At 36.2% G+C, this 102,876-nt stretch overlaps 6 protein-coding genes across 9 annotated transcripts; 3 read left to right on the top strand and 3 right to left on the bottom strand.

Moving 5' to 3' along the window:
• Positions 1–8,683: 8,683 nt before the first annotated feature.
• Positions 8,684–17,821, bottom strand: LOC121372302 (N-alpha-acetyltransferase 80-like). Its single transcript, XM_041498595.1, has 5 exons — positions 17,621–17,821; positions 16,663–16,793; positions 14,040–14,115; positions 12,142–12,268; positions 8,684–10,437 (listed from the first exon to the last, which is right to left on the bottom strand). The coding sequence occupies exons 1-5, from the start codon at positions 17,716–17,718 to the stop codon at positions 10,222–10,224; spliced, it is 648 nt and encodes a 215-aa protein (XP_041354529.1). The 5' UTR covers positions 17,719–17,821; the 3' UTR covers positions 8,684–10,221.
• Positions 17,822–33,047: 15,226 nt separating this feature from the next.
• LOC121370136 (damage-control phosphatase ARMT1-like) lies at positions 33,048–42,829 on the top strand. 3 transcript variants are annotated; one of them, XM_041495246.1, is made up of 5 exons: positions 33,048–33,123; positions 36,659–36,764; positions 38,565–38,800; positions 39,783–39,948; positions 40,512–42,829. In XM_041495246.1, exons 1-5 carry the CDS (start codon positions 33,059–33,061, stop codon positions 41,277–41,279), a joined length of 1,341 nt encoding a protein of 446 aa, XP_041351180.1. In that variant the 5' UTR covers positions 33,048–33,058; the 3' UTR covers positions 41,280–42,829. The 3 variants fall into 3 exon arrangements, with proteins under 3 accessions (XP_041351180.1, XP_041351182.1, XP_041351181.1); XM_041495248.1 differs by lacking the exon at positions 33,048–33,123 and adding an exon at positions 33,146–33,313; XM_041495247.1 differs by lacking the exon at positions 33,048–33,123 and adding an exon at positions 34,912–34,969.
• A 348-nt stretch (positions 42,830–43,177) lies between these two features.
• LOC121370134 (KICSTOR complex protein kaptin-like) lies at positions 43,178–53,398 on the bottom strand. Its single transcript, XM_041495242.1, has 12 exons — positions 53,160–53,398; positions 52,509–52,591; positions 51,647–51,740; positions 50,661–50,715; positions 50,090–50,165; positions 49,710–49,783; positions 48,874–48,983; positions 48,103–48,210; positions 47,304–47,394; positions 45,581–45,716; positions 44,290–44,646; positions 43,178–43,441 (listed from the first exon to the last, which is right to left on the bottom strand). The coding sequence occupies exons 1-12, from the start codon at positions 53,368–53,370 to the stop codon at positions 43,325–43,327; spliced, it is 1,512 nt and encodes a 503-aa protein (XP_041351176.1). The 5' UTR covers positions 53,371–53,398; the 3' UTR covers positions 43,178–43,324.
• Positions 53,399–53,437: 39 nt separating this feature from the next.
• On the top strand, positions 53,438–61,541 carry LOC121370137 (RNA-binding protein PNO1-like). The gene is made up of 7 exons (XM_041495249.1): positions 53,438–53,672; positions 54,201–54,350; positions 57,179–57,262; positions 57,813–57,873; positions 58,533–58,650; positions 59,927–59,997; positions 61,310–61,541. The coding sequence occupies exons 1-7, from the start codon at positions 53,475–53,477 to the stop codon at positions 61,375–61,377; spliced, it is 750 nt and encodes a 249-aa protein (XP_041351183.1). The 5' UTR covers positions 53,438–53,474; the 3' UTR covers positions 61,378–61,541.
• Positions 61,542–64,169: 2,628 nt separating this feature from the next.
• On the bottom strand, positions 64,170–88,955 carry LOC121370135 (histone acetyltransferase KAT5-like). Of its 2 annotated transcripts, XM_041495244.1 has the most exons (12): positions 88,931–88,955; positions 88,769–88,826; positions 75,508–75,576; positions 74,371–74,519; positions 72,657–72,797; positions 71,998–72,150; positions 71,565–71,648; positions 69,887–69,976; positions 68,880–69,020; positions 68,320–68,413; positions 67,380–67,542; positions 64,170–66,632 (listed from the first exon to the last, which is right to left on the bottom strand). In XM_041495244.1, exons 1-12 carry the CDS (start codon positions 88,952–88,954, stop codon positions 66,416–66,418), a joined length of 1,383 nt encoding a protein of 460 aa, XP_041351178.1. In that variant the 5' UTR covers position 88,955; the 3' UTR covers positions 64,170–66,415. The 2 variants fall into 2 exon arrangements, with proteins under 2 accessions (XP_041351178.1, XP_041351177.1); XM_041495243.1 differs by lacking the exon at positions 88,931–88,955 and having other exon boundaries at positions 88,769–88,923.
• A 166-nt stretch (positions 88,956–89,121) lies between these two features.
• On the top strand, positions 89,122–102,477 carry LOC121370133 (DNA-directed RNA polymerase III subunit RPC6-like). Its single transcript, XM_041495241.1, has 9 exons — positions 89,122–89,259; positions 91,497–91,614; positions 93,707–93,774; positions 94,655–94,722; positions 97,822–97,934; positions 99,069–99,212; positions 100,102–100,209; positions 100,834–101,019; positions 102,323–102,477. The coding sequence occupies exons 1-9, from the start codon at positions 89,207–89,209 to the stop codon at positions 102,398–102,400; spliced, it is 936 nt and encodes a 311-aa protein (XP_041351175.1). The 5' UTR covers positions 89,122–89,206; the 3' UTR covers positions 102,401–102,477.
• Positions 102,478–102,876: the final 399 nt, after the last annotated feature.

Here is a 102,876-nt window from a genome sequence, read left to right as displayed (position 1 = left end):
GTCCAGTCATTTTTTAAAACTAAAATAATTCTGAAATGGTAAATCTCTCAAACAGAAACTAAAATGTCAAAGTAAATTTGTAGTTATGGATGTTTAGATAAAAAAAAACACATGTATGATCGGATACCAACAGATGGTGTCACCATAAAATGGTGTGTGTTGAAAGTATTTCTAGAGTGGAAATGAACCATTGGAAAGAAATGTTTTATTTAACGACGCACTCAACACATTTTATTTATGGTTATATGTCGTCGGACATATGGTTAAGGACCACACAGATTTTGAGAGGAAACCCGCTGTTGCCACTACATGGGAGCACTCACTCAGGGTTTGGAGTCTGTATCTGGATTAAAAATGCCATGCCTCGACTGGGATCCAAACCCATTACCTACCAGCCTGTAGACCGATGGCCTAATCACGATGCCACCGAGGCCGGTATGAACCAATGAATGCCAAATACAAAGCTCATTTCCAAAAGTGCACAAACTTGGCCATTTTTAGAGCTAACTACTGACTACATTTGTATAATACCAATATATAAATAAAATTCTGGAACAAAATTTAATAAAACTTGAAACAAACAATTTTTATTAAAATTTACTATGTTTATTGAATAACTTGAATAAAATAAAATATTTGTGTACAATTTGTAAGTCCTGAAAAATTACAAATATTGTTTTTGAATGCTACAGCTTCCTTCAACATACAGGTAAGAAATGTATAAAGAATACTACATGAACTACATGTACATGTAGATACCATTTATCTTCAGAGGTGTTTTACAATTATTTAATTAAATAAAAACAATGAATATATTTTTTAATTGGCTGTAAGATAAATGCCATAACTAACATGAGTGTAGTATTGTGTTTCCAGCATATCCTCAAAACCAATTTAAAATTTAAAATTTGTTCCGACATTTGCACATAAACCATTACTGTAATTTGTTCTTCATTGTAACAGATCTTTAGTGTTAATTTCCTTAGTCACTTTGGGTTTGGCAATTGAGTCAACACCATAGAAAAGCCAGTCGAATGTAATTGCACTTATTTAATTTCCAACATATGTTGTTTATCTCCATGTATTGGTAATACACATCTCATGGTTGTCATGTCTCTGATCAGTAAGAAATATATTACTAATTTTTTTTTTTTTTATGTCTGTTGCTGGATCATTTAAATATAAGTTGTTCACAGCTGATCTTTGTACTGACATATATTTGAGCATGTTTGTTAAAGGCTGTGCCAGTATTTATGACCCTGATGGGTGGAGGCCCTCTCCCACAAAACAGATTTCTATTTAAACCATATATGACTAAGGAAAAATAACTGGCAGACCCACCAGAAATGTAAACAAATTTGTAACAGTCCTAAGAATTATCAGTACACATATCCATATTATGATATACATATGCATATACATGTATGTCCCCTACCGGGCCTAACAAAAATTTCTGAAAACTAGGACAGACAAAGACAAAACCTACCCCAGTTGGATTGATGGAGGAGGATTAAAAATGGCAGTGCACAAAATGCCCTAATCAAAAGGTCCGAGGCCTAATCCACAAAGCTTTCAAGCTACATGCATGGCATCATCCTTACGTGTCTTTTGCATTGCACTGGCAGACTGCAAAGTTGCCAGAGTTTAGTGAATTAGGCCCCTGTAAAGGATGCCAAACATGGACTTTACAGCAATTCAAAATAGGATGCAATTCAGATCTTGAATAATTTATCATAAAAAAAGGTTTACATACAAGCTGACGGAGTAAAATCTTGAACAAAAGAGTTTGGGGAAAAATAAACTAGGCCTAAACATTAGCAACATTCTTTTACAGCAGTTTGACACAAAAATCCAACAATAAAATCCAAATCTTGAATAATTTATCATAAAAAAAAGGTTTATGTACAAACTGACGGACTAAAATCTTTAACAAAACAGCTTGGGGGGAAAATAAACTAGGCCTAAACATTAGCAACATTCTTTTACAGCAATGACACAAAAATCTGACAATAAAATCCAGATCTTGAATAATTTATCATAAAAAAGGTTTATATATACAAGCTGACAGTAAAATCTTGAACAAAACAGCTTGGGCGAAAAATAAACAAAACATTAGCAACATTCTTTTACAGCAGCAGTTTGATGCAAAAATCTGACAATAAAATTAGAACAAATATCTTCAAATGGCACTTGATGCATGTAAACTTATGTACACCAAACTAATACACAGACCTCGCTGCAGTTTAAGGAAAGCCATCACTCCTGCACTACATCACTCCCCTGAGACTAGTTCAAGAAGAGTAATTGTTTTAACTTCTCTTAGCAAATTTAATTTATATGGTGTCAATATGGTAATATATATATGTATCTTAAATGGCTCCAAAAAATCTAAGTTGGCGGAACAATTAAAAAAACAAAACCCTTTTCATAACAAGTTCTGAATATAAAGTTAAAATCATTATTAAATTCCATAGTAAATGGAAAATTTCTAAAATATTATTATATTAATATGTTATGGGATGCTAAGTTTTCATAAAAGTTGTTTTCATGGGTTCCATTTTATGAAACGATATTAGCGCTAAGATCACCTTAAATACATGCGGTAGTTATGCACTTAAGGTGATTTTATTGCTAAGATCACTTCTTAAAACGGGGCCCTGTTATTTTATATTTGCTATTATGAAGGCCTACAATATATTCTATGAAGACCAGGGCTATAAGTTATAATGTGCAGTATTATATCTCAAATGTAATGGCCCATTAATAACATGGAATAATAAATAGCAATCATAAAATACCAAATCATCCTCTTGGTTATAAACTAATATATTGGTTAAATAAATCTGCATCTTTGGTCCAAGCTGTTATTAGTATTATACGGTTGGTTAGTCAGTCTGTCTGCCTTTCCCTCCCTTGCTCTCTCTCTCTGTCTCTCATTCAAATTTGATCCCCCCACCCATGTTATTTTACATTGTTGGGTATACACCAATTGACTTTTTACTTGGTTTTTGTTATTAACAGGGATGAAAGCTATAGTCACCTTTCGGCGGAATTCTGCCTTTTTGGTGCAACAAATAAATAAAATAAAGGTGCATGTCCTCAGCTGAAAAATATTTCAGCCTTTTTTGTCAAAGGTCGCTTTCATCCCTGTATTAAACTTATGGTGGGATGTAGATCAGTTGTATAAAGTACTTGCTAATGTAGTGATGGGTTGCAAGGTTACATGTGTAATTGTCCTCAGTGGCACAAGACCTCCCCACCAACCAGTGCTCTAATCTAAGACCTTAAAATTAACTGACCTGTCCTGTCAATGGAAACGTGTTTATATAAAGTTGTTAGCATTACCCCTTGTTTTCTTTCTCACTCACTCACTCATTTGCTTGCTCACTCACTCACTCATTCGCTTGCTCACTCACTCACTCGCTTCTTTGTCCATCTATGTCCGTCTTTAAAAAAGAAAAGAAAATAGCATTTATATCATTAATAACTTGCATTTTCCACAATACTGAGGATATTTGGTAAACAAACCTAACTGAAATCTTACTAACATATCCCTTGGTAGATCTGATCATAGCCAGTATTATCCCATATTCAGAAGACCATTCATTTGACCAATCAAAACATTGGCAACAAACCTTTCCTGATACTGTTTGTGGTGAAATTTTATTGTCTCATGTCAGTTTTGGTAAGGCAGTATTACAGACTATAATATTAAATATATATCTTAGGCATTAAAATCAAATACACATATTTCAAATTACAAAAAAAACTAAAAATATGAATACTATGCTTCTTCTTTTACTATTACTAATTAATATTCAATGTCTAAATTTTAAGTAAGAACAATTTCTGTTTAAACACATTACAGAGACTATAATATATATTTGGTGCTAAAATATATTTTAAATTCCATATTAAGGAATGGTCTACATACAAAATACTACTTTCTAAACTGTCTACTAATACAGGCATCAAAATAAGTCTAGACTATGGTAACCCATGTTTGGTAACCTTTAATATTATCTTCTGATACATTTATCATTTATCAAGTTTACAATTCACATTGTTACTAATGTTAGTACCCTAAAATCCCTTCTCGGACACACTGATATGTTTTCATTAACTGCACTGGTTTTCTTCTACAGCTTTTTGTACAAGAATGTGTCTTTTATGTTTGAGGAGCAGGATGTAGCTCAAGTGGTAGCGTGTCTGCCTGTGAAGCAGTTGGTCATTGGATCGATCCTTCTCAGTACACCCATTTGCAGTTTGGGCTATTTTCCGTTCATCAAAGGCCATGGTATGTGCTGTCCTGTCTGTGGGAAAGTGCATATAAAAGACCCCTTGCTGCTTATCGGAAAGAGTAGCTTATGTGGCGGCAGTGGGTTTCCTCTAAAGAAATATGTCAGAATGACCATATGTTTGACGTCCAATAGCCGATGATAAAATAAAAATCAATGTGCTCTAGAGGCATCGTTAAATAAAACAAACTTTACTTTTATGTTTGAATAACACATCTTGATTCAAATTTAGGTGGTGTAGTTTTTATTTAATTAGATTTTGTGAAGAACGAAGTATCATTCTCAACTTTCTTGATATACGGTAACCTGAATGACTGTTTTCGACTTATTTCGATGCCTGCTAATAATTAATATTTTATATGGCTCTAATTTTTTTTTAAACTATGCTTATAAAGAGGCAAATAAATATATGTTTAATAAGGTACAAAAACAAACCCACCTTATAAATAAAACTGTAAATGTATGTCCTTGAAATGTAATACGATATTTTAATATTGATTTGTTTTTGAGGTAGAAACAGCAAGTGTTATAGAAGAATATTATGTCATAAATCTACAGTGCAAAAGGCACTAACAGAATACTTTGGTTTTTCAAGAGAATGAATATGACAAACATAATTTTTTTTTAAAACCCAGACATCTTAACAAGTAGTTACTACAGGATGTACTCATTACACCCGTACATCAAACAACAGGGCTCGAACGTACGAATTTGTCATTCACAGCACTTAAAAAGAACATTTTGAGCCTGACTATGGCAAAAAAAAATTAAGTTACTTTTGCAGCAAATAAATATGACTAAAAGGTTATTTTGCTGTATTTCAAAGGTGCCAATGTCAAATACTGGTAGATAATGTGCACCATATAAACTTAGCCAAAAAGGTATAGCAATTTGGTAAATGTGCTTAAATAAAAGAAACCTTGTGACTTGCAAAATAAAACCAAACCATGGATTTAATTGAGGCATCATTTGTCAGTATACATTTGTTTTTAACAGGAAATCTGTGTGACCGTCACATCGTTAAATAGGTCCATATATGAAAATCTGAAAATTGTCAGTAATGTGTCAGCACCGTGTGCATTGCATGTTGACAGTGGTACAACGTCGGTTCATGCTTCTGATGAGACGGTGGATCTTTGGAATAGTAATAGAGATCCATTCACGAGTTAAAGCATGTTTAAGGTTGTGGATGTTGTGAATATATGTGCGGTTCTCGCGCACCCTACGACCCAACAAATCCCATACCTGCACAATAGGGAACAAGTCAGGTGATCTTGCAAGCTAGTTTAGTGCCTTAATATTGTTCCTCTGAAGAAGGCCAGTCATTAGTCTGGCATGCATTGTCCTGTTGAAACACAATGCCTGGATGCTGCTGCATGAATGGAATGACAACTGTTGTGATGATTTCGTCTCTGTAATGCTGATCATTCAGATTCCCATGAATGATGAAAATGAGGTTATTTTGTCCGATGTCATAAATTCCTGCCCACACCATGACACTACCACCACCACATCGGTCACATTCAGTGCATGAAGCAACGCTGTACCACTGTCAATGCCCAAGGTGCTCAGACAATTTTCAGATTTCCGTGTATGGTCCACCAAGCAAAATGTAACAACATGACAGTCACACATTTCATTTTGTACTGAAAATCTCCTGTTACTTATACTGACAAATGATGACTCAATTAAATCCATGGTTTGGTTTTATTTTGTAAGTCACAAGTTTTCTTTTATTTAAGCACATTTACCAAATTGCTAAACTTTTTTGGCCAAGTATAATATATTAATTTTGCTGTCACTAAGGAGTTTTACACACAGCAGTAATTTTTCTCCCACAACACAAAAGTGCCATCCCGACCTACAGCAATTTATATCTCAACAATGGCAATTGTTGACATTATGTTCGAGCCCTAAAACAATAATATATGTCCAATATATTTGGTGTGATAAAATATGTTCAATTGTAGAGCACAAAAATTCTCAATCTGGCATGACCAGATTTCTGATATGTGGTTTCTTTCTCAATTAATTGATTGCTCAGTAAAGTGAGTTACATTTGAGTGATCTGTCAATTCTGAGATCCTACTGGTAGCCTATACATTCATAACTAATGTGTTGTTCATGCAAGTTGGAATTAGGGTCTCCACGAGTACTCGGGCACGGGTCGAGTCTAGCAAGACTCTAGTCCGTTCACAGGACAAGATTACACAAGGAACACAATGATCAACTATAATACAATGGACAATGTAGGACAATGATTTCAGCAGTAGACAATCAACAATATAAGTTACACAATAATGTGCTAGTTTCTCTTTTTAAACTGGCTGTTCATCCGTCACAACACTAAACATATCAACAGGTTTCTAAATGCAATACAATGATTAAAATTAAAATTCATAACGCTATTTAACTTTATTCCTTAATCTCATCATCTAGTGTAAGTGTCGGGTACTCAGGTACTCAGGTCCGGGTCGAGTTTGAACCTCAAGTACTAGAGTCCAATATTTTGGACTCGTGGAGGCCCTAGTTGGAATGTGGGTAACTGTAAAATTAATATTTGCATATTTTATATTGGTACCTTCTCAGAACTGCACACATCACCAAATGTAATCTTTGAAACATTATCTAAGCATAGATGACTAGTGTTATTGCCCAAGAATACAATAATTAATAACATTCGAATAGTGTATAAATAACACTTAGTTAAGGCACATATTAATAAATATAATTCTGAAAAGGTTATATATATATATATATTCATCAGATAAAAAAAAAAATCTGATTAGAATGGCAAAAAACATCACTGAGAGTGAGAAAGCACTGGTTTAACATGTATTAAATATATTAAACATAAAATACAAATACAAAGCAATAGAAACATACATAAAGATTGTCAACAAATGACTAAACAACAATAGGTTTTTGACGTTTAAAACCTCTATACGAGTAAAATGTAATTACTGTCAAATCTTGTTGGGGCACACAGCCACCAAAGGAAGTATTAAAAAGTGGCCTTTTAAACAGGTGGCTGCTTAATACAGGTGCCCCTAGAGCAGGTTTGACTGTATATTGCTGCCAAATCTGAATAACTCACCACTGAAATTCATGAAGGTCTCCAAAAATAAAATGATTAAAAGTATTTATGAAGTTTGTACAGCAAACATGCATGTAATAATTTAATAATCCTGGATGTTATTATGTTGGGACATTTTTCTTTTAATAACTATGTCCTCTGTCAAAAACAGGTTTATAAACTTATTGTTTATATATATATATATATATATATATATATATATCTATATATACATACACACACAGTAAACTCTCTACAACTCTGAAGTTGAAGTTTTTGACATTCAAGATAATTAAACATATATCTTGTGAAGGGGAGGGGGATCGGAGAGAGAGGGAAAACAAAAAATAAAAATTGCAACTATGATTCGAGATAAACATAGAACTTTTATATGTTTATATAGAGAAACAATTGGAAACCACTTCTTGCTTCAAGACAGTGTGACCGACATTCAAGATAATGGAGTTTGAGACAGAGAGAGTTTACTGTATATTTAATATATCAGTTGGCCATAACAGCAGTAGGTATCAACTATTATAATTTACCCAACTCAGTGGTACAGTGACTAAGCCACCAGAATTAAAGTTAGCAGATATTGGGTTCGCATCCTAGTTCTGGATCCAGTAAGTTTTAATGGTGTGTGTGCATGTGTAAGCATACCAGATGGGGGATTCGGGGGTGGAGGCACAAATCGTCATATTCGGACAAAAAAGATGGAGACATTCAGGCAAAATGATCTGGCTTGAACACTTTTCACCATCATCCATGCATTTCCATCTTGTACTCACAATATTAATTGTAATTCATGTACAGTGAAACCCCCCTAAACCAGACACTCTCGGGACCAAGTAAAATGTATTAAGAAGTAACCAGTTTAGAGAGATTAATTTATGTACTTATTTTTTAAAAAGGACTGTAAAAAATGTCTGGTTTTGGGGGAATTCCGGTTTACAGAGGGTCCAGTTTTGAGAGGTTTCACTGTAATAATGTTTACTGATTTATTTGGAACTATATATAGCTGCAAATATGAATAAACATTGTTATCCAGATTTGGGAATTTTCATTGCATTTGGGCAAATATCAGCCTCCTCCCCCCCTCCCCCGAAATGAGAGCCTGTACACCTGTGTGTGTGTTGTGTGTGTGTGTTATGTGTGTGTTGTGTGTGTTATGTGTGTGTGTTGTGTGTATGTGTGTGTTGTGTGTGTGTGTTGTGTGTATGTGTATGTGTGTGTTGTGTGTATGTGTGTGTGTGTGTGTGTTGTGTGTATGTGTGTGTTGTGTGTATGTGTGTGTGTGTGTTGTGTGTATGTGTGTGTTGTGTGTGTGTATGTGTGTGTTGTGTATGTGTGTGTTGTGTATGTGTGTTGTGTATGTGTTTGTAAACTTCTATAATACCACAACACAGACATCTCTCTCACTAATCACTAGTCCACTGTTCTGAACAGACAACTCAAATAGGTGAGGTGTGTGCCCAGGACAGCATGCTTAAACTTAAATTGGAAATAATTATGACAATTTTAAGTTTAATTTCCATAATGTTTGCTGTTATGAAGACAAAATAAAAAGTTTAATAAAGAGATTTCAAATTTCTTCTCTTTAAAAATAATACTTCAACAATACTTATAAAATACGATAACAAGCAATACCATTAAAAAACATGAGGCCAATAGGCAACAAGAATGGGGTGTGTGGGGTAATTGTGATGTGACCATTAAAGTTAAAAGTTAATGACTGGACTAGAATGACAGGAAAAGACAAGAAAATAAGGTATATAGGTAAGGCAAGCACGGAATATGTATAGTCTGGTAAGAGACATAAAATTATTTTTAATCACTGGACTGAAGAAAATATCTAAAGGTAAGGATTTTGTTTTACTGACGACATGATTGGACAAATGATTCAGGATACAAGGCCACAGGAATGATATATGAAGATTGTGGGTGGGGAGATATAAGCACACTGCTTTAGCTTATCAGAGGTTCTATAATACGGTGGCCCGAGGCCAGTGGTTTTTAAGACTCTGGCCCACAAACAAATTAATTTGAGTAAGCCCGATGGCAAGTGAAAAGAAGTGAATTTTTAACCATGACCAGTGGATTTTCAAAACAAGCAAATCTTTTTTTAAATTCTTGACCCACTGAGCTTATATTATAGTAGATTAAAAAAGTAATTTGTTTTACTCAACGGAAGGGGCACATGCACCCACTTCCCCCAATTCCTATGATCTGACTATGTTAGTCAGTGGTGGATTCAGAAAATCCATTGGGGGGGGGGGGGGGGGGGGGGGTTGGTGGGGCTCAATGACATGAGGCAGAATGCCAAGGGGAACTTTGGGGGATGTTTGGATGGGGATCATAAAAAAAAAATGAAAATTACTATATAATTAAATTATAACTGTCGCAAATTTTAAGGGGGGGGGGGGGGGAGGGCCTAGATCTACCTCTGTTAGTCCTGGAATACACATTCTACAGAGGACATGTAGTTACAAGACAATAATATACCAAATTATGTTTTCTTGGGAGGACATTAGAGGACTGCATATATTTATCAGATGACATAACTGGGATTTAGTAATTTTAAAACTATTACTAGTTATTCACCCCAAAAACCTTCTGTAATCACAGTAGTGAACTGCAAAATGAACTGAAGAAGAGGATTAGATACCAAAATGGGGGAAATGATATGGTACTGGATCAAGAGAAAGCTAAATGGGGCAGACTTAAGTAGAAAAATTGGCTTCATATATTTAATCTTAACATATAAAGTGTCATGGCTTGCAGTTTCCTTAATGTATTTTTTTTTTTTTTTAAAGACGAAATTTTAACAAATGGTTTGATAAGCGACATTCATAAAGATTTTTTCATCCATGTTATTGAATTTTTGATTAACCTCAGCCTGGGTTTGTTATCACCTCCACCCACTGTGGTCAGTGGTGCAGGGGGTAGTGGTGGAGTGGGGGGAGGTGGTGGAGCTGGAGGTGCAACAGAAGGCGCAGCGGTATCTTTCTTCTCCTGACTTTCTGATCTGGTTTCTTCCAATGAAGCACCCATAAATTTCTTGATCTGAAACACAATTGTAATAATTAAAGTTAACTCAAAATGCTATATGAGACGACAGTATACCAAACACAGTGTTCGAGATTAAAAATTTGGAGCACTATCCCAGTTGGATACTAACATTTCAAAATCTGGTATCCCACCTGAGAATTTAGTATCCCACTTAAATGAAATTCATAAATAACATCGTAACAAACTTGGATGACACTGTTCTCGTTCCCAGTCTATTGCAACGCCGCAATCGTGGAATTTGTGAAATTTGCAATCAAATGTAATTTTTTAATAATACTAACATAAATTAATATTTAGCAGTAATTTTTAAGTGTTTCTGACATTATTAATGATAAACCTACCTGTATCAATTTTCTGCAGATGTGGAATCAATATCTCAAATAAAATTTGAAGGGAGGAAACATCCAACAAAAACAATAGCGACTTAGCGGTTCCCAGTCTATTGCTACGCCGCTGTTACTCCAGTGTTGCATTAGACGAGTTGGGGGAGATATTGTTATGGAATAGCATTAGACTGGGTACGAGCTCAAAAATACTGTTACTTAACTTCACCAGTAAATGACGACTTTTATTGTTTAGCGAAATCGCAGGATTAAAAAAAAAAAAACATTATATGATATCCCGGTGGGATACCGGGTTCTTGAAGTCTGGTATCCAAAATTAAATTCTGATATCCTTGGGATATCGGGATACCGTTAATCTCGAACACTGAAACAGCATCTCTAAATGCCACCAACTTTAAATAGAGCACGGAATGTTGCCATGTCATAAAGTGTTGTTTCATCCGACTGTATTATTTGACTTGAAAAAGGTACAATTGTGAATGAAGCATTTGCATGGTGCCAGACATTAATCTTGCCAAGGGGTTTCCCTGCAACAACCTGGCATCCTCGTTCCCTGTCGCTAATAAAACTGGTCTGACCCATGGCACTAACTAACGACCGCTGGTACATGGGGAGCATAGTAGGTGGTTACAATGCCTCTTAACAATGCCAAGGGGTGAGACGTAACCCTGTGGAAAAGCGCTCACCTGATGTTGTCGGTCTGGAATCAATCCCAGTCGGTGGGCCCACTGAGCTATTTCTCATTCCAGCCAGTGCACCACAACTAGTATGGTATATCAAAGGCTATAGTATGTACTATCCTATCTGTGGTATAGTTCATATAAAAGATCCCTTACTAATAATGAAAAAATGTAGTGGGTTTCCTCTCTTAGAAATTACCAAATGTTTGACATCCAATAGTCTATGATTAAAAATCAATGTGCTCTAGTGGAAGGAAGGAAATGGTTTATTTAATGACGCACTCGACACATTTTATTTACGTATGGCATCAGACATATAGTTTAGGACCACACAGGTATTGAGTGAGGAAACTGCTGTCACCACTTCATGGGCTACTCTTTTCGATAAGCAGCAAGGGATCTTTTATGCACCATCCCACAGACAGGGTAGGTGTCATTAAACAAAATAAACTTTAATCTTGCCAACGAAATGTTTGGGTTTTTTTTTCCAGCTCAAGTTACAAGACGTTTTGAGCAGTAGTAATAAGTTGAGGTCACCATTATATTTTGGACCTCATCTGATTTTAAAAACAGACGCCAAAACATCAGCCTGTTCAGGATACATGTTACATAGCAAGCAGCTTCATGCAGTAATATCTACCCATTTATGGTTATAACAGTACACTAGAGCTTACAAAGCTGTCCGAGACTCTATGAGCATTTGCTCCCAGACTGTTGACTGGAGAGGAGAGCTGGTAACCAAGGTGTTCGTAGAAGTCCTGTTTATCAACCGTGTTCAGAAACACTATGCTGAAGCCCAGTCTGGAAAAGAAAGGAATGTGTGGTTAACAAAACCTGAGCACATTATTGAATCGGCTGCTATTATAACATAAAAAGGATAGATTTACTTGTAAATTTAACAAATGTTCAGTTAAAGAATAACCTTTTCATTCCAGTAACATTGAATGATAAGTCACAACACGAGAAGAATAAGTGGAAAAACAAACTAAATTCATGTTCCATAATTAATTACAGTAAAACGTTCGTATCTCGATGTTGAAGGGACCGGACCAACATGCTTGAGATATCGGTAGCTCGAGATAAACATAACAGTTTCCGGATGTAAATTATCCCAAACATAAATTTATTTTTGCAAACTTAACAACACTAAACAGTATGGTCGTTTTTGTATTTTAAAATAACCCTTTTTTGTACGTGAATTTCTTCGTGCTGGCATAGTTACTAAGTATACCAAAATGTGCCAACATACAAGCGAACACTAATACAAACCATTGACTTCTTTACATGCCCATTGATTGCTTTGCAACTGTGGCTTTAAAGCCCTCTGTCATAACATGACTTGTGATCTGGGCTAAACCTGCTGGTAGGTGGTCAGTTTTTGTTGTCGTTTCGATCCAGTTTCTCACAACATCAAGAGCATATAAAGTCCGCCATAGTAGGTCATTTCGTTTGGGCAATGGTGTCATTATTATCAATAGCAACATTGTTGTCGTCGTTGTCGTTAGGTGTTACGGTTCTTGCACAGATTATTGTGTCAATAATGTTGTCATCGATCGTGGTCTCACGTGTTCAAATGGTCGTCCAAGCTGGCGTAAGTGGCAGTTGGTATACACAGTCTGCTTAATGGGATGTCGTTGTCTGAGTTATCTACACTGTCTGGTTCTGGCTGGTCATCAGTTGCACCAAACTATGTGTGTCGGAAACAGTTTTTAATTGTTTTCGGCGTAAAAAAGGAGTCATTTTACATGTATTTTTTTTATATACTTCGAGAAAAACCCAGGAAAGTGCACCTAGGGACACCAAAATATGCTCGAGACAAGCCTCGTAATCGAGAAGAGCATGCTCGAGATAACAGTGTTTAATTTCGTAATATTGCACAGGAAAATTGCCAGGACCGGCACTACTATGGCGGCACTGGACCTCGAGATATGTTGGGTATTCGAGTTTACAGAGGTCGAGATAACGAAGTTTGACTGCATTATCCTATTAGCTACACTATCTATATACACTATTAATAGTTGTTGATTTGCATGTTAACAACATAGGAGTTCAGTGTACTAACGATTGTGTTCTCGTCAATCAATCAAATTTAACCTCGTCTGTCTTCAACATATTTTTGAAGTGCCCTGACTGGCCTCGGTGGCGCAGTGGTACGTAAAGCCATCGGCCTACAGGCTGGTAGGTACAGAGTTCACAGCCTGTACCAGCTCCAACCCAGAGCAAATTTTTAAGGGCTCATTGAGTAGACGTAAGGCCACTACACCCTCTTCTCTCTCACTAACCACTAACCAACTGTCCTGGACAGACAGCCCAGATAGCTGAGGTGTGTGCCAAGGACAGCATGCTTGAACTTTAATTGGATATAAGCACAAAAATAAGTTGAAATGAAATGAAGTGCCATGACAAAACTATTTAAGTATTATACTGTTCATATTCTGCACTGGCTACAGCAAAATGGCACAGATTACTAATTAGAATAATCTTCCTTGTGGCTACTTATCCAAGCAAGATTAATTGTGTCTTGTTTGGAATTAATTTTGAACTTGTAGTGTCCCTTGGTTTTACTACTTACTTGTGTGCATAGTTTTCTGTAAGCTCCATAAGTTTTCGGCCATAACCCTTTCCACGCAAACTTTTATCAATCACCACTGAAAAAAAATTCAAGTACAGGTAATACCAAGAGACCAACTCCCAAAGTGTTATATCTCAAACTAGAATAGCTTGAGGGTTAATTTTTCTTTTTCTTATCCATTATGGGCATCACCAAGAATCTTTAAAAGGGGTTTGGTTTTGTAAGGCATAAATACACTTTATGTACTATATAGCTACTGTAAACTGGATTAATATGGTGACATGGTTTTCACACAAATACGCACCTTTGTGACATTTAAATTTCGCAAATGACCGTTGGCAGTAAAAAAATATATGTGTGAAAATGATGCTTATGTGTAAATTTTGTGCCTTGAGGTTGGGTGTGAATGATGCAAAATTAATACACACAATTTTTTCTAGGGCACAATATTTCGCGAGAACCATTTTTCTGCTTGCATGATGGTTATGCAAGTTTAAAATCATGAGAACCGCCAATTGATTATGTGAACAATTACATTCTAAAATTGAAAATACCATGTATCGCTAATAAAAGTGAAAATCAGTTTATGTTTTTAAATACATAAGAACCATCAATGTAGCATAGAACCTAAATTCAAGTGCTTTAGGATTAGGTAGGCATAAATTATCAGTTACGAGAACTATATATATTCATGTAACCGAACAATCGTTTACCTAAGTAAAACTCATGTGAACTGATTTTCGGTTACCTAAGATTTTGAAATATTGTCCCCCTGTTTATCCCAGTTTACAGTACCGGGGTAATTAGTCCTCACCAGAAAAAGGTGAGTGATCATTCATGCTCCCACCCACACACACTCGCCTGGACAATTTGTAGGAGATCATCTTGTAATAAAATGTGTAACTTATTTTATACTCTGTGTAATTGCTGGCTTGGAACAATTTCAGGAAACTGGTGTTCAGCTTGCCTTGATTTTGCTTACGGCTAAAATTATTTCTTATTGTCGAAGCAAAACAAAAATTGCAAAAAACCCCCCGAAAGTGACATTTTTCGGAATATTTGTTTAATAACACCTGTGCAGATTTTAAATTACTGGTACAGCTGTCTGGTGTCTAACATATGGTTATTTCCAACACTTGGTTGAGAGAAAAAGAAGTTTGTTTTGTTTAACGACACCACTAGAGCACATTGATTAATTAATTATCGGCTATTGGATGTCAAACATTTGGTATTTCTGACTTGTAGTCATCAGAGGAAACCTGCTACATTTTTCTTAATGCAGCAAGAGATCTGTTATATGCACTTTCCCACAGACAGGAAAGCACATACCACAGCCTTTGACCAGTTGTGGTGCACTGGTTATAATGAGAAAAACCCAATCAGTTGAATGGATCCACCGAGGTGGTTTGATCTTGCGACACAAGCACCTCAAATGAGCACTCAACCGACTGAGCTAAATCCCACCCCTGGTTGAGGGGAATACCCAGGGAAAACCTGCTGCAGCCACATACATGTATGCTTCTCTGAAAAACACTTTCCAATAAACTTGATAGTACATGCATGTACACACAGCCTTTGAAGAACCAGTCAGGTGACACTGGTTAGGAAGGAGAAAAACTAAAGTACAATAATCTTATGACCCAGGGGCGGGATGTAGCCCAGTGGTAAAGCCCTCACTTAATGCACAATTGGTCTAGGATCGATCCCTGTCGGTGGGCCCATTGGGCTATTTTTCATTCCAGACAGTGCACCATGACCGTGGTATGTGCTGTCTTGTCTGTGGGATGGTGCATATAAAAGATCCCTTGCTACTAATGAAAAAATGTAGCGGGTTTTCTCTCTAAGACTATACATGTATGTGGGAAAGTGCATATAAAAGATATTTTGCTGCTATTGGAAAAATATAGCAAAATATGAGAATTATTAAATGTTTGACATCCATTAGCCATTGATTAAAAAAAATCATGTGCTCTAGTTGTTTTGTCAAACAAAACAAAATTTTAACTTTTTTCAAAAAAGGAAAACAACTTGCTGTAAAGGCAGACCTTGGTGTGAAAAGAGGGAAGTGATTAATTACCCCCTGACTTAGATCATGGGGAGCCTTTTACGATATTACTATAATACCGATACTATAGTCATTCATTTCATTTCAATTTATCTTCGTGCTTATATCCAATTAAGGTTCAAGCACGCTGTCGTGGGAACAGACCTGTCCAGGACAGTGGTTAGTGGTTAGTGAGATAGAACAGGGTGTAGTGGTCTTACACCTTACACCGGTACCGGGAATGCGAACCCTGTACCTACCAACCGTATGTCCGATGGCTTCACCACGACATCACCGATGCCAGTCGATACTATATAAATCCACATACTAAGAAGAAGTAAAAAATGACTCTCCTTGAACCAGTCTCAGTCGAATGATGAGAAGCAAGAGTGATAGTTAGTTCCCCTTAAACGGCGAGGTCTAAAAAGGTGTTTATTCACTAGTGATTCATCTGTGTGTGGAGGGTGCCGAATTCAAATATACTTTATGAGTAGTTGTAAATTATTTAATTTTATTGCACAAATTGGGACTATTTCATAAAATTGGGGGGGGGGGGGGGAAGGCCCCCATAACTCTTACCTGATTCAATAAGACAAGCATTTTCAATCCCATGAACTTTCAGGATTCGACTGTGACCAATGACCTTACTGTCGAGTAGAAGAAGTAGACTGCAGGGCAGGTCATCGCATGACTTCTCCAAACTATACACTCTGTAAATAATAACAATTCAAACAAAAATTAAAAAAAAAAAAAAAAAAATTCCTGAAAGATTGTGGTCAGTTTGCCCAGTAAATGTTACAAACTCACCCCAGTGCTTGATCAACTCACACCAGTTATTGGTCAATTTGTTCCAATCCTACTTTACTGCATATATATATGTATCTGTTTGTACATGTACCTCCAACATATCATACATAGATTAACAAAGAATACATGTATACTGTACACCAGATTAATATTGTGACAAATATCTGTTATTGGTAAACTGAAAAGTAATTCAGTGTTTTCACTCTACAGTTATCTCTGACAGCAGAGAGCGACCATAACCATTCAGTGATCCACGTCTATCTAGTCTTAATTCTCGAACGGCAGAGTACTTGGGCAGTAAAATATCTGACTGTTACCCTCCTAGTTCATCAAGATAAATGTCTCTGGCACGATATTTATTATTGTGATGTTTATGGCTGTGCCGGAGGTCCAATAGATGTCAAAATGTTAAAATATGGATCGTAGATGTTTACCTTGGTCAAGTTGGTGAACTATTAGTAATACTCTCTTATTGTTGTTAGGGTTAGTTTTAGGGTTAGATTTTGGGTACCGTTAGGGTTAGTTTTGGGGTTAATTTTGGGGTTATGAGGTTCCCTCCTTATACATGGGGGTAAAAGGCGAATATCGTTTCTTTAAATTTTGACACCCCTCCCAATGTCATGACCACGCCCTAGTTCATCAAGATTAACTTTGTGTACAAGTGCTTACACTTGTACACAAAATTGATCTTGATGAACTAGACCACACCCCTTTCCTCATTTTTGTTTACCTTGCTGGCACACTTCTTGGCCACTCGGCATTCAATACATTTACGCATTCGTCTAAACTTTCTTTGCGATGATGAAGAGGAATCAATTCCAATTCCATTTAGCATTGCATTCCTGGGACAGTGATTAATTCTTTCAAAACCTGAGAAAAATAATCATGATCACTTTCTGCGATACGCTTGTCACCGACCGGATTCTAGCAGCCAATTCCTAGCAGCCAATTACGCTAGCAGACAATTTTAGCGGACACGCATGCCGACGTTCTAAACACCGGACTTATACGCCCTTCGATTGTTACCTGTATTTCCCACACTTTTTTTAAGCACACTGTTATCCTAATTATTAGTATTCACTATAATTTAAGAATTTCAGAGTTTTAGAGTTTTAAAGAGTATCTTTCTAAAAAAAAAAAGACTCATTTTCATAGTTTTATTGAAGTTTCTACTATCACACCTTCTATACAAATTAAACATACTTCTCGGCCGCTCTGTACTAAGAATCAAGTAGCGTTTTAAAAGCTACATACTACATACCCATATAAGCCACACCCCGTCAAATTCTTTATAACGGCTAGCAGACACAGGGTGAAATTTCGAATATCGCTAATTTCTATACAAAATACACATATTTCTCGGCCGCTCTGTAATAAAAATCAAGTACTGTTTTAAAACCCTGTATGGTCCATACTAAGATGGGCATCTCTACTACATACCAATATAAGCCACACCCCGTCAATTTCTTTATAACGGCTAGCAGACACAGAGTGAAATTTCGAATATCGCTTTTTTCTATACAAAATACACATATTTCTCGGCCGCTCTGTAATAAAAATCAAGTACTGTTTTAAAAGCCTGTATGGTCCATCTCTACTACATACCCATATAAGCCACACCCCATCAAATTCTTTATAACGGCTAGCAGACACAGGGTGAAATTTCGAATATCGCTAATTTCTATACAAAATACACATATTTCTCGGCCGCTCTGTAATAAAAATCAAGTACTGTTTTAAAAGCCTGTATGGTCCATAGTAAGATGGGTATCTCTACTATATACCCATATAAGTCACAACCCGTCAAATTCTTTATAACGGCTAGCAGACACAGGGTGAAATTTCGAATATCGCTAATTTCTATACAAAATACACATAATTTTTTATTTCTCGACCGCTCTGTAATAAAAATCAAGTACTGTTTTAAAAGCCTGTATAGTCCATACTAAGATGGGCATCTCTACTACATACCCATATAAGCCACACCCCGTCAAATTCTTTATAACGGGTAGCAGACACAGGGTGAAATTTCGAATATCGCTAATTTCTATACAAAATACACATATTTCTCGGCCCCTCTGTAATAAAAAATCAAGTACTGTTTTAAAAGCCTGTATGGTCCATACTAAGATGGGTATCTCTACTACATACCCATATAAGCCACACCCCGTCAAATTCTTTATAACGGCTAGCAGACACAGGGTGAAATTTCGAATATCGCTAATTTCTATACAAAATACACATAATTCTCGGCCGCTCTGTAATAAAAATCAAGTACTGTTTTAAAAGCCTGTATGGTCCATACTAAGATGTGCATCTCTACTACATTCCCACATAAGCCATACCCCGTCAAATTCTTTATAACGGCTAGCAGACACAGGGTTAAATTTCGAATATCGCTAATTTCTATACAAAATACACATATTTATTGGCCGCTCTGTAATAAAAATCAAGTACTGTTTTAAAAGCCTGTATGATCTATACTAAGATGGGTATCTCTACTACATACCCATATAAGCCACACCCCGTCAAATTCTTTATAACGGCTAGCAGACACAGGGTGAAATTTCGAATATCGCTAATTTCTATACAAAATACACATATTTCTCGGCAGCTCTGTAATAAAAATCAAGTACTGTTTTAAAAGCCTGTATGATCCATACTAAGATGGGTATCTCTACTACATACCCATATAAGCCACACCCCGTCAAATTCTTTATAACGGCTAGCAGACACAGGGTGAAATTTCGAATATCGCTAATTTCTATACAAAATACACATATTTCTCGGCCCCTCTGTAATAAAAAATCTCGGCCGCTCTGTAATAAAAATCAAGTACTGTTTTAAAAGCCTGTATGTATGTCCATACTAAGATGGGTATCTCTGCCACACCCCTACATACCCAGGGTATAAGCCACACCCCGTCAAATTCTTTATAACGGCTAGCAGACACAGGGTGAAATTTCGAATATCGCTAATTTCTATACAAAATACACATATTTCTCGGCCCCTCTGTAATAAAAATCAAGTACTGTTTTAAAAGCCTGTATGGTCCATACTAAGATGGGTATCTCTACTACATACCCATATAAGCCACACCCCGTCAAATTCTTTATAACGGCTAGCAGACACAGGGTGAAATTTCGAATATCGCTAATTTCTATACAAAATACAAATATTTCTCGGCCGCTCTGTAATAAAAAAAATCAAGTACTGTTTTAAAAGCCTGTATGAAATTTCGTCCATACTAAGATGGGTATCTCTACTACATACCCATCCATATAAGCCACACCCCGTCAAATTCTTTATAACGGCTAGCAGACACAGGGTGATTTCTCGGCCGCTCTGTAATTTCGAATATCGCTAATTTCTATAATAAAATACACATAATCGGCCGCTCTGTAATATTTCTCGGCCGCTCTGTAATAAAAAATCTAGTACTGTTTTAAAAGCCTGTATGGTCCATACTAAGATGGGCATCTCTACTACATACCCACATAAGCCACACCCCGTCAAATTCTTTATAACGGGTAGCAGACACAGGGTGACATTTCGAATATCGCTAATTTCTATACAAAATACACATATTTCTCGGCCCCTCTGTAATAAAAAATCAAGTACTGTTTTAAAAGCCTGTATGGTCCATACTAAGATGGGTATCTCTACTACATACCCATATAAGCCACACCCCGTCAAATTCTTTATAACGGCTAGCAGACACAGGGTGAAATTTCGAATATCGCTAATTTCTATACAAAATACACATATTTCTCGGCCGCTCTGTAATAAAAAATCAAGTACTGTTTTAAAAGCCTGTATGGTCCATACTAAGATGGGCATCTCTACTACATACCCACATAAGCCATACCCCGTCAAATTCTTTATAACGGCTAGCAGACACAGGGTGAAATTTCGAATATCGCTAATTTCTATACAAAATACACATATTTATCGGCCGCTCTGTAATAAACATCAAGTACTGTTTTAAAAGCCTGTATGATCCATACTAAGATGGGTATCTCTACTACATACCCATATAAGCCACACCCCGTCAAATTCTTTATAACGGCTAGCAGACACAGGGTGAAATTTCGAATATCGCTAATTTCTATAGAAAATACATATATTTCTCGGCCGCTCTGTAATAAAAAATCTAGTACTGTTTTAAAAGCCTGTATGGTCCATACTAAGATGGGCATCTCTACTACATACCCACATAAGCCACACCCCGTCAAATTCTTTATAACGGCTAGCAGACACAGGGTGAAATTTCGAATATCGCTAATTTCTAAACAAAATACACATATTTCTCGGCCCCTCTGTAATAAAAAATCAAGTACTGTTTTAAAAGCCTGTATGGTCCATACTAAGATGGGCATCTCTACTACATACCCACATAAGCCATACCCCGTCAAATTCTTTATAACGGCTAGCAGACACAGGGTGAAATTTCGAATATCGCTAATTTCTATACAAAATACACATATTTCTCGGCCGCTCTGTAATAAAAATCAAGTACTGTTTTAAAAGCCTGTATGGTCCGTACTAAGATGGGCATCTCTACTACATATCCATATAAGCCACACCCCGTCAAATTCTTTATAACGGCTAGCAGACACAGGGTGAAATTTCGAATATCGCAATTTCTATACGAAATACACATATTTCACGGCCGCTCTGTAATAAGAATCAAGTATCGTTTTAAAAGCCTGTATGTTCTATTCTAAGATGGGTATCCCTATTACATACCCATATAGGCCACACCCCGTCAAATTCTTTATAACTTCTAGAAGACACAGGGTGAAATTTCAAATATCGCAATTTCTATACAAAATACACATACTTCTCGACCGCTCTGTAATGAAAACCAAGTAGCGTTTTAAAAGCCTGTATGTTCTATACTAAGATGGGTATCCATACTACATACCCATATAGGCCACACCCCGTCCAATTCTTTATAACGTCTAGCAGAGACAGGGTGAAATTTCGAATATCACAATTTCTGTACAAAATACACATATTTCACGTCTGGTTTGTAATAAAAATCAAGTATCGTTTTAAAAGCCTGTTTGGTCCATACTAACATGGGTATCTCTACTACATACCCATGTAGGCCACACACTGTCAAATTCTTTATAACGGCTAGCAGACACAGGGTAAAATTTCGAATATCGTAATGTCTATATAAAAAAAAACAAATACACATTTTTTGGCCGCTCTGTAATATGAATGAAATTGCGTTTTAAAAGCCTGTATGTTGTATACTGAAATGGGTATCCCTACCATATACCCAATTTCTATACAAAATAGACATATTTCTTGGCGCTTTGTAATAAGAATCAAGTATCGTTTTAAAAGCCTGTATTTTCTATTGCAAGATGGGTATCCCTTCTACATACCAATATAGGCCACACCCCGTCAAAATATTTATAACGGCTACCGGACATAGCGTGGAATTTCGAATATCGCAATTTCTATACAAAATACACATGTTTCTCGGCCGCTGTCTGATAAGAATCAAGTAGCATTTTAACAGCCTTTATGTTCCCTACTAAGTTGGGTATCCCTATCACATACCCATATAGGCCACAAACCGTCAAATTCTTTATAACGGATTTCAGACTCAGAGTGAAGTTTCTACTACGGTAATTTTTATACAAAATATACATATTTCTCGGCCGCTCTGTAATAAGTATCAAGCAGCGTTTTAAAAGCCAGCAGGCACTCATAACGGGGAAAATAAAAATTATCTTACGAACTATACTATTGGAACAAGCCTAACCCTATTGTATTAGAAGACAGAACGTGTCATATATGTAATGATATAGAGGATGGATATCATTTTGTACATGTCTGTCCATTATATAATAACATACAAAAAGGTATATTCCACAATAATAATGCTCAGGTATTAAGAAATTTAGCTCTGTATTGTTTTAAAGCATTACATCTAAAGCTTCTCCATAACACGACAGTATTTAAGTATATGTTTAATTAATTACCTGTTCATGTAACTGCAGTCTTTTGGATGTTCGTGTGCGTGTGCGTGTGTATGTGTATCGAGGGATTAGTGCCAAAACCCATTATATGATGAATTATACAAAAACGAGTTAATCACCTTGTCATCACCAAGGGAATGTGTACTATCTATTCATTATGTCACATTCAAATCAATCATTTATTTATGCTTTTATACATCAGAACCCAAACCAAGTATCTTTTATGTCCATTTTCACAAAAGGCCAAAACTATGTTTTCAACACTACCTTGTTCTGTCTCTGTAGAATTTTATAGTATCACCCATAGGTGACAGGCATAACACCTTAGCTTACAACACTGGATTGTGGTGGGCTGTAAACTATCTGAGAAGATTGAATCCTAGGTGCCATAATGCACGACACGCTAATAACACGTGCTAGCTCTAAGTGTTTACATCCAGAAATGGTGTTTTATGTAATCTATCTCTGGCTGGATGTTTTGGCTTACAAAGAAATAACAACTCTGGCAGAGGTCGATAGAATTAATTGTTTACACATCACGATGACCAGTCTGCTGGTAATAATCTGAGATGGACTGCTGACAATGGTGGGCTGGACGTTTGTAGTGCTTAGACATCTTGAATGTGGTATAATGTGTGTATGTGTTGTTAATTAGTTGCTGAATAAATGTCGGTGATGTAAATAGTTTAATCAGAAGTGATTACACCGAGTGTATTTGTAGAGTTCATTTAGTTTTATAGAAGAAACACACAATCATGAAAATATTAACTGAACAGAGACACAGAGAAACTAGTTTAAAAAAGGAAAGTTATTTTTCCTTATTTTAGTTAGAACAGTGACTATGTGTACTAGAGGAAAAATAATATAACTAAATTGTAAAGTGTATAGGATTGATTGCCTAGTAGTAAAGTGCTCGCCTGATGTGCGGTCAGTCTAGGATCGATCCCTGTTAGTGGAATCATTGGACTATTTCTCGTTACAGCTAGTGCTTCACAACTGGTGCTACAAATACTTAGCATACAGGGAAATTATTTTATATTATTTCGTAGGCATGAATAATCATCACAGAATTGTAACTTTTCTTGTGATTGTATATTTTATAGACATTATAGAATAGTTGACATATAGTTGAAAATGATTTATTTGATAAAGCCCAAGCATTTTTCTTTAAATCAGAGTCCATTCATGGTAGTTCATATATTATTATAACTATTTGGTTAGAAGAAGCGACCCCTTCATGTAAATGACATAAACTATATATGCAAATTCATATATAAATATTGTTCATTGTAATAGTTAAAATGTATGCACATTCATATTTTTTGGGCTAAAATATCTAGATATTACTACACTAACTGGAATAATTGTAACATTTCAGATGTTCTAATGGTGAATGATAATTATAACATAAGTGATTACTGTTATAGTTTGTGTAAATAAAATACTTGTGTGTATGTCATTTTATGATCGCATTAGACGAACGTTATATTTAATCACGCGTCAGATCAATGCTGATAACGAATGTAAATTGAAATGTATTTAGATGCATTTTACACCTGGTCTCCGTGTACTTACTAGCATTCACTGTTATGATTATTATAACATGACTCTTTATTCAATGAACAGACTAAAATGTTTTCAAAACATTGACCATCATAACATGAAACTATACATGACAATGTGTTATATTTTTAATCTACAGTAATCGCAATGTATTTGCAATTTATACATGATAAGACTAGTAGACTAATTCATTCTTGTACATGCATGCAGTCTATCACCCATGTCAGCATCGTTCCGTGGTACAGGTAGATGCGATGGGATATAGGATTGATTGCTCTTAGTGGACACGTCTGCTTTTATCTTACCCCAACCAGTGCCCAAGACTGGTACATTAAAATTGTGGTATGTACTATCCTGTCAGTGGGGGGGGGGGGGGGTGTGTGTATATAAATAATACCTTGTCGCTGTTTAGTTGGAGCAGCCTCTGTGATGGTAGCAATTTTCCTTTTTCCTTTTGCATTTTACAGACAAAGTTTCGAAATACCTCATAAAGTGGACATATGCTAACCGTGATTTTAAAATGTCATGTGCTGAAGTTCCATTAAATATTTCTTTCCCTTCTATGCCAGTATCCAGCTAGTCAACAAACCGTAACGGCGCATATATGTATTAGGGTAACCAAGATTTTATATTGGTGGTGTTGAATGGGGTGGATGGCACTGCTTTAACACATTTTATGGGGCGACAGTCATTATAAAAGTTGGTATGGTGAAAAAAAGAGATATATATACTCTTCAAAAGAAGAAACGCAAAACCACATTGTCGTAACATTTGGAGAATTGATTTAATTATTGAATGGTGAGTCCGATAATTACCAAATGTTGCAGGATTGTTCACAATTCACTCTAGTCCATTGTGAGTAAGTGATAGGACACACCACCAAGGTCAAGGTCATCTGGAGTCAATACCGGGTGTGGCCTCCGCGTGTGTTGACAACTGCCTGGCACCGCCTGCCCATTGAAGCAACCAGAGTACGGATGCCGTCCCGGGGGATGGTGGCCCACTCGGCCTGCAAGGCTGCTGCCAGCTCGGGCAGGGTCTGGGGCTGTGGTTGTCGCTGTCGGAGGCGTCGGTCCAACTCGTCCCATAGATTCTCAATTGGGTTCAAATCCGGTGATATCGATGGCCAAGGAAGGACATTAATGTTGTTGTTCTGTAGGAAAGCCGTTGTGAGACGTGCTGTGTGAGGCCTGGCGTTGTCATGTTGGAACACTGCGTTGGCGTTGGCCATAACTGGAACGATGTGTGGCCGGAGGATCTGGTCAATGTAGCCCTGTGCATTCAGGTTGCCCTGCACGTGGACCAGGTCAGTTCTGCCAGTGTGTGAGATGGCTGCCCACACCATGACACTACCCCCGCCGAATCTGTCCACTTCCTGCACGCAGTTTGCCGCATAACGTTCACCACGACGCCTATACACGCGACATCTTCCATCATGACGTCGGTGCAGAAATCGGAACTCGTCACTGAGCCACACCTGTCTCCATCGCAGTTGAGGCCATTGTCGATGAATCTGGCACCACTGCAGTCGGAGTCGACGGTGTTGTGGTGTTAAGATGACACCTCGAACTGGACGTCTGGCACGAATTCCTACCTCACGTAGGCGGTTCCGTACGGTCTGGTCGGATATCCTGCGCAAACCTGGTATTGCTGCGGCTGTGGAGGTGGCAGTAGTCAATCGTTCCCGAAGGTGGCGTACCCGGATGTAGCGGTCCTGCCCGGGGGTAGTGACCCGTGGTCGACCGGATCTAGGGAGGTCACGTGTTGATCCATGTTGCTGGTAACGGTCCCACAGTCTGGAGATGGTGCTTGGGGACACATGGAATGCCCTGGCAACGGCCGTTCTGGATTCGCCTGCGTCTAGTCGGCCGATGGCATTGTTTCTCTGCGGTTCACTGAGACGTGGCATGTCCTGGATTGTCAACTGTCGGCCAGATACAGAGGCCAGACAAGCGAACACCCTGCACTTTTATACTGTCGGTGTTCATGTTGCACGTGCAGACAACGCACGTGCAGTGGTGACATGGTTTGCACGTGGCTGCGTTTTTGCGAATATTCACATTTTGGAACTTTATTGTACAGTAGCTGCGTTTTATCGAATGTAACCGTGGGAATGTGTTTGGGACATGCAATGACCTTATATTCACAAAGCATGAACCGGTAGGAAACATAAAATCGGAGTTATAACCCATTTGTACCCTGTTGCGTTTCTTTTTTTGAAGAGTATTTGAGAAGACAAGGTCCTTGCATATTTAAAATATATTCAACAAAATTAATTAAGGGTCAGTAGACTTGTGGTAATTATTTGCTAAGGTCATATTATTTTAGTAAGTTTTGATCACAGATAACTGGTACATGTTACAGGCAGACATCTTGCACACGGTGAGTTTTTGTGCATTTTTGTAAAAACTACGAAACTGCGCATTCTGCAGGGAATCATTACACGTTGATTTCTAAATATATTTGTCATTTTATTCTCTCTAAATTGCTTTTAAAACATTAAGTTGTACAACATACTTTAGAACATATAAAATAGTAGAATACAGGCTTTTAAAACGCTACTTAATTCTTATTACAGAGCGGCCGAGAAATATGTGTATTTTGTATAGAAATTGTGATATTCGAAATTTCACCCTGGGTCTACTAGCAGTTATAAACAATTTTACGGGGTTTGGTCTGTATGGGTATGTAGAAGGGATACCAATCTTAGTATAGAACATACAGGCTTTTAAAATGCTACTTAATTCTTATTACAGAGCGGCCGAGAAATATGTGTATTTTGTATAGAAATTGCGATATTCGATATTTCACCCTGTGTCTGGTAGCAGTTATAAAGAATTTGACGGTGTGTGGCCTATATGTGTACGTAGTAGGTATACCCCTCGTAGTATACAACATACAGGCTTTTAAAATGCTACTTGAATTTTATTACAGAGCGGAAATTTCATCCAGTGTACAGAGCGGCCGAGAGAAATATTTGTTTTTTATATAGAAATTGTGATATTAGAAATTTTTGACAGGGTGTGGCCCTGTGTCTGCTAGCCGTTATAAAGAATTTGACAGGGTGTGGCCTATATGGGTATGTAGTAGTGATACCCATCTTAGTATAGACCATACAGGCTTTTAAAATTCTACTTGATTCTTATTACAGAGCGGCCGAGAAATGTGTGTATTTTGTATAGAAATTGCGATATTCGAAATTTCACCCTGTGTCTGCTAGCCGTTATAAAGAATTTGACAGGTTGTGGCCTATATGGGTATGTAGTAGTGATACCCGTCTTAGTATAGAACATACAGGCTTTTAAAACGCTACTTGATTTTTATTACAGAGCGGCCGAGAAATGTGTGTATTTTGTATAGAAATTGCGATATTCGAAATTTCTCCCTGTGTCTGCTAGCCGTTATAAAGAATTTGAATGGGTGTGGCCTATATGGGTATGTAGTAGGGATACCCATCTTAGTATAGAACATACAGGCTTTTAAAACGCTACTTGATTCTTATTACAGAGCGGCCGAGAAATATGTGTATTTTGTATAGAAATTGCGATATTTGAAATTTCACCCTGTGTCTGCTAGCCGTTATAAAGAATTTGACGGGTTGTGGCCTATATGGGTATGTAGTAGAGATACCCACCTTAGTACAGAACATACAGGCTTTTAAAATGCTACTTGATTCTTATTCCAGAACGGCCGAGAAATTGCGATATTGTATTTTCACCCTGTGTCTGCTAGCCGTTATAAAGAAAATTGCCTATATGGGTATGTAGTAGAGATAATAGTTCATACAGGCCTACTTGATTCTTATTGCAGAGCGGCCGTGTGTATATAGAAAGATATTCAAAATTTCACCCTGTGTCTGCTAGCCGTTATATAGAATTTGGGTGTGGCCTATATGGGTATGTAGTAGTGATACCCATCTTAGTATAGACCATACAGGCTTTTAAAATTCTACTTGATTCTTATTACAGAGCGGCCGAGAAATGTATGTATTTTGTATAGAAATTGCGATATTCAAAATTTCACCCTGTGTCTGCTAGCCGTTATAAAGAATTTGACAGGTTGTGGCCTATATGGGTAAAGTGATACCCATCTTAGTATAGACCATACAGGCTTTTAAAACGCTACTTAATTCTTATTACAGATCGGCCGAGAAATATATGTTTTTGTATAGAAATTGTGATATTCGAAATTTCACCCTGGGTCTGCTAGCAGTTATGGGGTTTGGTCTGTTTGGATATGTAGTAGGGATACCCATCTTAGTATAGAACATACAGGCTTTTAAAATGCTACTTAATTCTTATTACAGAGCGGCCGAGAAATATGTGTATTTTGTATAGAAATTGCTATATTCGATATTTCACCCTGTGTGTGGTAGCAGTTATAAAGAATTTGACGATGTGTGGCCTATATGTGTATGTAGTAGGTATACCCCTCGTAGTATACAACAAACAGGCTTTTAAAATGCTACTTGAATTTTATTATAGAGCGGCCGAGAGATATTTGTTTTTTATATGGACATTGTGATAGTAGAAATTTCATCCAGTGTCTGCTAGCAGTCGTAAAGAATTTGACAGGGTGTGGCCTATATGGGTATGTAGTAGTGATACCCATCTTAGTATAGACCATACAGGCTTTTAAAATTCTACTTGATTCTTATTACAGAGCGGCCGAGAAATGTGTGTATTTTGTATAGAAATTGCGATATTCAAAATTTCACCCTGTGTCTGCTAGCCGTTATAAAGAATTTGACAGGTTGTGGCCTATATGGGTATGTAGTAGTGATACCCTTCTTAGTATAGAACATACAGGCTTTTAAAATTCTACTTGATTCTTATTACAGAGCGGCCGAGAAATGTGTGTATTTTGTATAGAAATTGCGATATTCGAAATTTCTCCCTGTGTCTGCTAGCCGTTATAAAGAATTTGAATGGGTGTGGCCTATATGGGTATGTAGTAGGGATAACCATCTTAGTATAGAACATACAGGCTTTTAAAACGCTACTTGATTTTTATTACAGAGCGGCCGTGAAATATGTGTATTTTGTATAGAAATTGCGATATTTGAAATTTCACCCTGTGTCTGTTAGCCGTTATAAAGAATTTGACGGGTTGTGGCCTACATGGGTATGTAGTTGAGATACCCACCTTAGAACAGAACATACAGGCTTTTAAAATGCTACTTGATTCTTATTCCAGAACGGCCGAGAAATATGTGTATTTTGTATAGAAATTGCGATATTCAAAATTTCACCCTGTGTCTGCTAGCCGTTATAAAGAATTTGACAGGTTGTGGCCTATATGGGTATGTAGTAGTGATACCCATCTTAGTATAGACCATACAGGCTTTTAAAATGCTACTTGATTCTTATTACAGAGCGGCCGAGAAATGTGTGTATTTTGTATAGAAATTGCGATATTCAAAATTTCACCCTGTGTCTGCTAGCCGTTATAAAGAATTTGACAGGGTGTGGCCTATATGGGTATGTAGTAGTGATACCCATCTTAGTATAGACCATACAGGCTTTTAAAATTCTACTTGATTCTTATTACAGAGCGGCCGAGAAATGTATGTATTTTGTATAGAAATTGCGATATTCAAAATTTCACCCTGTGTCTGCTAGCCGTTATAAAGAATTTGACAGGTTGTGGCCTATATGGGTATGTAGTAGTGATACCCATCTTAGTATAGACCATACAGGCTTTTAAAACGCTACTTAATTCTTATTACAGATCGGCCGAGAAATATATGTATTTTGTATAGAAATTGTGATATTCGAAATTTCACCCTGGGTCTGCTAGCAGTTATAATGAATTTTACGGGGTTTGGTCTGTTTGGATATGTAGTAGGGATACCCATCTTAGTATAGAACATACAGGCTTTTAAAATGCTACTTAATTCTTATTACAGAGCGGCCGAGAAATATGTGTATTTTGTATAGAAATTGCTATATTCGATATTTCACCCTGTGTGTGGTAGCAGTTATAAAGAATTTGACGATGTGTGGCCTATATGTGTATGTAGTAGGTATACCCCTCGTAGTATACAACAAACAGGCTTTTAAAATGCTACTTGAATTTTATTATAGAGCGGCCGAGAGATATTTGTTTTTTATATGGACATTGTGATAGTAGAAATTTCATCCAGTGTCTGCTAGCAGTCGTAAAGAATTTGACAGGGTGTGGCCTATATGGGTATGTAGTAGTGATACCCATCTTAGTATAGACCATACAGGCTTTTAAAATTCTACTTGATTCTTATTACAGAGCGGCCGAGAAAAATGTATGTGTACCCTTTTGTATAGAAATTGCGATATTCTTATTACAGAGCGGCCGAGAAAAAATTTTTATCACCCTGTGTCTGCTAGCCGTTATAAAGAATTTGACAGGTTGTGGCCTATATGGGTATGTAGTAGTGATACCCATCTTAGTATAGAACATACAGGCTTTTAAAATTCTACTTGATTCTTATTACAGAGCGGCCGAGAAATATGTGTATTTTGTATAGAAATTGCGATATTTGAAATTTCACCCTGTGTCTTGTTATAAAGAATTTGAATGTGGCCTATATGGGTATGTAGTAGTGATACCCATCTTAGTATAGAACATACAGGCTTTTAAAATTCTACTTGATTCTTATTACAGAGCGGCCGAGAAATGTGTGTATTTTGTATAGAAATTGCGAAATTTCACCCTGTGTCTGCTAGCCGTTATAAAGAATTTGAATGGGTGTGGCCTATATGGGTATGTAGTAGGGATAACCATCTTAGTATAGAACATACAGGCTTTTAAAACGCTACTTGATTTTTATTACAGAGCGGCCGTGAAATATGTGTATTTTGTATAGAAATTGCGATATTTGAAATTTCACCCTGTGTCTGTTAGCCGTTATAAAGAATTTGACGGGTTGTGGCCTACATGGGTATGTAGTTGAGATACCCACCTTAGAACAGAACATACAGGCTTTTAAAATGCTACTTGATTCTTATTCCAGAACGGCCGAGAAATATGTGTATTTTGTATAGAAATTGCGATATTCCTAATTTCACCCTGTGTCTGCTAGCCGTTATAAAGAATTTGCCGGTGTGTGGCCTATATGGGTATGTAGTAGAGATACCCACCTTAGTACAGAACATACAGGCTTTTAAAATGCTACTTGATTCTTATTCCAGAACGGCCGAGAAATATGTGTATTTTGCATAGAAATTGCAATATTCAAAATTTCACCCTGTGTCTGCTAGCCGTTATATAGAATTTGACCGGGTGTGGCCTATATGGGTATGTAGTAGTGATACCCATCTTAGTATAGACCATACAGGCTTTTAAAATTCTACTTGATTCTTATTACAGAGCGGCCGAGAAATGTATGTATTTTGTATAGAAATTGCGATATTCAAAATTTCACCCTGTGTCTGCTAGCCGTTATAAAGAATTTGACAGGTTGTGGCCTATATGGGTATGTAGTAGTGATACCCATCTTAGTATAGACCATACAGGCTTTTAAAACGCTACTTAATTCTTATTACAGATCGGCCGAGAAATATATGTATTTTGTATAGAAATTGTGATATTCGAAATTTCACCCTGGGTCTGCTAGCAGTTATAATGAATTTTACGGGGTTTGGTCTGTTTGGATATGTAGTAGGGATACCCATCTTAGTATAGAACATACAGGCTTTTAAAATGCTACTTAATTCTTATTACAGAGCGGCCGAGAAATATGTGTATTTTGTATAGAAATTGCTATATTCGATATTTCACCCTGTGTGTGGTAGCAGTTATAAAGAATTTGACGATGTGTGGCCTATATGTGTATGTAGTAGGTATACCCCTCGTAGTATACAACAAACAGGCTTTTAAAATGCTACTTGAATTTTATTATAGAGCGGCCGAGAGATATTTGTTTTTTATATGGACATTGTGATAGTAGAAATTTCATCCAGTGTCTGCTAGCAGTCGTAAAGAATTTGACAGGGTGTGGCCTATATGGGTATGTAGTAGTGATACCCATCTTAGTATAGACCATACAGGCTTTTAAAATTCTACTTGATTCTTATTACAGAGCGGCCGAGAAATGTGTGTATTTTGTATAGAAATTGCGATATTCAAAATTTCACCCTGTGTCTGCTAGCCGTTATAAAGAATTTGACAGGTTGTGGCCTATATGGGTATGTAGTAGTGATACCCGTCTTAGTATAGAACATACAGGCTTTTAAAATTCTACTTGATTCTTATTACAGATTAACGATCGAAAGGCGTATAAGTCCGGTGTTTAGAACGTCGCAATGTGTGTCTGCTGAAATTGGCTGCTAGAATCCGCTCGGTACGCTTGTCTACAACTTAACAAGGGAGACAATTCATTTGTCACAAATATAAAAAGAGAATTTGGATTTGGATTGGAAAATTAATTATTATAATAAATAAAAAAACACTTGTAAAGTTTAAATATTAATAATGAATGCACAAAATTAATAACATATTGAAAAGTATACATTTAATAAAAGAAAAAAGTATTACAAGGACTCAAAGTTATAAATTAAACTAAAATTCCCAAATCCTGAAAATGTATAAAATTATACCTTATGTAGTGTAGTTTTAATGTTTTCAACATGGATGAACCCATTGAAAAACGAGAAGCAGGGATGCGCGTTCCCCTCTCTGCAAAATACGAAACGTGAGAAAGTCCATTACCACGCTTTTTTCCATTTTGGGTTAGGATGGCGGTGCCTATATGTGATACAATTAGTTTTACGTTTCGGTATGGTTAGCAGTGCCCAGGATTTGTTTTATTTTGATTATCAAAGTCGTGAAAGTGAAGTTTAAAGTGGGCGTGTCACTTGCAGTTGAGTAGAAGCGATAAGTGGGTGAGCTGCAAGTCCCCACTTACCCTAACACGAAATAATAAACCTTAAAGATGCTACCTTAAAGTCGCATACCAGGTGGCTTCTTGCCAATATTATTTATTTACTTCTATAATTTGTTTCTGCTTAGAAGTAGAAACATTATATATTGTATATATATATATATATATATATATATATATATATATATATATATATATATATATATATATATATATATATATATATATATATATATACAACCGTGCTTAAGTATGCTTAGGAAGTTGTCATGTTGTCTGTGTTTTTAACGAATTAAAGTTCAATTCCTTTTTCAGTGGTTAATCAAGTAGGCCTATCAACATTTATTGTTACGGGTGTAATAAAAAATGTTTTTATAATTATCAATAATTATATCATAATTTCAAAATAAATCATTCACCTGTTTTCATGTCTATAAACGCGAACTGGGTCAGCCTTATTGATATTAAGAATGTTAAAACCAGTCTAAAAACACCTTTCCCATATTTTTAAATTATAGTAAACTAATTATTTTTGTTCGATTATTTTTATTTAAACTGAAAAGGAAAACACAGACAAATGCAAACAAAACGAAACTTTTACACCTTAATTGATAGTCATTCCAATTCACAATTGTCACATTGTTATAAAACATAAAAGTGAAATAAGATCTACGTGTGTGCACAATCTACCCGAGAAAAATAAAATCCATGTAGGCATCTTAAATAGGCTAATAGCCATGCATGACAATGAACATGTATGCATCTGCAGTACTGTGCCACTCAAGAAAACGAGTCCGAAATTGATCATGAGATGGGTCATGTGTGATCGTTCATTTTCATAGTAATATTTTTAACAAGACAAAACAAAAAAGTACTAAAATAATTCTGGGACAACAGTGTAGCGTTTATGGGCTAAAAGTGAGGTCATGGGCGGTCTATAAATAGCAGGGTCAACGATCCACACCTGCGCCGAATCACCGGACATGCAAATCGATTTGGATACAAGGGGGTGCCTATATTTATGCACCATTTTAAAATGTTTATTTACTACAGACATAAAACAATTTGTAGTGTATTTCAGATTATGCACTGCTTCATTGGTGAAAGACATATTTTCTTAAGTATTTCACAGTTTTCACATAGAAAATGGTCCTTGAATGCTTGTGCGCGCCGATACACCGGACAGCACTGTATATATATATATACATACGTACATACATACATACATACATATATATATATATATAATTATCTTCAATTGTGCCCATTAAAAAAAATCCAAGTTTATACTTAAGGTCGACGACAGTCACTTTTTGCACCCTTGTTTTGGCTTTGTACACAATAAATATAGCATATCTCACCATAATTTCACTTGAAATCCATATTTTGTAAAAGGTACAATTTTTTAATCACAAGATTTTCTTCAAACACATTCAGGTGCATTAGTAATGTTCAAACAAAAAATTTCAATATCAATTATGCATTGTAAACTGACTGGAGTGTGTTCTGTATTGTGATTGGTTAATTACATTCTTTTTCTGGGATCAAATAGACAGTAACACCCGGAAAGATAATGACATCATTAGAAAGTGACGTCATTAGCAACTGGAACAGGCGAAGTTGACGATTCAAGGGTCTACAGTTAGATTGTAGCCAGGTATTTTTTTCAAGAAATGCAAAATATACAGTTAGTTCTGTAGAAAAATTATTCAGTTTACAATGGACATAACCATATGGAGTTTTTAGATTTGCAGGTGTTATTGTCTATTTGATGCCCGCAAATGTTTAATTTTTGAACTCAGGCTAATGCCTTCGGTCAAAAATGACATTTGCAGGATCAAATAGACAATACACCTGTAAATCTAAAAACTCCATATGGTTATCTCCTAATTGTAATTTTTCCAGCATTCTCAAACAGAAACATGTACCCAGTTTATGGTTATTGTAAAGAGATGCAAAGTGATGTCATTGAACTTCAAAATTAGCTGTATTATTACAATTGTTCGCCACAGTAAAATAAAAACTAGTCTATTAACCTTGACCCCTGTCGAATTTCTGTAACAAGCAGACAACACTGTTTACAGGTTGGTATTTTTATTTATTTTTCATAATTCTAGCAAAAATATTAATGTTAAATTTTAAAAGGATGAAAGAAATAAAAAGTACCTTTTGCAAATATATCATATCAAAAAATTACTGTTGGATATGTTTTATTTATTATGTACCAAGCCAAAACAAGGGTCCGAAAAGTGACTGTCGTCGACCTCGGCATGACTCTGTTACATGGAGGTCAAGCACATTACAATTTTAACATTCTCAGATTCTCTGTTCAAAGATTTGTGTATGATCCATTTATTTGTAGTCATTAGCATATCTATGGAAAATAACGCCCCTGTCCAAACATCTGACACCCATACCAGCCTCGGTGGCGTCGTGGTTAGGCCATCGGTCTACAGGCTGGTAAGTACTGGGTTCGGATCCCAGTCGAGGCATGGGATTTTTAATCCAGATACAGACTCCAAACCCTGAGTGAGTGCTCCACAAGGCTCAATGGGTAGGTGTAAACCACTTGCACCGACCAGTGGTCCATAACTGGTTCAATGAAGGCCATGGTTTGTGCTATCCTGCCTGTGGGAAGCACAAATAAAAGCTCCCTTGCTGCTAATCAGAAAGAGTAGCCCATGTAGTGGCGACAGCGGGTTTTCTCTCAAAATCTGTGTGGTCCGTAACCATATGTCTGACACCATATAACCGTAAATAAAATGTGTTGAGTGCGTCGTTAAATAAAACATTTCTTTCTTTCTTTCTTTCTGACACCCATATTTTAGATAATGTCTGACTTTAATAGAAACTGCTCAGTGGTGCCCACTTTCAAGTGGCGCCCAGGGCACGTGCCATACCTGCCATACCCTATACTACTGTTTGTAGTTATTTATGACAAATAAATGTAAAAATAGTTAAATATACAATGTAGCATTTGTAACCAAGATACATCTTTTAAATTTGTGTCTTTATCCTGCTGCTGTACAGTCTATTAAAAAAACTTAACAAACTAGGTCACATGCACATTATCATAATGAAAGTGGAGTTTATCATTCAACTTTCGTGACAGGGAATATTTTGTTTTAAAATCTTGATTAGTGATTAGAAACTGAATTGAAAATTGACTAGCAATTACTGTTTAATGTTTTCAAAAATGTGTAGTGATCTCTGAAACTTGTGTAGCAAATCGCGATCATGCGATACCGAATAAAATGTTCCCTGCATGGCAGCATGAGCTACTCAGAATTGGAAGTATCAGGTCAAGGACACTCCCACTGAAATTACTGTTCATTTTCTTTTTTAGATCTTTTGCGTACAAAACGATAAAGGACCGCTTGCCAGTAATTGTCTCATCTATTGCTGATACTCTCTACCGCCTTAAGAAGAATATCTTGGATCAACATGGACAGGTTACCTAATTATATCTTTCAAAACAGGACTGAATTTTTGAAACCTGTTTTTCTTAAAAGTTATACATGTGTTTAAGCATTATGAATATATGTAGATAAATGCATTTAAGTCCAAAACAGGCTTTGTAAATTTGGCCCATATAGTTGTTTATATAACATTTGTTGTTTGGAGTCATTTAGAATGGATTATGGGGTGCGATTTGTCAGTTCTACTGTTAAAACTGGTTTATACATATATCACAAATTTAACATGGATCAGGGCTTGAAAAAAGAAGTAAATAGCATACGAAAAGAAAATATATTTCATGCTGGAAATAGGAAAGCATGGGTTGAAGGGGTGGCTTTTGGATGGTGTATGAATAATTAGTATCTCAAAGATGTATTTTAGAGCAGGATCGAATCACAAGTTAAATAGCAGATAATCAGGGGTTTAGAAATTAAAAATATTTCACAAGCCACTGGACCAGAACCAACTAGAATTTACTAGACCGCCAGACTTTTTACTAGTCTGTCAGCCTATAGAATACATTATTGTTTAATAATATTATAATATACTCTGTCTTCACTTCAAATGATATATATATAACAAAAACAAGACCCAAACCGTAACTGACAAATCAATAAATTTTGAAATACTCTGGTAAATACTAAGTTTTTCACATTTCTGTTATATAGATGAATGAATGAATGAATGAATGAATGTTTAACGACACCCCAGCACGAAAAATACATCGGCTATTGGGTGTCAAACTATGGTAAATGGAAAAAAAAAATTGATGATCAATATCAATATAAAAATTCAAGATTTAAATAAAAACAGTGTAAAGAACTGTGCAAAAATACAAATATCACAGATAGATACTGACTTTTACTCAAAATTTCAATTTGTGCTGTATTGGCCATTCTCAGAGAATGTTACACCCCTGCACCACGGTGAGGTTACAGCACGCGCAGGGGTATTATATAGATTTACAAAATTCAAGTGTTATCCCGAAAGTGTTTAACAGAACAATCTATTCAGAACACAACGCAGATTCAATGCAAATTAAATTAGTCAGTCAGAAAAAGACAGATCACCCGTTGGACTGGTAGTTGCATTTTTTAACTCGTCTGTCAGAATTTTTACTCGCATTTGGCGCTGGGCGAGTACTTTCTGCAGCCCTGGATAATACAGTCTCTTGCAAAATGACCTGCTATTTTTTTCTTTCTATTTGACTACTTTCCACGTTTTACAGACTGCTAATATTTCGAGCCCTGTGAATAATTTTTCAGTGCCTAATAATAAGCTAAAGTCCAAATCAAATTGTTAACAACTACAATAAATAACTCTTCTACCACTTTTTGTTGAAACATAAATCACGAAAAATCATTACATTGACACAGACTCCACATACAAGACTGTAACAATGTCACCAATATCGACTTCGCTGAGATCACATAGGGCAAAATACATGCAGTTTTCTGCTGTGTGCTAATTTGCTTGTTTATGGAATACTCTTCAAGAGGGGTGGATCAAGAAGGCACAAAAAACAAAATAGCAGACGGTGAAAAACTGCATGTATTTTGCCCTATGTGATCTCAGTGAAGTCGATATCGGTGACATCGTTACAGTCTCATATGTGGACTTTGTGTCTGTGTAATGTTTTTTTTTCATGATTTATGTTCGGACAAAAAGTGTGAAAAAAAATCTAACAGTAATTAAAGGTAAGAGAGTAAATCGTAGTTGTTAACAATTTGGTTCAGTCTTTTTAGAGTCAGTACGTTTAATATTTACTGACACCATTTTTCATACTGTTTTAGGCAGCCGTGGAAGAGCTGAAAATAATTATAGGACATATGTCCAAGCTGCGCCATGAGATTTCCACCGACAAGCCGGTTACTCCGCTCACCGACAACCGCAGCGACACTCCGGTGTGGAACCAGTATCTCCAGAAACAGACGGAGATCGAGGGTCAGGTTCCCACATGGTTTTCATCCCCGTGGCTCTACCTCGAGTGTTACATGTACCGGAGGATTCAAGAAGCAGTTTCCTTGAGGTCAGTCTTGGGGGTGGGATTTAGCTCAAGTCAGTTCAGTTTTTCGCTTGAGATGCTTGCATCACAGAATCAAACCACCCGAGTGGATCCATTTAACAGATTTTTTTCTTTCTCATTCCAACCAGAGCACCACAACTGGTCAAAGGTCGTGGTATGTGCTTTCCTGTCTATGGGAAAGTGCATATAAAAGATCCCTTTCTGCATTACTTGCTACGAGTCAGAATTACCAAATGTTCAACATCCAATAGCTGATGATTAATTAATGTGCTGTAGTGGTGTCGTTAAACTTTAACTTTTTGAGGTCAGTCGGAGTTGATTAATATCTCAGCATGACAGAACTCTATTCAAACTACATACATCGTATGTCATTTCTGTACTTGTGTCCCATTCAGAGGCGGATCCAAGAGGGAAGACCAGGGGACTTCTTCCCCTCCCCTGCTAAAATATTCAAATGCCCCTTTTTACCTAGAGCTTGATTATTTTTTTCCATTGATGAGTTGGTCCCTGTGTCCTTTTCCAGTTAGTTCCCCTAACACTTCAAGATTTGCTTCTGCCATTTATTGCAACAAAGGGTCAGGAATATTACGTTTGTCACTGAACTGTTGAACACATGGTTCAAATCCATTTACATTGACATAATAAGTTGTTTTTTTCCTCAAACAAGATTCAATGAATTAAACATTGATTTTTCCAGTTTTCAGTTTCAAAATGAGTATATTCGTGCAAATTTCCCATTGTTTTGGCAGTTGGGATGGGTGGAGATGCAAACTTTTATGTAAAAAGTCACAGCAACAGCGATTATGTGAAAATGGATTAATTGCTGTAAATATAAACCAGTAGTATGAAGTGATCACCGTTTAAAATATAAAACGTTGTTTCTCATGGACTTAAAAGTTTTGTGAACAAAAAAACCCCACAAGTTTAATTTGTAAAAAAAATTGACTTTTTGATTTTTAAAAAACATTTTGTTTTGTTTTTTCAGTATGCGGTTACAGAGCCTTGATGTGTTTGAAACTCAGAAACGGAGCTCCTATCTGTTGTCGGATGGTGCAATCACGACACTGCTCATGTACCTGATGTCAGTGGTCGACAGCTGTAAAACGGCTTCAGAAAATGATCTTCACTTCCTCTTCAAAGAGTTTCTTCAGGTTGGGCAACTGTATTGTCATTACGTTTATATAAAATTTACTAGATGTTTACACTATTACACAAAATCCTTCCATTTATAAACAACATAAAAAAGTATTGTAATAATGTACTTCTCACTAATGTTTAGCTAGGTTTAAAAGATAGGGTTACATCTTTTAAACCATGTCTGGTCATTTAAAATAAAAAGTACTTACACAATATTTATTATACAAAATTGGCATTTACATAACATAGTGTTGGTATTCAAGTGATATACTTCTAACTAATATTTGGGTTGGCTTTAAAGATAGGGATACATCTGGTAATTTAAAAATAAAAACAACATTTTTTTTTTTTTCTCTTTTTCAAGTTCTGTGTTATTTGAGGTTTGTTTGTAATGTGCATAAAAGATATGTAAATGATAATCAGAGTAGCTGGTGTCATCATATGGAAGTTTCTTCTCATTTCTATTAACCAAATATCACAATTACTGTTTGTTTGACATCTGATAGCCGCTTATTAAATGTGCAAACATTTCTCTTATTCTTGCAATGTTTTTCAATTTTTAAAAAAACTTTTACAGGTCGCGCTGTGGGGCAATAGGTGTGACTTGTCCATATCGGCAGGGTTAGGCAACGCACAGAAAGAATGCATCTTAACGAAGCTAGAGAGTCTATTTCCAAATATACTCGTTAACGACTCGGAACTAGCCTGGCAGAGACTCGTGAAAACCCGGTCAACACGAGGCTCACCAGGCAGGATCGACATCATCTTAGACAATGCTGGATTTGAGCTGATGGGCGACTTGTGCCTCGCGGAATTCCTCATGGCAGGAAATCTCGCCTCTTCCATACACTTCCATGCAAAAGCAATGCCATGGTTTGTTTCTGACGTGACACAGAATGATTTTGATTGGACCTTACAAACAATGTGTGCAACCAATAATCTGGCCATTTCCAGATTTGGTGCTAAATGGAAAGAACGACTTAAAAGTGGAATTTGGGTACTTCACCAAGATGATTTTTGGACCACACCTTTCGATTACAGCGTAATGGCTTCCAGATCTCCCAGACTCTATCAGAACCTCAGTGAGTCGGATCTTATTTTCTTCAAAGGAGATCTAAACTATCGAAAGTTGGTGGGAGACCTTGACTGGAATCCTGAGACGTCTTTCACTACCAGTCTTCGAGGGTTTTCACCTGCCCCTTTACTGGCCCTCAGGACAATAAAGGCAGATGTAGTGACAGGGTTGCAACCAGGTCAGGATGTGAAAATTGCAGCTAAAGACAAGGACTGGATGATTGACGGAAAATGGGCTGTTATTTCTTTCAGTGAGCCCAAACAGTTGTGATGTATTCCCATTGTTTTTATATTTCCAAACTATTTTACTAGTTTTTTTTTGTGATAAAAAAAAGCAGACTGTAATCTTTGCAGACTAATTAAATTATGTATTTTTGCACAACAATTAAATTAATATGCAGTGTTACATTATATAGTTCTGCACAAACATAAATATGCAAGGTCATGGTGTGACAGATATGGGACCGAATTTACAAAGCTGTGTAACTACATACCTTTACTATGCTTAAACACCTGCATTTAAGAAAAACAGACTTCGTAAATTCGGCCCATTTTAATAAGGTAGATTATTTAAATATGAAGAGTGATGCCATGTTTAATTAATCCAACTGGTGCTCTAGGAATTGCATAATTTGTAATGTATTTGATAATGTCATAGTTTGTTACATCAAGGTATACACCAAAAGTAATATTTATTTTTACAATAAGTTTCGCTGTTGACAACCAAAAACAATGTAGTGGTCAACACATTTTATTTTTTGATAAAGACCTACGGCTGAAACGCTAAGCAGGTTAGTTTTTTTTTTTATAATGTCCTATGGCCAAAAGGATAAAGAAGAGTTTGGACAGAGTTTTAATTTTACATTTGTCTCTTCCCTTTTAAGTTTTATTTACATAGGTTGTTCATTTATGTATACCACTGTATGATTTGTTTGCAGTTTTTACAAATACCAGTGTTTTCATGGGTATTACGTGTAATTTTTGAAAGATGTTCATTTTTATAAAACTGTAACCAAGGACAGTGTTAAATTTTTCAAGGCGAAGAACTGTGAAAAAGAAACATAATTGCCAACAAGAGTCCATTTGCATCACCCACAAACCTCCCTGTTGATGTGCTGGGTTTTTTCACCCCTTAAAACTTTGTCCTTAACAAATGTTGATTGTCTTCACTTTTCATGCTGGGGTGTTGTTAAACATTCATTCATTCAGTGGCATGTTTGGGAAGGTGAGCAATCGTGGTCACTCGCTAGACTAGTTTTTGCATCTAATGTTAAATGAATATGATGTAATAGAAGATGATGGTACCAGTCAATATATTCACAAATGCTTGGCCTCCTGAACACACCACTGGTCCAGATAATTTGCTTTACGGAATGCTGGGAAACTCTTTCAATTTGTCCATAATTCTCCACTTTCGATGACTTAATGCTCTGGTCTTCGTTGATACACAACAGCCAATGTATTTTTTGTGCTGGGGCACCTTTATAAAAATTCATTCATTCCTTTAATAAAATGCAAAAATAATATTAATGTGTATTTTGTTCTACATGGGTTGTGTTAATGGTTTGTTTTTATATTTTTTTGTGGATGAATTTATCAATGTATAAGTTACAAATTTAGTATAGCTTCACTACATGTGCTCTTACACAATTTGTGACTGTTATACATAACTTTGTTTAGTTAAATTAAAACAAATTATATAGATTTTTGTACATTTCATAAACAATTACTTTCACAAGGAATGTCTGTTGTGTCTTGATTTTTCCTTACTGATTGAACATTATCCATCAAATATTTTAAATATTAAAGACTTTTACAGTGTTTGTGTCCATTATCAATAAGAATGACACGAGATATATTGTTTGTGCATGAAAAGGACAGCAACAAGCATCAAAACTGATTTTGATGTTGAAAAAGTTTGTTTTGTTTCTGGGTCCAATTTGACCCTTGAGTACTCTAGTCCAAAATGTTGGACTCGTGGAGGCCCTACACAAAATTGTGTTAATCGAAAGTGGCCATTAAATTCATAGCAATTGATTATGTTCTTCTGTAGACAAAAGGCACTTCAGTAGACTGCAAAGACTTCATTCTGGTTTTGCAATCCTTTGAATTAAACATTAAAAACAAAATTCATTATTTATTTGACTACAGAAAACAACACAAAATCTAAGTTTTGTCATTATATTTCACTTGTTACCAGGCACACATTAATATGAGCAACAATGTTCCATTCTTGATATATACTTCACTCTCTACCAGGCACACCCTCACACGAGTAAAATCGTTCCATTCTCACATCACCCACAAGATCACGATTCACTTGCCAAATGTTTCAGTTTGTAGAATCCTGTAGGCATCGTCAGCATCTGAGCCAGTGTCTGTAAGACTTCGCAGTCTTTCTAACAGTAACTCCGACACTTCGTTGAGGTCAGGCTGAAAAACAAGAGTTGAAATGAGAGCAGGTCAAGTTAACGTTTGTTGTCTCTCTAATGACGCCATTAGAAAAAAAAAAACTATTTTGTTTAATGATACCACTAGAACAAACTGATTTATTAATCGTCGGCTATTGGATGTCAAACATTTGGTAATTTTGACATATAGTCTTAGAGAGGAAACCTGCTATATTTTTTCATTAATAGCAAGGGATCTTTTATATGCACCATCCCACACAGGATAGCACAGGGGTTCAGGGGTTGAACCCCACCTACTTCAAACATTTTTTTTTTTTTTTTTTAAACATTATTCAGTGAAGCATGACGACCAGCTCTAGAATCTTCACCCCACCAGTCTAGACCCTCCTGCATAACTCCCATCACAGTCTAGACCCTCCTGCATAACTCACACCAGTCTTAGACCCTCCTGCATAACTTCCACCAGTCTAAACACTCCTGCATAACTTCCACCAGTCTAGACCCTCCTGCATAACTTCCACCAATCTAGACCCTCCTGCATAACTTCCACCAGTCTAGACCCTCCTGCATAACTTCCACCAGTCTAGACCCTCCTGCATAACTTCCACCAATCTAGACCCTCCTGCATAACTTCCACCAGTCTAGACCCTCCTGCATAACTCACACCAGTCTTAGACCCTCCTGCATAACTTCCACCAGTCTAAACACTCCTGCATAACTTCCACCAGTCTAGACCCTCCTGCATAACTTCCACCAATCTAGACCCTCCTGCATAACTTCCACCACAGTCTAGACCCTCCTGCATAACTTCCTACACACGTGCCTGTGATGGCTTAAACATTATGTTACCATGGCCACTTAAAAAGCTACCTGCAGAATATGTAGTCCTTTCAATGTAACCACTATGAGTTCTTCAATGCCATCCCCTGTAATGTCTAATGAATCGATCCCCATCACTGGACACGGAAAGCTCCTCTGCCACAACAAGTGAAACCCTGTAGACCGATCCACATCATCATGGTGCCCATCAGCACTGTCTGGTGTGCTGCCGGTCACAACACAGTCCAGGTTTCTCCTTGTCTGTGATGGTATCTCTTCTAGCTGGATGTCGTTCTTGAGTACCGGTGTATTGAGGGGATCTATGACATCAGATGCAGGTTCAACAAAGTCTGCTGGTTTTTCTGGAGGCACATGTTTTTTACTTACGTACTTGTATGCAAGTAATTCCTGAAATGATGAATAAAGTTACTTAGAACCTTTACAAAATTATCAACATTTTCATTAGAGTATAAATTGTACATGTATACCAGTGGGGAGTTGCTTGAGGTACAAAAAAGTATTTTTGCTTACGTAGGCTACTTGTATGCAAGTAATTCTTGCAACAGTGAATAAAGTTACTTAGAGCCTTTTCAAAATTATCAACATTTTCATTAGAGTACAAATTGTATACCAGTGGGAGTTGCTCGGAGTACAAAAAAGTATTTTTTGCTTATGTAGGCTACTGGTATGCAAGTAATTCTTGCAACAGTGAATAAAGTTACTTATGAGCCTTTTCAAAGTTATGAACATTTTCATTAGAGTACAAACCATACCACAGAAGGAGAGGATAATCCCACTCTATGCTACAAGGTACATTAAAAAAGAAGATGTTTGTGCTATGTCACATTGTTAGAATATCACAAGTCCAAAATATTTTTATAATGCACCATCCCAGGACTTTGCATACTGACATAACAGAAGCATTTGTTTTATTTTGGTGTTGTCTTTTATTGGGGGCTGAACACCCAAACAAAAATAAACTCCCAACCTATTAGGACTATAAGACAGGCCAATTTGTAAGGTGGAGGGGGGAGGGGGGAAGATGTGAAACATTAACATTTTTATTACAGAAACTAAAAAAAACTAAGTTTGGCAATGTGCAAGAGACCATTTACAAATTAAAGTTAACCATTTATCATAACAAATGATATCTTCAAGGATGGTGAAACAAAAAGAAAAAACCTCTCAAGTTCATGCTGAATGATTGCAAACATTCACTTTGTTTCCAGAAATACACAACCTTCGTTTAACTTGTAGAGATCAAGCTGACAATGTAAAATCATGTAATTTGTGTCTTCCCTGACCCCCCTCCCTTCCCCACTGTCTTCTTCTGGAGACCAACCTGACCATAGGTACCAATCAAAATTTCATGTTCTCCATCAAAGTCGATGTCAACAATGCACGCACACATGGGACAGTCAAACTGATCACTGCCGGGCAATGGAAGTGGGTCGGTAAATCCACTCTGCATCATGTTCCTAGAAAAAAAGAATTAACATTTGTCATACATAAGAAACAACTTGTTAAACACCCACCTAAGCAATCAAAGAAAGAAATGTTTTATTTAACGACGTTCTCAACACATTTTATTTACGGTTATATGGCGTCAGACATATGGTTAAGGACCACACAGAATTTGAGAGGAAACCCGCTGTCGCCACTACATGGGCTACTCTTCCAATTAGCTGCAAGGGATCTTTTATTTGCGCTTCCCACAGGCAGGACAGCACAAACCATGGCCTTTGTTGAACCAGTTATGGAACACTGGTCGGTGCAAGTGGTTTACACCTACCCACTGAGCCTTGCGGAGCACTCACTCAGGGTTTGGAGTCGGTATCTGGATTAAAAATCCCATGCCTCGACTGGGATCCGAACCCAGTACCTACCAGCCTGTAGACCGATGGCCTACCACGACGCCGGTCCTAAGCAATCATTAAAACTGGGCTATATAGCGGGCAGGGCGTAGCCCAGTGGTCAAACGTTCGCTTGATGCACGGTCGGTTTGGGATCAATCCCCATCAGTGGGCCCATTGGGCTATTTCTCGCTCCAGCCAGTGCACCACGATTGGTATATCAAAAGATCGTGGTATGTGTTATCCTGTCTGTGGGATGGTGCATATAAAAGATCCCTTGCTGCTAATCGAAAAGAGTAGCCCATGAAGTGGTGACAGCGGGTTTCCTCTCTATATCTGTGTGGTCCTTAACCATATAACTGTAAATAAAATGTGCTGAGTGTGTCGTTAAATAAAACATTTCCTTCCTATGCATACAAAACACCTGAATTAAATGGCTATGTAAAGGGGCATTCTCATGATGCAATTAGTTGCACCGACTTATCCGCTTGACAAAATATTAGACTAGAGTTGTTCAGGTGTTCTCACAATACAATTTGATCACATGGAACAAGTTGGTGCCACTAATCGCAAATTGATAACGCCCTTTAAGGTGATTACTGGCCTTTTAGGGTGTATACTACCAAATTCAAATCCCATAAACGACAATAGTAACATATATGGCTAAAACTCCTACCTGCAGCGTATCAATCGACATAAATAAATAATACCACCCCTCACCTTTAAAGTGAATCAGAAAACAATTGGGGGTCAAGCTGCTAATTTCTGAGATAATGGGTAGCGTCTATGACTACCCTAGTTCCGCACAAAATTCTAGTACTTTTTTTTATAGGTACCCCATATATGTTTCAAGCACAAGTCTACTTGACACAATGGTACTAGATGAAATAAAATTGCATATTTTTTTTACCCAGATGAAACTCTTTTTTTTCTTTTGTTTTGTTACAACCAACACACTCGCACTTATCACCAATCATAGGACTTTTGGTGTTCACTTCTCTATCAAAAGTTGGGTGCACCTTGAACTTTGACCCAACTGGAAGTTATTTGGTTTAGTACTACCTGTAATGTTATACATATGTGACCGTAAAACAAGTCAAACAAAATGACATAGGCCTGGTCATCAATACCCCCATTACTCTACCAATGAACAAGTAAAATCTAAAGCCCTGAAAATACACGGAAGAAAATGAAAAACATAAATGTAGTTACCTGTAGACAACAGCAGTGTCTAGAGCACTTATTACCACCAAGTTGTAAGTTTTATCTTTCAGTCTACTCTTGTACGAGCCGTTTTCTTCCACTAAAATAAAGGTCAAATGGATTACATAATAATATTAACTTAATATCAATGTTGTACTATTATCCGGGTCAATAAACCTACCAATTGAAGAAAACTATTTAATTTTTAAAGCAGTACATAAATATATAGCTGAAAGTAAGAAATTCGAGTGGAACTAACTTAATATTCTGATTTTTACTGCCCCATATAAGGTTTTGCTCTCAACAATAGGATCATCACTATTATAATTTTTCTCGACTAGCCCATTTCTATTCTATCTACTCTCTACCTTTTATTACTATATATTAATAAATACCAATTATGTTACATACTTTATGCCACTGGACATTATTATTATGTTTTATATATGATTATGAATATTGATTATTGTCTGATGTCCATCTTGTTTAGCAGAGCACTTTTATAGGCTCTGTCTGTTGTGCAATCCTTTTGACTTTTTTTTCTGATCAAAAATATATCTAAAAAAAAAGAAACAATAAAAGTTGTCTACAGCTAAATTCTAAAATACTATTGATACAATCCGATTCTGATTAATATAAACCAAATTAATATTTTGCGACATGGTCCCCCCCCCCCCCCACCGCAAAAATGCACCTTAGTGCATGTTCCCAATTTATAGCACAAAATTGATACACACACATTGTTTTCATGATTAACAGTACCACTAGTGTGTTATATGAAATAAAAATGGATGATTAACAAACATACCACGCGTAGATTCAATAAACGGGGGACAGGGAACCTGTGTCTCTGGAGTGAACAGCTTCAGACAGGTGATAGGGCTGTCGTGTTCTGTAGACCATGTCTGTAAAATTTCTAAATATACAATTTAAAAAACATACTTTTTAACTTTGTATTACACTAATAGCTGGAAGAAAACTATGCAGAACATGAAATCTGAACAAAAGTTCTGAATTTTATTTTTTATATATTGAAATTAGATCTTTTTACAAGTTACATTCCTAAAGAAACTGACTCAAATTTCCAAGGCAAGCTAATATGTACCTTTTCTATTTAGCATAAAATGGAACTGTTTTACTACAAACACAAGGTCAACACACTTTAAAAAGTTAAAGCTTGTTTTGTTTAACGACACCGCTAGAGCACATTGATGTATTAATCATAAGCTACTGGATGTTAATTTGGTAATTTTGGTAATTTTGACATGTAGTCTTAGAAAGGAAACAGGTTATATTTTTCCCTTAGCAGCAAGTGATATTTTATATGCATCATCCCTGACAGGATAGCACATACCACAGCCTTTGTTATACTAGTTGTGGTGCACTATTTGGAACAAGCAGTTCACAAAGTGCCCTAATTCAGAGCAAGTTAATAAATTTTATGTGACCTATATTAACAATGACTAGTGTGTCACAGGTAGAAAAATAATGAGGACAATCTACTTAGTTAACTAATAAAAGTATGATCGAGCCTGCATCTTGAAGCTAGATTGTGATAAATAATACAAAATGTAAATACCTCTCTTCACAGCATCGACTAACGACAATTTCACCAATCCATCTTGGTGTCCCATAGCAGTTAACCGTTTCTGGTTTCCATCCAAATTGAGGATTGTTGTCACTAATACACTGAAGGATATTCAAAGACAAAATGTACTGCATATGTCAATGTGCTCTTACCAACAGATGAAATTGGGGTATATTTAGTGTTAGTGAAAAGTCTCCACAGGAAGCAATAAGTAAATAAGATATTATTTGACAGTAAGGAGACATGCCAAATTTTATATCTACAACAATTCAGTAATTTATATCTGATACTAATGTTATATGATAAATTTAGTACTTACAGATATATACTCTGCTAGTTTTAAAGTAATGAAATCAAATAGAATAATAAATCTGGTTCTGTTTACAAGATATGATAAAAGAAGAAATTATTAACTATAAAAAAGTGGGCGATTTGTTATTTAATTTGTCGTATTAAACCAAACCTTTTTTTCTTTCTTTTTTTGAAGTGGATTTTTTTCACCCAGGACTTCAATGTTATAATTATTTTTGCAAAGCATATTATTAAAATGAAACAAATGTACTGAGTGAAAAAAGGAAGAAGGAAATGTTTTTATTTAACGACACACTCAACACATTGTATTTACGGTTATATGGCCTCAGACATACGGTTAAGGACTGCACATATATTGAGGGTGGAAACCCACTGTCGCCACTTCATGGGCTACTCTTTTCGACTAGCAGCAAGGGATCTTTTATATGCAACATCCCATAGACAGGATAGCACATACAACGGCCTTTGATGTAGAGTGAAAAAAATGCAACAATCAATGTTATTAAAAATCAAACCTCTGTGTTATGTTTGAAAACTCTGGAAAATATTCATCTGAAGGAACCTCTTCAAACTTATGGTTTTCTGACACCTAAAACAAACAAGAAGTCCATGCAATTAAATGTCTTGCTTACCATAAAGCGATTTGGCATTGCTAATGGTGAAGGCAAAACACAGCAGTAAACACCATAAATAAACCCATTTAATTAAATAAAAAATTAATTCAATATATTTTGAAAACAATTTATACACATTGAGATGAACATCCATAGGTACAAACAGAAAGCAGGTTTCTATTAATCGGGACTTAAATATATAATAATAAGAGGAATTATTTCTAACCATTTATTATAAACCATGTCAATAATAAAAGAGTAAACAAACATTTTCAAAATACCTCTCTATACAGGTGCATTTTATTATCACCTCCACTTAGCAAAAATACAGTTTCCTCGGTCTTTTCCAAAATCAAACTGCAATGAAAACAAATCTTTGCTTAAACTAAATATATAACTTTATTAAACATTTCATAAGTAACAAATGCACAACTGTAGTGATACATGAATATGCTATTCATATACATTAATACAAATAGAATTTAATTTCCATTTATTGTATCCTGCAGAGGACAATCTTATGTAACCGAAAGATGGCTCATATCATTTTAACCTAACCAACTGGTGTTTAATTAAAATTCTAGAAAAAAGAATTTTTATTTTACTTTAAATTATATTCTTAGATCAATCTAATACATGTATGTCTCCCCAAAATAAAGATACATTAAAAGATAAAAATTAAAAAAACTAAATAATGGACAATCATAATGTTCTGCCCTTGAAAATAATTCTACAAATCACAACTTTAAAACATCATCCCCTTAACACTCTTCTGAGTGGTTTATTCCTCGTGAATTTTTCAAACATGATAGACTGTGTACATGTTTGCAAGTCTGCTAAAAGCTAACTTACTTTGTATGGATCAGCTGATATGGTATAAAGCTGAGCTCCAGACTCTGGCAACCCTCTAGAAAAATAAAAGAAAGATAACTTTTTTTTCAAATTACTTATATTGATTATGAAACATTCTTTGCTGTTTGGTCAAGTTAAAATTGACTTCATTGTTGAGACATTGGTCTATTACAGCCAGTGCACCACGACAGGTATATCAAAGGCTGTGGTATGTGCTATCCTGTCTGTGGGATGTACTTAAAAGATCCCTTGCTACTAATGTCAAAATGTAGCAGGTTTCCTCTCTAAGACTAAATATTAAAATTACCAAATGTTTGACATCCAATAGCCAAGGATTAATAAATCAATGTGCTTTAGTGGTATTGTTAAACAAAACAAACTTTTTTTCATCGACTCAGTTTGTGATGGACATTTGTGTAAACAAATAACTATCACAGACTGAGTCATTTAAGTATAATCTTGCATTTTAAAATTTTCCTGCTTTTTGAAATGTACTTTCTATAAAGCATTCATATGTAAAAGCAACATAAGCAAATTAGTATTTATTTAAGAACATCGGCTTGCACAATCATTTTTGTCTTAACCATAAAAATGGTTTCTTAGAATTCTGCTAATCACATTAAAATCTATTTCAGTAGGTTACTAGTACTGTGTTTATACTGATTTGTCATGGAATTTTAAGTTGAATCATTGAATGATAAGTAATGTAAGAAGAGATGAGCAATTTACATTGAAACACTGTCCAATAATAATACTGGTATTAGACAATAATTATAATATTAAATTTCGCAGAAAAAAACTTGAAAACCTTTTTAAACTCCTGGAAAAAGTTACATCTTTAATAGAGGGTTTTTTTCAAGATTTCATTTACATAATTATTTTGTACCACTGGCCTTGTCAATATCTGAAGAAGAGCGTAATGATAGAGAAAATGTTAAGATACTGTTAGTATTTAAAACTGTTTGGACTTCGTCTCTTTAACTTACGAGCAACCACATCCAGGTTTGCTTCCTCGCCAGACTGACATGATGAATACAAGTTGAGGAACTGACTGGCTGGTTTACTTTCATTTTCTTGTAACTGTAATAAATCAAAACTGAACATTATAAAAATTAATTAATTATTTTGTCTTTATACTTCATTCCTTGGTTACAGTGGTAAATAATGAATAGGCATATTAAAGAAAAAAGAAAAAAAAAATTACAGGTTTTCTTGTGATATGCCATTGTTTGATTAAAAGAAGGCTTTCACTTCCAATCTAGGTTACACAAAAATATAATGTGACTGTCAGGCTTCATAAAGCTGTGAGACAGTTTGCTTCTGACCTCTTTGTAATGCAGTACAAAACAAATGTTAACAGGATTTTACTTTTAATAAAGCTTGGGTGGAATTTTAATTGGGGGGAGGGGGGGGGGGAGAGGAAGGCGCATTGCAAGTGTTGCCTACAGTTTAATAACAAAAATTAGGACACTAAGGCAAATTGGAAGAGCACCAAGGCAAAGTTCGAAGGCACCTTATTTTTCTATGCAGTTTTCTCAGACAAAAATAAAAGGCACAACGGTAAGTAAGGAGGCTACATTTTTGTTCTCCCATCATCTGATATAGAATAAATGGATCTGTACTAAGCAGACATCGGTCTTAAAAGACTATTTTTTGATGGTTGTTTAACACAGATTTGACAGCATTTCTCGATTTCTAGCCATGTTAGTGATTTGTGAAGTTTTTGTCCATTTTGGTTGGAAGCTGGTTTCTTGGGTATGAACCCAATATCCACCATCACTACCATCTGATGGCTTAACCATGATGTCTCCAAGGCCAGTTCATTTAAGAATAAAGATCTCACTGTACCTTGAAAAAGGTAATGCCAACAACAATGCCATGGCGGTTGAGACAGTTGCTGATCACATCTACTGATACAATTTCTGCATCACCTGAAAAATGTTGGAGAATACTTTATGGTCTACAGATTACATATAATATATTACATGTAGACACACTAAATAAATTTGAACTGTCAGATCTAATTTTCTTTAAAAAATCCTCATGGTAAAAATGTTAACTCTATGGTAATATAAAACATCAAATTCTTTATTAAAAAAATGTAGATGTAAAGTTTTATTCATAATACAACAAACAAAAAGAAAATGGGAAAGACTTTCAAATGTGTACTATCGCTTAAACCCTAAACCTAAACCTAAGCCTGAATGAACTGAATGCTATAATGTTCGGACGTCTTGCCAGAAAAATATTTGAAAGCAAAAACTTATTCACCTAGTTACATATAAAAAAGATATTAGAAATAGTATCTTCTCTCGCTTTCTGCTGATCAAGAAATTTAGTGCACTGTGGAAAAGTTTATAATATTAATAATAATACACAATGATACTGTAATAAAAGTTGTCATTTACAGAGGTAACTTATCTCAAATATTAAATGTAAATAAAAATGACTAATTATTTGTTTAGTGTGGTACTATACCCAATCAGGATTATTGTTTACCTGGAATGTAAGTAAACTGAATGCATTTTGTACAAGGAGTCAACCTTTTATCTCTTTGTGTATATTCTATAGAAATAACCCTTCCATCTAGAGGAGCAACAAGAACTTTGTTTGTTCCTTCATTGCCTGTCACTTTTGTTAAGCCATACACATTTGTTTGTGATGACAGACTACAAAAATGTGCATCAGTCCATTTCCATCTATCTTCCATTGCCTTTAACTTTCTAGAGTTATTTCCCTTGACTGTAACAAACTTGATTTTTCCCCCCAAAGAGCTATACCAACTCTTACTTCCTGTTGCAAAACACGTGAAACATGGAAGGCACAGAAGAAGTAAATAAATGTGAAAAAGAGACAGTCATAAAATCAGAAAATGATTTCCAACTGCCAAAGACTAAATCTAGAAAAAGAAAACACCAGGGTGGTGATCAGTCGGACTCAGTTTCGATGGATACATCAGAAAGTGCTATCAAGAGACCCCATTTTCCTCCAATCAGTGCAGAAAAGTTACTGGTGAGCACTATAGTATATTATATATATAATCATACTTGTTGCTGGGATGTGGAGATGAACAGAAATAAAATGGAACTTAAAAGGAAAAAAGAATGAGGAGGAAAGAAAATAATATATTTCTTTTATTATAAATGTTTTTGTTTTGTTTTACCAAAAAAATAGCGGAGACAGTCTTCTGTGTTAATTTCCCTCAGAGGCACCAACAGAAACTTCATTCAGCCCGAACATGTTAATGCCGAAGTGTACATTGTTCATATTTGGCACAAAGATACACCTCAACACGATGCATTTATATATGTTAAAAAAATAAATGTAGGAAAAATATTTTGAGAAAAAATTGCATTAACATTCGGTAGGCCTATCTGTTTTTGTCTTCGGGCAATGTTCAGCCCGAACATGAAAAATTTGATTTTTTTTCTAAAAAAAATATGTTATTAATGTGGAAAGCATGCTAAAAGGTAGAACAGCCACAAATCTCTGCATTAGAAAGAACATAAGCTAAATTAATGTTTGTTTGTTTTATTCTAGGGTGGTAAATCAGAATTACGGAAGGTCCCAGTACCTCCACATAGATATACACCGTTGAAGGAGAACTGGATGAAAATATTTAGTCCTATTGTGGAACACCTACACCTACAGATCAGATTTAATTTAAAAACAAGGAATGTGGAAATAAAAGTAAGTGTAAACATTTATAATATGTAGAATGAGATACACCTGTTGATTTTTATTACATGTACTCAGTTATTGGCGATATTTATGTGCAATTATGTGTACATGTATGTAATTCAGAGGTAGAATACATGATGTACTTTGGATCATACACTCATTGTCCTTGGTTGACATCCCTCCCAGGGCTTGCGCTGTCGTTCGCCAATGGCGGAAGAATTTCCATGTTGGCGAAAGACTTTCTTTTACCGTATAATTGTTTTTTTAATAACTTTCAACCGATTTTGTTTAGTGTTGTGGTTCGTACCAAATTTGAGCACGTGGCTGGTTTTCACTCTATTTTCGGAAACAAGCGAATATCGATCTAATACTCAAAATTAGAATACACAGTTAAAGATTTTAATGATAAAATATTAGATTATTACATAAAATGTGTTTTACCCAAAATAATATCTATATTATTCAACTATCTTTAATGTTACTGGTATAAATTGTATATAAATATTATTTCAAATACACTTGGTCAGCAATTATAAATTGTTTGTGCTATATTTGTTAATAAACTTTATCTTAATAAGCCTCACTATTAGAAATAGAATGCTCAGAGCAAGTTGTCGCTTTCACTCTATTTTCGGATTGCAATAGATGCCGGTGTTTTGTTTGCAATAAACATGTAAAAGACGCGTTCTTTGTGTTTATTTATATTTTATTGACTGTCTACAATGAGTAAGACAAAAAACAAAAAGAATAATAGTGTTTAACATCAAAGCGTACAGGTAATTAGTTAAACAATTGGTCAGATTGTAAATACGGCCAGTTGCTGGCAGTGTTATCACTGCATTAATCCAGACTGATTACCACTGTCCATACATCAAAAAAATAAATCGGTGATTAGAGCTTATGATTTATGTTATCTTTGCTTTCAAAAGAAAATTAATTAATATATCTCTTGTGCTAAAACAACTACTTGCTACCAGTTTAGGAGGCCATATTTGACATGAAGAACTCATTAGACGTGTTATGTATATAAACGACATGAACAATATTTTTATTCACATTTCACACTCAATGCGTCTAAATTATGGGGAAACAAAAAATTAATGATCGGAATAAAAGTGGTGCCAAAGTACCAAAGTTATCATCATTTGGGTTTGTTGGGTCCTGTCCAAATTTAGCTTCATCATCCAAAGAAAATGTAGACATCCCAGTGATTGAAACACCAAATATAAAAATTAATAGGCCTACTGAAAACAGAAAATTTCAACAAAGCTGGAAATTTGGCAGAACATGGCTGAACTATGATGCTTCCAGTAAATTGATGTGTTACACTTTAACTATTTTTTTGTGATTAAATATATACCCGTAGTGTTTTCCCTAGCTTGTTTTAGCATGGTGCAGCACCATGCCTTAATAGTCTAGCACCTTGCTGCCCTGAGATTAAATAAGCCTTTTTAACTAACTAATTCTAAAATTGCCTTTATAAAACACCCCAAAAGGTATTATTCATTATAAAATATGCCTTTTATATCTTTTGTCATTCATTTATTAAAGCAAGCACATAAATTACATTAATGTTTATTTCAATTAATTTTGGTGTATTTTTAATGAAAAACAAGTGCCCTAAAAATGGTGAAAATGCCCCAAAAGTGTTTGGTCTACCATGCCTTGCCAAATTTCTAGAGAAATCGCTATTCCCGGTGTACACCAAAAAAAAATCATTTTATTTTATTCTGAATATGTCGCTCTGACTTCATCTGTGCATTCCACTATTAGATAGTGATTGAAAGAACCTGTAATATACAGTAATGCAGAACGTACAATTAAGAATATGTATATCTTAATTATTATACATTAATACTTGACATAAACAATTTTTTTTATTTGGTCAAAATATATTTGGCGAAAACATTTTCAAATTGGCGAAAGAATTTAACGATTGGCGAATTTTTTGGCGAACCCAAATTGGAACCCAGGGCTAGCCCTGCCTCCCTTATAAGGGGCGGGATGTAGCTCAGTGGTAAAGCGCTTGCTCGATGCGCAGTCAGTCTGGGATCAATCCCCATCGGTGGGCCCATTGGGCTATTTCTCGTTCCAGCCAGTGCCCCACGACTGTTATGTACTATCCTATCTGTGGGATGGTGCATATGAAAGATCCCTTGCTGCTAATCGAAAAGAGTAGCCCATGATATAGCGACAGTGGGTTTCCTCTCTCAATATCTGTGTGGTCCTTAACCATATGTCTGATGCCATATAACTGTAAATAAAATGTTTTGAGTGCATCGTTAAATAAAACATTTCCTTCCTTAATTCCCTCCCATATCAAGGCTCGAAATGGACAAGGAGAAAGCAGCAAATGCCTCTCAAAATGCATAATAATATTATGCTTTCTAATAATCCATTTCACAAGCAACTTTTGCTTTCCATCTTATTTTTGACAGTATTTCAAACATATCCAAAATGTCTAATTTTCTGGAATGATAAAAGTAACCTTTTATCTAGGTTTGTCTCAAGCCACCTGCTTGTTAGCCTATTAGTCTAAAGTTGTACAACTCTAATTTTAAGACTATTTTTTAGAACTGCTTACATGCCAGACAGTACCATACTCTTATATCAATGGCTGTGGTATGTGCTGTTTTGTATGTGGGAAAATATATGCAAGATTCCTTGCTGTTGTTAAGATAAACCTTTGTAACACCAGTAGTTTTTTGTTGTCACCGTCTATTTTAAATGTTACAATATTTATATTTTTAAATATGCTGAGGTGTCTTTAAACAAACTTTCCACTCCTTTTTTTTTGTTTGCTCATTTAATGTGGACACCTGTATATTGATTTACAGACTTGCAAAGACACAACAGATATTGGTGCATTGCAGAAAGCAGCCGACTTTGTCAAGGCATTTACTTTGGGATTTGAAGTTAACGTAAGTTTTCATGTTTTTGACTGAATCTCAGTTTAATTATATTGCCATTACAATAAGCCCCCAAAAATATGAAGTGTGATAAAAATAAAATAAAATCTAAACTTAACCTGTTAAGATAAACAACAGTAAAACATGTACTTTATTTTTCAACATTTTGCATTTCCTGTCATACCTAATGGCATTTAGGGCAGCGACGGAGTTCTGCCATGCCAGTCTATCCCTTGCCAATCTCTCGATGGTGCCCCAGCTGTGTCCTGTCTCCTTCATCTCTATTTTCACTGTTTGGCGCCATGTTGTTTTCAGACGTGTCCTCTTTCTTTTCCCTTCTGGGGTCCAGCATACTGCATTTCTGATGATAGATGTGTCTTCTTTATCGGAGCATGTGGCCAATCCACTTCCACCGTCTTTTTCAACATAGTCACCACAAACGGATATAGATTTTTTATAACATTCATAAAAGTTGTGTATTTTAGCATTCTTATGAACTGTTAAAATAGAATGAGCAAAGATCCACAAATGATTTAGATTTTCTTTATTTTGATCTTTGCAGGATGCATTGGCCCTGGTTCGGCTAGATGACCTTTACCTTGAATCATTTAATGTCACCGATGGTAAGTCATGACACATCCAAAAGGATCTAACTTTAATTTATTATTTTTCACAGTATATCCTTTTTTATTATAACCTATTCAATCTCACTATAGTGATAAAGACATTTTCAAACTGTGATAAATGTATACCATAACCAGTGTTTCATATACCATCACCAGTGTTTCACATACCATAACCGGTGTTTCCCATACCATAACTGGTGTTTCACATACCATAACCGGTGTTTCACATAGCATAACTAGTGTTTTACATACCATAACCAGTGTTTCACACATACCGTAACTAGGTCACTCAGGTGGCTGTACACCGATATCCATTTTATTAATATATACCAGAAATAAAAACTAATGTAAAAATGTGTGTTTTTTTCTGTAATTTTGTTAAATTGATTTCTATTCCAGGTGTACATTATGTTTCATAGTAAACACATCGCAAATCATTGTAATTATTCTAAAATGATGTTGGAAGATTTTATTGTTTAAGATAACTGGTGCAAAAGGTCACAATAGCCAATAAAAATTGCTAGCATACACACACTTGGTATGAAAAAGTGGTTTTTATTCAAAGTTTAACATACTTTTATTATTTTATTTTTTTTCATGTTTGTGGATTTTTGTGTAAAACAAAATTTGTAAAATGTCTATATTTGTCATTGTAGTCAAACCTTTAAAGGGAGATCACTTGTCCAGAGCGATTGGCAGAATAGCAGGAAAGAATGGCAAAACAAAATTTACAATAGAAAACGTCACAAAAACACGAATCGTTTTGGCAGACAGGTATGTGGTGCTTTACAGTGCATTAGAAGTTTCAGAGCTGTACCTAGCCTAAAAATACGGGGGGGTGGGGGGGGGAATGGTGTAAACAAGAATCAGGGTGCAGTAATGGGTCTTTTTCAGCTTAGGTGTGGCCCTGAATTTAGCATTTTGACTCTATTTTTATGATGTAGGCAGGATTTAGCTCATTTGATTGAGAGCTCGCTTGAGGTGTTTGTGTCACAGGATCGAACCACCTCAGATCCATTCAGCTGATTGTTTTTTTTCTCATTCCAACCAGTGCACCACAATTGGTCAAAGACCATGATATGTGCTTTCCTGTCTGTGAGAAAGTACATATAAAAGATCCCTTGCTGTATGAGATTGATGCATGGTCTGTCTGGAATCAATCCCCGTCAGTGGACCCATTAAGTTATTTCTCATTCCAGCCAGTTCTCCACGACTGGTATATCAAAGGCCATGGTATGTGCTATCCTGTCTGTGGGATGGTGCATGTAAAAGATCCCTTGATACTAATGGAAAAAAGGGGCCATTAAAACATTCGTTTTGGGTTTACTTTAGGTGTGGTTTTGAGGGGTTTTCGCTGTATATTGTATTAACACCCCCAGCTCATTGTAAACCAGTCACGAGACCGTGAAAAGAAAGCTTCTGCAGCAGTTGCATGTGTCATTTCTTACAATTACCAGTAACGCATCTTTTGTATATACTTATCCACATACATGATAGCACATGCCATGTACTTTGATATACCATTCATGAATTTAAAGATGTAATGGGGTGTCAGTAAATGAACATTGATTTCAATCTTTCCTACTGTCAGTGAAATTACATTAAATAGTTTTATTCCACAGTTGTCATTGTCTGTGGCTACGAAGGAAGGTACAGAATCTGGTCTTTATTAAATTTGTTTTCCGGACCTTTTTTCAGAAGGCCTTGAGATATTAACCTGAAATTTTTTTACATCTTTATCATGTACTGTTACAGATCAGGTTTTACTTTTATGGCAATTTACCCATTTTGGACAGAGATATTGAGATGAAATGTTCTATATAGTTTATCATGTACTGTTACAGATCAATGTTAACTTTCATGGTGATTTACCCACTTTTCACAGACCTATGGACCTTGAATTTAGGATACAAAGAATTGCAGAACTTGGTACGGGGGCATATATCGCTTTAGCAGTACTCTCATAATGCTTGTTTTACAAGGTACATTCTTATAACAAGTATTTCTGTATTTTATGAATATGTCTATTTTAATATTTTTGTTATTTCAGCAAAGTGAACATTCTTGGATCCTATCAAAATATCCATGTAGCCAGAACAGCCATCTGTAATTTGATATTGGGTAAGTGTAACACATGTTGTCTCAAGTTAATATGTTTGCCTCAGAGTTGCTATTTAGCCACATGAACAATTTTCATTTTAAATGTGCTAAAAAACCATTTCATGATATTTATAGTATGCCATCTTAATCAGTCAACTGGTTTGTACCTGGAATGGGAAAGGGGGGGGGGGTGTTCAGTTTATGGTGGGCTATGAATGATTTGGAATAACACTTACTGAAAAAGAAAGCCTAAATGAAACATTAACTGACCACACAAAAAATTACTGCTTAGTCGAAAATGTATATAATTTGGAGTATTTTTGAAGGACAATCCAAATATAAATAAGAGAAAGAAGAGAGGATCAGACTATTTAACAATGTTAGGGTTCATAGCCTTAAAGACTAAACAAATTCAGACTTCAAAGACTTTTACACAGCGGTCAAAGACAATAAAATGCAGTAAAAATACCAAATCAGTTTGTTTACATTGCTGTCTATAGCAAGAAATTGGGTTTATTTACATGCATCATGATAGACCTTGTAACTGGAAAATATCAAGTGCGTGCAGCTGTAAAAGTATTGTATTATGATGTAGCTATGCCAGCAGAAAGAAGGTCAGAGTATTGATGTTGATTGAGAAAAATGAACAATAAAATAAAAGAATGAATACAATACGAGAATTTAAGACTTTTACAGACTTTTGTTACAATTTCAAAAACCTAAAAATAATTTTTTCAAATTCAAAGACTTTGAAGGAATTTAAAGATCGCTATGAACTCTGAATGTCCAAAAGAAAATTGACATTAAATTTTGAATGAAGGCCTAAAAGTTTAAAATCCGATCTATAATGCCCTCATTAAGGCGATTAAGGTGCACAGCTGGTAGGGATGAGATGGGTTGCATCCCGTCAAGAAAACCGCCGAGACAATAGATCTGTAAGATGTAGTGCTGTGTGGAAAGAGACATCTGAGTAAGAAAAAATCAGACTGGGTTGGTTGGTATAGCTGTGTGGACAGTGGACAGGCTCCGGAGGGTTCGAAATGGTAGTTGGATAAAATCATGGATTATTAAAGTGGTCTTTGTCATAATGAATGACAGGGCCCCGTTTCACGCAGCAGTCTTAGCATAACAATTGCTTTAAGTGCACAAAGGTAGTTATGCACTTACGGTGAACTTGGGATGAAGATAGCTTCGTGGAATGGGTTCCTGGTAATTATTTTAACATCGTTTGGCTAACACTTCATAGATGTATTTTCTAGACGCATTTATATATTATTCTTAAATATAGTGTATATTTCTAAACAAATAAAACATATTTTTTTATTTTTTTTAGGAAGCCCTCCTTCAAAGGTTTATGGACATATGCGAACAGTTGCTGCCAGAAGTGCAGAAAGTTTTTAGTGTTAATAAATATATGTACATACATGCTTTGATGTCATCATTGCACTTCAAACCAAGTGTTCAGTGAACGTCAGTTATCTGTGATTTATAAAGAATTTACTTTCTTTTTAAACCAACGTGTTTTGGTTGGAGAGAGGTTAATATTTGTATAAAAATTGATTGCATATAGTTGTTTTATTTAATATCAACCTGTCAATATTACCTGTATAAAACATATTAGGGATGTGATACACATTTGAAAATATAGGCTGGTTATCTTTAAACATATGAAAACTCCATACCAGAGAAAACTAACACATTTGAAAATATAGGCTGGTGATCTTTAAAAATATGAAAACTAAATTCCAGAGAAGTTATTTTTCAGCATTTCTTATTAGTCTACTTTGTAAAAATTGTGTAAAAAAACCAGCTGAAATTGAGTAAAATGCTAAAACGATTTCATGTCTGTGTATGCAGGTGCAAAAGGAGGGTGGTCACTGGGGAGTCCTGCAACCACCCCCTTGGTAACGAGCATTCTTCCATGATGCTTCTGGTTAACCGAACTTGTTTCACAATTAAAATTAAGAGATCAATACTAGAAACAGGCCTCCTCATGAGAAATGAGCAACTGATTGTACTCCCCTCATCCGTGACCAGATGGAGTGTTATCATTACAATACTAATTTTCTACATGTGTGGGAATGCCCTCATTTGAAATTTCTGCCCTGGAATCATCAAAGCTATGGATTGTTCTCTAGTAATTTCCAAATGGAAAGACCTGTTAATAAAATTTTCTTACTCAGAATATCCATGTCTCTATATCCCAATATAAAACTTTTTTTAAAAGTATTCTTTTTACCTCAGTTTTGTTTAAATTTATTGGGAGGTGAAACTTTAAGCTACTGCAAATATCAGGACAACCATAAAACACTAATTTACATAATTATACATTAATTTTGTGAGGAAGAATAATTTAATTTTCATTTTTGTTAAGAAGGCTCAATTAGTCTCAAGCAAGTTACAATGACTATTTTTTGCCTGCGACACCCCATTCTTCAGCATCGACACAAAACTTTATTAACTTACAATGAGCACGAACTATTTTTTGCCTGCGACACCCCATTCTTCAGCATCGACACAAAACTTTATTAACTTACAATGACTATTTTTTGCCTGCGACACCCCATTCTTCAGCATCGACACAAAACTTTATTAACTTACAATGACTATTTTTTGCCTGCGACACCCCATTCTTCAGCATCGACACAAAACTTTATTAACTTACAATGACTATTTTTTGCCTGCGACACCCCATTCTTCAGCATCGACACAAAACTTTATTAACTTACAATGACTATTTTTTGCCTGCGACACCCCATTCTTCAGCATCGACACAAAACTTTATTAACTTACGACTAATTTTTGCCTGCGACACCCCATTCTTCAGCATCGACACAAAACTTTATTAACTTACAATGACTATTTTTTGCCTGCGACACCCCATTCTTCAGCATCGACACAAAACTTTATTAACTTACGACTATTTTTTGCCTGCGACACCCCATTCTTCAGCATCGACACAAAACTTTATTAACTTACAATGACTATTTTTTGCCTGCGACACCCCATTCTTCAGCATCGACACAAAACTTTATTAACTTACAATGACTATTTTTTGCCTGCGACACCCCATTCTTCAGCATCGACACAAAACTTTATTAACTTACAATGACTATTTTTTGCCTGCGACACCCCATTCTTCAGCATCGACACAAAACTTTATTAACTTACAATGACTATTTTTTGCCTGCGACACCCCATTCTTCAGCATCGACACAAAACTTTATTAACTTACCACGACTATTTTTTGCCTGCGACACCCCATTCTTCAGCATCGACACAAAACTTTATTAACTTACGACGACTATTTTTTGCCTGCGACACCCCATTCTTCAGCATCGACACAAAACTTTATTAACTTACGACGACTATTTTTTGCCTGCGACACCCCATTCTTCAGCATCGACACAAAACTTTATTAACTTACGACGACTATTTTTTGCCTGCGACACCCCATTCTTCAGCATCGACACAAAACTTTATTAACTTACGACGACTATTTTTTGCCTGCGACACCCCATTCTTCAGCATCGACACAAAACTTTATTAACTTACGACGACTATTTTTTGCCTGCGACACCCCATTCTTCAGCATCGACACAAAACTTTATTAACTTACGACGACTATTTTTTGCCTGCGACACCCCATTCTTCAGCATCGACACAAAACTTTATTAACTTACGACGACTATTTTTTGCCTGCGACACCCCATTCTTCAGCATCGACACAAAACTTTATTAACTTACCACGACTATTTTTTGCCTGCGACACCCCATTCTTCAGTATCGACACAAAACTTTATTAACTTACAATGACTATTTTTTGCCTGCGACACCCCATTCTTCAGTATCGACACAAAACTTTATTAACTTACAATGAGCACGAAAAAGGTGGGAGGCTTCTTCTACCTATCTCAACTCTGGCTGTGAGAAAAATAGTCGGCATATCATGTTCTACTGCAGTTTTGCAGTTAAATGTGTAAGAAAGGAGTTTAAATTTCTCAGTATTATAAGATTAAAGAATTAGTTATGGTTAAGGAAAGTGACAGAAAATTACTCAGAAAAACTGAAAACACTGAAGCAATTTCCATGGCACTGCCAATTTCTCAGAGAACTAAAAACACTGAAGGAATTTCTGTGGTCAGTTGCCAGGGTTACAATCTCTGTACCAAAAAAATAAAACATGGCAAGGACTTGTTTGGGGTGTCAATGCCATTCATTGTAGAGATGATGATAAAAACACTCAATTTATTAAAACTGAAATTGTGTTTGTATTGTGCATTGGGAAACAAAGTTATAAGATGGGAAAGCCCAACTGGCAGGTTTAACCTCAAACTACTGGTTGAAAACAAGAGAAGTTGTTATGGTATGATCATAATTTATTTTTAAATTCTTCACGCATCACATTAACTGATTATTCACACTAACTACACAATGAAACATACTGACAATGTCTAGATGCAAACTCATTTATTCATTGCACAACAACCTAGCAATAACATTATATTACTCTATATGTATATCAGTAGATAAGCACGTATCTCATTTTACAGTGTTGTATTTGATTCCAAGACAAATGTTGAAGCCAATTTCATTCACTGATGTCATGGAAAAGCCTGGATGGATTAAATTTTACTATTTTCATATTAACTTGATTTTCGTGATCCATTAAAAGTTCAGACTGAGATAACATAACAGTTATTGGGGGTGTCTGCCCAGGACAGGACTGTGCTTGTAAAACTGATTTGCACATAAACAAATTTACAACAAAATCAGACTGGTTTATGTTTTGGGTTTTTAAAATGTTCAGTCCCCAATAGCTTATCAAACACAAACCTAATCGTTATCTCCCATTATGCCTACTACAAATTTTACATACACCTATATATCCTACCAAATAATCTATCAATCTTGATACTAACGGTAAAAGAGGCACACAGCCTAGTTTCAGTTCGTGAAAATGGACATTAAGTTTGGTTAATCTACAAACCAGGGGCCAATTTCACAAAACATAGTAAGTTTGTGTTTCAGACTAACAGTTATACCGGTTATACATTTACATGTGTTTGGCATCTATTTCACGCAGAAAATTACATATTACAAAAATATGCTGCATTTATGGACAGAATAAAATGAAATGTGTGTATTTCTAACTACATTTGTTGTACTATAATAGTAATAAAAATTGTTGTTTAGTTGTAGATTTATGTTTACGTGTAAAACCAGGCTTACAGTGTTCTGTGAAATTGGGTCCAGTAACACATCTGTATAAAGTTACAATAAAGTGAAACAAGAGTCTGTAACATTGAAACAGAGTCTGTAACATTGAAACAGGGAAATAGACTAGAGTTGGTCTCTATATCCATTACTATTCAGGGATATGCTTGCTTCGAATTATGGAAAATGCATTTCGCACACAGCTCGAAATATGAAGTAAAATATTACGTTAAGCCCAAAGGAAATTACAACATTCCAATAAAACAATTGGACGTTCAACCTCAGTTAACAGAAGATGAGAGGATCGTTCATATGTCATACAAATATTAATAGTGGCTCATATGTTATAGCTCTAAAGAAGATATTATTTGGGCAACTAATGCCATTATTTTTTTTATATTTAAGTCGCCCAAACAGGACATTAGTTGCATTTGGTGCCCTGACCACAGGCCGTTTCGAGCCCTAAAAGTACATGTAAAATGGCTTTTATAACTAGGCAAAATGGGGTGTAACCATACAGGCCCTAATCTAGAATTGAAAAAGTATAAGTCACTTCTCCCTTCCCAGAAGAATGGGATAAAAAGAAAAGTGAAGTAAACATGTATCGGTACATTTCATAATATTTCGCCATGTTCCACGTTCATTAAACAAATTCTGAATTATGCACTTTGTTCTAATCGTAATATTTTGATATATAATACTACTACTTCTGGTAATAACATTTAAACAAAACAATTGTATTTTTAATTTAAAACGTGATATCATTAAGTAGGTGATAATATGTTAAAATGAAAGTAACAGTATTTTCTGGCATTACCGAAATGAATGTGGCTGAGAATTAACAACGCCCAATATGAATGGTAATTGCAAACAGTGCGACATGCGATGTACAATCTGACACCGAAGTAGAAACATGGACCGACAAGGTGCCAAGTCAGCTACGACACGAACAAGTGGGGGTCTTGACGTCTTTTGTGTACTACTACTGCTAATAACTCGGCGATTTCAGCAGACTTTCGGCAAAGAAAACATTCATTTCTCCGTCTAGATTAGGGCCTGACCATAATGGGAAGTCCGCCATTAAGTACAACCTAATTTAATCATTCTGGTGAGAAGACGACAGCACTTGATAGTACAAGCCTAATTTAATCATTCTGGTGAGAAGACGACGGCACTTGATATAAAATCTTGGTTATAGATGTGACTCCTAAGCTCCCTATTGTCACCATTTTCCGCGTTTGCTCCAGTCTTTAGGTTGCCAGTGCAGACATTTTGGATCTATGCGTATTGTCCTTTTTTCCATGGATCTGTTGTGCGAGTCAATCTGTTCGTTAGATATCGTAATAATGTACTGTCCCTTGTAATAGTTTATGAGATTCAGGTGTTGCAGTGTTGATATAACGTCTTCCTTTTTGATACTTGTCATTTCCGAGATATCACTGCAAATACAAAAACCAAATACATAATACATTATGTTCACATAATATTGTAATTCTTGTACGCAGATCCAAATAATGATTTAATACGCAGTCACGGTAACAAGTAAATTCCATGATATTAACCAATTAGTGCTAGAAACTTAGTAAAGGGATCCCTTGATACTAATGGAAAAATATAGATTACTGTTGATGTCTATTATTGCATATTTTAAACCATTCCTAAATAAATCCTCTATTTTAACAATTATATAGATTTTATTCCATAAGCCTATCTGTCCTATATTTCTCGTTCCAGCCAGTGCACCACGACTGGTAAATCAAAGGCCGTGATATGTATTGCCCTGTCTGTGGGATGGTGCATATAAAAGATCCCTTGCTGCTAATCGAAAAGAGTAGTCCATGAAGTGGTGACAGCAGGTTTCCTCCCTCAATATCTGTATGGTCCATAACCATATGTCTGACGCCATATAACCATAAATAAAATATGTTGAGTGCGTTGTTAAATAAAACATTTCTTTCTATCTGTCCTGTAAATCAGGATTTTAATATATATGAAGATTTTAGAGCAATTTCTTTCTTTTGAAAAAACCAACATTTTTTAAATAAGTGCAGATTTTTTATGAATCTGGCATTATGTATGTAATAAAACAAAAAGGTTTATGGTTGGCCTCACTAATTAAGATTTCACATACATATTTAGTTTTCAAAAAAAAAAGAAAAAAAAGAAAAAGAAAAGATTTCACATACTTTATTGTAATGAGTGGTCTTTCACCGGCTTCGTTTGGTTTCATATTGAGAAGAATTTCAAGGATTGTCTGTGACCAATAGCTGCGATACGACAACAAACCAAGATCAGATAATGGTTTTTCTGGAGATCCTGTTTTTCCTTCGCCCTTAGACAGCTCGTAACCTACAAGAGAATATTAAATACCTGTTTATATTTTCATATCAAGGGAATATTTCTTACCTGGAGATAGGATACAGGAAAAACATGTTTAATATACCATACAATTTATACATAGCCTGCACTTCCTAGGAATCTACTGCAGGGCTATCAGTAGTCAAAATTAGTCATTGGCCAATTTGAAAAAAAGAACGAAAAAAAAGGCTAATGAAATTTGCAAGTGGCTAAAATTTTGGCTTGCTTAAACATTTGACCGAATATTCAATTAGTGATCTCCTGACCGGTAATGAGAAATGGTGTCATCCAAAATACAGCGTAAAGATTTTTGCTTATTTTAATCCTTATTAAGAGGTCGGCTAACACACAGATTTTTATTGAACTTTAGCTTCTTTAACATAAAATAATTTTCATAAAGTAGATTCGATTTCACCTGAAAGCTTGAAATAGACTATCACAATAATCAGTGAAAGGAGCAAGATAATATGAAAATGTGCCCTTTAAATCCAGATGGAAAACAATCCATATTACATATGATTTGTTTAGCCTTTTTGTTTTTTGCACAAAGTAGTTCTTAGTAAGTAGATTGAATTGATCCAAAATGCCAAAATAGCACCTTGGCATTGAGTTTTCACCATTTTAAAGATCATTTCAGCTAATTATTATGAAATGGAGATCCCATCTTTCTACTGTTCCCACCCTCAGTCACGTTACTTTAGGCTCAATACAGTTTTAAAAAGAACCATTTAGCATATATATTGAATAAAAATCCAAATGACAACTCACTGAATTCGATCAGCAGCTTGCCGTAGCCCAACCTCTGGTACGGTGGTAGCGTCAGGATACAGGCGACATTGTAATCTTCAGTGGACTCCTTCTCCTGTCAATGTCAAACAAGACTTGTTAGAAATAAGAGTAAATCAGCATGTGTCAAGTGACCACACAGAACATCAGGTATGCTTCTAATAGAACATGTTTGTTTTATTAATCATCAGCTAATGGAGGTGTTCGAGATTAAAAAAATGTGTGCAGTATCCCAGTTGGATACTAACATTTCAAAATCTGGTATTCTACCTGAGAATTTAGTATCCCACTTAAATGAAATTCATAAATAACACTGTTACTTAACTTCATCAGTAAATGATGATTTGTTTCAGTGAAATATAAAAAACGCAGGATTAAAAACAACAACAACATTATAAGATATCTCGGTGGGATACTGGGTTACTGAAGTCTGGTATCCAAAATTAAATTCTGATATCCCCGGGATATCGTTAATCTCGAACACTGCATGATACCAACTGACTGTACATAATGTGAACTATATCAACTGCGTGTAAACCCACCTTTGAGAAGAAACCCACTAAGTGGTAGCCTCGGTTGTCTTGTACACACATGCAGTAGAAGAGAAAAGGATCGGTGTCGTAATAAAGTGTCTTGTGGTCGAGAAACAGCTTTGCCAGCAAACAAAGGTTTTGTGCGTAGGTCTGCAACAAAAGATTAAATAATTGTGTTGACAAGCATTCTGAGAGTACCGAGTTAAAGCAATACATGTCTCCTATGGTTACCAAGCAAATCTACTACTTTCAAGCAACATAACTGTCAAAAATTAGCCAATCTTCATGAAAGTTATAACTTGGTCTGTAACTATATGATAAAGTAATTAAATACAAGTTCAGCTCAATATCTTGAGGCATTATGAAGGGTGGGTGGAAGGCTGAAAAAAATTAGATATAGAACAGATGGGTGTTAGTTGATTCAAAGACTAAAGTACTAATCAAAATTATACCTAGGTGATTTTTCAGTCATATATTATTCATGAAAATCCCTGGAATAAAAACCATAAAGATGTGTCAGTATTATCATGACCTGTTATGGTATTCAAACAACCGGTAGAAAAAATGACAATAAATGACCTGTTATAGATTGAAATATGAGATGTATTTACAATTTTACTGCAAAACATATGTAATTTGGAACAGACTATAACATCCAGGTTTATATTGATTACATTGACAGGTGAAATCACAAGTACTAAGCTAAGCAGAGAGGTTGTCTCAGGGGTGTTCAATATCAAACTTGGTGTTATAGTCTGTTTCATATTACATGTTTTGCAGTAAAATTGTAAATAGATCTCATATTTCTATCTATTAGTACTTTAGTACCATTTCTATATGTCTATTATGTCTGTATAATTTTAATTTTTAATTTTTCTTGGAATTCCACCAAACCACAGAAGTGTACTAATTCCTGTCTATTCCAACAGACCTATCATCATGCCAGTGATTTTACTGCATATGTACTATGTACTCTAAATTTTTACTTTTACTAAACAGCACTATGAGCAACATACTTTGTTTTTTCTGCCATCGATTTCAAAAAATGAAATTTCATTCTTTCTGTAGATTTCATTTCCTGGAGGATGTCTGAACATACACTTTGCCTGCAAAAAAACACAACAACATAAAGTAAAGATGACAATTAACAAGTTAAAGTGACATTGTTATTTGTAGTAAATTTTACTCTTACTCTACTAACAAAACCCCGACCATTTCTTTAAAGGAAGTGTCCTGACTGCAGCCATTTAAAATGTTCAGACAGTTGGATTTTGTTTGCGACTAAAAACACATATTAAATAAATTTTCTTGTTTAGAATACCAGTGTCTGTATATCCAATGTATTTGTGGTCATATGCACTTAGTGTTTTTAGCAGTCATATTTCATTTCACTGTTGGGAGATAAAATCCACTTTGGGCTACAACTAACATTAAGACGGCAACAAACACCTTGTTTAGAGACATTGGTATTCTAAATATTGAAATTGGTATTAAAATAAATTTAATATATAATTTTAGTCATCAAAAAGGCTTTGTTACAATCTTACAATGAAAACAAACACACAACACTCCAATAACTCATCTCATGTTGGGAAACAGTTAAAATATCACCGATCATTGGGTTTATATTATAACCAGTTTTCACCAACCAATCAATATTCAATTATACAAGAGGTTAGAATTATATGAACTCAAGAAAGATTTAGTTTATTACAACCATGCAACTATGGTTATGTTAACCAGAGGCCTATTTCACAAAGGTCTGTTAGGCTCTGCTAGACAACAAAGCGTCCTCTTTGTAATTCTTTTAGCATTGCACTGTGAGATAACAGTTGTGAGAATTTTGTGAATTAGGCCCAGGAATAGACCCTATAAATCACTCACTTCACATTTAATACATATTCAGTATTTGTTTTCTTTCTTGGGTTTTCTTTGTATACAAAAGAAAAGACAAACAAACCCCAACAATTTCATCACCTGAACTGTACTATTTTTTCAAGACAATTGAATGTATCCTCGTTTATTCGAAAACCGTACGACTAAGAGGAAATGGCTGGTGTGCATGCTCAGTCATGTCAGGCTATCAATTTAATGACATTAATGTTTATCTTGTTCAATTTATAAATAAAATGTATAAAAAGGTAAGTACATAGTCACATGTTATCTCTGTTCCATCAAAAATTGCACCAGGTGGTAAGAAAACGTCATTTTAAAAGCATTATTGAAAAACCGTACTATGACGTAATAGCAACAACATAAAATCGGCTTTCCCCCGCGAAAACAGTAACATGACAGTCACGTGATCTGAAAGTGGCTATCCGGAATTGATCTATCATTACTCATTTGGCAGTGCTAGCAGACATGTTTGGTTGTGTGGATTCCGTTGTGCACCTGTTGCTATTTAGAGATGCATTTGCATTGCATTCATTATTAACTGTAATAATACATTCCACTGTGCATAAAACTTATTCTTACCTTTTCCCCCCACATTTTAAAGAAAATTAGTTTTAAGTAAACTTCCTTAACAAGAAGTTCTTGTCGTATCAAAGATCGAACATGTGCAGACATTACAAAATTCCCGGAAGTAAAATAATACGGTTTTCGATTTCGTATGGTTTTCGAAATTGGTGATACATTTTTAAAATGATCACATTCATAGAGCCCATCCATAATGATGTTGAAAAAAATACCCACCAGATGTCTCTCCAAGCACTTGTTACTCTTGAGGTATTTTAAACAGTATTCACAAATATATACAATTGGGGAATGTGTCAACTCCTGAAAAGAAAAGAAAACATTTACAAGCTGGCAAGAAGCTTACAATCTTAAAATTGTACTGTTACTATAACTACTACAACAACTACTACTTACTCCTACTGCTATTACTACTTACTATTACTACCCCAACTCAAAATAATGTTAAAGCTCTATTTCTACCGTTACTTATTTTCTCAATGAATTTACATTATTCATACATAATAATAAATCTAGAATTACAAAAGTTGGATTTCTTAATATAGCTAAAACATTAAGCCTAAAATAATAATTTTGACAGGAATGTTAAAGCAAAAAATAACCGTGCTATAGCAAAACCCCATCATGTAAAATCCAAAATGTAGGCTCTTACCTGTGGGTATGGTGAGAAGTACCATGGTTTTATTCTGTAACGCCCAATCTCGATGAGTTCGATATTTTTCATACGCGTCACAATGTCATCGTGGTGAGCTACCATGCTGCCCGTCTGTCTCGGCAACTGAGGCGTGGAATCCAAAGAATCATTCTGAAATAAGGTTTAAGCACATGAAAGTCTCCACAGGTCACAGATGAAGGATAATGAATGAATGAATGTTTAAATTAATGTTTAACGACACCCCAGCACAAAAATACACATTGGCTACTGGATGTCTGGTGAAGGACAAAACAATTATAAGGCTACGATGACTAAATAAAAATACTCTTTGAATTTCATGTCATTTTATTTCATTTACGGTAAATTTTTTAATAAAGGACTTTTTTCTAAATGTCTTATAAAATATGCAGTTTCCCACGCACATAATGCTTCAATATTCACTTACTTATCCTAAACTGAAATTCTTAAAATATAAATCTTTAGGGCTTCGTTTTACAAAACGATCTTAGCGCTAAGATCACCTTAAGTGCATACGGTTAGCTATGCACTTATGGTGAGTTTAGCGCTAAGATCGCTTCATATAAAATGGGCCCCAAGAGTTTAATAAAAGCGTTTACAATGTATTAACAATATTTCTGTCACCACAGCATGCTTACATCTTCCTCCAGTTTGCGTTTCCTGCTGTTGCCTATAGATTTCTTCATGGCCCCGCCCAGCATGGCACCACTACAGCCGGATGGCAGGATCGGGGTGCTGTCAATCAGCGGAATGGTGAACAGGTTCGTGGCCGAGCCATTCTACAAACACAAACAACAAACTGGTAACATATATAATCATCTTTAATACATACAAAGTGGCTGGTCCATTCGACAAATACACACATGATAAACTGTTAACAAAATATATACTCAACCAAAGTTTAGCTAATGTTAAAAGACATGGCATAACATTCATAAATTAACCTATTTTTATTAATTATTATTCACATATGAAACCACATAAACTCATCAACCTTTGCCTTAACACAAGAGGAGGATCTGGTTTTCTTTTAAGTTTATTCAACCATGGCAAATTTAGACGTCATAAAAATATTTGCTAAACTTTCGTTGTTGAGTATATATACTGACATCCAAAAGAATCTTTACATATATATATATATATATATATATATATATAAATAAAATTTGAACAATTCAATAAAATTGTGGCTAATTGAAAAGAACCAATTTAGAAACCACCTTACAAACACTTTGCTTGTATCATGAAGTACATTGTGAAGTTTAGATGTTGAACTTTCATATCCCACCATACCATTTGTTGGTTTTCTATAATACAATTTCAAACCTTGTGAAGTTTCTTTTGGACGTCATTATAGTAACCTTTAAATATGTATAAAGTGGCCAAGCATCATAAACTGTTAATAAATAAATTATCTTTAAAAACTGTTTTAGGACTGCTGTTGTAAGGTGTTTTTAACTAACAGAGCTGTTGTAAGAAAACCGTAATGTATAAACAATTGAGGTTTTATTGTCAAGTCAACAGAAGGCCTATTCTAGATCTACCACATCTATTTTGGGCAGGATCATTTTGTTCTTTCTGCTTTATAAGCCAGATGTTTTACATTTCTTTAACAGTGAAAAAGACCAATGTGAAACCCAATAAACTAAACACCAGAGTTAAAACTTAGCAGTTGCCCAATTGCCGAACAGACATTTAACAGCTAAAAGTGACGCTGAATTCTATAAAGAACGTCAGTCGGACTACCACCAAGTAAAATGTGTATCTTTTCAATATCGAACATGTAATACAGTAAAAAGATCATTTCAAGACAACCAGTTACATCTAAACAATGCAATTGAGTTTACAATGACAAATTGTAGGCAGGTATAGGCGCAGACCCTAGTTTTAACCTGTAGAAAATGGACACCAAGTTTAGTTAATTTACGAAGCTGTAACTCATTTGAATAAAGTTATAATAGAGTGAAAGAAGAAACCGGGGAATATCCTTAAAAATAGACTAGAACTCAAATCAATAAGCTGCTACTTCTCAGATGCATGTGTGTTTTTAAAAATATGAAAAATGCATTTTATTGGCATTAGAAACACCAGGATGACCAGAATCTATATGGTTCTACAGAAATGGATAATCTAAAGAATAAAATATAAGTAATGTTTGATTTCAGTGATCATAAACGGCTCTAATAGTGAAAAAATATGCCTTAGTGTTTAAAAACTAGGGTCTGTCCCTTTAAGATCATGCAATTTGAGCTTTAGTTACAAGGACCAGTAACTCCTTATCTTAACTTTTAAGTGGCCCTGCTGGCCATCATGATTTTTAAAGTAAAGTTTCAATACTAGTACATCCAATACCATCAAATCTCTCTCTGGGCTGCTAGGCATTGATTCATTTCCCACTTTTCCTGGCTCCTTCTTGGGGGTCTTGGCATCCTTCTTGGGTAGTTCCAGCTTTCCAAGGTCCATGCGTTCTTCTGGAACCCATTCATCAAGTCGCTTATTGACTGTAATGAATTTGTAAAAATCACATTAAGAAAAGACACAAAGATAACCCGTTTAACAGGTCGTTTATTCCTAAAAAAAACCCCACAAAAATAAACAATTTATGGAACCATATGTAGTCAGGCAACTAAAAGGGCAAGACATAGCCCAGTGGTAAAGCATTTGTTTAATGCGCTGTCAGTTTGGGATCGATCTCCGTCAGTGGGCCCATTGTGCTGTTTCTCGCTCCAGCCAGCGCAAGACGACTGGTGTAACAAAGGCTGTGGTATGTGCTATTCTGTCTATGGGATGGTGCATATAAAAGATCCCTTGCTGCTAATTGAAGAGTAGTCCATGAAGTGGCGACAGTGGGTTTCCTCTCTCAATATCTGTGTGGTCCTTAACCATATGTCTGACACCATATATCCGTAAATAAAATGTGTTGAGTGCATCGTTAAATAAAACATTTCCGTATTTCAGGCAACTAAATACGTTGAGAATGGTTATTTAGGTCACTAGGTTACCGCATGTCAAGAAAGTTGGTACTTTGTTTTAAACAAACAACACATACATTTTTAATATATTGTGCGCTGTTTAATTTTATATAACTAACACAAACAAGACTAGAAATATCAGTACAACAAAAGCTAATATGAACCACAATGAAAACCTAAGTCTCAGCGTGTTTGTGAAAGACACAGAAATAATCCATTTATCAAGTAGTTTATTGACTGTAACAAGTTGAAAAATTCACATTAAAATATAAAATAAAAAAATAAAGAAATTGGAGAATTAAGTACACGGGTTCTAATCTAGAACTTAAAAGATTCGAAACTTGTAGTTAATGTTACAGAATTGTGTAGAAATCTCTGAAATTTGTGTAGCAAATCATGACACGTTACTGAACAAAATGTGCACTGCTTTTCTTTTCCTTTTACATGAAGCAAAACTGAACATGTTGCTAAAATTACTTAAATTTTTTGGGGGCACGAGATATAGTTAAATACTCACAGTCTTCATAATGTATGTAGTATAATGGCTTTCCATTAACATCCTTCTTGCTTAAAACTTCAGCAATATCTGGAAAAAAGAATCAACAGTGTTCGAGATTAAAATGTTTTGGGCAGTATCCCAGTTGGATAATAACATTTCAAAATCTGGTATCCCATCTGAGAATTTAGTATCCCACTTTTGGATATGGTTACCTAACATTTAAATAGAGCAAGCAAGCCAATTTTAATTTTAATAAATAAAAACGCTGTATTAGTTGAAAACATTTTATAATGGCTACTTGCCTTTTCAGTGTTTTTTTTATCGACTTTGAAATTACTAGGCCTAATGAAGGAACACTTAAGACTGGAAGGAAACATCACAACAAAAACAATAGCGACATAGCGGTTCTAAGTCCCCAGTGTAGCGTTAGACTGGGTACGAGTTGGGAGAAATATTGTTATGGCGTAGCATTGGTCTGGGTACGAGCTCAAAAATACTGTTACTTAACTTCATCCGTAAATGATGACTTTCATTGTTTAAACGAAAAATAAAAGCTAAGGATTAAAAACCCCAACATTATATGGTATCCAGGTGGGATACTGGGTTCTTAAAGTCTAGTATCCAAAATTAAAATCTGGTATCCCCGGGATATGGGGATATCATTAATCTCGAACACTGATCAATTTTAAAATGAGCAAGAGTTCCTCATAACTAATGCTAAATAAAATAATAATTTAATTTTATTCTGAAATTTTTAAGTTGGAAAGAATTCAGCCCATTGAAACCTTTGTGGGTACTGGATTGAGTTTACATGGAAATATTGGATTATGAAATGTTCATAACATACATTTGTTTTTTAAAATTAAACATTTGTTAACTTGTGATGAGAAAAGGGGAGGAACTATGCCCTTGAACTATTCTAGTGGATACACAGCTCACTATCTGACAGGGCACTTCCATTAATGTGCATAGACAAGTGATTGAGCTATCCCCCTTAATTAAAGGCTTTTGGACTGGGATGTTTATTCAATGATAGTAATGTGCATAGACAAGTGACTGAGCGGATAGATTTCTGAATTTTCCCCACATTTGGGGTAATGAAATAGCATTATCAATTGAATAATGCATTGACTTGATTAAGCACTAGAAACAATGTAGTGCTATGGTCTAGATTCGAACTCCAAATCATCAGTAATGTAGTCGAGCGCTCTGAACACTTGGCCATACTGTGGATCATCAATGAACAATGCATTTTAATAATTCTAAAGCTCATAGGGTGTATTGTGACTAGGGATGGGACGGTTCGGGTTTTTACCTTCGGTTTTTGGTCCATGGTTCGATTTATCCAAGATACTTTTCACAAGTAGTACAAGTACACAAATTATCACACATACATTTTTATTAACTATTTTAAGAGCAAGACATTTTATTTTTAATGGTCATTTGTAAAATAATTGTAAATATACAATTATATTTTGACTAGAAAACAAAAATTGCATTTTTACCATGCCATGCAGTGTTTTCCCAGGGATTTTTGTTCAGAGGGTTGGCAAAATAGTTTGATGTTAACTGAGCACCCAAAGGGTGCGAAAATGCTAGGGGAGTTTGGGGGAATGCTCCCCAGTAATGTTTTTTTTTTTTTTAATTTCCAGTTGTTTTTAGATGCATAATGGAATATATGAGGGTGTCATGTACACTTATAGAAGGAGATATTTTAAGATAGATTTTAATAATGTTTATTATTATTAAATATTTCCATAATATCAAAACAATAATTTGAAAAAGAAGTATAAAAGTATTAGACTAAGCACAAACAGATAATACATATTAATGAATTACTATCTATTTATCTAAAAGTAAAACCCAAGTCTTCTAGAATTAAAAAAAAAAATCCACTAACCATGGGATTGGTGATTTTAAAAATTAATTATCCATGATTGAATATTCATTAGCCCTACTTTTGTATGTATATCAGGGGTTCTAGAATTAACAAACAATGACTTCCCATACTGACCAGTGGATACAAATTTTACTGGTCATGATAAAAAAAAAATTCACCTGCTAAATTGTAATCAAGTGACTGATAAAACAAATAAAAGAATGTAGGTACATTTTAAAATTTGTATTAATTCATCATATAATGCACTTAAAAATAATTTCTTTCAAGTCTTGCAAATTTAATTATGTAATGTTTAAATATAATTTAAAAAACAACACAAAAACAAAAACAGACCAAACCAAAAAAAAACATTTAGAAGTTCGTAAAACAATTTTATTTGATTTTATTAACTTTAATTCATTTTTTATTTCATTTCTATTAATTAATAAATGTTCTTTTATTTTCTTTTATTAACTTTAATTTATTTTTACTTTTTAAGTTATTTTATTAACTTTAATTTATTTTTAGTTTTATGGTTTTTGTTTTATTCATTATATAGACGTGGGCAAGGATATTCGGATAAATGTTAAAGTTTGGGAGCTTGTAACTTTTTTGTTGTTTAAGATACATAGCTCAAACTTTACAGTATGATAGACCTAGTGGCAGAGAACATGTTTCCAGAGTTTTGTGTCTTTCTATAGAATACTTATCTGATTGTGACCTTTGAAAACAAGGGTCATTTTAATAGATAATATTTTCGCAGTACTTTGGTAGACAAGGCACTTTTTAATAAAAACACAAAAACACTTATTAAAGTTGGAGAAATTATTTATATATCATTCATATACACAAAAAAACATTCAAAATGGATTTAACTTCAATACAGACAAAAATATTGACAAATGTATAAAAAATCGGATGGATCAACATTTTCAGTCACAATCAGTGCAAAATGTTTTTAACAATTTTCAGAAATGTTTACAAGAGTGCAAACAAAATACACATATGATTCAAAGCACATAATTATTATCATCAAAATAGTGTCACAGCATACTTTAACAATAGTTTAGTGGAAATCGGCAGAACATTAATGAAAGACCTAACTGATCAATGACATTCTAGTAAATAGTTTGTACTATTTATACACACACACACAGCCTTAGGTATAATCAAATAAATTATCTAATTCTTTAACATCTAAAGTTATGTCTAACAACAACACCAGAGCACTCAAATATTCTAAATCATCCACTGCAGAACGGTCACTGTAGCATACAGTAACAATTTAGCAAATAACTAAGTTTTACTAATAAATTGACATATATACTACTCAAAAGAATTTAAGGGTCAAAAATGTATAACCAAATAAGTTTCAAAGTGTATTAGATTGATGATGTAAACTACACCAAAAATTTAATTTATTGTTCCATATTTACAAAAAAACACAAATAAACGTCACTGAATACAAGAAAGTCACATGACATGCTGTCAAAGTTGAAGGTTGTCAAACATGGATTTTACACATTAGAACATTCGTTTAATAGTGTGAGAATCTTCCCCTGGCGCGAATACACTTGACATATCGTTGCCTCATGCTGTTGGCCTGCCACTCTGCCATAAGAAGTTGACCCAGATCATGAAGGTTGGCCGGATGGGCATGGTTATCCCGAACTCTCCTGCCTAATTCGTCCCAGGCGTTCTCTATTGGGGCCAACTCAGGCGAATATGCTGGCCAATCCATCCTGGCGATACCTTGTTGTCTGAGAAAGTCCGTTACCACCCTGGCGCGGTGGGGTCTGGCATTGTCATCCTGCAGAACTGCCCCGCCTCCAATCTGCTGAAGGCCTGGGAGAACCAACGGCCGGATAATCTCATTCAGATAGCGGATTCCATTCAGATTGCCATCCACCACATAGAGGGGGGTCCTGTGGTGGATAGAGATGCCGCCCCACACCATGACGCTGCCACCACCGAACGGGTGACGTTGTCTAATGTTAATGTCAGCGAAGCGCTCCCCAGGACGTCTGTAGACACGAACCCGACCGTCGTTGAACTGGAGACTAAACCTGGACTCATCAGTGAACATCACTCGACCCCACTGAAAACGTTGCCACCGCAGATGAAGTGTGCACCAGTGACGGCTGGCCGTTCTGTGACGTGGTAGGAGTGGTGGTCGAACAGCCTGGCGACGGCAGCGTAGATTATTGGCTCTCAGACGATTGCGTATGGTTTGATCAGACACTCGAGTTCCAGTCGCAGTCCGCAGATTGTCACGTAATCGGCGTGCAGTGGTTGTGCGTTGACGTAGAGCCATATCGGTGATGTAGCGGTCCTCTCTATTTGTAGTGCTTCGGGGTCTTCCCGAACGTGGACGATTTCGAACAGAATTCGTTGCTTGGTACCGTTGCCACAGTCGGCCAACGACACTCTGACTGACACCAAGTCTCAGAGCAACATTTCTTTGAGTATTGCCATCCTGAAGCCAAGCAATAGCCTTTCCTCGATCTTCGATAGTCAGTTGACGTCGTACCATTGTCGAATTTGGAGTGTGCACCGTACACGAACGCAAGCTCCAGTTATACGGAAAATTCAGCATTGGGAACATGGAATGCACATGTAAAGCGTGCAAATGAAGCGCTTTGTGAAAAAACAAGTTATGGGCACTTAGCAGACCTTTCGCTTTCGCCCTAATTTACGTGCAAATGTAAGCATGTTTTCGCCATTAGAACTAGTCGACAGTGTCAATGACAGTGGATTTTAATTCATTTATGGGTTGCTTAGACCCACTTTCGTCAAAATGGAACAATATCATGCGTGACATTATGGTCTAGCTAATATAATTGACATTCAGAAAATAATGTCGAAAATATCGTCTGACCCTTAAATTCTTTTGAGTAGTATATAATGAACTTTTTTTTTTAAATATGCCATCATCTCATATAATACAGTATTAGTGCAATAATACACAAAGTGAATATTTAGTTTCTATACATGACATGTAGGTGCAATTTAACACAAATCCTGCGCAAACATATATATAATTAATTTGCACATTTCAAATCTCATGAGTCAATAGACCTACCCTACCACTAAATGCATCAAGCACTCATTAGATAGTTCACTGTACAGTTGTTTTCAAATAGTCAAGACCACAATGTCAACATTAAAATATTCAAGCCAAAAGAATGTTTTGAAAATGCTGAATGCATATTCATCATCATGAAAATCAATGTCAAAAGTTCTCTGATAAAAGAAATGGTATATTGCCCGAGTGTCATTGAAGTCAGTTTAATTTATTTCAGATATTGTCAAGAAATCTATCGTTCTAATCCAAAGCAATTTATTTAGCATATTTCTTATTTGATAACTTTAGATCTGATTCCGAAAGAGTCCACATTCTCAATGAATTTCCTTGCGGAGACAGCACAACATTGTACATCAAAATTGCAAGACGGTTAACCCTGCAAATGTCCCGTTTTGATGGCCAGTGAAAAACATTGCACTGCAAAGAACCTATTTTCTTTGCTGGATGAAGGAAATTTATAACTACAGTTTCATCATCAATGATCTCTGTGATATATTCAGGATACCATCGGTCCACAAACCCTACAATTACACACATGTTCTCAGACAGATCACAAACATGGTCGTCAGAATCAGAGCTTGATTCCGAATCCATACTTTCTGAATCCGACTCACTGTTGGATTGTTAGTCAAGTATATGCTGTTGAGGTTCAAGATGATCCAGAGGTAAAGCTGGATCCGAACTATTACTAGTGCTAGTATCCATGTGGACTAACCTAACGACTGACTGTAAATTTTTAGTAATGTCAGGTATCTTAAGTGGATGTTTGTTGTCCGAAAAGAAAAATAAAGTTTTGTTTGTGCGGGCTGTGTCAGTGTACTTATTTTTTAGGTAAGTGATATGGATTTTTAAAACTTGTAACAACTCTTTATTGCTCTTGTATCTGGCAACTATCTTGGTGACATCAGCAGCACACTTCACTTCGCCATCAGAAGTGATCTGTGCATTAATTGCATCAGTTTTCTTGACTCTATTTTGTTGTCGGCTAGCCATGGTCTGTCTCAAAGCCTGTAGATGGGGTTCGTTTGCTTCAAGCAGCAAGTTGCTTTTTTGTGGTTTGAGAACTCTCCTGGCGTTCAAGTTTTCTTGTTTTTTGGACGCATGACAAAAGACTTTTGTTCGTTGTGGTCTCACTGACAGTTCGGTTTGCTCGCATTACCAACTTACTGTTGATGGTCTGTAATCGAGCAGTTGGTTCTTTGCGCATCTGTTGGCTAAACTGCCCAAAGTTACCCTCATTCCTGTCTGTATGTGCCTCAAGACCAGAAAGGACAGCATACATATGATCTGTGGGATTGAAATATTGACCATCCCCATTTTCATTGCTGAAGTATTCAGAAAATATTTTTCGCAAACCAGCCGCTGCCTCCCTGCATCCTGCAACAAGATATTCGATGGATCGGTCCTGAATCTGTGTACCAAAAACTTCAACACCTACAGGTTTGGTGAAATTTGTACCATTTTCTTCTTGAAACTGATCGCCAAATAACACCGATTTTCCATGAAGAACATCTGAAGCAGCAGAAGCATCTTCACTAACCTTGACGAGGAAGAGATGTGACTCGCGGATGTACTTTCCAATTGTAAGAATATCTGTCTCGCTGTGTTTGATCATTACAAGGAAAGGAGAATAGAAGCCAAACCTCATTGCATCTGAAGCCACAAGCTGCGCTTTAATTTCCATGTTTTGAAGACCTTCCAAAACAATTTGGTCACGATTTCTCAGTGTTTGTTCACCACCAGGATCACGGGTTGAACGTCTACTCTTGTAGAATTCTACAATGTCACTGGCTGAGCTGATGATTTTTTGAAACTCATACTCATGGCAATAATGTCTGTTTTTGTTGACAAATCCAATCCGGTGGTACGGTCTATTGTTGGCAGCACACCAGCCTTGATATACATCTGCCCAGTTGAAATCGGTGGTGGATGTATTGGCATAATCTGGCGAGAGCTGTGAGCTGGCAGATTCAATTATTTTTGCTGATGCTGCCTCATAAGTTCTGCCTTTCTTTTGCTTCAATCCCCATCGGCCAATACTGTCATCAAGGTTATGTGGTTCAACTGACTGCATTCCTTCAAAAAAAGATCGGCTTACTTTTGCACAGGAATGCTGCTGACAAGCTGACTTATATAGATGTTGAAGTGTCTCTCGATCAGTCTCCGATATGTTTTTCTCTTTTGTTAGAGCTTCAAGTTGTAACATATGTTCAGTCTCTACGTTTCTGTGCAATTTGTTGTTTACATGATCTCCAATGAATTCAACAATGTGAATAACTGACAGCTTTTTTGTAATTGGAATGTCAACTGTGTTCAAGATAGCATTACATTTTTCCATTTCGTTATGAATATGCTGGGTCTGGACATCTGCGGTATGGTTCGGTAGCCACTGTACTCGGGACTGCAGGTATTTAACATTGCCATCACCATCTCGCAAACCCCATACTGTTGAGACGTGTTCGGTACCACGTCTTGTTGTAGTATCCTGACCCACTCTTAAACCTCGATCAGAATTTTCATGCAGGGCCATGGCTACTTGAATGTCTGATAGTATACCACCTCTTCTCACCATTCTGCCAGCTGTACGCCTCGACACAATTTCACTTACGGCCACAAAGATACTTTGAACATGCACTGGCCATTTTTCAAGCGGAAGCTTGTGGAACACCCAAATTTTGCAATTCCATCATTAACAGAGCAACATGATCTTTGTAAATGTTCTTTTCTTTAAGTGCAATCGGCTGTCGGAGAGCAATGGAAAGCTGTTTCAGTAATATTTTATTGCTACCAACAGTACATATTTTGTCGCACAAATCTGCCATTTCAAACCCTGCTATGCTTCCTTGAGCAATCTCTTCACTGAGTTTGTGAATGCTGGTCTTAATGTCCTTATTTTTTCTTTTAACTTTAGCCATTCGCTTTTATAATTGTCGTCTTTTACATTTTTCAAGATCAAGATCCAGTTTAAGGGTACTCAGAGATTTTTCTAGCATAATGTTTTTGTCCAGCAAATCATTAAATGATTCAGATTGTCTATTATGGTCATTTAAATTTGATATTGCTTTTATTTCTGAATTTTGCTTTTTCAATTTCTCTGACAACTGTTTGCATTTATTATTTAAATCAGTTAACTTTGTGCGTTGTTCTTTCAATGATTTCCTGGCAATTTTATTCTTTCTTTCAGAGTTTGCATTTCTCTCTTTTTCGCTTTTCAATTTTTTTTATTCGACATCAAGAGTTCTTTTTCTTGAACGAACAGCTTTCTCTTGGAAGACCACCCTTGTCTGCGAAGTTGACCTTCCGTCTTGACCTGTGGTCTTGAAACTTGAACAGTAGCATCACTCATATTCGATGGTGTCAATTTGATGTCCTTGTTTGGTGTTTTTGGTTCCTTATGAAGCAGGAAAGGTTTTTTGGCACGTTTGGTTTCTGTGAGCAACTGATCTTGATTGGCAGCAAGTAAATTTGTGTCACAGTGGTTAATAGTCTCAACATCATGACTGTGATGAGGTACGGTCAACACTGTCTTGTAAAACAGAAAAACCTTGTTACAGTGATTTTCTAACTCTCCATTCTGATGGCTTCCTTCTCTTTGACATCTAACATTATGGCTCTTTTTCAATTTTAAGTACTTTATTTCAACATCACTGTATTTTTTCTGAAAAGACTTGGAGTTACTGTCAAGAGACAAAATGTTGTTTACTAAAAAACCATGAACTGTTACTGCTGAACAAGCACCAAAGTTTGATTTGCAATAGGAATAATTATATTCAAGAATATCTCTGTTTGTGAGGGGACATTCTTCCAAGTAGATTCCACGCGATCTGAAAAGACAAGTGAATGTACTATTAGGATTAATTTGAAAGTTCTAAAATAGGGTAATATTTCAGAAATTTATGGTAACAATTAGTGCAATATTTTCTTTATATTATTAAAAATACAGTTTTACCCCCCACCAAATAATAATTAAAAAATTGAGCATAGCTCACGTGGACCTGGGCTACCTGCCCATTGAGGGAGCAAATTTGCTCAAATTTTTAAGTTTATATTCCTATAAATGATCTTCACACTGTTGTTGCATTTTACCATAGTTTGACACCCAATAGCCGATGTATTTTTCGTGCTGGGGTGTCGTTAAACATCCATTCATTATATTCCTATAAAATCTTTCGAATAATAAATTTATAATAATACACTCAGAGACTACTACTATACAACAGAATATTCTTAAATACACAAGTATGGGTGGTGCAATATTTTCTTTATATTATTTAAAATAGTTTTGATTACTTACCATAAAACAATAGAACTAATTTACCACAAACCCCCACCCCGCCAAAATTAAAAAAAAAAAATTGAACATAGCTTACACGGACCTGGGCTACCTGCCCATCGAGGGAGAAAATTTGCTCAAATGACAAATGTTTAAGTTCATATTCCTATAAAATCTTTCAAATAATAAATGTATAATCATACACTTAGAGACTACTACTATTACTATACAACAGAATATTCTTAAATATACAAGTATGGGTGGTGCAATATTTTCTTTAAATTATTAAAAATACAGTTTTGATTACTTACTATAAAACATAGAACTAACCAACCACATAAACCCCCACCCCGCAGACCTGGGCTACCTGCCCATTGAGGGAGCGAATTTGCTCAAATGCTTTCAAGTTTGTGTTCTTATTACAAAATATTATAAAATGTTATCACGAATATTAATGAAATAAAATTGCTAAAGGGACCCACATACAATTATGTTGCCTTAGGCCAAAAAAAAGAAGAAGTTTGTTTCAGGTAACATGGCCAAAAAAAGTAGTTTTTTCATTATTTTTTTTTTTTTTAGTTCAAAGAAAGGTTACCCTACCTTAAATGTGTTTGCCAGAGAAAAACTCAGTCTCAAGATGATCGAAAGACATGAAGGCAAGCTTAGTTTACTCTTTGCAGACAGAGAGAAATAAAAACAATCTCACTGTCAATGTCAGTTTTAAGTTTCACATGCCATTTTCAAAAGACAGGAAAACTAAAAAATTTCAAACTATTCCTTCACCAATAAAAGACAGTAGATGACTGCACAGAAACTTCACAGCTTTGTCCAGTTTTGTCAGAGGATGACTGCACAAATTTGTCCAAGTTGGTCAATAGATGTTTGCACAAAAAGTTCACAGATTTGTCCAACTTGTATTGGAAATAACAAAACAATACTAACTTTGTGTGCAATTTACAAATCAATCGGCTTAGAAATGAATAACTTGTAGCAAATTTCATAGTAATAAAAAACGCGTTCCTAACCCGAGTACTCTGACTGTAAGAGAGCTAGACGGACATTTGGACATAAATAATGAGAGCGTGTTTATGTTCAAATGTCCGTCTAGCTCTCTTACAGTCAGAGTACTCGGGCTAAGGCGTTCCCTGTGGGACGGACTTATAGTTTTAATGTTTATTAGCCTATTGAACGGACTCATGCTAAAATCACTCAAGTTAATTTATTCCCAATTAACTGAAACACTGAAATAAATGTGAACTGTTTAATGTTAGTGGTTATTCTTGAATATTCCGTTTATTTAATTATTACCCATGCACAGCAGTTGATAGGCCTATCTACATCACTGGCGTAGGAAGCGGCATCGATGATTTATATATTAATTTTATACGTGTGTGTACCCACCCACCCCACTTTTTGATATCTTCCTACAGGCTACACCCGTGTATATTAACAAATTCTGGGTACTAGGCCTCAGCAGTAGCCAACAACGAAAATTGTACCAAGTCTTCTTCAAATGACCTTCACCTTTGCATGTGGAAAAAACGCGATGACTTGTAGTCTGTGCATGTGGTATCGAGAAATCCTTTGTTTTGTTGAGATCGCACGTTGTTTTTGGAAAATAAACCTACATTGTATGAGATGACTGGAGTTACGATAATACGATATATTTTCCTCTATAGGCCTACAGTATTTAGCAGTTTGTAATAAAAGCCGTTTAATCGCCACACACGTTACCGTACTGTCATGCGATCTCGTGTGTCACCAATTATCGTGGTACCTAATAAGAGCACGTGTTATTAACAGTGTTCTACACTCGGTTTTATAACTTACTCTTCTTTGGCTAGTGGACAAACAAAATTTACTAGCCAAGCTTAAAATGTTACTCGCCACAGTGCGACACTACTCATTTTGTATCATTTATGAATGTGTTGTAAGTATCTGGATTCTTTTCGCCAAATTACTAAAATCAACGATGAGTTCCGAAATGTACCGACAATTAATACGGAATTCACAGTGATCAATCAGACAACTTCGTAAATAGTGAAATGTTCCGACTGCACAATGATGTCAACAAATTTCATTTGTTTTCGCTGCTAGGACTCTGAACGCACATGGCAAATAATTTAATACTTAAGACGTTTTTGGAGTCAGTCGCCAGATGGCGACGATAATAAATTCAATCGGTCTTAACGCCAACATTTTGGTTGCATTGGCGACCATTTTGGTCGCAACGTAGAACACTGGTTAATGATTCCAATTTCAGTGGGGGTGTATAAAAACCATCGCTATTGCGTGCCCCCCCCCCCCCCCCCCCATCCATTTAACACACACACTGACGTGTAAGTTATCCTACTTGAGTACTTCTGTCGTCTGCTTTGTCGATCCGCGACCACAACTTCTCTGTGTGCTTCCCCCCACCCCAGCAGAAAAAAAAAGTTCAGGGTCGGTGGCAAAATTTAGGGTCGATCGGGTGACCGGAAACAAACCATTTTTTTTGTTTGGCCTTAGACAGGTCCACACCCCTACGAGACAAAAATGGACCAATCCACCAGCCGTGACGAGGGAGGAACACACTATCATTATTTCCAAACGAGGGGTTAAAGGTTCTAATAAACTACTAATAATATTAATTTAGCCACGATAACTTGTATTTGATCAATATTTATTAAACAATAAAGATAGGATATGTTTAATTGTACAATAAAGATATGTAACGCTATGATTTACGAAATTCCACTTACCTGAAATTCCATGCTGCTTTCTGTCTTAGCGTCGGCAATGGCGAAAAACTGTGTTCACATCGATCAGATTGTCCGATTTTGAGAGGAAGGCGTGCCCACAATTTTATTTCCATAACTAATGTTAAGACATAACATTGTACATCGATCTTTTGTCTTTAAGATGGTGTTTGTTGCAGTTCAATCAGATCACATTAACTTGTTTAAAAATTTATTTTCCCGCGAGGACAATCAACCATTTTGACGAAAATTTCAGCCATGGACTCATTTTTGCAGATACAAATGTACAACTTGTTTTGATTGGTTCTTCAGATTATAACCTTCAAGATAAGCTTTTTTCTGATTGGCTAACATTAATAGCAAGCAGGCACCATCCCTCCAAAGTTAGGGTGTTTTCCAGTCAGTTACGCATCTGTGCACACTTTGTGACAAGCGCTAATTGCGGCTTATCTGAAGGCAGCATGAAACAATGAGACAATGTCGCCATTTCGGCTGTTACTGCAGCAGATTAACGTTATGCATGCTTTTTTTTAAAAGGGCAACTGGTCATTTATTTAAATACATAGAGTTATAAAATGTTCCATATAGCATGAAAAAAGGACAACAATTATAATGGGCTAGTTTATTTCAAGATTTAATCAAAATTAAGTACAAATAAATACACATGGAAATTGGGTGTTTTAAGCACAATTCCTTGCCCACGTCTACATTATAGAACGAGAAATGACTTCACCGATCCTTTTCCACATACAAGATTGTTCCGAGTTTCATTTTCCTCCCATAATGCACCGTGCGTTTTAAACCCGTCATACAGTCGGTCGTTTTTCCTTTAATTCAAAGTGAAGATCGTTTCAAAGTAAGTATTTCTTAGTCTGCATATGCCCGAAAAAGATCACACTACACGATTAGGGTGGGAAAAGGTGGTGTCAGCTGCTATTTCAACCACAATTCCGTTCCGAGCAAAATTGCTCGAAACGGCTCTGTATCTGCTAATGGAAAATGGCGCCGGGCTTATAAACTCAATGTGCATTTACATTCGAGTTTATTTTTATGAACTAGAGTACCAGAGGCAACAATTTACAAACAAAATGGCTGCCCTCAGTCAGTAGGAGTAATCATGTTTTTTTACTTTATTCTAAAATTACATGTTTTTTATTTGTTAAACTGTAAGTATGTGTTTGGTGGTCAGGGTATGCATCTTTTAAAAAATAAGGCTCATATTAGACCTGATTATCCCTTTAAGAGTCAAGGGAGGTAAGTTGCAACAAAAACAGATGGCGCCACCATACATAAAAAATACTTACGCCAACCGCCACCGTTTTTCAAAAGAACAGGCAGTCTACACCCCTCAGTAATTTCAATCTGAAAGAAAACAATACAAATAAACAATTTAATGTTATTCAACGTAAAAATAGCACCAGAATACTGTACTATCAACATAAATCATTCTGAAACTAGTCCCAAACCTGAGCTTCCGCCATGATCGTCATGATTAACTCCGCATAATCGTGATAAAAATAAAATAAATAAATAAATAATGTTTAGGTTAATATCATACAATGATGCCACAAATGGTACTAAAATATAACGTGCAATTAAAATGATAAACGTAAATTAATTAAAGTAATCATTTATTATTATATTTACTGCAGTGCTATTTTGAGAGAGAAAAAACAACTTCCGGAACGTGTGGAAGAACTTTATTATGATTATTTTGTTGGGGTAGTTTTTAAAAAATTAAAATGGCAACGATAGTAAAGCAAGAACCTTTAGAAGAAGTTGACTTGGAGACACGGTTACAATTTAATTATATATGTTTATTTTACATCATGATCTTATTAAAAAAGTTTTCAGAGAGAGAGAGAGACAGACACTGAGACAGATAGCTCGAGTACTCTTGACTGTAAGAGAGCTAGACGGACATTTGGACATAAATACGCTCTCATTACAGTCAGAGACCAAGCTATGTTTTTTTTTGGCAATTCCCGACAACCAAAAAGTTGGCACAGATTCCACTCTAATACCGTTATTAAATACCACAACAATCCTATGTTTGACGTCAAATACCTTTACATTGATCATTTTCGAGTTAACTGATTAAAAAAAAATCCACATATTAATCACTAATACACATAGTACAGAAAGAAATCCGACAGCACCCACATTCAGCTATGCTTCGTGACACTCCGTCGCAAGAATTACAAAGCTCGGTGACCTATTTCGTAATGTAGATCACATGATTGCGCACTGGGCGGAATGGCTGAGTGGGCGATCATGTGACGCAACGTCACGATATAGGTCGGCGAACTTAGAATTCTGCTGTCCGGAGTTTGCCGAAGCTTAGCTGAATTTAGGTGCTGTCGGGTTTCTTTCTGTAGTGTGTGTATTAGTGATTAATATGTGGATTTTTTTAATCAATTAACTCGAAAATGATCGATGTAAAAGTATTTAACGTCAAACATAGGATTGTTGTGATATTTTTGGTTGTCGGGATTGCCAAAAAAATACATCGCTTGGTCTCTGACTGTAATGAGAGCGTATTTATGTCCAAATGTCCGTCTAGCTCTCTTACAGTCAGAGTACTCGGGCTAACAGACAGACAGACAGAGTATGAATGAATGACACTTGACTAAGAAGTTTTTGCATAGTGGTGGGGTGGATTGTTGGTTTTATGTCAGTCTTTCTGCCCCACAGGTTGTGCAATACTTTTCTTAATGTGTACAGCGAGTTGCTTCCCAATATTTAGCATATTTAAAATGGTTGGGTACTTTTGATGGTTGTCTTTGAAAGATTTATTTTGTTAATAATGACATAAGTACTTCAATAAGGATTTAGTGAGTATGGTAGGTTATACATTTTTGGTTTGTGTGTCCATTTGTTGCACTATTTCGGTTGAGAAACGTTTGAAACATGGTGCCACAAATTTTGAATACAGGGCACAATATTTCACAAGAACCATTGTTATGTTTGTGTCTCGGTTATGCAACTTTAAAATCACAAGAACCACCAAATCGGTTATATGGTTAACAATTACATTCTAAAATTAAAAGTACCATATATCAGTAATGAAAGTGAAAATCAGTTTATGTTTTTAAATACATTTGAACCACCATTGTAGCATAGAACCATAGTTCAAGTGCTTTAGGATTAGGTAGGCCTAACACATTGGTTTTGAGAACTATATTTATGCAACCGAACAATCAATTACCTAAGTAAAACTCATGTTAACTGATTTTCGGTTACCTGAGATTTTGAAATATTGTCCCCTGGAATACCAGCTACATATAGGGTATGTAACAAGGTTCGGACATAGAAGAACCACACATTTTACATCCCTTCGGACTACCCCACAGTTTTCTTGACATTTTGTTTTGCAATTCATAAATTTACTGAGCTGAAAATTTCTACATAGCCTTATCATGTAGCCTACTCAGCTACAGATAAAATTTGACTTTCATGGTGAAATACAAATTGTTAACAGTTATTCCCCTTGAACTTAAGAGAAAAGAACAAAACTTGGGCCCAGTAGGCAACATGTATTTCTGTAAAAGTGCTGTCAAAATGATTGTTGTGTAAGAAGCTAAAACGAAGGTGTGGAAAGTGTCTGTTGTTGACCTTATTGAAAATGGACCAGGAATAAATGTTTAAAAAGGAACCTGTCATCTTGAGGGGTATGGACCAGGCTGTCCAGGTCAAGTCATAGGGTTTTACGTACACATTTAGAGCAGGCTGTTATAGTGCATGCCCAGGCTCCCCTCCCCATGTTTTCCTCTCTTTACGTAGGTCTGCCCCTGGATATACTATGTAACCTATCTACCTATTATGCATAATTATGCATCCTGTGTGTTCAGGACAGTGAGTGCTAGCAGACAATTCACATTCAGCTAGGGTTCAACTTAGGCACAAAAAACATTCTAACATGTGACTGCGAATGCCCACCATTCTGAACATGTCTCCAACATATGTGTGTGTGTGTGTATATATATATATATATAATATATATATTTCTTCATTTTTAAATTCTGTTTTCAGAATAATGGGTCTCTGTCAACAGAATCCGGACGGTGTAAGTGATGAAACGATTCAGTCCGAGATGCCGCAGTGTGACGTGAAACAGCGGGTGATGGCTATCAACAGACTTCTCTCTACAGTAACTATCAACACTCATTCAGTCATATTTATTTATTTTTCATGCATTTTTCGATCCAGCCATTGCTGTGTTATCCTGTCAGTGGGATGGTGCATATAAAAGACCCCTTTCTGCTAATCGAAAAGAGTAGCCCATGAAGTGGTCTAGGATTGATCGCTATCTGTGGGCCCATTGGGCTATTTCTTGTTCCAGTCAGTACACCCCGACTGGTATACCAAAGACTCTGGTATGTGTTATCCTGTCTGTGGGATGGTGCATATAAAAGATCCCTTGCTACTAATTGAAACATGTAGCAGGTTTCCTCTCTAAAACTACGTTTGACATCCAATAGCCAATGATTAATAAATCAGTGTGCTGTAGTGGTGTAGTTTAATAACAAAACAAACTTTAATGTCAAATTAAAATTTAAGCACGGTGTCCAGAGCATACCATGAGCAGGGAACATTTTGTTTTAAAATGTTTAATTAGTGATGGTTGGTGAATTTTTTTAATAATCAGGCAGGGCTAGCTCTGGCACTCGCTAAATTCGCCAATTGCAAATTTTAAACGCAACTGGCAAATTTTATTTGAATTTGGCGAAATAATTTTATGTAATGATTGATATTTTCTTGAAAATAATGGTGGGTTTCTGCTATTTTTAGAGTTTAACGGATAACTTTGGCAAAATTTTCTATACTCCCAGAGCTAGCCCTGAATTCAGGGGAGCTATGTGGTGATCATGATGGGATACTGAACCAAATGTTCCTTACTCAGCTATCTGGGCTGTCTACCCAGGACAGGATGGTTAGTGGTTAGTGAGAGAGAAGTTAGTAAAGTGGCCTTACACCTCACCGTTGAGTCTTTTAAACTCGCTGTAGGTGAGAGCTGGTACCAGGGTCAAGTCTTCTAGAATTTTAATCAAAATCCACTAGCCATGGGATCAGTGATTAATTTTTTTTACTAGCCACGATTAAAAACATTCACTATCCCTACTTTAAGTAAATACAATTTTACTAATAGGAATAATCTGAAATGTCCCCATAAGAAGGATTTGATTGGGGTGGATGGGGTGGGGCAGGATATTCAAAATTACAAATACACTTAAATACATTATTTGACAACTTCTTTGTTTTTCACTGGCCGTCGGGCATGATGATAGTAGTTATTTACTAGCCCAACATTGAATATCACTAGCCATGGGAGTGGGGCTACCATAATCTAGAAGTCCTGCAAGGTGCAAACCCAGCTGATAACCTACCATCTTTTAGGCCAATAGTTTTACCACTATGTCTCTGAGACCTGTACAGAGGGGCGGGATGTAGCTGAGTCACTCACTTGCTGTGTGGTCGGTCTGGGATCGATCCCCGTCGGTGGGCCCATTGGCTATTTCTCATTCCAGCCAGTGCATCACGACTGGTATATCAAAGGCTGTGGTATGTGCTATCCTGTCTGTGGGATGGTGCATATAAAAGATCCCTTGCTGCTAATCGAAAAGAGTAGCCCATGAAGTGGCGACAGCGTGTTTCCTCTCAATATCTGTGTGGTCCTTAACCGTATGTCTGACGCCATATAACCGTAAATACAATGTGTTGAGTGTGTCGTTAAATAAAAACATTTCCTTCTTCCTTTTTTCACTCAGTACATTTGTTTCATTTTAATAATATGCTTTGCAAAAATAATTATAACATTGAAGTCCTGGGTGAAAAAAATCCACTTCAAAAAAAGAAAGAAAAAAAGGTTTGGTTTAATACGACAAATTAAATAACAAATCGCCCACTTTTTTATAGTTAATAATTTCTTCTTTTATCATATCTTGTAAACAGAACCAGATTTATTATTCTATTTGATTTCATTACTTTAAAACTAGCAGAGTATATATCTGTAAGTACTAAATTTATCATATAACATTAGTATCAGATATAAATTACTGAATTGTTGTAGATATAAAATTTGGCATGTCTCCTTACTGTCAAATAATATCTTATTTACTTATTGCTTCCTGTGGAGACTTTTCACTAACACTAAATATACCCCAATTTCATCTGTTGGTAAGAGCAATGTGTTGAATGCGTCGTTAAATAAAACATTTCTTTCTCTTTCTTTTTACTTGTAGGGTCGAATTGATCTGCTTAGAAGTGGGAACAAGTTGGTGTATCGACTCAAAGACCCAGATGCTGCAAAGTAGGATGACAATATTTATTTACATATATATCATTTGATTTCATTTCAACTTATTTTTGTGTTTATATTCAATTAAGGTTCAAGCACTCTGTCATTGGTACAAGCACTCTGTCATTGGTACACACCTCAGCTATCTGGGCTGTCTGTGCAGAACAGTGGGTTAGTTGTTAGTGGTTAGTAAGAGAGAAGTTGGTGTAGTGGTCTTACACCTACCCATTGAGTCGTTAAAACTCGCTCTGGGTGGAAGCTGGTACCAGGCTGCGAACTCTGTACCTACCAGCCTTATGTCCGATGACTTAACCACGACACCACCAAGGCCATTCCTACATATATATAAATATCATCAAGTTGTAAAGCTTAGTTAAGTTACCTCCCCTTTGACATAACAATGTAAATAATGTAATACCAAATGAAGGCTGACAATATGAATGTACCATGTTGGAGTGTATTTTAGTTTTTAATTCGGTGTTTTATTATCATTAATCCTATAACTGTTAGGTACAAATGTACATGGAAATATATTTACAACAAAAGCCTGCCCAACAAAGCACTGTTGGTAAAAATCCAACTGTCACATTTTGGCACATTTGATAAAAAAAAATCTGTATCCAAATTGAATTAACCAAACAGCCAAAATGGCTCACAATTTTCTTCGTTATCTTTTTTGGCAAGTAATTAATGAAAAAATATTCACAATGTTCAACTTTAATTCACATATGAGGATTTGGAGTACAACTGCTTAATCCCCGAGTCATTTTTTAGATGGCTATATAACACATGTTTCACTGTTGTCTGTTAACATCAGTATTTTTAAAACCATATGCATCTTGTGTATGCATTTCCTACATTTCCTGTTTCCTCTCTATGTTGATGTTTTCAGAGAGGTGAAGGGAGCTGATCACCAGGAAAAGGTTGTCTATCAGATTATCAAAGAGGCCACCAATAAAGGTAAAAATAAAGAGATCCTAGAATGGGATGGCCTAAATTCTTCTACTGCATACTCCTCTGTAGTACTGGTTACGTGACTGTAACTTCTTTCTTTTTTTCTTCGCTGTGTGATTCAGACGTCTTTTATTTGGCTCTGTTATTCAGTAGTTTTTTTTTCGGTTTTTCTTTTTTTTCTCTCGGATTGTTGTATATTAGACTTGTGTTACATGCTCTTGCAACATTATTGTCATACTTATTTGGTGTAATTCACTTGTTTTACATGTGGAAATTTCAAATTTACTTGTATGTGTATGCCGGTCAGCGTGGTGTGGAATTGTACAGACTTATGGTTTTTCTTTCTATTTCACAGATTGCAATTATCATGTCTGATTCAAGTTCTATTCATGTTGTATGTTCGTTGTACATTTACGCTGCAAGAAGTTCATGGCGGGCGACAACCCCCCCTGAACTTTGTCCCGGCTGTCGGCCCTAGTGTGATTGTGTGTTAGTCTTACTGCGGCTGAAATTGCTGTCTGCCAGAAAGTGGTTACCACTTGAGCTAAGAAGACAGAGACCACCACAACGGCTGTTTTGGTTGGACAACTTTCCATAGCAGAATCTGTTGCTGAGATTTTGAAGACGATGTTGCCGACCATGTTACAAGAGACAATAACTGCCTTTAAGATGACTCAGGTCACCGCGCTGCCAGTGGCGGTTCCAGTTCCGGTTGTGGCGCAGCCTTCACTTGGTTTGTCGGTGTGAGAACTTCCCCGTTCTCAGGCTGTGACTTTACCATCAAAGACACGATTGGCTACCGTATCCCGGGATCCAGTGGCTCCATCGGTACGGCGATCTTCCCACTCGTCTTGGGAGAAGACGAAGACTCCATCGTCTCATCGGAGCTGTGAACGGAGCCGTTCACGCAATTCATCATTTTCACCACAGGGTCCGCGGAAACAATGCAAGGGAACATCTTTTCGTCGGCAGCCTTTTCAACATTTTCCTGACAGAAAGCCCTCCGGTCCTCCTGCCCGTTCACAGACTAAGCCCAGTCGACGTTGGCGCCAGCCGTCCAACGTTGGGCTCTTGTGAATCCCCCACCGATGTTCGACTGCCCCTCACTTTGAGTCAGGACACTGATTGCACCTTGGTGGAAATATCCAGTGTCTGAAGCCTACTACGTCATTACTGGCGGAATTGGGAAGACCTGTGCAATGATGGGTATGTCACGACGATATTGAGGAACAGATATCTCCTGCACTTATCTTCAAGACCACCCATGACTCTCTCACCGAGGGAACCGTTCCATTCTGGTTGTCACATCCGGGTGCTCCAGGAGTCCGTGGACAAAGGCGCAGTGTGACAGATCCCATTGGCCAGTCTCACACCGGGATTTTATTCGGACATCTTCCTGGTTCCGAAGAAAGATTCCTCCAACCTGTGGATTATCCACAATATGTTTTTTTTTAATGACCACAACTTACATCTTCCTCCAGCTTTCAATATGTTGACAGTTCGCGATTTCCTGACAGTGGTACAACCAGGCGACTGGCTGACATCGTTAGACCTGAAAGATGCATATCTCCATGTTCCGATACTCACCGATCAGCACAAATATCTTCAGTTTGTACTCCAGAGCAAACACTACGAGTGGACAGTCCTGTCTTTTGGAATATCTGTGGCGCCGTGGCTCTTTACCTGGATAACAGCTCCGATGTTGCGATATCTACATCGCAGCGGTATATCCTTCTACCCGTATCTCGACGACTGCCTCATGAAATGCCAGAGCAAGTCTCAGTTATCGGTTCATGTGGACTTTGTCCTGCCTTTCCTGCAACATCTTGGTTGGATTGTCAATCTCAACAAGTTTCGGTTGTAACCAACATAGAATCTGCAGTTTACTGGAGCTTGACTTTGACCAGACCTTGCCTTGGTTCAGATTCCAGTCAACTGCTGGGTCAAGATTCGAATCATGCTTACCAGGGTCTTCGCTGCTCCCATGTCTTTCCATAATTCGCAGTCTTCTGGGCCTCTTGACATCGGCACAAGATTTGACACTGAGGTTGCCTCCAATGCATATCCTGATGGCTATGTTTTTCCACCCTATGAGAAGCCGCATGAGATATGGCATACTGGCTGCAGGTCCGCTTCAGTACCTGAGAGTCATGCATGCCATCACTGACGGATGCCACCATAACGGTTGGTGTTACTAACATCACCTGCATTGGTTTGTGACGGGCATCCCACAGAGGGAGGCTTACTATGGTCGGCCTATTCTTCCACTGTGTCACTCTTTCCGGTCCTTGGGGAAAAGACAGGTGCACCTTCGGAGTTCGGAACCCACCACCGTCTGTTGAATGTTGCATTTGTTTGAGGACAGATGATGTTAAAAAGAAATGGAGAAAACTTGAGGTGTTTTCTCTTTTATGGATACATTACCTGTCCTCAAGGATTTATTATTGCCTGAATTTCCCCGCTTTCTGTTCTCCGTGCGATGCGCTCAGGGAAAAAGAAGGAAGTTAGTCATGTGACCGGTACTACAGTATGCAGTAGAAGAATTTAGGCCATCCCATTGGCTGTTGGGATGTTCAAACCAGACTACTAGCCATGGGGGGGGGGGGGGGGTGCACTTGCTTGATGACAAGTTTTCTCCAAACCTTTAGTGGGGATAAGACGTAGCCTAGTGGTAAAGTGTTCACCTAATGTGCAATCTGTTTAGGATCGAACCCAGTTGGTGGGCCCATTGGGCTATTTATCATTCTAGGCCAGTGCATCACGACTGGTATATCAAAGGTCATGGCATGTGCTATCCTGTCTGATGGATGGTGAAAATGGTGATTAATAAATCATAGTGCTCTAGTGGTGGTGTTAAACAAAAAAACAAACCCCGTTTACACTGTAGGCAGTTTACTACAGAGAATGAATCTGGATAAGATTATTAAAAGTAATAAAATTGCTTGGGAAATATGATAATTTAGTAATTTGGTAAACATCGTCTGTCATGAACACTCATACAATATCCTCTATTAGTTGTTTTAACATGCAGTAAGATGAATATTCATGGATGACTCCAATTCAGACGAATCATTTAATTCAGAAGAATTGTTATGTGTGTTTTAGGAATCTGGATCCGAGACATCCGCTACAAGAGTAATCTGCTGATGACACAACTCAACAAAATTCTCAAGAACCTGGAAAGTAAAAAACTTATTAAAGCCGTGAAATCTGTGGCGGTAAGTAATATTATCAACTTCTCAGTACTAATGGCAATGAAAATGAATGTTTTAACGAAACCCAGCATAAAAACACACACCAGCTATTGTGTATCACAAAAAGATAAGCACATGGAAATATTATTTATACAATTATGTCAAAAACACAGTGAAAAGAGATGTGTGGGAAATGCAATACAATACAAATATTAAGGTACATATAAGTATTTTAAAATTTTGTATACAAATTAAAGGGTTTTAAAAACATTAAAATTAATTCAGGCTGGAATTTAAAAGATTCCAAAACATTTCTGTTGCCAAAAAAGATCATTTGTCGATAATACTCCACCAAAATGCACATGTATACTGATAATGTTGACACTGAGGAGGAGGGTCTTTTTAAAAATAAATGAGTACTAATGGCAAGGCATGAGGCAATATCTGACTCAATAGAGTGCTCACCTTAGGTGCTTCAATTATTGTTCCATTCCACACATTACCCGATGACTGGTATATCTAGACTCTTGAGGCATGGTGCCATACCATGCTAAAACAAACATGGGAAAACACTATGCATTAAGATGAACATTGATATTAACTTCTCATCACTAATGTCAAGACATGAGGTAGTATCTAGCTCAATAAGCTCACTTTAGGTGCTTGCATCATAGGATCAAACACCATCTCTCTTTTTTTTCCCCATCCCAAACAGTACCCAAGTGAGTAAAATATCAAAGGCTGTGGTATGTGTGGAAGAGTGCATATAAAAGATGCCTTGCTACTAATAGAAGAAGAAATTTAAAGCCATAGCTCAGAATTTCTCCCTCTCCCCATCCATCCGTCCATCCACATATCCATTCATTCACCCATCCATCCACCTATCCATCCATCCACATATCCATTCATTCATTCATCCATCCATCCATCCATCCACATATCCATTCATTCATCCATCCATCCACCTATCCATCCATTCATCAACCCATCTATCTATTCCACCTATCCACCTACCCACCCATGCATCAATGCATGCATGCATCCATCCATCCATCCATCCATCCATCCATCCATCCATCCATCCATCTGAACTTATTTGAACCATCAGATGGATGGATAACAAAGATGGTAGTTTATTCTGTTTATCTTCCATGCCAGGCCTCCAAGAAGAAGGTGTACATGTTATACAACCTTGAGCCGGACCGGACTGTGACTGGTGGATCGTGGTACAGTGACCAGGATTTCGAGTCGGAGTTTGTCGAAGTTCTCAATCAGCAGACGTACAAGTTCCTTGAACAAAAGGTCTGGTCAAAAGAATGAATACTCCATGAACAATACTCCACCTCATACTTAAATTAGAAACAACTTTCATCTGGCTTACCATGTTTGCAGGTTTTTGTTTCATCATTATTTTCTAAACTTAAAATTACAAATTCAACAGCCTTTCTAACCCTGCTATCCCTCTTCCCAGCAGGAACTATGATGATGTGTCCAAGACAGGCATGCTTAAACCTTCAATTGATAGAAATACATGGCAAATGATTGGTTGGCTGGTTTCATGCTTCATTGTTCTAACAGTATGAAGTCAATTTTGCTTCATTGTTAGAATTTAAATTTAGAGTGCTTAAAAGTCCTGGAAAATGACACCATAAAAGTGTGTCAACCCTGTGGCTGTCATTTGAAGCATTTAAAATAATGGTATTTGTGGTTATTAGTATGTTGTTTTTTGTGTGGTAAATTGAGAAATGTACAGCAAATTTGATGAAATATTCCCTGTTAGTCACCAACACTAACTTAGTGTCAGCATTGGATTTATAAATTTGTGTCCCTTACTAAACGTAACAAAACAGCCATGTTATATTAAAATCTTTTGTTTGGATTGCAGTTTTTATGGGTATTTTAAGTCTTATAAACCTAAGAACTGTCTAAGAAAGATGGTATGTGAAATACAACCTGCTTTTAAATTTAATATCAGTGTTCGAGATTAACGGTATCCCGATATCCCGGGGATACAAGAATTTAATTTTGGATACCAGACTTCAAGAACCCAGTATCCCACCGGGATGCCATATAATACTAAATTCTCAGGTGGGATACCAGATTTTGCAATGTTAGTATCCAACTGGGATACTGCCCAAAATATTTAATCTCGAACACTGAATAATATGTATGCTTTTATTTTGTCTTGTAGCATGTTGCAGCTTGTGAAACGCAGTTAGACCCAATTTCACAGAAAAATTCAGCATTCGCTCCATCCAAAGATGTGTGGAAATTTATATCAGAATTAGGAATTAGTAAGGTAAGATGTTGGTTTTATCAAATTGCACATTATATTTGTGATCAATGCCTTGTAATAAGTGTTCCGAAGGAACATATTACCAACATTTGCATTTGAAAAATATGATCGCAATTGCTTGTACTTGGATAAATTTAATCTGAGGGTGCAAAACACCTTGCCCAATTCCATCAACTGCAAGAAAAGTAATTTATTAGTGTAATTGTTTTAAAATGAAATAACAATAAATCTGACAAATTGCAGGTTGCAACTCAATTTCATTCCAAATATTTACTTATTTTGAAGATTGTAATTTCCCTCTCCTCAAAATTGTTTGGAGTATGATTTTTCGGTCCTGTGTTTTTTCTGTTCCGTGCTTTTCGAAAACAAAATTCTGAAATTAAAACATTGCCCCCACCCTCTAATATTTCATGACTAATGGTGTCATAAACAGAAGAATGCTCACCTGAGGTGTTGTTTGGTCATAGGATCAATCGTCCTCAGTGGAGAGACCCAATTTCCAGCCAGTGTCCTATGGTATGTGTAATCCTGTATATGGGAAACAGGCAGGTTAAATGGATGTACTTTCTAGTGATTTGGACAATTTAAAATGTTTTATTTAAAGGCCCTTACAACTGCGTTTTTCAGGTTCAGCTATCAGTAGAAGATATTGAGACTATTCTAGACACATTAATATTTGACGGTAAAGTGGAGCGATCCATAGTGGCAGGTGCTGGGGGGTCAGGTGACAGTGGCCAGTTGAAGCTGTACAGAGCAGTCAAGCCACTTATATCTCCCACTGGACTCGTCAGAATGCCATGCGGAACCTGCCCAGTGAGTAATGTAATTAGTGTAGTGATTCATGTCTAAACCAGATCATGTTGGGGACCTGATATTTCTTCTTTTATGTTGTACGCTCAGACAGGTATCTGTCATATGAGTGGAAATGCATTGAGCTGCGGTTAGACACCTCCTCCCTACAAGTAGTTTGGCTCAGCTCATCCGTCTTCGGCAGTGGTCCATATTAGTCTAGCCTCTACCCTTCAACCAATCCAGCCTGGGTGGCCCTACCAGGAGTCGAAGCTCCCACTGGCATAGCTCTCTGGGTCATTGAGACATGCAAGCCACCTCAGCACAACAAGGAATGGACCATGAGGTGGTGATATTTATTCAATTTAGACAGGGTCTGGTGTTTAGAGGATCGCCTTTAAAAAAAATAAAATTCATGGGCCATGAAACCTGGCCGGTTTTGACAGGATTCCAGCTTGTTCTGGTCCAGTTTAGACTGATTTTACTGTATATCATTGGCACTTATGAGATATCACTCATATGACTGTTATTAGACTGAATGTGTATGCTGGACCGTAAACATATCGATGTGACATTATATTTGTACATTCATAAATAAATATTTTTATAAGCAAAGTTAAAATTTCCTGTATGGTGTGCAGTAATTAGAGGTGACATTCCAGTTACTGAGGCACCGTCATAAAACAGCTCCTTATAGGTTGTAATCTGAATTTTTTTTTCTTCAATATTATCATCAAGTGGTACAGAAGATACATATTAACTTCTTAAAATCCAATAAATTTCAAACATTTATACCTTCTAAAATGTATGACTCAGTTTTCTTATTTTTCCCTCCCTCATGGAAACCTAATAATTACATTTAGTGCCTTTGGGTTTTTCCCCCATCCCAACCAGGGCCCTACAAATGGTACATCACAAACCATGATAACAGTAGGAGTAGCCTTCTTGTTCATGCATAGATCTATGAGTGGGGTGCTGGAGGTTCACACCTCTCCTTCAAACTCCTAAATACACTAAAATTCCAGGGACGAATTTACAAAGCCTGTTTGTCTTACACACATGTAACTACAGTACATGCATTTCATTCTTAAATTCCTGCATTTAAGAAAAACAAACATCAAAAAATTCGGCCCTCATTGTTTAACACATTCATATACTTATGGTTAATTTAAGTTGGGTTTTTTGGGTGGTGGTGCTGGCCGTTTGGGTATTTTAGTGACAATGCTCGGGGTTTTTTTATGCTCCCTATCCCTATAAAATCCTGCATGTGCCACTGTTATAATTCAGTCTAGAATGTAACATTACTAACAGTTGTTGTTTATTTCAGGTTTTCCACCAGTGTCACGAGGGAGGCGTGATATCACCGTCATCGTGTGTGTATATGAAAGACTGGCTCGACTGCTGACTGTGGCTCGACTGCTGACTGTTGCTTGTATTAAGAATCATGTTAATAATATCAGTATATATAATTTATTTTATAAATTATTTAGTTTGTTGTTTGTCAAGTGCTACACACAGGCCTGTAGTGGCAAGATTTTCTCAAGTCTAGTAGTAAAGGAGTTTAGTAGGTGGAAGGAAATGTTTTATTTAACGACACACTCAACACATTTTATTTACAGTTATATGGTGTCAGACATATGGTTAAGGACCACACAGATATTGAGAGATGAAACCCGCTGTCGTCACTTCATGGGCTACTCTTTCCGATTAGCAGCAAGGGATCTTTTATATGCACCATCCCACAGACGGTAGTACATACTGGCTGGTAATCGGAAAGATTAGCTTACATACTGGCTGGAATAAGAAATAGCCCAATTGGTCCACCGACGTGGATCGATCCCAGACCAACCATGCATTGAGCGAGTGCTTTACCACTGGGCA

This window comes from Gigantopelta aegis, chromosome 4, assembly GCF_016097555.1.
Source record: "Gigantopelta aegis isolate Gae_Host chromosome 4, Gae_host_genome, whole genome shotgun sequence".
NCBI classification, from domain to species: domain Eukaryota; kingdom Metazoa; phylum Mollusca; class Gastropoda; order Neomphalida; family Peltospiridae; genus Gigantopelta; species Gigantopelta aegis.
The sequence above is the reverse complement of the archived record's forward strand: the minus strand, read 5'-3'. Positions and strand labels throughout refer to the sequence as shown.

Excerpts from the sequence above, each read along its gene's own strand:
- LOC121372302 (XM_041498595.1), bottom strand. The coding sequence starts at position 17,718 with ATGGAATTGGAATTGATTCCTCTTCATCATCGCAAAGAAAGTTTAGAC. Across the intron at positions 14,116-16,662 it reads TGCTTGTCTTATTGAATCAG|TGGTGATTGATAAAAGTTTG; the intron begins GTAAGAGTTATG and ends ATTTTTTTTCAG. Across the intron at positions 12,269-14,039 it reads ACAGAAAACTATGCACACAA|ACTGGGCTTCAGCATAGTGT; the intron begins GTAAGTAGTAAA and ends TTTCTTTTCCAG.
- LOC121370136 (XM_041495246.1), top strand. The coding sequence starts at position 33,059 with ATGGATGAACCCATTGAAAAACGAGAAGCAGGGATGCGCGTTCCCCTC. Across the intron at positions 33,124-36,658 it reads CTCTCTGCAAAATACGAAAC|ATCTTTTGCGTACAAAACGA; the intron begins GTGAGAAAGTCC and ends TTTCTTTTTTAG. Across the intron at positions 39,949-40,511 it reads TCTTCAAAGAGTTTCTTCAG|GTCGCGCTGTGGGGCAATAG; the intron begins GTTGGGCAACTG and ends AAACTTTTACAG.
- LOC121370134 (XM_041495242.1), bottom strand. The coding sequence starts at position 53,370 with ATGGAAGATAGATGGAAATGGACTGATGCACATTTTTGTAGTCTGTCA. Across the intron at positions 48,984-49,709 it reads TTTTCAAACATAACACAGAG|TGTATTAGTGACAACAATCC; the intron begins GTTTGATTTTTA and ends AATATCCTTCAG. Across the intron at positions 43,442-44,289 it reads AAGGACTACATATTCTGCAG|CCTGACCTCAACGAAGTGTC; the intron begins GTAGCTTTTTAA and ends CTTGTTTTTCAG.
- LOC121370137 (XM_041495249.1), top strand. The coding sequence starts at position 53,475 with ATGGAAGGCACAGAAGAAGTAAATAAATGTGAAAAAGAGACAGTCATA. Across the intron at positions 58,651-59,926 it reads CGAATCGTTTTGGCAGACAG|CAAAGTGAACATTCTTGGAT; the intron begins GTATGTGGTGCT and ends TTGTTATTTCAG. Across the intron at positions 59,998-61,309 it reads CATCTGTAATTTGATATTGG|GAAGCCCTCCTTCAAAGGTT; the intron begins GTAAGTGTAACA and ends TATTTTTTTTAG.
- LOC121370135 (XM_041495243.1), bottom strand. The coding sequence starts at position 88,904 with ATGTTGATAGTACAGTATTCTGGTGCTATTTTTACGTTGAATAACATT. Across the intron at positions 72,151-72,656 it reads AACGCAAACTGGAGGAAGAT|AATGATTCTTTGGATTCCAC; the intron begins GTAAGCATGCTG and ends ACCTTATTTCAG. Across the intron at positions 67,543-68,319 it reads CAAGCTGCTGATCGAATTCA|GTTACGAGCTGTCTAAGGGC; the intron begins GTGAGTTGTCAT and ends ATTCTCTTGTAG.
- LOC121370133 (XM_041495241.1), top strand. The coding sequence starts at position 89,207 with ATGGCAACGATAGTAAAGCAAGAACCTTTAGAAGAAGTTGACTTGGAG. Across the intron at positions 89,260-91,496 it reads GAAGTTGACTTGGAGACACG|AATAATGGGTCTCTGTCAAC; the intron begins GTTACAATTTAA and ends TTCTGTTTTCAG. Across the intron at positions 99,213-100,101 it reads ACAAGTTCCTTGAACAAAAG|CATGTTGCAGCTTGTGAAAC; the intron begins GTCTGGTCAAAA and ends TTTGTCTTGTAG.